Source organism: Vulpes lagopus, chromosome 7, assembly GCF_018345385.1.
Source record: "Vulpes lagopus strain Blue_001 chromosome 7, ASM1834538v1, whole genome shotgun sequence".
Classification (NCBI taxonomy): Eukaryota; Metazoa; Chordata; class Mammalia; order Carnivora; family Canidae; genus Vulpes; species Vulpes lagopus.
The window spans coordinates 36,550,231-36,694,409 of record NC_054830.1 but is presented as its reverse complement, the minus strand read 5'-3'; the positions used below and the strand labels follow the sequence as shown (position 1 = coordinate 36,694,409).

Sequence of the window (144,179 nt, the reverse complement as noted above, 5' to 3'; positions counted from 1 at the left end):
AAGGGTAGCATCTTCAGTTCCATCTTGTTTGGCCCTTGTAACTCTTCAGAGCATTTTACACCCACTGCTAATTTTCAGTACCTACTACTTAAATTTGTCAAGTGCTGAATAGTTTGAATTATAATGTAACAGGAATCAGCTACCTCTTCACTCTCAACTGCCACAATTCGCAAACATTGACCAAGGATGGAAGGAAAAGGAGAGAATTTGACAATGAAAGAGCCATGAAAAGAAAAGACGCATGAGCACATTTATGTTGGAAGTGCCAAGGTCACCAATACTGACCTCATGTAATGCTAACTGGCCCTCAGCCACTGGTTGTCTATCTCTGCCTAAAGATGATGTTTCTGGAAATTAAGGGTGTACCTGAACTCTCTGCTACATTCTGCAACAAAACTCATAAAGGACCACAGGACACTTGGGATTCCTTTGGAAAATGTAGCTTACAGTTATCCATTAATCAATCAATTTAGTGAAAGAGAAGTGGCATTCGGTTCTTCGGAAGTTAATGAGACACGAAGATGAATACTTTGGAAAGAGGATAGTGTAAAGCCAACTATGCCACTGTGCACCATCGATATATTTCAACTCAAAATTGCCATCAATTATTCACGAATTCTAAGCCAGCTAAGCAGTTATGCTAAGATATAGATACTTTAAAAATTTTCCACTTATTAACAAGCAGTGTCAAATATGACAGCAGGTGTTTACTGCAGCTACTGAAGATATGAGTTTGAAGTGAGTCACCTAAAGTTTCTTATTATAGACACCATGTGATCTTCTCCCCAGTTTTTGCAAAGAAAAAAAAAAGTGTTTTCTGTCATCACCATTTATGCCTGAAAAAAAATTGACCCCAAACACACAATGGTAATAGTAGTTTATAACCAGAAACGATATAAACAGAATAAGTATTTCTATTAAAGGCTTTATTCTAGAATACAGTTTGTTACTATTGTTCTAAAAGTGTTTCTTTTCCTTGTAATAATCCAAAAGGAAGTCTGTTTTGGGACTCAGAACAAGAACAGTTTTACAGCAAGGCTCAGATGCCCACAGATGCAAATGTTTGCTTTGGATTTGATATGTTCATTGATTCACAGGGATACTTATTAACAGGATTTGGGGATCCCTGGGTGGCGCGGCGCTTTGGTGCCTGCCTTTGGCCCAGGGCGTGATCCTGGAGACCCGGGATCGAATCCCACGTCAGGCTCCCGGTGCATAGAGCCTGCTTCTCCCTCTGCCTATGTATGACTCTCATAAATAAATAATAAAAAAATTTAAAAAAAATACAGGATTTGTATATTGCTGATATATTATAAATACTGTTGCATGTATCTAATATCAATAAAGCAATATTTTTTAAGTTTCTTATTGGAGTGCCTGTCACATTTTGGACATTGTGTCTTTGTAAGGAAACATCATGACTCCATGGCTCCATTAAAAGCAAAGGTCTTTCCATCCTTCTGCTCTGACATCCTTACTCCCTGATTTCTGTCTTCACATGGACACAAAATAGCCACCATGCCTCCATATTCATGTTCTTGATAGGAAAGAAGAAAGAGTCAAGGGGGGAAAGGCTTTTGCCTCTTGAGGCTTTATCTTCTTACGGAGGAAAAAAAAAACATTCTTTGGCAAGCTTAACTCTTCCATCTTATAAAATCACAACATAGTCACATATCAACTCTTCTACCCATCATAGGTCAAGGGGAATGAGATTCTTTTATCGTGATTTGTTATGACCAATCAGATCCATCCTCTGGACTGAGGATGAAGGTAGAAACCTATCTTTCTTGAGATTAAGCAGTATTATTCTCTCCACAAAAAATAATCAGGCTTCTGATCAGTGGAAATGAGGATGGTACTTATGGCCTGTTAAGCAGGCAAAAACAAAACAAAAAAAAACCCAAAACAACAGAACAGTTCTAGATGCTAGTGGGGGAGAAGTGGTTGCATTCTGTGTAAGTCCTTTTCGCTTTATCATAGTCTCTTACAGGCTAATTATGGAATCATAGCAGGGCCATGTTGAGAAAAGGGAGTGACTTGAATGCTTCTCTTCTCCCCTCATACTGCATCAAGCAAGTACATCCCAAAGCACCAGAAAGAGGTCAAACATAAAGGATATAATGACAACAATGCCAAGAAGAAGAAAAAGGAGGAGGAAGGGAGGAGGAGGAGGAGATTAGAAGGAGGAGGGAGGAGAGGGAGGAAGAGAAGGAGAAGAAGAAGAAAAGGAGAGGAAGAGGAGGAGCAACTCACATACATACAATACTTTGCAGATGTACATTTTAATTTCACAGCCACCCTGAAAGGGAGATGTGTCAGCATCATACACTTCTAACAGAAGAGGGGAAAAACCCAGAGAGATTTACTGACTTGCTCAAGATCACTGTGGTGGGGGTCTCCAGACCACCCTCAGTTCAGTGATTTGCTAGGACTACCAGGACTCAGTAGTTCATCATACTCATGGCTGATTTTTACAGTGATGGGACACAAAGCAAAAGCATCAAAGGAAAAGACACATGGGAAATGTGGAGGAAACCAGGTGCAAGCTTCCAAGAGTTCTCTCCCAGTGCTATCATACAGTACATGTTTAATTTTCCCTGGGAGCTGTGACAACACATGCGACACATTGTCTTCCGGGAAAGGTCAGGAGAGATTCAGCACCCAGGGTCTTCAGTGGGCCGGGTTATGTAGCCATCCTTCGCCTGGCATATACCAAGACACCAGAGTCCCTGAAGGAAAGCAGGTGTTTAGCATAAACCACATTGTTTATACAAACACTCTCGGCACAGTCAGCCACTCTTATCATTTAGGGTGGTGGGAACTCTCCTGAAATCCAAGTTCCAATAGGCCAGCCAAAGGTCAACATTTCAAGCTAGACTTTCAAAGGGCAGTGATCCCAGGCCTGCTACGAACTATGCTATGCACGATTGTGCATATCTAGAAGATATTAAAACTTGAACTCAAACCTGAACCTTCTAATTCCATATCCCATCACCCCCCATTTTTTCTTTTTAAGTATAATAAAGGGAATTCATAACATGAAAAAAAGAATAGATATAAAGATATCTGCATCTAAGTATCACTATGAGAAATAGGGGGTCACACATTTCATATATCTTGCCCAAGATTTAAAAAAAGCAGCCTTCGTGGGGGAGTTCCAGCATCAGGTTTCTAGCACAGGCTTGTCCAAATGTGGAAGTTAAATTTTCCCCCATTGAAACACACTGCTGATCGTATTCTGCGATCGTAGTTGATCGTAGAATAAATGTATTTGAAATGTATTATACATTTTGATCTCCTGAGCCATATCCCATAGTAATAAAAACACCTGATTGTAATCTTTACGTATTGGGAAGTATACAATCAAAAGAGTTTAATACCTTAGCAATAATTTTTGGTATCTACAGATTAATACATTTCAAAGGAACTAGAGAAATAAAATGGAATTGAGTTTTAAATAGAAACAAAGAGATTAATTTGAAGCTACAGTACACCATGTGACCTGTGGAGAAAAAAATACAAAAACTAAAGTAATTACTGATTAAAAGATAACATGACAAATGTTACTGTTTTGAACTTTATTTTTGTAAATTTTCATTGAGTACATGACTAGTGAAATTCCATTTAAAGAATCATATTTTTAAGTCAGTTTATGAAATGCACAATCATTATTTAAGTTAGTATTCAAGCCATATCCCAGCAGGAATAGAGGCACCTTCAAATATCCGCTATAGCATATGGTTATGCCAAGGAATGACAAAATCTCCCTAAATAAAGCTTGCAAAATGTCTATCATCATTGCAAGAAATTATAATAAAGTTTGGACATGCAAGATGTTGAGCATTTATTTATTCATATTCTTTGCTTGCTGCTTTTTCCTCAGGGAAAACTAACAGCTGAAATGTAGCCATAATGCAGAATATACAATAGGGAAAACAAGCACTTAAGGGGTAACTGTATTCCAACTTCACTGGCCCACTCCTAGGCAGGAAGCTATGGTTCTAAGAGTCGCTGGTGCTCTCTTTGTGGTTCTAAATCCTGGAACACCAGAGCAATTATTCTTAAATTAAATACCTAAGAGCATGAGATATAAAATTCCCTATTAAGTTTAGATATTATTATTAAGTCATTCTAATTTTCTGCTACATGAGGAAGAATATTTGATTTGCTGGTGGTGGTCTGGGAATAGTTAGCAATAGATAAACTATTATCTCTCAGTAGGAATTCTACTCTCCAATGAACTCTCTCTCTGTCCCTCTCTCTGCCCCCCACCCCCACAGAGAACAGCAAGAACAACAAAAGTCCATTATGCTTAACTCCTATAACAGAACATTCCAAAGAAAAGATGATGCTTCTCTCTAAGGAAAGGATCCATGACGTATTGCACAAAATAAAACGTTGCCAGTAAACTCAACTACTGGGTTTTACCCTGTCCCAACTCAGGCATCATACTGCTATGGTTTATTTTGTTAGTTTCCTGAAGCTTGACTTTACCTGACTCCCACAGGTTTCTCCCACAAACCTCCAAGATTGACAGATATGTCTTTGTGTGGGAAAAGAAAACTCTGCGTTGAATGGAAAACTCAAGAAAGGAAGTAAATGCTTGGATAACTTTAGAGGTACCCCATTGCCACCCTGATTATTCTCATCTTACAACTGCCAGTGTAGAGATCTGGTGAACAGTCAGTTTTCAAAGAAAGTATAACAAAATTGTAGAAAGTCATCAAACTGCTCCTTGCCTTCAAAAACTCAGCTCTACTTGCTTTTTCCCTTTTATATAACTTACCAGGCAGTTATTAGATATGCAAAGAAATTGATCATGATTTTCAAGGTAAAGCCACAATATATACTCCTGGACCGAATTGCAAGATGAGGAGATGTCCAAGTTCACATATTTTCTGGGTGCTGAGAGTTATTTTGTACAGTGATTCTTTTTTTTCTTTTTGAAGGTTTATTTATTTTAGAGAGAGAGAGAGAGAGAGAGAGAGAGAGGAGAGGGGCAGAGGGAGAGAAAGAATCTCAAGCAGACTCCCTGCTGAGCACGGAGCCTGACCTGCAGCTTGATTCCATTACCCTGAGATCATGACCTGAGCTGAAACCAAGAGTCAGACTTTCAACCAATGGAGCCATCCAGGTGCCCCTGTACAGTGCTTCCTTTAAATATAAAAGATCTTGATTGGAGTTCTGTTCATTTAAACTTTAGACTCCCTTCCGAGTAAGAACTTTCAGTCTTGCTGGTGAAACCAATTCCTAGCTCTAGAAGAATGCGTAGACCATGTTACTGCCTAACCATTGAATTCTTCTTTTGTTGTTGCTTTCCAAGATGGAGCTCCCTGTTTTGGTACAACTATGATAACATAGTGGAACTTTGAGACATATAGCATATTTGAGGCTTATATTATATTTCAAATCTATCATTTGAGAAGTTTGAAGAGTGTGATCCCTATTTTGAAGGAATCCAGATAAGCCTCTTTGCCCTTTGCTGATGACATAATAATACTGTTTTCTTGTTGACAAAGTGAATTTAACTTCTGCATTTCAGAAGCAGGGTATTGACTGAAAATTACCCAGATAGGAATGGACACAAGTTCAAGATACCTACAGTATGCCAGTGATGATGCTAGCACTGGACAGACACATGGTGGCTAGATAAATAGGCTGTCTTTATTTCAGAGCAGCTACTTCCATTATTTAACCTCAGAATGGTCCATTCTAGTTGAGCCCTTTCTTAGAAATACTGTGTGTGGTATCAACAACAACAAAAATACTTAGATAACATTTTGATGAAAATCTTAACAGCAATAATCATGTGCTGGTCAAAGGGACAAAATCTGGGTATATTGTTCTGCTTCACAATGTTTGGAAATTTGAGGAATCCAGGAGCTAGTGACTGTGTTGTATCAACATGTACCAAGCATATTTATGTTTATAATATTGTGAGAGAAACAAAACACCAAGGCATCTACACTTCAACCTCAAGGAATTTGCAATCTAGTTGAAGATGAGATATACCTACCAGGTGAGAAAATGACATTCCCATGAATATATGCAAGTTCACTATGCTAAGTGTTTCTTCATCTGAAGTGTGTTATTTTGTCCATTCTACAGGTGAAGGAACCGTGGTTTCTTACCCAACATGACTTATTTGTGTGAGACATCAAGATTAGATATCAGGTCCGCCTGGAACCAAATCCATTTTCCCCCATTACATTACACCGGATTTGATGAGTAAAACTAGGTACTGAAACCATGTTACAAGGAAGGAGATAATCAAATGCCAAAAAAGTGGTAAGCACTGTTTGTGCATAAATTTCAGAAGGAGGTGAGATTATAGGGGGATGGAAGACATGGCAGCTTCTTAGAAAAAAATAAGGGATAATGCCAGCTAGCTAAGATGGTGACTGAAAATGCTTATTATAAAGTGTTTTGAATAGCTACCATGCTCTCTAATACATAGCATACGCTTAGTTTTATTTCCTTACTTTTTTTTACTATGAGAGTTGAGATAAAATAAAGAGTAATTTAAAGCACTAGGTAGGGCTTAACTGTAGACTCGATCCCAGTTCTCTAACTTATTAGCAGGGTAACTTTGGGAAGGTTTTTAACATCTTAATTTCTTCATCTGTAAGACTGGGGAATGATATTTAGTTTGCAAAATTGTTTACCAGGAATATTGAATGAAATAAACACTATGAGGAATAGGGCTTAGCACAGTGCCAAGCATACAATTGGACTTTAAATAAATGAGAGCACTTATTTATAATTATTTTGTAATACTGAAGAAAAAAGCAGGAGTTAGCTCATTAGCAAAAGGAAAATATTGTCCTAGAGGTACAGGTGTCCAATTTACTCTCATATAATCTGAACTAGAGAAACAGTCTTGAGTTTGTGCTTCCAATGTGTATATATATATATATATATATATATATATATATATATATATATATATTAGAGTATTCTTCTATCACAGTGTTCTCTTCCCAACAGGTGGTATAATTAATAGTGACTATAAACCCATATTTTAAATTGCCTTCTTGATAATTCTGAATTTTTTGACTGATTCATGTTGGTGATGATTATTGTCATGTCTTACGGTGAGATTAACAAAGAGCTTACACACTGAATAGCAGAAGCAGGCCTGCATAGCTATGCTGTCTTCAGGTAGCATAGCTGAACAGAAATCTCTCTAAACCACTTTTTTAGAGGTTAGAAAAAAGCCAAATTATATAATCCTCAAATCCATTTAATCAAGCTCAGGTTACATTGAATATCTCAAATTATGCTAAAAGCAATTGAAAGGGGAGGGTATGTTGTCAATAGATTCCCCTGTGTAGAATTCCTTCCTCGGGCCTGATATGTGACCATCCAGATAAATGGACTAGTGAGAAATCCATTGATAACCAACATAGAAAATACTAGCAAAGTTTAATTTCTCTATATATAATTTCTAATGGTTTCTTCACATGACTCCATTGTGTTATCCTGTCTACCCCATCCATTTGAAGACCACCATTACAGAAACTGAAAACTGTTAAAGGCATTTAATCAGGATTATGGCGTGAAAAATGGGAGGTCTGAAGAGTTCTATTTAGCAGCAATATGTAGGGTTGTTTGGAAGGATGAAGAAGAATCAAGAGAATGAGTGGAGGACTAATTTAGACTCTAGGCTCCAAATAATTTTGAAAGGAATAAAATATAATCAAGATCCAGATGGCTTCCATCAATCTTCCCCACCACAAGCCAGTCATTCTTTAAAAAAGTAGTATTTTCTTGCCTAGTATCAGGATGCCTGTAGCAGTTCCAGAATGACAACTTCTAGTGAAGAAAACAATGCCGTTTCCACTGAGGTCTTTTTTACATAGTTTTTCATCATTTCAGTATTTTAAAGTATTTTATTATTTGTTTCTGATTGTTAATTACTTCTTTTTAAATTTAATTTTTAAAGAGAAGAATACCCTTCCTAAAAGCCTCACATCTCATAGGTAGGAGTGGGTCACATGACTCTGCCCTAGGTGCAAAGGAGGATGAGAACTTGAGTCTATGGCATTTCAGCCTCCAAAGTGGGAAACAGGTCCTATCAACAAGGAGTGAGAACTGACTGTTGCTTAGGCAATATTTGAAGTGAGAGGTTAAAGGATGACAGTGACATGAGAAAAAGAAATTCCCAAAAGATAGTGCATACCAGGAATTTGTGACCACGTTGGACAGCCTGTGTGATGATGACAAAGGAATGGAAATGATCAAGCTTTGAGGCCAAGTGTTCAAGGAAAGATAACATGGATATAGCAGGGAACACATGAGGACCCACTAGATCCAAGAATATTTATTATTACTTGTAATAGCATCAATTAGTAATTATTAGTAAATTCCACAATGCCAGACACTGAGCTAAGAACTCCTTGTCTGATTCATTTCACATGCTAATCCTTCTGATGATTAGTAACTTCTTCCCAGAGATGGCAATGAGTTGGTTGGGGAATACTGGGTCTGAGATGACACCTGGACACCTATGAAGAAAGTGAAGACAGGAACTGAGGCTTGTAGTCAGGATAAGGATGGGGGAATGAGACCTCAGAGTCATTCAGAAGGAGCTTAGCCTACACATGGCCTGCTAGCCTGGAGTGCCTAGGAGGCAAATAGTCATTTCAACATCATGAAGGAATTCTACAAGAGTCAGCCTATTTATGGGAGAGTTTGTGAGGAAAAAAAACACAGATCTGAAGTGTATCCTCAAACACATCTTTTCTTTTAGAACACTGTGTATTTTGTATTAAGGAAGGCTATCCTAAAATATCTGCTTAGTTGACTTACATTGCTGTGTCCTTCACTTTGAATATTTGTACAGTGAAAGAGAAAGCAACACTCCAAAAAGATTCACAGTTATCTAAACAAAGGAGGTTTTCACTTCTAGATCATTTATAAGATCCATCAATATGGAATTCACAAATGCCCCACTTCCCTTTGTCTGCACATACAGTAGTGACATGGTAATTTAATTGTGAAGTTACTGTACCAAATCTCATGAGATTTTTCCCAAAATCTCACGCTAATACCATTTTGTTCCATTAACTTTTATAATCTCCTGGCACTTGATAAATTCTGAATTGTGCCATTATCTGAATATGACAGTCTTCTGTGAATAGAAGCAAATGGAACTTTATTCCTCCAATACTTTAATAACAGTAGAGATAAAGGGCAGAGATGTAAATTATCTGACAACTTTTAGAAATAAAAACAAATGTACCTTACTGTACTGTTTATATAAACAAGCTGCTTTGCAAAGTTTAAGTAAATGAATTCTACATTTTAAAATGGTTAAATGTACTTCTCTGACAAGATTTATGTGTGCAGACTTTGTTGTTTTATTTTCATCAACAGTGCCTTGAATTTTCCCCCTTATCTGTCATAAAGTACAGTGAGGTGTCGAGGGCTATGTGGAATGCTTAAGTCTAAAATAGATTGAATAAATTGGATTTGTGGGGGAGGTAAAATCTAGGGTCTTATATCAGGTGGCCCCAAGTCTTGTTCTGATAAGAAGGAAACAGAAAACACACATTTCTCCCCTGGAGTCCCATGATGTGATAAGCTGCGCATAAGCTCTAGCCATCCACAATATTAGATCATCCACCAGTACCAATTACTTCATGGGACTAAGTTTTGATTGGGCCAAGTAGGAGGGTTGAGAGTAGCAGGAAATCATGCATTGCAGAGAAAAAAATATAGAAGAGTGATGGAAATAAACAAAATGCTACAGGAGCTATTCCTGACAAGTGGGACGAGAGTCACTGGGCACCTTTAAACACTGTTCAGAGGTTGGAAGTACTTTGTGCTTTGTCTCCTAATTTTCCCAGGTTTCATATAACCAAGGACTAGTTGGGAATATTTTTGTCAACAGAAAAACACCTAAAATAATTAAGATATGTACAATTCTAACAACCTAACTTGAAAGTAATTACATTTTGTTTTCATTTACAAGTATATAAAATCATATCTAATGCATTGTCTATAACGCATCTTGTCACTCTAATCATACAGATTTTATACAGTAAGTGTATTTTTATAGTATTTTCTATACAAATTGAAATGATCTGTTTAAAGAGTCTATTTGCAAATTTTTGTTGAGATGTAAGGCAATTACAGCATTAAGTAACCACTTACTATAATTTACTATTATTTTTCCATTTAATTAAAAACCTCAAACATGCTCCCCCTTACAGCTGACCAACTTTTTAACAAGCAGCACTGACTTTAATAGTGTAATAATATAGTGGATAATTATCAAGTATAGCCTATAAACAGCTATTTTTGAGTAGTATGAAAAATTATAAATGAAAGTATGGTACGATCAGTAAATAAGCAAGTGCTGTAATATTGGTTCCCCCCCCCTCTGATTATTTCCTGGTGTTCTCACGTCCCTATAAAAACCTCAGGAAGTCAAAATGCTGTATTCAATGGTATTAATATAAAGATAAATATAGATATACCACAAAGATAAAGATAGCTTGTCTGAATATGCCATTTAATGTTAATTGTTCTTTTCACTTTTCATGTACATCAGATTACTGATATGTTCTCAAAGTTCTACAACTAATTATAGAAAAAGGTATGTGGGTTTTGAAAGATTTAGATCAACTATCAGTTCATCATTAAGATTTTTAAATGATTTGACTTTTTTAAAATGTAAAAACACATTTATACATATTACTAGGTATTCCTTTTATCACTTTTGAAGCTTCTCCTAAAGTTTATATATTCTTTCAGAATTAGGCTTCCCATCACTTAATATTAATTAGAGAATTTATGTCCTTATTTATAGATTATTCATTCTATTTTCAAGATAGAATTAGTAGTCTTTTTTCACATTGTATTACAGCTGTCTTTTTATATGAACCTAGGTTATCTTTTTTCCTGATTAAAAAAATATATATATATCTAATAACTTTCTGTTTGTTTGTTTGTTTGTTTGTTTAAAAGAAAGGCAGACTGCTCCATGTACTACCTCATCTGGGTGTGTCTGGAGTCTTGGAAATTTGACTACCTGATGTTCTTTTTACAAATGGACCTTGAGAGTTTGTTTGCAGATTCTAGCCATGGTTCACAGCTACTCCTATACCCTTGACCAAAGGATTATCCTCCTCTCCCACCTAACAGAGCTGAAGCTGCAGTGTCAGAAGGGATGCACATGGGTCAATGAGGAAGGAAGATCATACATGCCTTGCCAGCCAGATCAGCTGAATTGACCCTTGGCGATCAACTTAGTGACAGACGCCACAGCCAGATCCCTCTCACGTCCCACCTAGTAACTTCCTACTTATATAGGCTATATACTTCAGAATCTACTAATATTTGATAGATGTATGCAGTACATCTAGGTGTTTCTTTGATGATTTATAAGACACAAAGTGAAAGTCTCTACTCAAAATATTTATTATTCAACTAAACTTTTTATTTCAATGAAGTTTTGAGAAACTTCAAGTAAGCAAACCATTAGCCAAAATGATCTTACTTATTCCTTCCAGATTTAAAATAAAGTGAAATCTTTAAAATCCTTTCAAACATCTGATTTTCCTGTAATCCCAGATAACATGTCTATAAATGAATTTTATGACATATGTTAAAATTCATATTACCATTTTTCTTTCATAGGCAGTGTTTTCTAATTTCACCAGCATATCGGAATCAGTTGAAAATTTTTTATTAAAACAGTAAACTTTTTGTGTAGAAGTTACATTTTCAGTGATATAAGCCTGTGGGTTTTTTTTCTATGATGTAATACTTTAGCAATGATTTTGCACAAGTTCTTACTGAGATTCAGATGTAGGTTGAAGTTACTACTGATTGATTAATACAACAAGACACAAATTGAGTTTCAAACCTCTCTTACAGTACTTCCAATTTAATAGTGTTTAGAAAAATTGAGTCAAATAACAATAAAAAAAGCTTAACCATTAACTTGCTCACAGATAGCATTTTTAAAGTTTTCTGAGTAAAAAACATAAAGGAAAATGTTAATAGAGCTTTTAAAATCTAGTAACACAAAATATATAAGGTTAATCTTTCACTGTTATTCTGAAAGTTTCTACAGAAAAGCTTAAGGAGTGCTGGGAGTCTTTTTCTTCTTTAATTTTAAATATTTCAGAAAGTTTGTTGCTATTATTATTTTAATAAGATAAACATGACCATGTTTGTATATGTGCAACAAGCAATTGTCTAAAATTTTGTACTGTGTTGCCTAAAATTTGTACTATATCTTTACTGTCTAAGATAAGAAAGGGAATTCTTTAAATATCTCTTCTTGTACCAAAGGTCGTTAGTAAATATGAGCTCTTTAGAATGATAATAACATTAATAATCACCAAAAGCATTTGTTGGACACCTGATTCCTTTTTTTAAAAAAGATATATTTATTTATTTGAGAGAGAGAGAGCATGAGCATGCAAGTGTGCCCATGAGTAGGGGAGGGGCTGAGAGAGAGGGAGAGAGAGAGAGAGAAAATTTCAAGTAGACTCCCCACTGAGCATGGAGCCTGATGCAGGGCCAGTCTCAGGACACTGACATCATGACCTGAGCCAAAAAGAGTCTGATGGTCAACCAACTGAGCCACCAGGTGCCCCAACACCTAATTTCAATTGAGATGTCCCACCTCATGTTTTGCCACTTGGCAAAACATGCTATTTCCTGGCTATAAACTAGGTCTTAGACTGGTAAAACAAATATAAGGATAGGTGATTTATTTTTTTAGAATTAAGATTTTAATTTTTTTAATAGTAGTTTTAGATTCACAGGAAAATTGAGGAGAACATACAGAGATTTCCTGTACAACATCTGTCCCCACGTAAGCATAGCCTCTCCCATGATCAACATCTCTCACCAGATTGGCACATTTGTCACAGGTGATGAACCTACAATGACACAAAATCCATAGGTTATATTAAAGTTCACTTTTGATGTTCCATATTTTATGGGTTTGGATGAATTCATAAGAACATGCATCTATCATTATAGTACCATATAGAGTATATTCACTGGCCTAAAAACCATGGCTATGTTTCTTTGGGATCTCACAAAAGGATTAGACAAAGAAAAACACATTAAATTAGCACATTGTATTGCATGTTTGTAATGGTGGTCTGCTGGTGGTGAACTCTCTTGGCTTTTGTATCACTCAAAAAGTCTGTATTTCAACTTCATTTTTGAAAGAAATGGTTTTTAGTGGGTATAGAAGAAATGTTTTTTTTTTTTTTTTTGAAGAAATGGTTTTTTGAGGTTGATTTTATCCCCTTGATATTTAAAAAAAGCTGCACCAGTTTGTATTATTTCTGATGAAATATCTATTGTCTGCTGTCATTTACCATTTTTAGTTCATTTTATAATGTGATTTTTCTCCTAGATACTTTTAAGATATTCTCTTAACACAAGTTTGAAGGAATTTGATAGGCTTTAGTGTAGTCTTTCTGTTTCTTATGGCTCAGATTCATTGAGCTGCTTCAATGTTTGAGTTTATAATTTTCATCAAATTTGAAAATATGATTTCCCCAAAGTTTAATTCCAGCCATATTTCTTCAAATATATAGATTTTTCTGTTTCCCTACTTTATCCTTTTCTAAGGCACAGTTTCACTAAGTTACACTGAGTAAATTTTCCCATATCTCACCAATCCCCTGGTTTTTTTTCCCCAGGCATTTTTTTTTCTTCTTCTTGTCTTTTATTTTTAATAATTTCTATTGCTATGTCTTCAGGATCACTAATCTTTTCTTCTTCAGTATTTAATATGCTTTCAATCCCATTCACTGTCATTCTTTTCATCTCTACATGTTCAAATGTTGTTATTTATTTATTTATTTTAATTTTTTCCACCTCTCCATGTGCATGCTTTCTTCTATCTTTTGGAACCTATAGAGTATATAATCTCAATCACTGTCTTGAAGTTCTTGTCCAGTAATTCTATTATCTTTGGCATCTCCAGGTCTATTTATGATTGATTCTTGTCCTGTATATTACAGGTTGTGTTTTTGCATTTTTGCATGCCTAATAATTTTTTATTGAATCCCAGACATTGTCTTTTACATCTTTGGGTGCTGGAGGATTCTCCCGATTTTAATATTTTTCATCTTTGTTCTGGGACACGATAACGTTATTTAGAAATAACTTGATCCTTTCGTTTCTTGCTTTTACAACTGTTTTGGCTGAAGACTTACTTTATGCCCAGTATGTTAGGTATTTTCACTCTGCCTGATGATAATATAAATTCTTTCTAGCCCTGTGCAAGCTCCAGATATTGCACTGCCTATTCCTTTCTAATAATAGCCTTTCCTAAATTCCAGTAGTTTGCTCATGTAGGCACTGAGTGATATTTAGCTGAACACTTAAGAGGAATCATTTGCTCTATGTATAGTTCTCTTTAACCCAATATTCTACCTTATGAGTTCTATCTGTTTGGGCTTCTCTGATCTCTGAATTCTATCTCCTCAAGTCTGTGACATGTCAGCCTCTGTTTCAGTTCCTCTACCCTGCGTTGAACCTGTAAAATCCTCCTGGGAAGCAGGCTTGGACAATGATAGGGCTCATCTTGTTTGTTTTCCTTCTGTCAAGGATCAATGTCCTGAACTGCTTGCTGTCCAGAGTCTGATCACTGTGGTTGTCCACATTTGCTTGTTTGCTTGTTTGTTTTAGTCATTTCAACTGGGGTGGGGAACATGGTAAATCTGGTCCTTCCTAGTCTGGAAGCTGGAAGCTGAAATCCTCTATTTATATACTTGATAAATGTTAACACTACTACTAGTAGTAATCATCATCACACTACTACTACTAGTGATCATCGTCATCATCATCATCATCATCATCATCATTAATATGTCCAGTGATACCTAAAACTAGTAAAAGTTTCATGGACGACTGTCTTGCCATCAGGGAATAAATTATATGTCCATGAAATCGACATTTATGGGAAAATTAAATAACAAGACCAAGGGAAAGGTAACGATATGTAATAGGGAGAAGTATCCAAAGTTTGGTAAGACAAGGAGTAAGAAGACATAGAGGGATAAAGACTCTGGTGTAAGTCTTTAGCTCTCCCATGTATGTCTTCAGAATGTAAGATGATGACCACTGCATTGAACTTCATGTTTAAGTGCCACAGACTTCTGCACTGTCAAACCAAAAAGAAAGTTTGCTGTCCCACAGAGAGGAAGAGAAGATCGTATAGCATCAAGAATATTCACAAACATTGCATTTACTATGTCCTAGCAACTGTTCTAAGCACTTAACATTTAGTAATCATTTAATCCTACAATGACACTGTGACATGGATACTATCATTAATCCCCATTTAATAGATAAGGAAAGCACTGGGTAATTGAATAACTTGCTCAAAGTCAGACAACTAATAAGTGACACAGCTGGGACATCGAACTGATCATTTGAGGGATATATTAAGAATCCCCACTAATTTGCAAATGTCACACTCTGTGGGTATATAAGAAGGACAGAGAGAATGAAAGAAAGAACAACAGAAGGAGAGGAAGGAAGGAAGGAAGGAGGAATAGAGAAAGAAAGATGAAAAAGAAGGAAGAAAGAAGGGGAAAAGGGAGGTTGGAGAGATAAAGCAGATTAGAAATGATATTAGAAATTCACAGAATTCAGAAATGCTCTGCAATCATGCTGATCTCCAAAAGACCAGGATATGGCTGAAATCAAATCAATTTTCTAGGATTTAGAAAATGATCCTAGGAAAGGTGATGTACTAAAAAAGTTGTACAATCAGATTCTAAAAATGCGAGGGAAAACAATTCAGCAGAAGGAAAGATGTCTATTGATCTAGAAGAAGGTAAGCCAAAGGGATTTATCCAACATTTTAGACCTACCCAGGCTATCCTAAGGCAGCTTTGGTAGCCTCTCAGTGGAGGCTCACTTGCTCATCTACCCCCTCCTCAAGACTCTATAGTCTTGCTACTCAAAGTATGGCCTATGGAGTAGCAGCCTAGCCATTACCTGCCAGCTGGTTTGAACTGCAGAATCTCAGGTCCCATTTCAGACCTCCTGAATGAGAAATTGCATTTTAATAAGATGCCCAGGTGATTCTATAGGCATGTGAAATGCTGGGGCCTGGGGAGGATGGGGCCACAGACAAGGTCCCTGTCCAACCCCTTCACTATTATATTCTCAGGGCCTAGTCCAAATCTATACATAAAAGCCTGCCACATTTTTTACAACATAAATTATGGCTGCTATTAGTCACACGTCGAGTCTCAAAACCAGTCCTGGCTTTTTCCTCGACTCTGTCATCTCTGAGCTTTTCCCTGCTAAAATCTTACAAAGTTATTGAATGTGCATCTCCAGTGGCACTGATGAATAGTATGCCATGTTTTGCTGGCTACCTTTCTATGTATATATGGAATTGTATGTGGGACATCTCTCCAACTACAGCAAAACCTCTCTGATGGCATGGATGACTTATACTTCACCTGGAGTAGCCCATTAAATAAATAGTGGGCTATATTCAGAGCTATCTAGAATATATATAGCCACGCAGGACAGTCTATGAAGCAAACTGAAAAGACCTATATACTTCAGGGTATGTAATGAAGTATGAGCTTAGGTGCTAAACTGACCTGAGGTCAATTCTGACTTCCGCCATTTCTGCATTGAATGCATTAGATATTTAAGTCCTCAAAGCCTCAGGTTTCCATCTTTTAGGATGGAGGTAATGGCACATTTCCGAGTGCAGATCTTCCATATATACATATGTAAAGCATATAATTCATCAGCTACTCCTACTCTTCTACCTTTGCAGCTTTTAGCCTAAGGTGTGAAAGTGAAAAGGATTACTACTCCATAAACCAAGAAAGAAAATGAAATATTTTTGTTTTGGTCATGTGTAGGCAAGAAGAAAGATAAGAAAGAGGCTGCCATTGTGTCCAATTACCTATTTTTCATAGAGAGTTTAAATTAATAGGTGAGATTAGACTTCCTTTACATTGACAGAGACACAGTTTACACTGTAATATACCCACCAGTTTTCTTCAAGGGCTGGCCTTTTGTTTTTATAAATATGTATGTACAAAGGTTAAAGGCTGATGCTGTGCTGATACAACATTAGCCACACATAATTTAATTCCTTGGAAAAGATGTCTTGTGAGTGGACAGATAGAAAAGGACAGGATCTGAAATAAACACACTACAAAGGAAGGAAGAAGTTGCAAAATTTCTCTTCATATAAGAGGACTACATTACTATTCTAATAAAATATTTTCATATATTTCTCCTCTCAGAGCATCAATTAGTTAGAGACTCTCTGGAGTTGATGATTTCCTCTTTTGAAATGTAAATGAACACTTGAAAGTGGAGTTTTACCCCATCTTTCTGCAATAACTTTTCTCAACTAATCAGATCCACACCTAGTTGAGAGATACACAGCTCTCATGGGGGCGACGACTAAAAAAGAAAAGAAATATATAGAACTGGACGAAGGGCTTTCAGTGTTTCTCAATGGTGAGGCAACTCATTTTGGGTAGGCCATTTCCTTATTGTGCAGGATCCTCCTTGTATAACATGATGCTTAGTACCCTAGGCTCCTCTGCTTTATATGCCCATGACGTTGCCCAATTATTATGGCAAACCCAAAGGACTCCTTTTGGGAACCACTTTTTGCTTTATCAAGAGAAAATAGTACGTCATAAAGTAACCTTGTCTACCATACTTTGCAATTCCGCGTGGGCTGGCCCCAGAGCATCTCGTGTGCCACAGAAATAGCTCATCTACATGTAAACACCCGAGTTTAAGATACAAAAAAATGTGTGGGGACTGCCCTGAGCCTGACTTTCCTCTATTCCACTTAAACTAATCTGGTTCCAGCTTTCAATATCTAATGCCTTTTCTTCCTAATCTCATTGCCCTTTTCGTCATTCATATATTCACCCTCTCACTCATCACTAAGAGGGAAAATGAATAGAGAAAAGGGAAGAAACACTTCCTCTGTTAACCTCTTTTCATTATCATGGTGCAATACGCTTTGTCTTTCCTATGCAGGATATGTTCTCTGCCACTAGCCTTTCTCTTGTGGTTCAATATCTTCCGAAAAGTGCTGGAATGAATTACAGTTCATAGCAGCACTTAGTGTTCTTCACTATATTCTTATTATCACACCCTGTTTGCATTTGATTTTGACTGCCTAAATACGATTTTAAGTTACATTAATTCTGTACTTGGATAGTGCTTAGAAATGTTGAAAGCCAAATGTTAAATGACTGAGATTATCAGGATGTATTCCAGTGTTTCTCAAGGTGTGGCTTATAGACCACTAGTTCCAGGGCTTTGTAACAGATACAACCTAGAAAATGATTCTGTGGTTAAGTAAGTTTGAAGAAGGCTGGACTAAACAAATTACTTCAGTGCATGCATAGCTTTATAGAATCTTTACTGTGTGAGTGTGGTAGGATCTCAGTGCAGAAATGCAGAGTGATTTCAGTGTTTCCCAAATGTATTTGGCCATGGCGGCACCTTTCCTACCTATTATTGGAGCAATTAACAAGAAACAAATTGTTGTAGTCTTCATGTCATTTAAGCTCTGGGAATACAGGCTTTCAGGGCTCCTCATGTGGCCCTCAAGCAGTGCATTACATAACTATAGGAGGTGGTGCCATTTATATGACACAATGTAAATGATACACTCTTCCAGTCAGAGATCAATCAAGGAGCAGAGCTACCAGGAGGTTTAGAGATTAGGGAATCTGTTACCAGGATTTGACCTTATACAATTTAGGAAGCTGGTTAAACTCTAGAAAGCTGCTGTTTTTGCTTCTGATGTTATCTGAGATAATATAATTGGCTTTGAGTTGGCAGAAAAAGTAGATGGGATGAGATGAGTCCATGTGAAGTAGAGTATGGCAAGAATTAGCTGGAACCCACAAGCTTGAGCTGGAACTCATGAGTTTGGATTGGAACCCATGTCCATCCTCACTGCCTCCTGATGAAGTGGCTGTGGCAGGAGAAGTTAGTGTCCTCCTCATCATAGACAGAAACACACAACCACCCAGGAGATGGAGAAGTCACAGGCAGATGTAAGGAGAAATGGAAAGTTGCAGAATGGTGGCTGTCTACAGCAGGGAAGTGAGTCAGCAGATACAGAGCAACACACAGGCAGGAAACACACAAGTGGCTACTCTAACCTTCCCAGTGAAAGGCTGTCTTTCAAATTACTGACAAAAATATCTTCCGTGGCCCATTCTAACTGGAAATACACAAGGAAAGGAATTCTGGGACATGTAGTTCAGCCTTGCTAAACTGACATATTACAAGTCCCCTCATTTTACCATGGAGTTCTGAAGTGCCCAGCCTGTTGAACTTGCATGTGCCAGCCTGAAGGCATTCACTACACAATGGTAACCATTCCTATTGTGATAAGAGCTGCAAAGACAAAGTACATGGTGATGGAAGAGACTATCCTAATGATATCACGTGGTCATATCAGGGCAGTTGGCAACTGGGAGAAATGAGCTGGTAGTGATGAAAATTTTCCTTTCAGTGGTACTAATTTAAGATCCATAAGTCCTGAATGCAAATCCCAGTCCTGCCACTTATTAGTATGAAATGGACATATTCATAATGATTTTGCTTCCTTCCACATTTCACAATAACAAAAAATCCTAGGGCTTCCATTTCTCTTAACTATGTGACTTAGAATTCAAGAAAAAGAATCTGGTACCTTTTATTTCTCAAAAAAGCAAAGACAATGACATTTTCAATTTACTCTGTAGAAGAAGAAATATCCCCTTTTTTCACCTTCAGCTATTCTTTCCTCATATTCAACCATTATTTTTGTAAATCTCTGCCCACTAACATTTTCTTATCTCTTCTCTGAAAAACCCATTGTCCCTCTTAGAATTTGTACATTAACAATTATGTATTCTTAGATCACTGTGGCATTACCTGTGTAGGTCCTATGTGGTTTTAACTTTATTAATTTCCTAATTTATGGATATACTGATACTCTTTTCCAATTAGTCTCTATGACTCTTCAAAGAATTATTTTATCTCAGATAACATCAAATAAAACAGCTTACAATTTTTTATTTGCTTTATAGTTCTTTAAAGGATATAAAGACATCATTTGTGAATAGCTGATCAAATGTTAGAATTTCTCTTTGGATCCAAAAGTCCTGTTAAACTGAAATTGTATTTGAAGTTCAATTTATTTAAATGTCCTGCTTTAAGACTGACCCATGAGAGGTGGTCTAGAGAAAAGACTGATCAAGATAAGGTTTTTTGTTTTTTCTTTCTCTCTCTTGGGTTTAAAAAAAAGTATTCCTCACTGATGTAGGTAGAAGACCAAGTACTGTATGAAAGAAATTATAGTTCTCTGCCCTACTTGGCAGAGAAGATCTTGGAACTACAAAAGCAGAGACACAGCCAAAAGATGACAGAGAACTTGATAATTAAGGGACAAAACAGGAGGAAAATAACTGCATGCAAAAGAGAGACATTTCCAGATGTTAACATTTAGGGTAAATTTTACTGACATAATGTATTGATTACAGAGAACTTCACTTTAAGCATCATCATACCTCCATCAATAATATCTATTAGTTTACATAATCATTTTAAATAATTATTAAGAATTTAGCAAAAGGTACTGTACTGTAAGAATCAATATATCAATACCTTCTTATTAATAAATAATTTTAAAGTAATTCCTCAGTAAGCAACGTTCCATATTGCTGCAATCAGTATCATCCAAATATTTCAAAATATCTAGGTTTTGAGTGAGAAAGCAAGACTGCCATTTCTGTTAATTGATTTTTAAAATAAAATAAACTGAGTTTGCAAATGTACTAAAAGTTCAGTGTCTTTTAAAAAAATAATAGTCCACATTTACAGGAAGACAGTATGCCTCTTCTCTACAGTAAAATTTTGAGAGGTTAAGGGGGTAGTGTCTTGTCTTACTGTCTTTTTCCCCTTTTGAGGATTTTTCAGGAGATTTTAGTTGATCAAAGACCTCTTAGTAGTCAAATATAAAGATGAGCCAGTTACTCCATCTGGATACCAACTAGTCGTTTAAAGGTAAAGTTGTATGTTATAGAATAAAACTGCCTTTGCAAGCTAATGGGTGGTATTTTTTAAATTGCATTTTCTTTCTTTTTTTAAGATTTTATTTATTTATTTGAGAGAGAAGGAAAGAGAGCACACATGAGTTTGGGGGAGGAACAGAGGAATAGGAACAAGCAGAGTCTGTGCTGAGCTTAGAGCCCAATATGGGGCTTGATCCCAGTACCCCAAGATCATCCTGAGCTGAAACCAAGAATCGGATGTTTAACCAACTGAGCCACACAGGCACTCCTAAATTATATTTTCTAATCACAGTTTTATTTATTTTAGGACTCTCTCATTTTTTCCCTTAAAATTTTTTAATTTGATAAATGGTAAACCCACACAAAGTGAAATCACAAACTTGCACACAAGGGTTCATTATAGCTTTATCTGTAATATCCATAATGGAAAACCACTCAAATATCCATCAACAGGTGAATGGATAAGTAAACTGTGCTATGCCTATTCAATGGAATGCAATAAAAATAAGTGCACTCTTGACACAACATTATGGATAAATCTCAAGATCATTGTGCTGAATAAAAGGATTTAGCAAAAAGAACACACCCTGTTCGCTTCTGTTAGATTGAGTTCTAGAAAATGCAAATTCATCTACAAGGAATGACAAAAAGAAGATCAGTATTTGTGTGGGGATGGCAGTGGAGGGAGGGTTGAGTTGTAAAGGAAAGAAGAAATTTTGGAGATGATGCAGATGTTTGTTATTTTGATTATAGTGATAGTTTTCTGGGAAACTGGTCAAACTACATGCTTTAAATATGTGCCATGTGTTGTACTTCAACTATATATCAATAAAGTTGAACAAATCACTCAGAACAAACATAATTGTTATGTCTTTATTTATAGTATTTACTACAGCCTCAGGCTCCTTTCCAAGCTCTTTTTACTCATTAACATTTAACCCTCCAACAACTCCAAGGTAGATAGCATTATTATTATCTCTATGTTACAGATGAGGAAATTGGGACAGAGAAGTTGCCCACTTTGATCTTCCCCAACTGCCCAATTTCTCCACTTTCACATAACCCAAACAGGCCTCCCTAGATGATTTAGACAAACTTCATTGACTTAAAACTGCCAAGTCCTAATGATTGGATCCCAATTCAAATTTTGGGAGTGAGGATATTGGATTGGCTGGAATGAATCACCTATTTCTAACATAATCTGTTATGACCAAGGAACAGGGTCACCTGGGGGTGCTGGACCCATCTCTGTGAGTGATGGCAGTCATTACCTAAGAAAAAGCAATTCTAAAGTGAGCTCCTAAAGAACTACTTTGGTGAACTAACTCATTTTACAGCTCTTAGGAGGGTAGAGGGAATGGAAGTTTAGAGGAAGGCTATGTGTTCAGACCACCAAAACATATAACGTTTTTAATTTTCCACAACTGATATTAACTTGGCCTTTGAGCCCTCATTTCTGATGATGATGAAAAACAAACTTACAAAATCACGTTAGCTCAATCTCTTCCAGCTTCAAAGAGAGGCTTTCAGGCTATATACAATTGCCTTTGGCTTTCCCTCTGGGTAGCAAACCCAGTACATGATAATCCTCTGTGGTTGTGCTTCACTTAGCTAGCACTTCCTGCTTGCCTTTGGGGGATCATCTCTTTTTTCACCATTTCTTCTCCCAAAGCTAGTAACTCCTCCATTGCCAATAGCTTGTATTGTCAATGCAGCATCCACTAATGACACCACTTACTATGACCTGGGGCCATGTTCCTATTTACTGGTCCTTATCACTTCACTCAGACTTGGAGGAAGTTTAAGATTCTCTACAGGTTGTTCTAAGAATACATCATATGATGAAAAAAATGCTCAAGACTTTCCACTTAGTTCTCCAACTGCTACTGATACCTAGATGTCATGTTGGATGCAGAGATTTTTTTTCTAAGTCTTGAAAACCACTAAGATGCTTCTAGAAAAGTGGGCAAAGATCCATTCTGCTGCTATTCTCCAGATTACCTGGAGATACTGTGGTCCCAGTCTTTCTAGGATTATCTAAAACAACCAGCGACCAAATTCCTTTTTAATGAACATTCAGCATCTAAACCATAGTCAGACATCTTCTTCAAACTCCCTTCCTACTCACTTGTCAAAATTTAATTTGGTGGGGTGATTAGCTCAAGCACTACTTTTAAGCAATTTTGTATTCTTACCTAATATATGATTTATGGCTTAAATGTGATCTTAATTCTTTGGTACTTATCATAAAAAGATCTAGTTTTCAAAACTACTGATTCTTCTATGAACTTAAAATAAAGTGAAATTTGAATCTCAAAGATAAGACATCCTTTGTTCTAGGTTCATCTGCCCTGCACCAGGGGATGAGAAAGATAGCTATCTCTGATGTCTTCTTGATTGGAAGGATAGTGGTAAAGGAATTTCTAAAATTATTTCCACTTTTGGTCACAATGGAATAAATGGTACTGTACCTGCATTTCTTCATATACAGTTACAAACTGGACAAAATAAATGGGGAAGGTATTTTTCAGCATTGGACAATAGGCAGAGCTGTACCATAATTTTTGAGAGTAGGAAAGCACAAAAGATAAACTATACATTTGCTCTACCTCTTGGCAGCACTTGTCTTGGCAGCACTTTCCCTACCATGGTGCAAGTAGGTGGAATCCACAGAGAGTAGCAGATGTGTTCAACTGAAGAAGCAGAGACTGGAGTTTGGACTGTTGAAGTGGCTGGAATTTTCAAGGCAGGGTTCTGGAGATGAGAGAGCAGCACAAAGTAGGGTAGAGTTTTCCCCAAGTAGTCTTGGCTAAGGTCTTGGCTGTGTATGCATAGAATAAGACACTAAATAACTTGCAAAAAGTACCTTCTGTGGGGCTGAGCAATGAATGTGGCTACCATGGTTAATATAGCATTAGAAGATACTCTGGCCTCACTACAGCAGATGTATCTCACTGACCACTTTGGACATTTAGTTGAGGCCCAGGAAAGGACATAACTTGGCCATAATAACCAGATCTTTTAGCATGAGCTACATCATAAAACTAAAAAAACAAACAAAAAACCCAAAATTGACCCACCTTAACAAAACATAAAACCAAGACTGATAGGACACAGAATATGTGCCAGCAATTTAACTGTTTGCTGGAATAAAATTCAACACTCTGTAAAAGAATGCAGCACAGTCTAGGACTCCCTACAATGTATCATCCAAAATGTCAAGAGTATAATAAAAAATTATTACACACTTGAAGAACCAAGAAAATGTAACCCATAACCAAGAAAACAAATAGTCAATAGAAGATATAGATGTTGGAGTTGCCAGATAATGACTTTAAACTAGCTATAATAGATTCAATCAAGAAATTGAAGGAAAAGATGGTGATATTGAGAGATAGATATTATCAGCAAAGAAGTAGGAACTATTAGAAATAACCAAATGGAACATAAATTCTAGTATATCTAAAATGAAGACAATATCTAAAATAAAAAAATGTATGGGATTGCCTTAACAGATTGAGGACTATAGAAGACAATGTTATTGGGCAGCCCCGGTGGTGCAGCGGTTTGGCGCCGCCTGCAGCCTGGCGTGTGATCCTGGAGACCTGGGATCCAGTCCCACATTGGGCTCCCTGCATGGAGCCTGCTTCTCCCTCTGCCTGTGTCTCTGCCTCTCTCTGTGTGTCTAAGAATAGATAAATAAAATCTTAAAAAAAAAGAAGAAAATGTTATTGACCTTGAATGCAAATCTACAGAAATTATTCAATCTAAAGAATAGGAAGAAAAAGCTGGAAAAACATGAGCAGAGTCTCTATAACCTGTGTGAAAATATTAAGGAGTCTAACATATGTGTAATCGGAATGTTAGAGGGAGAGAAGAGAGGGAAGGAGACAGAAAAATATCTGAGGAAATAATGGCCCCAAGTATCCTGAGCCCAAAATACCCTTAGTTTGATGAAAAACATCAATCAACTTGCAGAAACTGGAATCTCAGAAAAACTTAAATAGAAAAGAGATACTAAGAAAATTACACCCAAACACATTATAGTCAGGCTGCTGAAAACCACAGAAAAAGAAAAGAAAATTAAAGTGACCAGAGCAAGGTGGGGGTGGGGCTGTTAGATATAGGAAGGAGGGAAAGAGGAAGGAAGGAAGGAAGGAAGGAAGGAAGGAAGGAAGGAAGGAAGGAAGGAAGGAAGGAAGGAAGGAAGGGAGGGAGGGAAGGAATCTGCCAATTAAGAATTCTATATCTAGCGTAAATATCCTTCACAAATGAGAGTGAACTAAAAACATTTTTAGATAAACAAAGCTGACCTAAACCAGCAGACCTGAACTTCAAGAAATGGTAAAATAAAACAAAAAAACACCCAAACACCTCCCAAAAAACAAACAAACAAACAACAAAAACTCTTTAGGCTGAAGAAAAATGAAATCAAATGAAAACTCAAGGGTGCTGAAAGGAATTGAAGAAATGGCAACTGTGTGGGTTGACATTTAAAAAATTATCTTCTTTTTCCTTCTCATTTCTTTAAAAGAAAACGGACCATTTCAACACACACACACACACACACACACACTGTCAGACTGTAACATTTGCAAATGTACAATATACAAAAATAATAGTTTAAAGGAGCATGTAAGTGAAATCATACAGTTATAAAGCTGTTACATTTAACATGAAGTGGAACAATATTTACACTAAGTGGACTGCTTTAAGGATGCACATCATAATTCCGAGGAATCAAAAATCTTCATAATAAACCCACTAGTAAGTGTCACTGACATGTTTATATCTTTTCTCAATGCCAGCCAACATCTAAGTCAGTAGAAGGAACTCTTTAAGGTATAAAAATAATTTGGTAAAGGTAAACAGCTCGTTTTAATGATCTGGCATGAAACAAGGATAAAACTTAATGCATTTTATATCCTTAAGTGTTATTTTTGAACCTAAACTTTTGATGAGATCTAACATCGAATAAATCCTTGAATTGGTATGCCTTTGGTGTTAGCTGCAACCTTTCCTGGGAAAGCTTGTATTACAAATATGGAATTTTCTTCTCATTTTATTTACCTTTGCCTCTGATATTTTGGACTGGTGTTTATTTGCTTCATGTGTATTTTTGTATTGAGACCAAAAAAATCCCAAAGAGAAGGTTGAAAATGCAAAATATTTGATGGCATTAGAATGGTTATTGAAAACATTTTAAGTAACTGTACTAAATAATATAGACATTCCATTCTTTAACAGAAAGCATACTTTCAAAGAAAAGCACAACTTCTTATACCATTTCCATTTGGATCCAATCCACTAATACTTCAGAAAAACTCTGCTCTACAAATTATACACCTCAAATCCAATAATCTGCTTTGGTGACTTCTCTCCTCACTGATTAATGTTCTCTTCCATGACACATACAATTTCATTGTTTTAGGAAAAAAAAGCAAGTGACAGTGTAATGGTTTTGAAGACAACAAAAAAGATTAATTTGATAGGATATAATTATTTGGCAGTTTGTAAGTGTCTAGTAATTTGTCCATTTCTTCCAGGTTGCCCAGTTTGTTGGTATATAACTTTTCACAGTATTCTCTTATAATTTGTATTTCTGTTGTGATCTCTCTCTTTCATTCATGATTTTATCTATTTAGGTCCTTTCTCTTTACTTTTTTGATAAGTCTGGCCAAGGGTTTATCAATATTATTAATTTTTTTTCAAAGAACCAACTCTCAGTTTTATTAATCTGTTCTACTGGTTTTTGTTTGTGTGTTTCTTTATTGTTTATTTCTGCTGGCTATTATTTAGGTTTTATTTGCTATTCCTTTTCTAGCTCTGTAGGCATAAATTTGGGTTGTGTATTTGAGACTTTTCTTGTTTCTTGAAATAGGCCTGTATTACAATGTACTTCCTTCTTAGGACTGCCTTTGCTGCTGATAGCACATAATTATTTGTTAAAGAAGGATCTAGCTTCATGCACTCAATTTTGTTATTTTCTTTTTAACAGAAACAAGAATATGAAACATATAATGATCTTACAGGTTTTTCTCTTGGCAAAGATTGCCTTCTACTGGATAGTTTGTCCTTAAAGTTTTTACCTTTAATCAGATTTTGACTAGCAACTAAAAATACTGATGCATGAGTCAAAATAAAAGGAATAGAATTATCAAAACAGCACATTCAAACTATCTCTGTTTAGAAGAGAAAATCAAAACATAATTTAAAGAGAAAACTGGAGTCTTGAAATCACATCCTTGGGTTTGAATTGTTTTGCCCATTATTTAAAGTGGGCACAATGAACATAATTTGGGCAGTTTATTTTTTTAAATATGTTTATTCTTTTAAAATTCTAGTCAAACTAGCCTGACTTCTGAGGCTGGTTTGTCACTTTTTACCTTCATTTTCGACCATGTATTATTTCCTTGCTGTGCCTGATATTCATCAGACTTCATTTCTTTTCACCTCCTACCATCAACTGTGACTTATCTCACCCAGCCAAGGGCTCAGTTCAGCTCAAGAGTCTGCTTTGTGGCCCAAGGATATCTCTAGGTAAATGAATAAATGGTTTAAAGATTGGCTTGAGTATGTACTACCCTTAATTCAATGTCTCATAAGGACACTAGTGATATACATTTGATGCAGGAAAGAGTACTTGGTGACTATTCTTACCATCTTTACTGGTAAGGTAGATGAAGGAAATTGAATATGATATTTATTAACATCTGCAGGTCTCATAATGATTGCTAAAACAAAGACCAGAATAGAATTTAAAATGAGATGTCTATTTTCAAAAAATGGTGCTCCTTGGGCAGCCCGGGTGGCTCAGCAGTTTAGCGCCTGCCTGCAGCCCAGGGCCTGGTCCTGGAGTCCCATGATCGAGTCCCATGTCAGGCTCCCAGCATGGAGGCTGCTTCTCCCTCTGCCTGTGTCTCTGCTTCTCTCTCTCTCTCTCTCTCTCTCTCTGTCTCTCATGAATAAATAAACAAAATCTTTGAAAAAAAAATGGTGCTCCTCAAAATAAAACAAAGCTCCATACAGAAAATTCAAGTAATGTCAAACACTCTTAAAGGTAAAAGGCAATTCAAAGAGCAAAGGCAAAAATCAGAGGGCAGTGAGAAGCTAAACAAAGAAAATGGATAAAACAAAATAACAAATATTCCAAGTATTAGAACATGTAGAAAATAGTATCTAAAAATTGGATAATATTTCCAAACCTGAAATGGATTTTTTTTGCTATTTTAAAATAAAAATTGAGTTTTATTGTTTGTTTCTAAAATAGGGAAAATTATGAAAACATTGAGGCACTGATATTCTACTTTTTTTATAATAAATGTATTTTTTATTGGTGTTCACTTTGCCAACATACAGAATAACACCCAGTGCTCATTCCCTCAAGTGCCCCCCTCAGTGCCCATACCCATTCACCCCCACCCCCCGCCCTCCTCCCCTTCCACCACCCCTAGTTCGTTTCCCAGAGTTAGGAGTCTCTATGTTCTGTCTCCCTTTCTGATATTTCCCACACATTTCTTCTCCCTTCCCTTATATTCCCTTTCACTATTATTTATATTCCCCAAATGAATGAGAACATATAATGTTTGTCCTTCTCCGATTGACTTATTTCACTCAGCATAATACCCTCCAGTTCCATCCACGTTGAAGCAAATGGTGGGTATTTGTCATTTCTAATGGCTGAGTAATATTCCATTGTATACATAGACCACATCTTCTTTATCCATTCATCTTTCAATGGATACCGAGGCTCCTTCCACAACTGTGGTCCCTTCCACAGTTTGGCTATTGTGGACATTGTTGCTATAAACATCGGGGTGCAGGTGTCCCAGCATTTCATTGCATCTGAATCTTTGGGGTAAATCCCCAACAGTGCAATTGCTGGGTCGTAGGGCAGGTCTATTTTTAACTCTTTGAGGAACCTCCACACAGTTTTCCAGAGTGGCTGCACCAGTTCACATTCCCACCAACAGTGTAAGAGGGTTCCCTTTTCTCCGCATCCTCTCCAACATTTGTGGTTTCCTGCCTTGTTAATTTTCCCCATTCTCACTGGTGTGAGGTGGTATCTCATTGTGGTTTTGATTTGTATTTCCCTGATGGCAAGTGATGCAGAGCTTTTTCTCATGTGTGAAATGGATTTTATCTTCATAATATTCCCTCCTCAGGACAACTCTTACAAAGAGATTTTAAAGTCTGCAATTTACTTAGCACGGTTCTCAAATAATTGTATCATAGTAACAACAAAAGTAAAACAAGTGGAAAATATATAGAGATCAAGAATAATCAAAGAATAAACCACAAGCAAAAGTAATCTGTAATCTCAAAAGTAAGAAACCCAGACAGGAGTTTGAGTAATGGACTGCTCTTGGGATGGATAATTGGAAAATAGTTTAAGTGAAACTAAATAAAGTATATAAAAATGACCACAGGATGTGAACCTGGAAGCATCAGAGGCTCACAGGTCAAAATGGGTTTCCTGCCTTAGAACTACATGGAAAAAGATGTTATATGACTTGTAACCTTAGGAAGATCTAAACTCCATTCTGAATCTTAAAAAAAATGTTTTATTAACCATATGGTCTAATATTAAAATACAAATGAAAAACAACTAGGAGTAACAATACACTCAACTGTGTTCCTGGCTCACTCATTATTATTCCCTTCTGGTTGCTTGACTGACTCTTTTCCACTAGCTGTTTGTGCATTACCTTTTCTCACCTTCCATGTTGTCTCTCTTCACTGTTTTAAGATCGCCATAGCTGATATTTACCAAATTTCTTCCTGGTCCCGCTAATACATAAATTTTTAGATAATATGCTTTTCCAAAGGACAATGCCTCAACTATTAAGGAAATTAGATTAGGTCACCAAATGAATGAGTAAGGGACATAAAATGCTACAACAGATATACCCATTTAAGAGTGAAATTCCTCTTTCTTAATCCCTCCCCTAATCTAACACTTTCTGAAACACTGTAATAAGTAATAAATCCACTTTCACTTTCTTTTACTGAGATGCCCACTTTTCAAACATTGTGCCCTCCTCTTCATTGCCACAGGCCAATAAATCCAAACTTTGTTGGATTTAAAAAAAAAAAAAGCTTTAACTATAGAGAAGACACAACCTAAAGGAATTTTTAAGTAGGTGTATCCTAGGACTTTGGGACAAAGGAAAACAGCATTAGGTATATTTGCTGGTTTTATTTCATTATATATCTGCAGAATATACATTTTCAACCCAGATCCATATTATCTGCAAGGTTCTTAAGCTGTAGAATGCTCTTCTTTATAACCAAGAAGACTAAATAATTTGAGGAGAGGTATCTCTTAGACAATAATCACAGAAAAGAAAGGCATGCTATAGGAAGTAATGTCTACAAATAGAATCACCATTCACTGCAATTAGCGAAGCCACACACTGAATAAGACATAGAAAATGCTGAGATATAGGCCAAGCCTTCAGGGGGTTTATAGTCTTAGAAGGAAGTTAAGACAGGTTTATGTGAGACCAAAATGGAGATGATTACACCAAGAGTGCCAAATGGGATCAGAATAGGGAGCAATCATTTTTCCAGAGGAGAGGTATCAATCAAGAAGGCTTCAAGGTGGGAGTGGAGATGGGATTTTGAGGAAACATTTCTGGAATGTTAATAACAGAAGCAAGCAGGTTGAAGAAACAGCAAGCAGCATTGCAATTGGGTCAGAATAAAAGCTAGGCACCTGGAAAAATCAGACCACTTGAGACCTTCCTTGGTGGCCTGAAGAATGTTATCTTCTTGATATTGGGAGGAAGTGAAAGTGATTAGTATAAAAATTGGATTATCAAGCAAGTTTTTAAAGATGAGACTGGAAGCAAAGTATAAAAAATGAAATTGGTTAAGGAGAAGAAATGGGTATAAGGTGATGAGAGAACAGACAGTTGTCCAGGTACCATGGAGGAGGAAAACCACTTGGCGCCAAAAAATAAAATTATTTCCATGGGGAAAAAAAAAAAAAAGAAAGACAACCTTTAGAAATGTTGGACTATTTATCATCACTATGAATTATACTTTTTGTTGTTAACCTTTCATTGAAAACTGTATGATCTTTGACTAACAACCTAATGACAAATTCTCTTTTAAAACATTACTCCAAATTCTTTTTGGAATATGTGCAGACTCAAAAAAAAATTTTTTTTTAAATAAAAACTTGAAATGTTTTCTTGTTGCCTAAAAAATGTTTTAAAAACTTGCTTTTCAAAATGTCAGCTACAGGATGAACTTCTAGAAAATAAAACTTCGAACTTTGTAGAAATTTCCCTTCTTTTTCTTTCAACCCAGATAGTCCATTTCTATTTTTTCCATGGGTTTTTTTCCACATCCTTTACAATTAACCCCCTAAGCGGTGAATGGCAGGTGTGGAAGGAAAGGGGACTAAAGAAATTGTCAGTTTGAAAAGAGTTCATTATTTGCACCTGATTTTGCAGAGTGTCATTTTAAGTAAGTGCTAGCCTGGAAAAGGTTTTTATTGTTTTGAACCACAGGCTTTATATTACCTTAAAAAAAAAAAAATCCTCTCAGCCGCAAGTTAGATGCTTCTGGCAGCAAGACAAATCTAGCACCACCCAGGGAGGGAGCGTATTTGCTTCTCAGCTCACTTCTGACAGGGTGGAGGAATGCTGGACATCGAGAGACAACAAGGAAGGCTGCCCAGAGCATCCCCAGGCTGCTCCCTTGTCCCGCACCTTGGGCCTCCTCCATCGGGAACACACAGGTAAGTTACACTGAGGCACTGATTCAAGTGGAGCGTCCTAGCTCACTGAGAGCAAGCCACGCAAGTCAAGTGCAAATGCACTGAAGGTGCATTAATAGGTGTCAGCGCCTTCGGGGAGCTCCACTTGGCCTGGCTCAGGTCGTAAGATTCTCACTGGATCCAATAAGTTGCTGAAAAGGTCCTTTTGAGTTTATTGTTTGTGGTTGTATCTTTGTATATCACTTTACAGCATGCTTTTTTAAAAATAGATTATATAAAAGGCATTAAAAACAGCAACTGAATGTTTTTTTTAAATCTGTGACTAGCTGTTAATCTGTTATTCTTTCATATTCAGAAATTATTCGATCTTATAGCCATCTTTACTGCTGAAAAATGAAACATCATCTAAAGTTTAGTTCACTGTCAATGTTTTAGAATACTACAAATGGATAAAATGTAAGACTTAACATTAGACAGCGAACTGAAAAATTATAGAGATAAAATTGTCCTATAATATGGCAGTAGTCTCTAAATATAAAGCTCAATGTTATAAATGCGGGTTCTTAATGAATTTTTTATATCACAAATTCTGTTTCCACTTAGATGTCAGAAACTGAGCTGGAAAAGATAAAAGTAAGAACAGCTGAGCATTTTGAAAATGATAAAAATAACATTTCTTGGTTAAAGGAAGGTAAGTTTTCTTGCTGTTGATTTTTTATCAATGTGAAAAATTGTGCTTTTGTTTATTAGCAAGAGACAGTGTGGGAGAAAGAGGAAAATACCCTAGAAGCTCAAATAATATTCGTACTTCTGGTTTTCTTTTTTCTTTTTCTTCCTTCTTCTCCTTTTTATTTTTAAATTTTTTTTTTTGCCTAAGTCGTAGTTTGAGTGTCTTTAGTATTGAAGTATTGTTGTACTTTCTATGCTGCAGTATACACTGATTATTTTGTTGATAAGAGAATATAACATTTTCAACCCAGATCCATATTATCTGCAAGGCTCTTATGCTGTAGAATGCTCTCCTTTGTAGCCAAGAAGACTAAATAATTTGAGGAGAGGTATCTCTTAGATAATAATCACAGAGAGAAAGGCATGCTGTAGGAAGTACTGTCTACAAATAGAATCACCATTCACTGCAATTAGAGAAGCCACCTTCCCAGGGGAGAATACTGTCCGCCACGGGCCTCGCATGGGTAAGATGGTTGCTTGAAATACACACACAAATCGATATGTTCTCCTCAGATGAGTACAAATTTGTGCACTTTGGAAAATACGTAGAAACTCGTGATTATTTACTAGAAGGTTTGGTTTTATAATCTTTTCATTTTATGACCATCTTTAATGGCTCCTAAAGGAAACTGAATTAACATTTTATCTCAATAGATAGGGGCCTTGTAGACTACTGCATGACTCTATCCCGTTGTAAGGAGACTCTTAAGTAGTTCCCAGTCCTCAAAATTGTTTTATAACGTCAGGGGGCGACTTGAGTGTTTATGTCGAAAAAGCTCTACAACACCAAAACAATAATAACGACAACAACCACACTGACGATGTGTATCAATGATTATGCTGAATCATCATACCAACCTGATGAAGCAGTAACCGTTCCTAATTTTCAGATGAGAAAAGAGAATTTCAGAGAGCTCAAGTAAAATTGCCTCAAATCACAAAAATAGCAAGTGACAGAGGTGGGATTTGATCCCAGACAGTGCAACTCTGTAGTATGTGAATTTCACCACCACCTTGCACCTTATTTCAAAGGAAAGATACTTGAGCTACTTGTCAGGGCATGGTAGTGCTCAGATATTTCTCTACGGTGCTTAAACCAACACCTCCACCTTCACACCCTCACATTCACTCTTCTTCATAATCCCTCTCTTATTCAAAAACTGTTGACTCTTAAAAAAAAATGATTTCTTCTGCCCAATGACCCCCAGTAGTCAAAATTAATAGCTGGAGCTCATTTCTACCACAGACTCTATTCCTGGATAAAGACTGATACATACTCAAAATTATTTCCTTCAAAAAGCCACAAGGCAAGAAAATTCTCTAAGTTCTCTTTATTATATACTTTTAAATAGGATGTTTTAAATTCAATGTGGAAGAATTGAATTTGTGTCAAAGATCCCCCTTTATTTTTCTTGTGAACCCCAAACCCATGAGGACACAGGTATTCTTCACTCCTATTTATAGTCAACTTTATATTATTTATTTTTGCTCTAGTTGCTCCAGGCTATAGATGTCTCACAGAGAAGTAATAGTAAAATTGATAGAACAGTCAATTGTCTCCTGAAGATTTTTTTTTAAAAAATTGCGTCCATTAGGTACGATTTAGGCATTGAATTCTTGTAATCTATAAAATCTAATTTCCCAGGTGACCTGTTTTATCCCATTTGGACACTTCATTTAAGCTATACTCAAATTATGTTTACTATATTTCATAAAAGGAAATTGAGCCAGATGCTAGATGACAACATCTTAATTGGGAATTATCAGGATGAGTTAGTTTTCGAACATAAATGTCGTTTTTTTTTTTTTAATGTTAAGAAAAAGTATATGTGCTGGCTTTTTTTTTTTTTTTTCCTTTAAAAGGCTAACTGGTGCAGTAGGAAGAACAGAGCTTTTAAGGCAGGTGTGGTTTTTAAGTCTCAGCTTGGCTATTTATTAGCTGTGTGACTGTGGCAGTTTACCTAACCTCCCTGAGCCTCAGATTCCTTACATTCCTAGGGACCATGATGTCTGCTTTGTGAGATTATGGGGATAAGAAGATCTTATTATTACTGTGGGGTTTTCTCCTCTTTTTATTTTATTTTTAATAGATTTTATTTATTTATTCATGAGAGACACAGGCAGAGGGAGAAGCAGGCTCCCTCCAAGGGGCCCGATGCAAGACTCCATTCCAGAAACCCAGGATCACAACCTGAACCGAAGGCAGATACTCAACCACTGAGCCACCCAGGTGCCCCCCGCCCCACTTTTAAAGCATGATTCAAAATAATGTAACTATGTTTTCTGAGATCTTGACACTTTGAACAATCTGCAATAGTAATAGCACTGTATATTTATATAATTTTTACATAAATCTCTTCATTTAGTCCCTACAACAATTGTGTGGCAGCATTGCCCTCATTTTACAGATTAAAGTACTGAAGTTCAGAGAGACTTTGGGTCTGCTCAAACTTGCAGAGCAGTTAAGTGGCAATCCGAATGCTGAACCCAGTCTTAAATTCCATTCTTGGCCTTCATCCACTTTGTCACAGTGACTTCTCCAGTGGTTATCCATCCCTATTTTAAGTTTATCAACCCCTTTCTTACACACACACACACACACACACACACACACACACAAAATAAAGAAATCAATACTTTAAAGTTGTTTAGAATTTTTGTTCACAAATGACAAGAGTAGCTGCGTCTCACATCACTGTCTCTTGCCTCTCCCTGCAATGCCAGCTGAAGGCTCCCTGCTACAACGTAGGGAATGACAGTGATGTCTAATTAGGGTTGGAGCAAGCCCACTCTGGGATAACCTACAGAAATCACTGACCACAGTGTCCAGCCTCAGAGTACGCATGCCACCGACAGGAGTTACCACCATCATTGCCCAACTGAGAAGAGATATTCCTCCTAAACTCTCTACTTCAAACATAAAATCAGTTTGTCCAATGCGATTTGACATTTATGAATCATGGCATTACTGGAGACAAGGCATGAGCATGCTAAAGAACAATTAAAAAAAAAAAAAGCAAACAGGGTCCTATACTCAAGAGGTTTATCTGAGGTCTTGCTTTGGCCTATAAGGTGAAGAGGCTCTTACCTTCCACTTTCCCTCTGATGGAGATGGATCTCATGTGCCCCAAGGCTTTCAGCCATGGTGTCAGGACCTGGCTAAAGCCACAGCCAGAGCTGTTATCAACAATTAGAATAAAAAGAGCTTAAGGAACATACTGGCAGACCTGACAATGCACTCACTGTAAGATTAATTGAATCTTGGGTTTTTTTTTTTTTCTATCAAACCATCAGGCAATCTTATACCACACTAGTCATCTTGCCTTTCAAGGCCTGACTTTTCAAATTTTAGATTTATCAGATTCCTAGGCCGCAACTTAAAGGATTGAGGATCACACAGGTGAAGCCCAGGAATGAATGCTTAGGAGGAAGACAGGTGATTCTGAATTAAGATGCGCAGAGACCCTACATGGAGAAACTCTGTTTTAAGACCATCAGAGAAACAGTGTAATTTTGAAACCTGTAACGAGGCAGGAGGAACCATAATGTACAAGAGTGTACCAAAATAGGTGAGAAAGGACATCTTTAAGGAGCTCATGATCCTTTGCACAGGTGGAGAGGATGAGATATACCTCTGGGAGTGGAGGCATCGGAGTAGAAGATTCCTGCTTTGGTGCAAGGGAAAGGGGCGTGGTGGCTAGTTATCTGAGTAGGGTTTAACACAAACTTGCAGGGAAAAAACAGACTGAGTTCTGACTACAGGGTAAGTAGCTGGACATGGGTTCTGGGTTGTCACTGCAGGTCTGAGGGCAGGGACTGATGTACTGAAGCGGGATTGGGAGACATAAATCTGTAACTGCTGTGCAGAGCGGGAAGGGACGGGCAGAGGCAAGGTGAAAGCAAGAGGGGTGGTGATGGCGAAGACAGCCATGCATTCCTTCAGTAGCCCAGAAGGGAGGAAGACAACCTGGGTAAAAGTCATAACAAGGAGAGGAAGAAAATAGGCCCAAATGTGAAAAAATTTTATGAAGGAAAAATTGATATAACATAGAAATTGGGGGGGAAATTACAGGTGGAATAAGATGGCATGTAATACCCCATTAAGCCAGGGAGCATTCTGGGTAAGCATTTTAGTGCTTGTACCTTACACCATTTGATACGGAAGAGAAACATCAAAATGAAGGGATGGAAGCCTTTAAATTGTTGCCATTTGCAGTTTAAAATCACGGCATCACCAGGGCTGGAAGTGCACACAATTTTTACAGTGTCTCCGGATTTTTCAGGAGAAGATGGGAATCTGGATTTCTGTGTGAAATCTCCAGATTTCTAAAGATAAGGTAAAAACAACAACAGCAGCAATAATAACGCACCACGCAGGACAAATGAAGCCAGGTTCTGTGAGTCCGTTGTAGCCCGGAGGCTACCAGTTTCTAAGTTCTGTCCCAAGAGTTTGTATCTCTGAACAAGATCTATTACAGTGTCCTAAAAGGCACTTTTCCCTAAATATTGCTGCATTGGCACAGATCTATATAAACAAGCACACGCATTCATAGGTATGGGCAAAGACAAGTGTTCGACCTAAAAAAGGTAAAATTAAGAACCTTGAAATAAAACTTTGTCCTTCAAAAGACTAGCTGTAATTGTTTTAGAGAGGCGTTCTCTTTATGGGTGTAATAAGCAGAGGAAAGAACAAAATCATCCCAAGTAATAAATGTGCCCTCAGCATGCCAGGGCATAGTTTCAGAATCTAACTGGGTGTTCACTCTGTCCAACAGTTGTTAAATTGGGAGAAGCTCCAATGAGAAAATACATACTTTGAAAATGGGTGTGATCAAATAAAAAGAGGGAGGAAGGCAATGCACAAGCTTTGCTCTCATTTTCCATAAGTGCCAGGAAGAAAAGGGGGTGAAAATAATGTAGTTATTTTGAATTTAGTATAGTTCCTTTCCTATAAGCAGTTACATGAGACTACACTCTTTGGTGATTTCAAAATCATTATTTAGATACATTTTATTTTTTTTTATTTTTTTATTTATTTTTTTTTAGATACATTTTAAAGTAAACTTCCCTAAATTTAGTAAGCATTGAAGTAGAGGGGCTAGGTAACCAATGACTTGGCAACTTGAAAACACTCGTTGTCATTTAATCAGAGTTCAGAAATATTAGAGGCTAGTAATCCAAGATACTGAAAACAGCCTAGAGGTCCCAAAAGCCATGTTCCCCAAATTCCCTTTTCAATATAATGCAAAACCTCAAATCCAAATACAAGAATCCCATCTCACTCTGGATCGATGATTGTTTGCAAATGAGACAGAAAAAGTGAGAATCTTACATTTACTGACATTCACAAATTCTCTGGCCTTCCCTTAATTCTAAGTGAAGACAGTTTACTTCATTTGCTCAAAAAAATACTCTTCGATAATGAGCATTAATTCCAAAATGTGTATTTTCTTCATCTCAATAACCCACTTGATGAGGTTCTTCTTGAACTCACAGTCAACATGTTAAGCAAAGAATTAAAGATGCCAAATACTTATGATGCCAGAGTGCCTGCCCTCCAGAAGCTCATGTATCTGGATGCTTTATTATAATGACAAATATTAATCCACACTAATTCTCTCCATCAGATCATTCTCACTTTTAAAGGGGCATTTTTTTGGTGTCTACCTTGAAAATTAAGACACACTAATATCCATTTTCAGTTAACTTCCACACATAGAGCATACCTTGAAATGCCTTTTACTATGTATGCACACAAAATGGAATCATTAGCTCTTATTTCTGTACTCTTCATTAACTTATAAAAACGTGTTACCTAATAACAAGCATACAGGTGAGTAAAAAGTAACAGCCAAATAGTATGTTGTTTCGTTTTCAAACACAGTTGAAAGGAAAACTTAGATGTGAAAAATATGCCCTCACAAGTCATATGAGTGAAACAAGTACAAGAACATGATTAATTTTACAAGAGTAATTATTTTGACACTCTGAAGCAAGATGATGTGATAATAATTGGCATGGGGAATTATTCTTTAGAATCAGTGGTCAAAGAAGTTCTGAGGGAGAAATATCTGAGTTAAGACCTAAATGAACAAAAAGAGCCAGCTGTGCTGAATCTGGGAAAAGCATTCCACCAGGGAGAAGAGCCTGTGTAAATAGTATAGCTCAGAATAGCTGGAGGGGAGGAAAGGACAGAGGGAGAGAAGGAGGAAAAGGAAGGTGCTTAAGTTGAAAATAGTGTAGGACCCTGTTGGCCACAGTCAGGAATTTGGATATTTTTTTCCTAATTGGAATTACAAGCCACTGATGATTCCAAGCAGGGAAATATACAGTCACTTACATTGTATGAAGCAAAGAGTGTATGCAGAAATAAACAAGAAGACATTGCAGTTGACCAAACAAAAGATAATAATTGGGATAGGAAAAGACTTTGAAGGTGAAAGAGGGAGAATAGGGATTGGGATCTATTTGGGAGGTAGGGCCAATGGAACTGGCTGGTGCATTGATGTAGAGCAATACAAAGAAATAAGTCAAGGCTGACCTCTGGCTTGGGATGCTGCATGACAGTAATGCTGAGTGGAGAAGAATGAGAGAAAAACTGACTGGAGATGAGAGAATCAGAAGATCTGGGTGGGTCAAGCTAAGTGTGAAATGTCCATGAGGCATCCCTGTAAAGACTATCAACTGGGCAATAAGATATATGAGATCAGTTGTCCACTCTGACTAATGTTGATGGGGAGAGTTTTTGCTTCGACATAAGAATGAGAAGGCATTTGTTGATGGGGAGAGTGAAGGAAATGAAATAAAATTTCAGGTAAAGGATTAAGGCAGGAAAGAACATATCATGCTCCAAGAAATGAATGAAAACAAGAGTGTCTGGAGCATCTTGACACAAAGGAAGGTTGGCATTCAATGCGTCTGGAGAGTTTGCTCAGGAACAGAGTTTCAAATCTATCATAGACCTTAGGTCAGCATTTGGATTCCAATGTAATCATTACCCTGGAAATGCCTGCAAAAGATATATTTTTTATTGTAGTAAAAGTATCCACTACATTTCATTCTCAAAAGAATATATAAGAGACTAACAAAGGGCAACACATTACTTTCAAAATTTAATAATTATAAAATAGTTACAAAAAAACTTTAATAGTTTTTTGTCAGAGTTCTCCAGAGAAACAAAACCAAAAGAATGGATATGGATGAATGGATGGATGGATAGATGGTAGATTTTTTATGAGGAGGGGCTGGCTCACACAATTATGGAGGCTGAGAGGTCCCATGCATGATCCATTGCCTGCAAACTGGAGGCTCAGGAAAGCCAACGGTATAGTGCCCAACCGAGTCCCAATTTCTGTGAGCCAATGATGTAAATCCTGGTCCAAGTAACAAGTTCTGAAAACCGAGAGTGCTAATGTCCAAGGGCAGGATAAGATAGATATTCTAGTTCAAATGAAGACAGAAAATTTGCCTTTCTTCTGCCTTTTTGTTTCATCTAATGGATTGAATGATGCCTACCCACATTGGTGAAAGCTTATCATTTTTTTAAAAATCAGACTACAAATGCAAATGTTAATCTATTCCTGAAATACCCTCATGGACACACCCAGAAATAGTATTTCACTAACTACCTGGGTATCTTTTAGCATAGCCAATTGACACATAAAAGTATTCATTACATAGTTCTTGAGAAAAAAAGTAACTAACAGTGATTCTAGCTAAATTAATAAAAAAAGAGGAATTTATTAAAAGGCTTGGAGGTAGCTTATAGAGTCAGTGGAAAATCCAGGTCCAGAATGGGCAGGACACTGTCTCAGAGCTCGAAGCTCTGGTGATCCTGTTAGTGAGACTTAACAACATACTTGTCACCATTCCTAGAACAAATTGGCTCTACATACTTTTCTGTGCTCATACTCAAGACTACAAATCCCAAGAAAGCTCAATAGCTTTGGCCATGAGTCCCCCTTGTGGTTAGGTGATGCAGGGAAACTTGACTGACAGTACCACAAAGCTTTTCCTAAAGGGATAGAGATGCCTCTTTAGAGGGAACTCAGGGAATTTGACACAAGAAGAGAGGGAGAACAGAAGCTGCATGGCCCCCAAATGATGTTGACTCTATGAACCAGTACCCATGATCCGATTTCCAGTGCTTTTCTCCACAAGGGATAATATTTTCTTAAGAACCTGACATGTACTTTTGAAGGAGTGCTGAACATTTCAGGAAGGAGAGTACTTACTTTAAATGTATTGGCCTTCTACTGAAGTTCAAATGTCAGAATCATTTTCATTCTCTGATAACCTTATTTTATGTTTAGAAAGTTCAGTAAAAGATGAGATATTCTGTGTTCTCATAGGTCAACAAATTAAATTCCAGTGGCACGTCCTACAGCTGACGTTTGAAATTTCTTTCCAACTAAGTCTATAAAGTAGTAAGCTCATTTCTTATAAAATGATGATGTTGATCCCAATGGAATGGAAGGCCTACAAGATGCCGTGTCAGCCTTGAGACTATGACCAGATGAATTAATCAGTGCAAAGTCCCTATAAGTTGTTAAACAGCAGATTTAAGGACTCTCTTTCAACGATGATAGGGCAGTACATCAAGTCCAGAATGATCTTAGCTCACCATTATTAATTGCAATTTTATGAACTAGGAGTGAAGCAATCTGTAGAGAGTGGAAACCATCTCTCCTGTCTTAACAGGAAGAAGAAAATTGTAGATAACTAGAAACTTCAAGAGATTAACTCCTTTTAGTTGAGATTTTCAATAGACACGTTTGCTTTCTAAACATCACAACAGCTGTTGACGTGGTACACGTAATCAACATTAGTATAAAGAGCAATCTTAGAGTGAGAGAAAAAAGCCCCTTATGTTCTATGCCTCAGGAATAAGGACATTCCATTTCTTGTAAATTCTACGAAGAGATACTTTATTTTTATATGATTATGGCCCATTTCTTTCAGCTTAGGAACAGCATTTAGAGGGAATATACTCTCTAATAAAACGCACCTACACTAGGTGTTCACCAGACCATTAGTAAAAAAAGAAATGTGAATAGAGCAAATGAAGACATCACTCTACAGGCATAAATCATTTCAACCATTTTAGCCATTATTTAAGCCTGTCGAAAAGTAAATGTGCAGCAAAGACGAAAAGCAAGGGCAATGACAGTACTTTTGGAGTGTATAACTTCAAGAAAAAATAGAGAGGACAACTCATAGAGGCGTAGTATTAAATAAGACATCAGGAAATTCTTCCTCTTGAGCTGTATTTTCACACCAATATGGATTTGAAAAGAAATAATTACATTGCAGAAGGCAAGAAAGGTACTTCGTGATCTCTAATCTCAAACAACAGACAATAGGAAAGGAAAATCTACATTTTAGCTCTTTTTTCACTTACCAATTTTATTTTCTTTTAAATATTTAGAACAGTCAACATTACAGATAGGAAAATACATTTCTTCTGGAATTACCAAAAGGTAGATGCTACTACTAAAACATCCTGAGTATAAATTGCATAAAAACCTAAGAAGTACCTATAAATAAGCTCTTCTGGAGAAAAAAACATACCAAAGTTATATTCAGGCCACAATTAATAAAACAGAAAAAAAACTCCAATCCATGCATGTGTCTTAAAGCTAATTTCTTACAACAACACATGAGAAATCAGATTGATAAGATTAACCACTCATACCATAAAGCAAGCACAAAATAATGTGAAATTAAGTAAACCAAAACAAATAATACACTATGACTCCTATACCCAAGGACCTTATAATTCAGTTGGGGAAAACAAAATATCAACAGTACATCCTGTTTGCCGTATGATTCAGACAGGAGCAAGCTCGTAAGCTGTATTTGAATCATAGTAGAATGTGCACAAATCATTTGGATGGAATCTTTCAGTATCAAATCTCTCACACACCAAACCATATGGGTGCACCCAATTCCTTAGATAGACACAGATTTCTCATAAGATGATAACAGTGCTTTTCGGTTTGTCTCGTCTTTAATGGATTTAGCAGATTTGAGTGAAAACAACTATACGAAGGAGTCACTTGAAAACAGCCGAATTCGTTAAAAATATTAATGTAGATTCCTTACATAGTCTCTTTTTTTTAATAATAAATTTGTTTTTTATTGGTGTTCAATTTGCCCACATACAGAATAACACCTACTCATCCCGTCAAGTGCCCCCCTCAGTGCCCGTCACCCAGTCACTGCCACCCCCTGCCCTCCTCCCCTTCCACCACCCCTAGTTCGTTTCCCAGAGTTAGGAGTCTTCATGTTCTGTCTCCCTTTCTGATATTTCCTACCCATTTCTTCTCCCTTCTCTTCTATTCCCTTTCACTATTATTTATATTCCCCAAATGAATGAGACCATATAATGTTTGTCCTTCTCCGATTGACTTATTTCACTCAGCATAATACCCTTACATAGTCTCTTAAAAGAAAAGACCTTTTGTGTAAATATCCTTTAATTTGTTACCAGCCCTTTTATTTAAAGGGGAAAAAAAGGAAAACAACTGATATCCTTATTTTAAAATGAAGAAAAACTATAATATAAACAGGTAGAGATATTTTTTTTTTTTCAGGTAGAGATATTTAATAGATAGGAAGGGAGTTCATTTCTCCAAGGGAAATTACTTTTTTCTTTAAGACTTTATGTGTTTATTCATGAGAGACACAGAGAAAGAGGCAGAGACATAGCAGAGGGAGAAGCAGGCTCCATGCAGGTAGCCCAATATGGGACTTGATCCCAGGACCCAAGGATCACAACCTGAGCTGAAAGCAGATGCTCAACCACTGCACCACCCAGGTATCCCTCCAAGGGAAATTCTTAAGTGAATAATTCCATGAAGAGGAAAATTACACTAAGGACTGTTTTTTTAAGTAAAATAATAACACAATCTAAAGGCCTCATGTATTTGTAGGTCATAAATAGATCGAGTATCCAAATTTAGTACTCTGCTAAGCATTTAAATTCTTATAGGCCAACATCTACTAATTAAGAAGACAGGTACTCTCACGTCCTTGGTCTTCCTGGCTAAATGATCAAGTAGGATATCTGTAGCATAACTTGCTCCCCAATAGAAGAATGTGCTCTGCCTCTGTTTTACTTAAAGAAATCAGTCTCATGTTGGACTTGCCTGGAACCAGCTGGTAGAAATAACTGGTTCTCATCATATAGAGATCCGTAATGCTACATAAGAACAAAATCTACATTTTATTTATTTATTTGTTGCTTAATCTTTTTTTTTCCAAATTTAAACTTAAAAGCACTGAACAGATAAAAGAAAGTTACATAGTTAAAAATTATATGTGTTAAAAAATTATATGTGTTATATAAAATTGTATGTAATATATAAATATGTATAGTTATATATACTATTATTCCAATATTATACACTATGTTACACAAGTAAATATGTTGCTTGAATAAAGTATTTTATTTCATTCTTCTCTCTGCCCTTTCAACAATACATTTGTTGACTGTCTTCCATTTGTCATAGAACACAATGTTTCTTTCAGGGAGTCAAATATAAATAACACTCAAGGTGCCTACAATCAGAGTATGTATGATTGCAGGGGGAGGTGGTAGTTAAGTCAAGTTCACCATAAGTCAATAGATATAAATAAAGCAGAAATGTTTAAGTATTAGATTGTTAATTGCTCAAGGGCAAGAGTGTATCTGTACTTGTTTACCCTCTGTATCTGAGCAACCAGGTAGCCCCTAGAATACAGCAAATACTCAAAAATGATATGAATAAATGAACGAATATATAAATTTCCAAAAATTCTATGAGATTCAAAAGTAGGAAAAAGTACACCTAGAATTCAGAAAAAGTGGGAGGTTAGCTGGGCTATATAAATCATTTGTAGGGTTTTAATAGGCAGTAGCATTCCAACTGATGAATATGATGATCTAAAGTGGAGACAGAAAAGTCCAGGGCATCCAGAGAACAGTAGTTATGCTTGGCTGGGTGACGAGTATGTGTGGGAGAGCAGGAAATAAGCCTTGGCTATATTATAAAAGGCTCTGAATACCAGGCTGAAGATCATAAACCAAATGTCCTAAGACAAAAAGAAGCAATCAAATCTATCTGGGGTTGAGGTCAGGAAAGCAGGCAGGACCTAAGGGTAACAGAATCAACTCTGCACTCTAGAAATCATTTGTGATTTGAGGATCTTTATGAAGATGGATTGGAAGGGAAGAAATAGAGGTGAAGAGTGGAAACAGAGTGACTAGTTAGAAGCTTGTTGCATCCACTGATGAGGAAGAATGACTTCTGAATTGGGACACTGATTGCCAGGGCAATAGAAACAAAGGTACTAGCATCCAAGTAAGTGCTGGCCCCAATGCCTTGGCCGTAGACTGGATATTAAGAGGTAGGAGAAAGAAGGAGTTATCAGATATTATAGAAAGCCTCAAACTGGAATTTCTAATGTGTGTGTGTGTCCTTATGTAAGTATTCTATGTTTATTTCAGAAAACTTAGAAGATGTGAATAGCCAAAATCATTCCAAACCCCAACATCAGGAGATAGCCACTTTACATCTTTTCTTCTATATTTTATATTCATGCATCAATGTTTGTATGTACACATACAAAGTAGTAATCAACAAATTAGTAATTTTAATAAAATTTGATTATGCAATATATTTAATACTGTGTTTTTCTTACTTGTAAATGAATATGGATGCTTTTCAGGTTAATATAGATGTATGGCATTTCAATGGCTATACACATGGTATTCCATTAGTGAAGTAATAAAATATACACAACCAATTTCTATTTTTGGATATTCAAGTTGTTTCCAATTTTTTGCTTTTAAATCTCATACTACAACACCTATTAGAAGTTCCTTATAAGTGAACGAAGGAAAAGCATCTTGCAGAGTCCTCCTACCTTAACTTTGGCTTATAGGTGACAATTCCCCATGTTTTGTACATCAGTGCTTCACTTTAGTTACATGACAGCCACGCGCAGAAGGCCTCATCATGCTTTATTTCTATATATGAAGCAAGTCAGAGATGTTTAGATAATTGGTCCTGAGTCCCATGGGTAATAAACGACAGGACTAGGTCTCATTCCAGGTATTCTGATTCCAAATCCAGTGCTTTCCCATTATGAATACACTTGAAGGTAGATAACCAAAAACCTCACACTGGCACTCATTTTGACAATTAAAATTAAAGGAGCTGGGAAAAGTTTGGAGAAGTCTTACAGATGATGCCTTTTTAAGCCTATTATTCATTTAGCTGGATTCTCTAAACACTGATCTTCAGCCCGGCCCTGGTGACTTGAATGGGTAGGAGGACTTAGTTATGACATCAGGCAAAAATTCAGAAGCCAGCTTATCTACAGATTGTAGTGATTAAATAGTTCAGGATGAATTACACATCTGTAATATTACGCTGCATTCATATTTAAGAGATAACAATTGGAGTCCAGCTCCCATAATTTCCAGTCACTCTTAAGTTATAAGGATTAATCATTTTAATATCTTCCTGTTGAAGTTGGCTAACTAAACAAAAAACATGGCCAATGGAGGAGGGAAGTGGATATCTTATTCTGTTTGCAGATCTTTGTGAAACAAGCACTTGAAAATAAAATATATCACATCAAAGCATGGGGGGAAATAACTTTAGTGGCAGAATCAAGATTATGAAAAAGCAATAAACAGATCAAAACCCTGCAAACGAAAGGGTATTTAGATGCCAAATCTAACTTTAATTTTCAAATATCCCTATCTGGTCATATTATCTCTCCAGCAAGAAAATTATATTACACACAGCCCTGTTTTCTCATATTCAGCAAGTAGCACCCCTACCGTCAACCCTAGACATGACCTTGATTTTCCTCGTTATAGGTAGAATTTTTAAGAATTTGTCCCCTTAAATCTTTAAATAGTAGGATTTAGCAAAGAATAAAAGACACCACTCTGTAAAAGCTTTAAGCCAGAAACAAATATACTTCAGATAGCCATTACGGGTACTGCATCCATTGTTATGTTTCAATTATGAATTAATCTCAGTTATACTTTGGTGATCAGAAACTTGTGAGTTTACAATAATCATATGTTTTAGTTAAAATTAGAATACTTTGAGTTCAAAAAAGCCAGATAATCAAATGCTACTTTACAGATTACCTAAATTTTTAACATCTACCTCACAGAAGGAAAACAACAGTAACAAAATACTTGAGAAAGGATTTAAACTCCTCATTTTTCATAAGGAGAAAGCAAAGTCAAATACTTTTCCATTCTCCAAGAAGAAATATAATGAAGCTCAAGGAATTGTGATTACCCAAATATTAAGCTATTGTTCCGCAAGGCACCCAGACATATGCAATAATAGGCATCTGTATTTCTGTCCAATTGAAACTATACACATTAAATGAATTTGGCATTAGCAAGAAGAGAAACTAAATGAATAACATGGGGATTAAATAAAGGTGTAGTCTAATTACAGCCCTTTAGTGGCTCAAATATCTAAACGGTTAATTTGCACCAAGACCTTCAGTCTTTTTGCAGTTTGTAGCAATTACTTTACAACTTCTATTTCAACTTTCCCTAGCATATTTAAGTAAACAGGTAGGCTCTCTGGTTCTTTCACTTTGTTTTCATAAGGACTCACTTTACAATAACTAACTATCCAGAGCCAGGCAAAAGAATTTGTACAATTATTAAAATTGTCCAATGTTAAATTCAACAAGAGAAGTATGCTTAAATATAAATTTGATTTGTTCTCTTTTTTTTTAAAAGACTTATTTATTTTAGAGAGAGAGAGGGGAAGAGAGAGCATGGGCATGAGTAGAGGGAGGGGCAGAGGGAGAGATTCTTCAAGCAGACTCTCCACAGCTCAGAGCCTGACACGGGGCTAGAGATTGTGACCTGAGCCAAAAATCAAGAGTCAGATGCTCAACTGACTGAGCCAGGGGCTCCTTGTTTTCCTTTTTAAAGTAAGCAGGGCTCAGAGAGAAATAGGTTTGCATCAATTCTGAAGAAATGTCTGATAAGACATGATAAATACCCCTATTGGTCAATCAACAAGTATTGGTAAACCCATGATACACTGGGAGACATCAACCAGAGCCTGGTAACACACTGCTGGGTGCTTCTGGTGAAGATTTTCATTTTGTTTCATTTCATTTGGGAGAGGGTGGATGGCTGGTTGCTTTACTGTATTTTATTTTCTTCTGGTTTTTGGCTACTAAATTCTCTTTCGGATGCTGTCAAGTTTTCATGTGATGCCTGAAAGTGGTGCCTGAAAGTGGGGAAGCCATCTTGTCATCGTAAAGTTTGTTATCAGACTGGTAATAGAGCCATACACTCAACCCATAATGAAACAGAAAAAAAATGGGGGGAAAATCTTATAAGAGTTATTGGGTCATGGATTTGATTATCCGTGAACTGCCCTACTTATGAATTGGCACATGAGAAATAAATTACCTTACTTTTTAAGCCAGCTTCAGTTGGAATTTTGTTATTTTCAGATAAAGGCTCCTTTCCTGAATGAGCAAAAATGAATGAAAATTACCGAGCACCCAACAATAACTACTATTACTATTACTAATTTACTTTTTTTCCTCATGGCTAATTTTTAGGTCTCTTTCTCCCTTTACCTGACCCTTTTGAAACCACCAGGGAATGTGTGGTTTCTTATTCCTTTCTATATTTCCCTACACATCTACACAGTGTCTGGCAGCAGTAAGTGCTCATAAATATTGTCAAATTGCAATAAAATGGAATCTAAGAGTCCTCATATTGTATAAGGTTTCATTAGCAAAAAGAAAAAATGTTTTATAAAGAATAGTATGAGGAAAATCAATGTATTTTTCATTCTTCAGAATGATATATTTTTCATTCTAAAGAAAAATATAAATTCCCATGAACTGAGTTTTAAATGCTGGGGCAGTATTATTTTGAACAAGTGACATTTCTACAGCACTGAGAAAAAGAAACAAAGGGGAAAATACTTGAAACATGACAATGTCTTTGTAAAACTAAGCTGCATCCTTAATAAAAATTGATAAATATTAAAAATTCATTCAACTCTTGCCCAAAGTACCATCCTTGATCTTACATTCGCATTCCTGAGCCATAGTTCGGGCTTTCTGTGGTGTGCTCTCTCTTTCATCAGATAATTTTGCTCTTTCTCTGGCTCCAAAAGTCTCTTGAGGTCTCAGTGTGTAACACAAAAATAAATATAGTAATGAACTAGAACTTGTACAGTTAATTTACAGTTAGCAAACATAACCAGGCTTGTAAGAAAGTCTTTTTTTTTTCTTTCTTTTTAGTAAGGTTCTGATACTCATTCATCTTATTTTTTTTTTCCTTAAGATAATCTGGATGAATATTAAAGTCACAAACAAAAATTCTATTACTCCTAATGAAGTGTTCTTCTGAGTGAGAAAATGGGAAAGAAAGGAACAGAACAGGTCCTATTAAAAAGTCTTATTTGGGAACAAAAACCAAACTAATACCATTTTATCTCCTCCCAACTAAAGCAGAAGTGTTTTGTTTTCACTAATCTCTAACTAAAACTTAGAATTCCCCTCCATCATAAATATAGGCAATATCACAATAGTGGTATTGGCAATGACTGTGATTTTGGGAAGAAATCATGGGTATTTTCATATCACATTATAATTGTCAGTGATATCTCAAAATATTGTTTCTTCTTTTTCTATCTTAATTCCAATATAGTTAACATCCAATGTTATAAGAGTTTCAATATTGTTTATTCTTATCCCATCATCAGCTATTCAATGTCTAGGTCTTATTTAATTTACTGATAAATATGCACATATATTGCTTTATCAAAAAATCAAATATTTTGCTAACTGTATGCCATTGGTTTACATCTAATCCTATGTATTTTATTTTATGCATTTAAAACATTTTTCTGGGGCACCTGGGTGGCTAAGTAGTTGAGTGTCTGCCTTTGGCTCAGGTCATGATCCTGGGATCCTGGGATCAAGTCCCGCATCAGGCTTGCCACGGGAACCTGCTTCTCCTTCTGCTTGTGTCTCTGCCTCTCTGTGTCCCTCATGAATAAATAAATAAAATTTAAATAAATAAATAAATAAATAAATAAATAAATAAATAACATATTATTCTGAGAAGGAGTCTGTAGGCTTCACAAGGCTTCCACAGCACAAAAATATATTAAGGACCCCTGCACTAAAGGAAAGCAAACAAACAACACACTTCCTGACACCTGAAAAGCAGAGGCAGGGAACTGTGTTGGCTAACACTGAATCTCTGCCCCTCCTATCATATAATATGCTACACGTTTCCTGTCAACAAAAATCAAAGGTCTGAGATTGCATGACCATCATAGTCTTCTCTTCTTTCAAAGAGATAATCACTTCAACTTTTAGTAATCAATTGTACATATATTTCTCCTACTAAATAATTTTAAATCATAAATATACTAAGCTTATTTTGGAAAAGTTGCTTATGTAGGAAATAGATCCATGAAGGTAATTCAGCCATTTAAGAAAAAGTCTGAGGGGCACCGGGGTAGCTCAGTCGGTTGAGCATCAGACTTGATTTTGGCTCAGGTTGTAATCTAAGGGTTGTGAGATCGGGCTCCGTGTTGGACATGGAGCTGGCTTAAGATTCTCTCTCCCCGTCTTCCTTTGCCCCTCCCCCCTTAAAAATCTGAACAAAACTGTTACTTTTTAAAAATTTTTATACAATTCCACTAAGTAGTCCTGAAAAGGAAGGGAATTCTTCCCTTTATCCACAAGTTACAGATGATGGTGATGATGATGATAGATAGATGTTACAGATGTATCTATTGAAGACAGATAGATAGATAGATAGATAGATAATGCCTGTATCTATATAGATACATATCATCAAATATATAGTTTTAAATATCTAAATATCATTAAAGAGAACATTTCATGGATATCATCCTGGAAATGAATTTTACTTTTTGGCAAGTTATTAGGCACCTTAAAAAGGGTGCTGCTCAAAAAAAGAAAAACTCATCCTAATACAAGATACTCCTACATAAAAGATACATTAAAATGTATAATAGATACAAAGTACTCCTACATAAAGAATTTAAAAAAAAATAAGTTTATAAATATTTTTTTCTCAATGTCTCTCAAACTAAAGGAGCCAGGCACATAGCTTCAATTCCATCTTTGCAATTACTTCCAGGTTCACTCAATAGTGATTAACGGTAATTGAGTTTACTATGTATCAGGCACAATGGCTGAAACTAGCTATCAAGGGGAACAAGGAAGGCATAGTAATAACACTCAAAGCCCTCAGTTGAGCTGAGGCAGATATTACATATTACAAATAATCGGCTAACCACAATTCTTTCAGGAAAAATCATAGGGTGCATATTCTTAATAATTCTTACAACTCTGTGAGATAGGTACTACTACTCTCTTCGTTTTGTAAAAAGAAGCTTGAATTCAGAGAGATGGAGTAATTTGTCCCATGTCATAAGGAGGCCACAGAGGTACCAGTATAACAGGGGAGATTAATACACACAAAATAAGTCATAAAGTAATAGCTTTGTAATTAATAATATTAACTATAGTTATGTTTATAATTAATAATTTTAATAATATTAATGTTTACCTTCTTAAGGAATGAGATCATATATTCATCTCTGAAGTCATTATGTCTCATATATGATAGCTAGAATTCAACAAAGGAATGACTCTTAATTAAAAATAAACCATTGGACAAATTGAAGTAAGAGATGGAAAATGGGAAAACAGAAAGTATTATACTCCTACATTCTGCCAGGAAGTCAATGACAAGATCTGCAGATGCAGACTACACATCTTGGAACAAAGTTAGGTTCATCCTTAGTTTAAAAAAAAAATCACCATCTGGTTTATAAGGGAAGAGTGATGTTTATAATGGAAGAGGCTATGCATGTGTGGGGGCAGGGGGTTTAGGAAATCTCTAAACCTTCCTCTCAATTGTTTTATAAACCTAAAACTACTCTCAAAATTGCTTTTAAATTTTTTAAAAAAATAATAAATAGACAAAGGAAATTTATATTACTCCTTTGATGAGCATATATTATATGGGTAACAAATACTTTGCATCTTGGACTCTTTGGTTCTAATCCACTGTCAGTGAATGAATGCTAAGATACTGTGTTGAAGAGAGGTCAAGGGAGCATTACTGTCGTGAATACCAGAGGGGAGGATGTCAGCACTGTTTTTGTCCACTGATGCTCCTGGCTCTGTGCTAACACTATCATCCCTTCTCAGGAGAATTCAGAGGAGAGTGGCAGATAAGGGCAAAGAAACAGAAAAAATACTATATAGTGTGACAAGTACCAGAACAGAGCCAGTTCAGGATCGTGGGCCAGCTCAGAGAAGGGAGATAAGTTTTGCATGGAAAAATTAGTAACTCAGTTTTATTAGTTCTAATAACTACACATATTGCATGCTTACAATTTGCCTAAAGTGTCCCAAGCACTTGCATGTTTTTTTTAATTCATTGAATTCTCTCAAAACCACACGAGAAGACTATTAATATTATTACCCCCATTTTACAAAAGAGACAACTGAGCTCTAGAAAAGAGAAGTCATTTGCTCCAGATCAATACCTATAAATGGAAAAGCTGTGTAAAAACCCCATATGGTCCAGAACCCTCGTCGTTAACCATTAAAATATGTGAAAAATACTTTCTTTGAACAGGATCTGTTTTCTACAGAGATAAGTAAAATTACTTCAAGGATATTACTATTTCCTTGGTAAGAAACAAGCAATTTAGAACTAGTGATTAACCCACATAACATTGTCAGTAAAACTTCAAAAACATGGATCAGCTATATCGATTCCATTTACTCTTGATGTTTGTCATTCTCCAAAGAAAGCTTTTTTTGCTTTTGTGTTGGTTTTCAGAAAGGTTAACACATATACACAGTCAAATACAAATTTTGATAGTTTACAATTTGGAATTGAGTTAACCTCAGTAGAAAATTCATGGCAAGTTTACAGGAAAAAAAAATCATAGGAATGAACACATACAAATATCTTGGCCTTATCACTTTCCCTGCTGGTTAATGTTCATTATATTTGTCTAATGAAATAAAAACTATAAATGAAACACAACATGACCCTTGCTTACATGGAACTTTAACTAGAACAAGGTGACAGTTTTAAGAGTTGTACTCATGAAAACCAGTCTAATTGGGCTTTAAAATCAAGTTCTATTCAGGACTTTAAAAAGCCATTAGCCAATATTTCTGCCACCCAAAGACTGTGTGAAGGCCCTCTGTTGAAGGGTGGGATGACTAATATTCAAGGATCAGAAATGGAGTTAAGATGAATAAGCTTGCAAGATTATGAACAGCACATATATTAACTACTTGATTTTTGGCATTTTATACATTCTTTTAAAAATATATTATTTATTCACCACCCAGATTTAACAGATGTTAACATTTGGCCATATTTGCCTCAGATCCTTTTTTATTTTTTTTCTCCTTCTTTTCTCTCTCTTTTTAAGAAATAAGTATCACACACTCTTTATTCTGTCTTACTGTGTGTGAAATCAGGACTCTAACTGGCAACTCCCTTAAAATTCAGACACCCAAACCTCAAGTCTGTTATCCTAATAACAGCTGCAAAGAACCTGACCCAAACATCAATCTCTTTAATCTGTGCAAGGCCCACAGAGGGAAGTGGGTGATCCAATTATGCCCATTGTACAGATTAGGTAACAGGAATGAAGACGAGCTGAGACTAGTCTTTCAAAGTCCTTGTTCTTTGCATATGTCTATAGTATCCAAGAAGCATAATGATATCCATCAGTCTTAATGGTAACTACCCAGACTCAGCTACTGCCAAATCCAGGTCCTATTCATTCCACTGTTATTGAGCATTTATTATCTGCAAGGCACAGTGCATTAAAAACACAGACCAACCAAAAAGCAATCAATCAGAGTATTGCATCATTTTGCAAGGCTTCTGCAAATCTACTCCTGTGTCTTCCCTTCTAATAAAGCTGAGATTTACAGGCATCTCCTGCCATAGGACTGCTCGTGTTCCCAACCAGCTAGTGCTGATGTCAGTGCCAAGATAAGTAGATTCTATTATTTGAATATTAATCGCCCCAAAAGCCATTGCTGGAAAAAATCTTACTGAGGTTTCTAAGTACTAGCCCCCAAACCCTTGGGAAACTGAGTCTCCCAATCATCAAGGGTTTGGGGGTAGGATGAGCCAGGTTGAGTGGTAAGAATGAAGGGCAGAGAAGATCAGGGGGTGGGTGAGAGAAGATTTTAGCTTTTAGTTAGACAGGAATGAGAAATCATTAGCATGTGTAGGTAACATGATCTGACTTCTAAAATTTAGATGGTAGGAATAATACAGGTGACCATTTGGGAATTTGGTGGGAGAACACATCAGATTCCACATGGACAGACACATCTTGACTTGTGTGTTTGTCCAGGAGGGCTTTAATTTCAAATAAGGACTTGCTATGTACAGTATACAGGCTGTTAAAGCAGGTCAAGGGACCACCTACACTGGAATCACTCAAAGATGTTTTTAAGCCTGAAGATTTCATGAGACCCACCAAAGATATGATGAACCAGAATGTCTGTGGCTGGAGCTAAAGAATCTGCATTGCAAACAAGGATCCCTGGTGATGTATGAGTGTAAAAATTTTGGACAGCTACTGAAGTCAGGGAAAGCTTAGCAAAGAAGAGAATTATTGAACTGAGTTTCAAATACAAGAGTCAACCTGTGAGGAAGAAGCAGGAAGTAATGATGATGAGGATCCCTTAGGGAGAGGAGCCATCATGGATAAACACCTAGAGACATAAAATATCATCTGATACTTAGGTTTCTGCATCTGATTTGACACAACTGGAGCAATCTTTTTTTTGCACTTTTACCCTGTGCCAAACATATATGTGGTCCCATTTTATCACCCAATTACCATGAAGGGGGCTTTAAGGAAAGTGAGGGTCACTGAAACTAAGTGGCCTGTCCAAGACTACTTGGCAACTAAATTGTAAAGCCAAAATTGAAGCAAACGTGATTTAACTCTGAAGCACATGATCTTAATCATCACATTAAGGAATGTCTTAAGGAATGTCAAATAATGAAGTCCGAGAGATAAGAGAACAAATCAGGAGGTCCTAAATGCCTTGCTATAAGCCAAGACACTAACTTGCAACTTCACATGTGCCATTTCATTTGTCTTCATGGTAGCCCTTTGACTCAGGGTGTTTCGCTTTGCTTTACAGAAGAAGAATCTGATGCAACAGGTAACCTAAGTTACTTTACCAAGGCCACTCTTTTATCAATTGGTAGAGACAGAGATGTTAACCTAAATCCCGATGGTTCTAAAACTTGTGTTCTCATTACCTCTCTATGGCCCATTATATTCTCCACACATGCTCAAGTACACATAAAAACATATGCCGAAGCCAAGTGTATTTTCCTTGCATTTTCTGTACATGGAGTATATAAAAGCATTCAAGCTATTAAAATAATAGTGCAACTGACAATACCAAACACTTGCCACAGCACAGAGCACCTGGAGTTCTCCTATGCTACTAATGTAGGTACATTTGGAAAACTACTAAGCAGTATCTACCCAAAGCTGATACATGCATACATACATACGTACGTACGTACATAAATCCCATTCTATGATCCAGCAATTCTAATTCTTAGGTTTATACCCAACAGAAACAAGTGTTTATGTCCCTTAAACAAAAACATATGCAAGAGTGTGTTCAAAGCAGCTTTATTCAAAATGGCCACTCACTGGGAACAGCTTCAATGTCCCCTAACAATAAAGTGGATAAATAAATTGTGGTATAGTCCTGCAATGAAAATACTGCACAGCAATAAAAAGAATGAACTACTGGTACGTGTAAAAATATGGGTGAATCTTATCAATATGATATTCAGCAATGAAGTTAAATATAAAAGAATATACATTATATAGTCCATATAGTCCCATTCATAAGAAGAGGAGGCAAAAGTAATCTATAGTGCTAGAAATCAGAATAGTACTGTAGTTACTCTTGGGGCAAAGGTGCCGACTAGGGGAGGGCGGTGAGGGTGACAGGAGCTGTCTAAGGTGCTGATCGTGTTCTACATTTTGATGATCACATGGGTGTAAACAAAAAACTAAATCAATCTTTGTGCTTAAAATTTGTGAACTTTATTATACATAAGTAATATCTCAATAAAATTTTAATTTATAGCATTGAGGACCCAAAAAAATCTGGCCGGCAGGTTATCAATAGTCATCCTCTTATTAAAACTGAGTTCCATCTTAATCAGGTCTGTCTCATCCTTTCATCCCCTGTACCTGGCACATAATGGGATGCAGCAAGAGTTTGCATAACAAATAAGCACATGCCTGTGACATTACTCAAGTTCCCACCTAGCTTCAAGTGCATCCATCCTTGTTCCTCAGATGAAACACAGACCATAGTGGCAGCAGGCCCTGCAGCCCAGGAGGTGATAGAACTATCTCCATACCTGGCCATACTTTCACTAGAAGAAATAAACTATAAAACCAAGCAGCAGTTTTGCAGTATGACACAGCAGTATTGCTTGCATTAGGCCAATTTTCCACTTATGACAGCAGTAATAGCACTAAAAGCCAATAAAAGCGGTCTGTTCGTTCAGAGATCGGCTTTTATGGCTTATTCTAAATATTATCAAGTGAATCAAGAGCCGTCATTATAGTGTCTAAAAAGCCTTCATACCTTGTAAGCAAACAGTGTGACTTTGACAAATAATCATTAGCGTGCCTGTGTGAGGCCAGTGCAGGGGGAAAAAATCAAATAACTGATATTTCCGTTTACATAAGTCATTAAGGTAATGTAGGTTAGTTTCAGAATAAACAAAATGGATTTCATATGTAAAATGACATACTATCGCTTTCAACAATCTCAGCATTTTTTAAAGTCTTATTTCTAGGCAGCTGAAGATATGGGTGGCTTTAGTTATTCAAGGCTTCTCAGTCCTTATGAGCCTATAAGGAAAGTTCAATAAAACTTCTGAGGGCTCAGTCAATCACACAGGCTCAGCCAATATTTCTCATTTAAAGTAAATCTCAATAGCTCTGATTGCACTAATTTCAGTTTTGGTGATTACTCATGCATGTCATGCTAAAAATGACTTGTGTTGTAAGGAGTTGCTTAAGAAAAAATAAATAAACCCAGTGAAAACCAAGACATGTTTGCCTTATTAATGTGAGAACTTTTGCTGGATTATAGTTGAGAACATAAACTTCCTGGAAGGTAACTTGCCTAAATTAAAATTGACTGGATTAGTGGTTGGCAAATGTTTTCTGTAATTGACCAGATATTTTCAGCTTTGCAGGCCGTACAGTCTCTGTCACAACTATTCAACTCTTCCATTGCAATGTGAGAGCACAGACAGTACATAAACATGTGAGTGTGGCTGTATTCCAATAAAGCTTCATTTGTTTAAAAAAAAAAAAAGCATTAGGTTGTGTTAGACTCATGGTCCACAGTTTACTGACCTCTGCACTAACTATAAGATGCAATGGTATTATACTTGCTTAATTCACCAAGGTATTCCCAATTAGCTATCTAGTACAGGGCACAGGTTAGATATTTGGTAAATATTTACTAAATAAATATTGAATAAATCATAATTCCATAAAATGGAATGGTCAGCCACCTCTAGGTGTTACCCCAAGAAAATAATCATAAATTTGTGCAAATTTTGCTGTACTTGTCATGATATTTGTTTATAATGTAATATAAACAAAAACAGTAGAAGTAATGAAAGACAGTAGAAGTAATGAAAATGTCCAACAATGGGGGAGTAGATGAAGAAATATTTATATTATTTAGATGGGAAAATAATCACTCATTAAAAATGATAAGCAATGTTGGAAAAACAAAATTTAATTCCATTAAAATATCTTCAAATACATGAAGTAAAATTTTTATTATAATAAAAAACATCATTTCATAATTCCATGAAACAATATTTATGGAACACTTATCTTATACCAAGCACTATTCTAGACACTGAAATACAGCAATAATAAATCTGGCAAATTCCCATCCACATATAGCCTATGTCATACTATCTTAAGTAAGTAAGAGTGTGTTTTGTTAAAAAGAGCATATATACCTGTGTGTGTATATTATAATTTTTAAGTTTGAAGTGTTCTTCATCAGAATATTTTTAAAAATTAATTGTGGGTGAATAAAATCATGGCTAATTTTATCTACATGTTTCGACTAAAAATATTAATCAAAATTGATTAGGTAACAAAGGTTGCATCAATAATAAACAATCTGATTTTAAGTAATTAATTATTACCTCATAGGATAAGATATGGATTTTAGAATCTTATTGCAAAAAAAGCCCTTATTTCAAGTATAATTTATTTTATTTACCAGGCCATCATAGAGCACTTATTACACACAAATACACACACTCACACACACACACACACACACCACCACTGCTCTAAATACTTCACATATACAGACTTCCTTAGTCTTTGCACCAACCCTATGAGATAAGTATTATTATCCCTAATTTACAGATAAGGAGTTAGGCATGAGGGGTTGGGTAAGTAACTTGCCTAAAGTCACAAAACTAACCAATGGCAAGCCTGGGATTTAAATCTAAGCAAAACAGTTCTAGGGCAATCATAATGAATGAATACTATGTGGAAACACAATATACAAAGCAGATAATAATTTCTGAATTCAACTTTTTGTAAGTTAAAATTCCTAACATTTTTAAAATTATAAGATCTGTGAGAATAATGAGGTGATATTTCTGACAACTATGGAATTTTTGTTTGGAAGTTATAAATGACAGCTGCAAACTCAAATCACCAAGAAAAGGCAACTTTTTTTCTGCAGTGTGCTTTGGAATACAAAACACTGAGATTCTTTGTTACCTAGAAAAGTAGTTGCACATGGTCATAGATTTTCTTTTCCCTTTTTATATAACTCATTTTGCAAAATTGGTAAAAAATATTTAACAAACTAAACCCAGAGTTTAGAGAAGGAATAGTAAGATATTTGGATTTTAAAGTTAAACCACTAGCAATATCTAGTAATTTTTACAACATTCCTAGTGCATATTCCATTTGGAAGCTCCTAACACTAATTTAACACTAATTATCTGCAGACAATACTTTTCAAACATATCTTATAACACCAAGTTGATGAACAATGTTATCAAAAAATTATGTATCAGTGCTCATTCAGTCAGATAGTCTATATTTTCAAAGAGCTAAGTTTGTTTTGTTGAATATGGTGACTCTAAACCTTCCTTTATTTTCATCAATCATAAATTTATCTGCTGTCAAAAGCACAAAATGTCATAAGCTGAATTGCCTAATTGAACTCCCTGAGATTAAAAAAAAAATCCAGTCTCTGTCTTTCCAAGTCATGTGTGTGCACTCATGCACACACATGCACACATACATGCATGCACACACACATGCACACATAGAGAGGCAGCTATTCATTGTATTTATATTTATAGCAATCTCTTGTTTCCGAAAGGCCAAAAAAACTTTGATATCAAAAGCAAATTCTGGACTTCACTGTACATTTCACTACTAAATAACTGGGGGAAAAAAACTGTCCTTTAAAAACTGTGATCAGTTAGTAATGCCTGCCGTTCGCACAATACATTGAGAATGGCAATGGATTATGTGCTGCGTGGACATATGCCTTGCCTTTTCCCCTCTGACATTATAAAAATGCTCTTATAAACAAAACAAAACAAAACAAAAAAGACCCTGCACTTCCTTTTTAAAAAGTATCTTTATAACTCAGACTTTACACAAGTATTGACTTTTTCCCAATTAGATGACATTATTGTATTATCTGGAGTTTACTGTTTTAGGGAGGATTTTTCTGGAGCATCTCCCAGGTGATGGCAATCATCCTAAAATACTCCTGAAGAGCAACAATTCTGTGATCTCATCCTGAAGCTTTTAAGACTTCCCTTTGGATTAAAGGTTTTAGCATCTCATTTTTAAGAAGAAAAAAAGAGGTGATAAGTACTATATAAACACATATTTTCTTTAGAGTAATCTTCAGAGAAATTGTTGAGTCAAGAAAGTTTTAATGAACTAGCTGGGCTTAGCACACTTGTTATTCCACCTCTGGGACCAGCATTCACATCTGCACAAAACCTCATGCATACCTTTCATGTCTCACTGATCACTGGGGTAAATCTCAGATTTGGCAGTCCTCAGGATTTTATCCATTTTAAGACAGCCTTTCTCAGACAAAACTCAGGCGTCTGGCTGGACTTGCTTTGGCAACAGGTAGGCAGGAGTGTGAGAAGAAGATTTTGGAGGTAAAATGAGGAGGGAAGATACTATTTGATCTGGACCTTAATGGCACCAGACAAAAGGCCCAAGCATATGAAGGGCTCCTCAGAGAGTTTGTGCAGATGTTGCTGGTGAGCTGTCTCTTCGATGGAGTGACCTCAGATCTCTTTTCCATTTCTATTCCTCATGAAAACCTTGCTGAAAGAAAATTCTAACTCAGTGGCACAGTAAATATTCATTTATATTTGTCATTGAGAACTTAGAGGATAAGAGGGTATCTGCATTCCAGTAAAGCTACAGATTCTATCCAAACCCACAATTTGAAATGTGCTGAGTACTTTTTTGTAAAGTTAAACGTGCTCTTACTATACAACACAGTAATTTCACCCATAGGTACCCACACAAGAGGAACGAAGCCATAGGTCCACAGAAAGACCTGCACATGAATGTTCATAGTAGCTTTCTTCACATGAACCCAAAACAGGAAACATCCAAATTTTCATCATGGGAGATTAGATAAACAAATTGTGGTTTATTCCTATAATGGACTACGCCTCGGCATTACAAATGAATGAACTCAGTAACATGGATGAATCTCAGAAACATTATGTTGAGTGAAATAAAACAGACACAGGAGAGTACACAGTTTGGCTCTACTTATATGAAATTCGAAGAAAGGCAAATTTAATCTCTAGTGACAGAAAACAGATTGCTGGTTCCCTGGGGCTGCCTGATGGGAGGCACGGTGACCTCAACAGGGCAGGAGAAAGCTTTTTGGCAAGATGGAAATGTTCTGCACCTTGATCATGGTGGTGTTTTTGTTTGCCAAAACTCCACCATACATTTAGAATAGGCCCACTATATTGTATATAAATTATACTTCAATAAATTTGACCAAAATAAATCAGAACTCTTGGCTTACGATGATTATCATTATTCCTTTGAAGAAAAAAAAATGTTTGACTCATCCCAATTTTAATTCCTATGAATCAGGGCTAGCATGTCATTCTGTTGAGGCTTCCATAGGTTTTTAGTGTACTGTCTCTCAGACCTTCTTAGATGGGTCAGTAAACTTACCAGGGTCTCAGTTTTCTCAGATGTAGGATGAAGATAATGGACCAGGCCAAATTTGCAAACTGGTGGCCTGTGGTTCACTTTTGGTTAACGATTGCAGGTCCAGTGCAATGTAATTCTTGCAGGGTAAATCTTGTTAAATATTTGAATTCTTAAAAAGCAGAAAAATTTTATTTAAAAAATCCAGACTTCTGGCTTCTGTTGAAAAGTAAATCTCTGATGGTACTTAATCTGCATCCCAAATGGCACCAATTAGTGGGAACTAATTAGCCACAAGTCTGTTCACCCATGTGTAATATTTTCCAGTTTGCCTTCTTCCTACCTGGCCCTCATTATCATTTACATACCTGCCTAATCCCTGGTCATGCTGACTTTGGAAATCCTAAACTAGAACAATGATAAATAAATGAATCCTTGAGATCTAAATACAACTTCCAAGCTTTGATAAATGACCTATGATCTAATTTTAGGAATTAAATTTTAATGTATTAAACATCAGTCCTGCAAAGTTACTCACTCATGTATATACATAGAGGAAGCATTCCAAGTTGTGAAATTCCAGCCATCCTTTTGCAAACACTGGAATAGGACTAAGCACAGCACATAAGTACTAGAAAAAAGTTTTGACAGTTAAAACAGCCCAGGAATTAGACTGATCATCAGCCACTGATCAACAAGTAAATGATACACAAAATTCAGCCCTGAAACAGATCCTGTCTTCATATGTGATGGCTCTGTACTTTTCTTGTTTGGTTTGATTCATCATTTTGAATTCAGGATTAAATATTCCTTATAACATTATTTTGGAACTTGTTCCTTTTAATTTTCACTGCTTTGAAATGTTTTATAAAGTGCTGGAATTAGCTGTACCTTGGAAATTTGAAAGGACTCATCTGTGAAATCAGCTGGTAATTGAGACTTCAACTCCTTTTCTTAACATTGTTAGTGTATCCTGCCTCTCTCCGTATTCCAAATTTAAAAATAATTTGGAATTTCTAATTGATTTACATAACTTGTGGTTTATATTATTCTATTTCTCAGAAATTTGTATTCTCGGTGTCTTTCCTTCCCTGGAAGAAAAATAAACTTTTGGATTCACTTTTCTTTGTATTCTTATTCAATTCATTCCTCTTTCTGCTTCCATCTGGCTTCCTCCCTTCTCTTTTCCTTAGGATCATTTGCTTTTTCAATTTCTTGAGTTGAGTAGTTATCACTTGAGAACAGTAGTTTTCCTAACTTTATATTTAACTCATGCCTTAAGGCTGGATATTTAGTATCACTGCCATTTTTCCTAAATACCGTTTAATTTTTTTTATTTCTTCTTTGTCCTAATAACAATTTGGAGAACAGTATTTAAACTTTCAATTGGATGGGCATTTCTTTTTAAATTGTTGTCATTAATTTCTAATTTTATGTCACCTTAGTAAAATACAACCTGTATGTTTTCTGCATTTGGGAATTTATTGGTATTTTCTTATGATGTAGCATGTGATATATAATTAACTTTTAAGTTTTATAAAAAGGGAATATGGATATTCCAAATAAATATTTCACAGATATGTAAAAAAGAATATGTATTTTGTGATATAACTCCACCTTTAAGATTTTTTCTTTTAATCCCTATTTTATTTATATATAAATACTTGTGTTTTTTTTTAAAACTTTTGACAGATCAATAAAGCAATATCATGATTTCCTACGACAACAGTATTTTTCTAATTTCTCTTTATATTTACCTGGATAATATACAGGGGGCTGAAACTTTTTTAGCACTGTGTTCTAAGTGCTTCCATTGTTAATTAGTAATAGTGGGCATTTTCTGTGTATGCTTCTGAAAAAAATAATTCTCATAAACTGAGTTTACAAATCTATTGATACTAAATATTTTGTAATAATAGTTTAAGGGGTTTCTTTTGTAAATGAAAGGGAAATATTTGAAGCAAATAATTGCAGATAAAGTAGACACTTCACTGAGGTACTTCTCTAAAGGAGTTGCCAGAATCAATAGCTCTTTTCTAATCAGCTTTAAAAAAGTGAGGGAGGGGGTTACTAAGAATTTAATGGTTTGACAAAGAATGCTCAGAAATTAGAACCAATGCTCAAATTTCCAAGTCCACTTTTCAGAAGGTGAACTAATCCCTTGAATGGATTAGTACTCATATCAGATTCCCATTTTTACTTAACAGAATTTGTTTCCTAAAAAACAACTTAGCTTTCACCTGGTGAGGGTCTTTATCTTAAATTGTGTGCTATGAAGCTGCCATGAAAAATGCTATTTAAAAAAAAAATCTGTATTAGAGATTAGAGTCCACAATCCTACAAAGTTAGACTACATTATTTTAGAACATGAGAGAAATAGAAATACCTCTACAATACTAAGATGCATCCACCCTTTTGCCCTTGATAAAAATGAACCTTCCCTCACTATCTGAGAAATATGGGGGTAATTAAGTATAATATCATTGTATAATTGATCAGAGAAAGTTTATAAATTGGTTGATAACTGACACTCCTTTCTCTACCCCCCTCCCCATGCAAACAATTTTGGGGAGTGACCCATATGAATTTATTGACACATCACTCAGAAGGAGGCTAGAATTGGTCATTCATGAGAGCTTGGATAAGAAAAACTATGAGACGCAAATGTTGGCAGTGTTCATTCAAGCACGTCCATATGTGAAGGCTCCTCAGCCAACACAACTCCAGTATCTTATCCCACTGCCAGACCATGCCTCTTATGAGGATGGATGGAGAAGATCAATGTTCCCAAACTTCTACTTGATTTTTTTTTGACATATGCACATAACATCTGGACTGATATTTACTAATTTGCTTTAAAACTGATTCATGTTTCAAAAGTTCAGTAAATATATTTTAAAAGAAACTCTGTATCTCTGTGATAAGTAAAACTGCAAAGCAGTTACAGTTGCCATAAAATGTTTGCATAAAAAACAACCATAGTTGAAATAAATGCATTCAACTTTATAAATTAAAAATTTGACATGATATATAAACAAATATAATAAAGGATATGATCAACTTCTAAAAATGCATAGCTAAAAATAAGTTCCTCAATGAAAAGAACAAAACTGTCTTTACATACTTTGCAATAAAGGAATTCTGTTTATTCTGCTTAAGGCTACTTACTTGGGTCAAAGATAGAAAAACCAAATACATGTAAGAGCATTTTCTATTCAATAAACTTTTGGGTCACAAGACAAATAGATCTCACATTCTCTTTTTCTTTTTCCAAAGGATACTACTGAAAATGTCCCGGGTGCCAGGGTGGCTCAGTTGGTTAAGTGTCTGCCTTCAGCTCAGTTTATGATCCCTGGGTCCTGGGATAGAGCCCTGCATTGGGCTCTCTGCTCAGCGGGGAGTCTACATCTCCCTCTCCCTCTGCCTGCTGCTCCCCCTGCTTGTTCTCTCTTTCTTTCTCTCTCACTCTCTCTCTCTCTCTCTCTCAAAATAAAATCTTTTTCAAAAAAGGAAGAAAATGTCCTTTATCCATTTAATGTTGTTATTCCATATTCATGAAGCACTTTGATCACGTCTTTCCAGGTTCCCACATAATGTGGTAGATACCTTTATGGAGCTTTATAGATGAGTTTAAGGCTATTCAGAGGGGGGGGAAACTTTTGATATTTGTGTTTTGGTTAATGAATAAATAAATTTAATGTATTTTCTATCAGGTCTCTTGGGGCATTGTCTCTGGTGCAGGATAAAATAATAATGCTATCATTTACTAGGCATTCATTCAAAATAAGGCATTGTTTGGCTCAGTGGGTTAAACGACCAACTCTTGATTTCAGCTCAAGTCATGATCTTACAGTAATGGGATCAAGCCCCATATCCAGCTCCCTGCTCAGGGAGGGTCAGCCTGAGATTCTCTCTCTCTCTCTCTCCCCCTCTCCCTTTCTCCATGCTCATGCTCTTGCTGTCTCCCCCAAATAAATAAATCTTAAAAAAAGAGATAAGAAATAAGGCACTGTGTTTAAACACACCTCATTTCAATCTCATTTAATCACCTCATTTAAATTTGACAATAACTACAAGAGATAGGTACTATTATTATCCCCACATAATACCCAAGTATACCGGGCTCAAGATTTACCTAAGGCCATGCAACACATAATGGTTATTTCAACTCCAGAAATAATAGAGTGATGCTGTAAACTACTGCCTTCAGCTGCGTCACACTCCAAGACTACAATTCCTCCTGATTCTTCCCAAGCCCTCTGAACAAATGGATATAGTTAAGGGCTCTTTCAGATACAGGGAGACAGGAACTACTGTTTCTAACTAACCCCACTATTGATGGTTCAACTTCACCCCAAAAGTCACAACATGTTTGGGAGGTTTCATTTATGAACTGTGTATTAATGTGTGCATGTAAGGTGTTGAGGTGAGGTGGCATGAAGCAGGGCTGGGGGAAGGTAGAGTGGTGTTCATCAAAGTCCTACAGTCAAAAGAGATAACTGGTTTCTCTGTTTGCTCTTTCCTCCTTCACATCTACTCCAAAACCTATACCCTACCCTGGTCTTGCCTATCATCAGTGAGAAAAATATCATACTTTGGGAATGCTTAACAAGGTCAGTTTTTCTGCCTTCCTTATTCAGATAATTCATATTGATCCTTTATGTCTCAACTTAAATATGGTGTTCCCAGAGAGCTTTACCTGAATCCTAGCTTACTTTAGTTTCTCCCTTGATACACAGCCCCCAAGAGTTCCCAAAGCTATTATACATTACCTATCACAAACTTTCTACACTGCTGTTACAGTTGTTTTTTGCTTAAGAACTTTGACATTTGCCTTGATTACCACATTTAGCAAAGTAAATGGCATATTGTAGGTGCTTAGTAAATATTTGTTGTACAGACGAGCGATACAATGTCTGGCCTGATGCCAGAAACTATTTGATTCACCTAATTTACTTCACTCAAATTCCATGATCTTAAATGGGTCTTCAGGTTGTGTCTCCTAGAGGGAGAGAGTGAACTTCTTATGTAGACTCAGGCACTTTCATGCTTATGGTTGGCCATAAACTAACAAACTAAAATTCAATTCCTTAGCCATTCATCTGATAAGCCTACTGCTGTGAGTAGGTCCTTGAAAAATAAATCCACTCTTCGAACATTAAACAAAAGCACATTTCTAAGAATGTAAAGATGATAAAATACTGCAGTATGAAAAATTACAAAATAAACTTAACTAACGAGACAGCCAGTATTCCCCCTGACAAGACCAGGGCCTTTTAGAAGTCCAGGGAGGTCAAAGCCTCAAGTCATTGCCATTTTTTCCCTAAGGCAATCTACATATTTTTTTTTTAAATGAAGAAATACCAAGACCTTTTTGAAAAATCTATGCTATATTTTAAATATTTATATTTAGAATCACTTTCAAAGTAATGCTTTATGTAAAGAATAAAATGCAAAATGATTATTCTAGCCACAAGATAATTACAGAATTTTAATAGTAGTAAAATTCATAGTAAACTTACTGCTTCCAGACATGAGGGCAAAGGAGGGTCTGAGTCATCCTTCCACCTGATACTAACAACTAGAAGACTAGAAAAAATATAGGAAATAACTATTTTAGATATTGAATGACAGGAATTTCATGATTTTGATCCTTGGGAGGAAGGAAACAAAGTGAATTCTACCATTATCCAGACCTACTTGGGGGTAATTTCTGGGCTGCAGTTATAGAAGGGGGAACCCAAATGGAGCCAGATAATGTCAATGAGTTGAGGAACTAGATATTGAAGACTGGGCAGGCCAAAAAAGGATAGAATTTGCAGGTCAGAGAGCACAAAAGAAGGGAGCTATACAGAGAAATATTTGAGAAATTTGCATATGAGTCCATTAAGGCATACCATCTATATGTGTAGGATGGAAACCCCATGAGGCTAGGCATGACAAACTTTCTGGGAGACAACAATTACTAGAGATTCAAAAGCCAACCATTTCCCAGAAATTACTTCCAGGCTGAGAATTATTTGAATTTCCACTAGCCAAAGTGGAAAAACCTCTATGAATACATGGACATTTGGGAGAAATTCCAGGAGAGCCACATTTTACAAGGGCTAAATTAACCCTAGTAAATATCACTAGATGCCCACCCTAAAACATAGAAGAACTATGCTGATCACAATTAATTTAATCACCACTAGAACAAGTCTAATACACTTAGAGGAATATAAACATATCCAGCCCTTGATAACACAAAATTTACAATGTCCAGCATAAAATAAAAATTACTAGGCATATGAAGAAGCAGGTGATCCATAACCAGAAGGAAATATCAGTTGACTAAAAACAACCATAAATGACAAATATAATCCACTTTATTGTCAAGGGAGTTAAAACAATTACAATAAAGCTGCTTAGTATGCTTAAAGACGTAAAGGAAAACAAATGTAATTAGGAGAGAAATAAATTGCAGAGAATTACAGCAAATAAAATATCTAGAGGTGAAAAATACAATATCTGCAACAAAAAATTCATTGATTTTTATCTAATTAACAGTAGATTGGACACTGGAGATTTAAAAAGTAATGAACTAAAAATACAGCAATAGAAACTATCTAAAACAAAGCACAGAGAAAATATATTGAAAAATGGAACAGAGCCTTATTGATCAATTGAACAATATCAAGCAGTCTAACATAATGTAATTGGAGTTACAAAGGAGAGGAGAGAAAGGAGAGACAGAAAAATTATTTGAAGAAATAATAGCTGAAGATTTTCCAATTTGATAAAAAATATATAAAGCCACAAATCTAAGAATCTCAAATAATCCTGAGCAGGATAAATGTAATGCATGCACCAATCTAAAGTCCAGTTATGTGACACAGCATAAACTATAGAATGAATGACTACTTGTTTTGAACCTAGTGGTACATCTTTATATATGTGTCACATACAATCTTATGTAGAAATAACTTTTAAATTATTTTATTTATTTTTATTTGAGGATTTTATTTATTTATTCATGAGAGACACAGAGAGAGAGAGGCAGAGACACAGGCAGAGGGAGAAGCAGGCTCCATGCAGGAAGCCTGATGTGGGACTCGATCCCGGGAGTCCAGGATCAAACCCTGAGCCAAAGACAGATGTTCAACCACTGAGCCACCCAGGCGTCCCATAAATTATTTTATTTAACTGTAAATAGGCCCACATTAAATGACCTTCCAGATTCCCCTAAGTATCCTCATGATAAATTCCTCTGCATTTCCTAAAAATGCTCTTATTTCATTTCACAGAGACTTCCTAAGAATGTTTCTACATCTTTTAAAAAGCTTTTATTGAAGTCACTGTCCATTATGCTTTTCAACAACCTAAACATAAGTAGCTACTTAAATTCCACTTAGGATTTTTTTTTCCTCATCACAGCTTATTTTATCAGATGATGAGTCTTAATAGTGCATCATTTTCCATTTTGCTTTGGCCCCCAGGAATCTCAGAGTTACATTTTATTCTAAGTCCTAGTACCTATTTTCACTCTAAAGTTTCTGGTACAACTATTTATCCATTCCCACTCTTTCCTTATATGGTCTTTGCACCTTTATTTGATGGTTCTGTGGAAAGTAGAAATTGTTGAAAGTGGTGAAGAAAGCCCATTCAATACTATCTTATGTAACAGCTCTCATTCATTGAACTCCTCTACACACTAAAGACTATGCTGAGGACTTTACAAGCAATCTCTCATTAATCCCCAGCAACGGTATCAGTGGTATTATTTCTCTGTCAACCAAATGAAGAAAAACAGGGCTTTGAGAAGTTAGGAACTTTCTAAGGTCACAGGACTCAAACTTATTTTCTCTGACTCCAATGGTCATGTTTTTAACTACTATCTTATCCAGCCTCTGTACATTTTGGGTGCTTGGATATAATAATCTATCATAAGACATTAGGGATAGGGGGATCCCTGGGTGGCTCAGTGGTTTAGCGCCTGCCTTTGGCCCAGGGCCTGATCCTGGAGTCCTGGGATCGAGTCCCACATCGGGCTCCTGGCATGGAGCCTGCTTCTCCCTCTGCCTCTCTCTCTCTCTCTCTCTTTCATGAATAAAATAAAATAAATAAATCTTTAAAAAAAAAACATTAGGGATGATAGTAGCATCACTACCAAGAGAAGATTCAGAACTACATTAATGGTTAGGAGGTAGAGAATGAATCAAGGAAAAGACAGTCAAGGGAAGTTGCATCAGAGATACTGAAAGGCCACAGATAATAGTGTAAAGTGGCTGAGGTTTCAGATTTAGCACATATGTATTCACACGCAATTTTTGAAGCAAAGATGTTAGAATATGATGAAGAAGGGAGAAATCAAGCAGGGCAGTCAGGAAAAAGCTACACTGTACTTATTCCCTTAATTTAAAAGCAACAGTCATGCTTTTGATTTTAAGAATCCAGGGTTGACTCGAGTGAATCATTTAAAGCATTGACCACCCAAGACTGTTGAGTAAATTTCAAACAATGCAAGGGAAGACTAAACTGAAATATAATATTTTCCACTCGTGGACATTTGACTCTTGTGCTTTTATCCAAAATTAATGGAATTGAACTTTAAATATGCTCTGAAGTGCTTATATTCTTACTGTTTGAATAAGATCCTTCTGTAGGTTTTGTTTGGTGTCAAAGGGAGAAATCTCCTCAAGGGATCTGGAGTCCACAAGTTCTCTAAATTTTATGAACTTGAGAACCTTGTGTCCACCCAAAGAGATGTTGAAGTCTCAGTCTGCAATACTTCAGAATGTGATATTTGGAGATAGAAACAGGAGGTGTAATTGGTTAAGATAAGGTCATGCTGGAGCAGGGTGGGCCCCTAATTCCAATATGAGTGGTGTCTTTGTAAGACGATGGCCATGTGAAGATACAGAGACACAGAGGAGAGTGTCATGTGATGACAAAGACAGAGATCAGAGCTATGTAGCTGTAATCCAAGGAACATCAAAACATTATGTGTGGAAAACATTAGAAGCTAGGAAGAGGCAAGAAAGGATTCCCCTATAGGTTTTAGAGGAAGCAGCACTCTGCCAACGCCATTATTTTGGACTTCCAGTTGCCAGAACTGTGAGATAATCAATTTCTTTTCTTTTATATCACCTAGTTTGTGATTTTTTTTAAGGCCAGCCACAGGGAATTGATATGGAAGCTCTCTGATACAGTCCCTACACATGGGACTTTCAGAGCTGAGGATGGTTGGAAAAGAGTAGAAAGTGAATCTGGAGGAAAAAATAAAAACTATCCAGCAATGAGATAATCTACAAAGCTCTACTTAGCTCTAACTTCCAAGACAGACGTGAATAGAGCAGACAGGTCCCTACCATTGAAGAACTTCTATACTACTTCTAACATAACCTGGACCTGAGTGCAAGATCTGAGTTCATCACTTTGAACTGATAAAGGTCAGTTTTCTTGAAAGATAATGCAGAATTCTAGCCCTTACTCTTTCTTTAAGGTTCCTAGCCTTGACTATGAATAGAGTGTATCCTGGCAAATGGCTAAAGTTAGGGCTGTAGATCAAAGAGCCACTTGATGAAAGGCCTTGTCTGCCATCCTGAGACAGTTGGGATATAAACTGAGAACTACTGGGAGCCACTAGATAATTTTAAGTAGGGGTTGACCTGATATCTACATGATCTTGACCTAGTTTGTTACCACTAACTTCAGGATCTTTCTCTATTTTATCTCTTGCAACTTTTTAAAATATTTTGAGTTATTTCTCAATTTTGCAATTAAATTTTAATTATAAAAATAACAATTTCACTGTTAGAATATGTACAAAAGGGACACCCAGGTGGTTCAGTGGTTGAGAGTCTGCCTTTGGCTCAGGGCGTGATCCCCAAGTCCTGGGATCGACTCCCACATCGGGCTCCCTGCAGGAAGCCTGCTTCTCCCTCTGCCTGTATCTCTGCCTCTCTCTCTGTCTCTCATGAATAAATAAATAAAATCTCTTTAAAAAAGAATATGTACAAAACTTTTTTTAAGAAAAGAAAACTACCAACTACAGCGAGGCAATGTCAGTATTTCTATGTGCTTCCTTCTAATTTTATATTCTATTGAATAAATAACATCATATTATAAGATTCTGTTTTCCTATTGATGGATATTTATATAATTTTAAAGTCTTCATTATTTAAAACATGCTTAAATGCACATTCACACATAAAGCTTTGACTGCAAAGTTTTTTTGTTTTTTGTTTTTTTTTTTTACTTTCTATAAACTTCTAGTAGTTGAGAGTTGGGTTAGAGCATATTAATATTTTAAAAGATTGTGCCAATCAGTAATCTCCATCAGCACATGACAGAAATTCAAAATTACTAACTTTTGGGATCCCTGGGTGGCGCAGCGGTTTGGCGCCTGCCTTTGGCCCAGGGCGCGATCCTGGAGACCCGGGATCAAATCCCACGTCGGGCTCCCGGTGCATGGAGCCTGCTTCTCCCTCTGCCTGTGTCTCTGCCTCTCTCTCTATCTCTCTGTGACTATCATAAATAAATAAAAATTTAAAAAAAATTTAAAAAAAATTACTAACTTTTGAATAAGACTCTGCTGGCTCTTATGCTGGCTCTTATGACTGGACAGTCTAGGGAAAGGTCTAGCGTTAATGGCTATATTAACAATTTATGAGTATGTGTTCATGTGTATGTATGTTTATATGTGTGTGTTTGTATTCTCAAAGAAAGTTCCTTATCAAGTAAATATTCTGTAAATATTTTTTTTCTTTTTAAAAAATATTTTTCCATATCTGACTTGCTTTATAATTTTCTTAGTGGTCTTTCAAAGAGCAGATAGTTTTAGTTTTGATAAGCACAGTTTATTCAATTTTTTTAAAGTTTATGCCTTTGGTGTCCTAAGAAATCTTTGCCTACAATAATGTTCAAGTTCCAAAGTCTTTCACCTATGATTTATTCTAGAAAATGATAGTTTTTACACTTATATTTGTATCTATGACAAATTTGAGGTTAATTTTTTGTGTATGATTTGAGGTGAAATTTGGGATTTATTTAATCAATCCATGTGAATATCCAGATATTCTAGTACCAATTGTTGAAAAGACTATTCATTTCCCTCATTGAATTACCCTGGCATCTTTGTCAAAAATCAGTCATTTAGTAGGCTTTAGTGTAAAGGTCTTGCACATACAGCCTTAAACTTATTTCTCAGTACTTCATGGTTTTTGATGCTGCTGTTAAGTGGTATTTTCTTCAGATTTATTTTCCAATTCTACTTCCTCCCTCTCTCTCTCCCTCTCTCTCTCAGTCCCTTTCTTCTCTTTATCTTACATCTCTGCTTGTCTGTGATTTTTTTTTTCTTCTTGGCCATATTGACTTTGACTTCTACCACAAACAGGTTGTCTCCAAGAGGAAATATAGCTACTGATAGTCCTAAACCTAATCCCTTACAGTTCATAATACAAAACGAAAAGGCTCTTCCCTGTTAGCTCTATCAAGAAATTCCCAAAGAAGTCTACCCTTGAAGTGCCCTGAGTGACTTAGGTAACAGGTGTTAGGAACTTGGGAAGAGTATGCCATAGAAATCCCTTCCCAATATTGACAGAGGATGCTAGAAAGACAAAAAGCATAGTTAGCCAGGTTCTTCACAATAACCATGACATGTATTATCAAATTACTTTCTAAAAAAGTTGTGCTGGTTTCCCCTTCCATAAACACTGTATAAACATTCTCTTACTTTTTCAGAATCTATGCTGATATTTATCTTCACCATCAAATCTCTAAATTTTATATTGCTTACCAGTTATTTTCTCCACTATGGACATTGTCTTAACCCACAATTTCCTTGGGCTTGACAGTGGGGACAAATTTTAATCCATTTCCCATGGAACTGGAAGCATCTGCTAAATCCCATCTATCCATCTAAATAAATTTATTTAACCTTCTAGTTGTTAACAAAGGGGAAGTACCTATCAACTTTGAATTGCAGTATTAGCATGTTTAACATGTTAGTAGCTCTTAAACTTGAAAGCAAATGATTAATAGGGTCATGTCTTACACAGTCAGAATAAACTAAAGATTAATAATATCATTTGATCCTTTCCATTGCTTCTTCATACTTCTAGGAAAAAAAACCCGACATATCTCGCAACTTTAGGCTTTCCTGTATAATGCACCATTTAATTTACTGGTGGAAGAGAGTGGCATAGGTTTTCCAACAGCATATCAATTTATTTGAAATCACTTGAGTTCCAAATACAGCACTTAGAACTAACTGAACAATGGGGTCCTGAAATCCTCAAAGTTAATATACTTCCTTAAATTACAGTTGGAATCATAAACTTTGAATAGTTACAATTTACAGCCTACATTCCATCTTAACTAAACCTTAGAAATTATCATCACAGGAAGGGTTGATAGAAGGTTGATAAAGAGGCCAAACCATGTCTTGCGAATAACCAGTACATTTAGGTGGCCCAGAAACACACATAATATAGGTACATAGATACATGCATCTCTGTGATCAGAGACCCTGTAACACAAATACATGTTATATTTATTCGTATAAATACGAATGGCTTTATTTTTGCTAGCAATAATTTATATTATTAAGGTTTTAATGTTTCCATCTTAATTACTAGGACCCATATTAAAGAGTTTTCCTTATCATGGATAAAATTCTTTAACCTTGCTACTTCCTGCCCCATTACCTAGGACCCTGAATTCTTTATATATTACTACTGTTTGTACTAAAAAAAAATGGGATGGTATTATTACACTTGTAAATTAGTTCAGTTCTAAAGGGGAGAAAAGAGGGGATAGATCCTGATTTAAAATTATATTTTTTAAAAACTTCACTAATTATGCATGTAATGAAGTTTTGTTCCCCATAAAATACCCAGGATCTACAATTTATATATAACCAAATAGTTAGAGCACTTTCCAAAGTGACAGAGGCTTCCATCAATTGATGTGCATTGCTTCCTAATTCCCAATGCTCAAAGATTAAAACATGGTTGAAGAATAGGCCACTTAAATGCTCCTGAATCACAGAACCAGCACACTCATTCCATATCTGCTTATTAGGAACCAAATATCAAGAATAGCTCAGACTCATCTTTAGCCCTTTGATTTGTGTATTTGTGATGCCTATAAATATTTTTAATACTTTCCACAGTTTCGTTTTCCAAAAAAATATTACTGGTCATACTATAACCTACTTTTTATCCTATAGTTTACTAATATTGTAAATTCCCTTTATTCTTCTTGTAATCACTGCAAAATAACTTCCTTGCTGCCAAAGGACCAAAATAATTGAAGAATTTCCTTGCTTCCTATTTTCGTTAATTGAAATGTGCACTTTTAATTGGTCCCTAACTTTGACATGCATGTCTCTCTTCTTCGAGCTGAGTCCCTATTCCACCAAAAATTATTACTTTAAAATTATAGGAAACAATCTAAATGTTCGAAGCCTAATATTGGTCCAGGAATATTATGAAAACATTAAAGAGAAATGGTAAAGTGGGAAAAAATAGAGACCCTTGCATATTATAACTTCTTATGTTTTAAATAAAAATGGAGCCTGTTATATATGTGTAGATGATGTATAGAAGAGCACACAAGAAACTGTCCACAGTTTAACTACTATGGGGAGGTGACTGGACATCTCCTTTGAGGTAGAGTGGTTGAGAGATGATAGGATTTCTAATTTCATTTTAGAATCTCAAGATTTTTGAGGCCTGATTTCACAGAAGAAAATTGCTTTTCACTTTTTTGTTTAAGGACACTATCTCTGCCACCTTACCATTAGGGAAAACAGACTCGTATTTATTATTCCAAAGACTTCCAAGTGAAAATTCATTTTCCCCAGTGTTTGGTGGAAGGAAAGTCCAAAAATCTCCTTTTATATCTTTTGTATCTAAGATGGATTATGTTATTTCTCTTCATACTCACATCTGTTTATAATAATGTAAAACCTGCATAAAACAAAATGATAATTGAGAATAATTGCACAGATTACATAAAAAAGCAATTTTTGGATGTTTGGGTTGAGCTTTTTTTTGAAAGATTCTTTTAAGTAGTCTTAAAATATGACTTTCATTTATCCATTAAATTCAATGGAATTCAAATAAATTTATAGCTGGTAAAATCATCCAATTGACACTAATGTTTTATCATTACTATTTAGCATACAATTTTTATAAACAAAACTAGGTTTTGTTATGTAAAATCACCAGAAAATTTAACATTCTGAAGAGAATATTAAAAATATAAACATGCCTACTAAATGCCTGTTATTTGAATCCAACTATACAGATCAATCTTATCTCTGCATTTGTTAGCCTCTTTTTTTATTCTACTGAACTAATTCTATTATACCAATAACCAGAATAGAAATTCTTCTGGATTTTGTTTTGTTTTGTTTTTGGACATGATTGTGCACTTTTAATATATTTAAATATTGTTATCTCCTGCAGCAGAATTTTTTTAGGTTTATTTTTTGCAAGTGTTTTAGACTTCTATAAACAGGTTATGTCATGGTCTTATTGGATGTGTTATATTATCTTGCTCTTCTTCTGTGTTTTTTTTTTCTCTTTAGCACTTAGAGCAATCTGAAATACTCTTCACTTTACTTATTTAGTTTTTTTTTTTTATGGTCTGTTTAATGAACTAGGATGTTAACTCCATGAAGATTTCTGTTTGTTTCATTTACCGCTGTAGCCACAGAAAATCTGTAATAATTTCTGGCACATAGCAGGTTTCAAAAAATGTTTTTGAGTAAACAAAAAGCTATACAGGGCCTGTATGACAAAACCAATGAAGCCAAATAGCTACCTCTTGTAAATGGGACACATGTTCTCCAGTTTATGGAGAACACGTGGATGTCGCATTCCTATTACCTGGCCTACTTTATTGATTTATGTCCTTTGCTTGGCTTTGCTTAACTTTTGAGATTGTAACTCTTGAATCATGCCTCTAACATATTACTCTCCAACCTATTGTAAGTGAACTACTTAGCTTAATAATCCATTTGAAAATATTACTATAATAGCTTATATTATCAGTTGAGACTCACCCCCCCCCTTCCATCACCCATTTAAAAAGGTCACACATAGATTCATGGAAAGTTTATGGAACTCTGGTATGACCCACCATACCTCAGTGGTAAATCACAGCATGTGATACATATATATTAAGCCTAAGTGATGTATTGAATAAGGAAGAGTTCCACACAGATTATGTGTAACTCTACTTCAAAAATTTTTCAAATTTGCAAAAACCTTCTATTTTGTTCTATTTCACCAAATAACAGGTTTGGGCATTGGTCAATTACACATGATCATAACTTTATTTAAGCTTTTCAAATCTATATGGGCTGAAGTCAAACTGTATCTTCAAAGCTAGCACAGATCCAAAAGACTTAATCAAGAACAGTGGAGATGTCTTCCTTTAGATCAGCACCTGCTCATCTATATAGAATGTTATTTTGAAGATACTGGTTACGGAATCAGAATTTGGTGCACTGTATCAGTTGGATATTGCCATAATAATACTGTATAACAAATCTCCCCAAATTTCAATGGCAAGTGGCAAAGTGCATTTATTTCTTGCTTGCATATCTTTGAGTCACCTGCAGTTTGGCGAATATAGGCCAGGTGCAATAGGGCTCAAGTCAGAGCTGCAGAATGGGTCCAGGTCTGCCTCACATGTCACTCATCTTTCTTGGACCACAACTAGTTACACATGATATTCTCAGTGCAAAAGGTAGGAATTCATATTTGCAAGTATACTGCTCTTATTATAGTATTTATCTTGGCCACGTCATTAGACAACACTAAATTCCCAAAAAGAAGCAGGGATGTATACCCCACCCAACATGAGCCAGAGCAAAGACTTGCTATTTGAGGGAGTGAAAATTTTAGACCAATACATCAATCTAATATACCAACTTTTATATAAAAGCAGACAGAGACCTGATATATCTATATTCTCAGACCTCAGAATGCATGCTCAGATAAAATAAAATTCTGGTGGTGCCCCTAATATGGCAAATATGAACTATCAATGTTGGATATGTAGATTGAAAACTGTGGTAGACCACTTTACCTTCTGGACATTAAGTTCTAAGAACTCAGATGGTAGAACTGAAACTCTACAGAGCACAGGCATTTCAAAATCCTGAGACAGCAATAACCACAGAACCTGAGGAGTCACTTTGTCTCCAAAGATGTGGGCAGAAACCACCTTTTTGCAATTTCTCTAATGGAATTACAATTAACCACAAGCTTGTTGTGGAATAAGGCTCCACTGGGTATTACTAGTTTGGCTTAATGAATACAATTCAATAGTGTACAGCATATTCTCTATATCTCTCTGACAAGGTATTTAAATGGTGATTTTACAAAATATTACTTTTGATCAAATCACATTGGGACATGTCATTATTTTATAGTTTATCTTTCTCTAAATAGACTAAAATTTATTAAAGATCACTTTTTCAGCCAAGTGTGCTAAAAAGTTTTGATAAAGCCTTCTTATTATTTGACAATCTGCCCATTAAACCTAAGCTGCTTCTGCAAAGAACTGTGTGCTGAAGAAGAAATGCATATGTTTATGTTGATAAATCCAAAGGGAACACACTATTTTCTTGGTCCCAAATTGCAAGATGCTTCCAGGACAAACAAAGAATTGCCAGTGGAAACTCTGGATATTGGTATTTGAAGTGTTGTGAGGAAGCTGGAAATTTTTGTGAAATAAAAACATACAGTAATTTAAAATTACACACATTCACAGAACAAACCTTTGCCAAACTGGCTGCTCAGAGACTATTTTTCCACCCAAATAGTTTAATGGCTTTTAAGTATTAGTTGAAAATATTTACCACCAAGTTTAAGGAATGTCCCAGAATTGATTAAATTTCGTTGGAAAACATTTTCAGTTTTTGAAAAATTTATTCATTATAAAGGAAAAACAATGTTTTCTTGTGAATAACAATAAAATCTGAAACAGGCTATGGCTTCTTTTCAGTTACCTAAAAAATGTCATTGACCTCAATAAAATTACAAATTATTTACAAATTGTGGACTAAGAAGAATTTTAATAAATGAGAGATTTAGAGCTTTAGCTATAGAAGATAAGAAGAATTAAGAGACCCAACTCAAGAAATTGTGAGAAAGTGCTAAAACTTCAAGTTCTTCAAAATATTTATTGAACAGAAAAGATTAACTAGCAACAAATTGAGGGGAAAAAAATCCCTTGGCTTTAATCTCTAAATAGAAAAGGGGACATAAAATTTGCAGAACCTGACCATTCCCTCTGTTTAAAAACAATAATTTAATTAAAAACAAAAACAAAAAACCTCGAAGCCAGCTCTCTCTTGATTTTCAACTGAAATAGCTCAACATCAGCTGGACTAGTAGATCTAATTATGTTCTATAACATATTCCACTTGGTGTACTGTTCTTTTTTTTTTTTTTTTTTTTTTTGCCAAAAACTCCCCAGCCCCCTCAAGAATGTTTTTCATTAGAGTTAGCAAATAAAGGAATTTTAGTTCTTTATTTTATGACCACTAGCATCAGTGGTTACAATTTAAATAACTACCGTATCTTAGCAACTCTAATCTTAACAAAATAAATACAGCAAGGAGCAAACAGGCTTCATGCCACACTAGTGTCTCATCAACATCCAAAAAAGGGAAAGGGGGAAATAAACGGAGGATGACTCTCATCGCACTGGTACTCTGGGCTTGGCAGCTTTCCCTGTGACCAAAAACATTACATTTTTTTCCATTTTCACAACAGGGGCACCTGCAATGATATATTTTAGGAAAAAATGTACTTCGACCTACAGGGGCAAGCATGAAAGAGGTAGAGAAAAAGGATGATTAATCAAAAAAGAGAGATGGGAGGGGGCTGATATTTAATTATTTTCTTCTCCCTTTTCTTCTGGGACATGGTTGTTACAACAAGTATAGCATCTGGTAGCTGTCTCCCACAATGCATCTACACCAATGCTCATACTTGGACAGCATGATAAGTTCCTTCCCTTAGACCCTAAAGCCTGAAGTAGCAACAAATTATGACTAAAATAAGAAAGAAGGTATTTAATACATCTTGAGTGAATGAATGAATGAATGAATGAATAACAGTTATGTCCTTTCAAACTGGTTAAGAAATATAAAGACACAAAATTCTTGAAACCATTTCCTAGTCCTGGAGAGATTACTTAAAGTGTGCCTGGTACAGAATTAAATCCTTGTTAACTTGGTCCAAACATGCACATCAGTCTGAAGTCAACCTGGTACTATGCATTTTAAAGGGAAAATCAGGAACTTTGTGCTTTGATGGGCTTAAAAAAGAGACCTCCACAGCATGATTTCCTAGCTCTGTGAACTTATGACAGTACATTTAATATTTCAGAGGTTCAATTTCTTCTTCAGCCAAATGGGATAAAACTTCACAGGAAAAGAAGATGGCTGTAAAGTTATCCATTGGAACAATGTATGTAAAGCTGCCTTGTCCACTTCCTTATAAGTTGATTTATCATCAGAAAAGTTAACTCACTTTCCTTCTCTTGATTTCCTGTTATCTGAGTCATGAAGGCCACCATCAGCAAACACATCACCATATAGAAGCCACTCAATACATTCCTGTTTTATATTAACCAGGTTTATCACCACTCTCCAGAATGTTCAGCTGTTGAATTCCTTGGTTCATTAACTTTTGAATCTGTTACATCCAGTCCATCTCTAATTACAAATTGACACTTTGCTTAAGCTTTCATTACCTCTTGCCTGGACTACTGATTGTAAGAGTCCAAACATTGCTCTTCTTATCTAATCTTGTCCCTTCCCGATCTGCTGCCAACATTCTCTTTCTAAGATTGCCCATATATTTTCCTACTTCAAATTCTCCTTTTTTATGCTGTTCAAGGTCTCCAAGTTCTGAGTGATTTGTATTTCTCAAATCTTATTTCCTGGAGTTCTTTCCATTCTGACCTTTATTCTCTAGTCAAATGAGTCTGCTTTTAATGCTGCTTCTCGACTCAACACTCTGGTAATTGTACCCTCTATATAAAATGTGGTTTGTTTTTTCTTTTTACTTTTTTTGAACAGTTGATAAATTCTTTCTGAATAAAACTCAAGCATCATCTCCCCAGTGAAGACCCTTCTGCAATTGCATTATAAGCTTGATAGCATTCTACCTGAGACCATGTCCTCACAATATCCTGTCTTCATAACACTATGTTAAAATGCATTGCAAATCATTTACTTCCTAGTGTGTGTCTCCCATTAGACCATGAGTCAAAAAGTCCTGAGGTCATGGGCCACCTAGCTGGTTCAGTCAGTAGAGCATGTGACTATTGATCTCTGGAGTTGTGAGTTTGAGTCCCATGTTGGGTGTAGAGATTACTTTAAAAATAAATAAATATTAAAAATTAAATAACAACAAAGAGTCCTGATGTCAGAGATATGGTTTAGTACTCTCACTGCCTGGCAAAGTGCCCAAATATAGGAGATGCTTGATAAATGTTAGTTTATCTCCCCTATCAGTCTCCTCCCTACTCTTTAAATAATAAAAAGATGGATTAACTTGGCTCTTTTGGATGTTTATTTTGCTTATTTTAACTGAAAATTCTACTTTATTAATGTAAAGTCTAATCTAAAAATAAAAGAATAAACTTCTCTTCACCACACATACACAAAAACAAAAATTTACACTTAAAAAAACACAAATTTGATGTTATTTTTGTGCTTGATGAATACTTCTGGTTTCTGCTTTCTTGATTACCATACTCCTATTCTGTGTGTTGGTAATCTTGAGTCTTTAAGGATTTATCTCACTCTGCTTCTTGTTACACTCATTCCACACCTCTGTCACTTTACATTTCCTAGGGAAATGTCCATACATGTATGCAATAAAAACAAAATCAATAATAATGAGGAGGAGGATGAGAAGACTGTTTGCTATTAAAGCCTCATAAAATTCCAGATTTCAAAAAAGATGTAATTTTATATATCACAATTTTAATACAATGGAGTTGCAGGTTGAATCTGCTCTTCGAAAGTTGGTTCAGTACCTAGGATAAAAATTCTATATATTTAAAGTCCCTTAAGAAAAATTTTAACTCCTTCATATAGTAGATAATATACATTACATAATAAAGAATACATATGAAGTGCACAAGAGTATAGATTGATTTCTCAAGTTTAATGTTTCTATAATATACCTTTCCTGTGGGGTTAAAAAAAATGCTTCACTAATTCTCTCCTTATCCAGGAGGATGACTCTCAACCATCCAGACTTAATCTAAGAAATATTTGTAAGAAATATTACCTTTATTTCACTGTTAAAGTGGTATGACATTTCATCCTGTGTACAGTGAAGAATATCTCAAAATAGAAATTAAAATGTAGAGAGAAAATTATCATTACGTGTGAAAAAGGAGGAAAAGGAGAAAAGGTTAGAAGAAAGAAGAGAAAATAAATTCAATGGTCAGAGAACAAATTCACTGAAGCAATGTGGACTGAGCTCCTACCATCTGGTTGGTACCATACCTGGTTCTCAGAAAAATAAATTAAAAAAATTCTTTGTCCTTCATGGGCAGTCAGAGAGACAGGTACCCATCAATTATTATAATATAACTTGAACTTTATATTGTTCAATAATATTCTGCCCAGGGCATACACTCACAAACTTTTTAGCAGAGTTATATATAAATCTAATATTATGAATTATTATTCTATAAGGAGACAAATATTTTTATAAAATTATAGTTGGTAAGTTTGTTTTAAGAATAATAAGAAGATAAAATGCTATTGTTTTTTCTCTTAAAACTTTCTTTATCCCAATTACACAAAGTCTTGCTTTTATAGTTAGGATTGGTAGATTAAATAGAGAATGCCTCCTTAAATTTAAATTTCAGATAAATAACACATAATTTTTAAATATTAATATGCCCTACATGTTGGATGGGACATACTTCTACTAAAACTTATGCATTGTTTATCTGAAATTCAAAATTAACTGAGCATCCTGTGTTTTTATTTGCTAAATCTGGCAACTCTATTTTTAGGGGTGCCTGTCCAATCTTCAGACTCTTCACTCTGAGTTTACTGTGTGTGATTTTAATGGATACAATGGATCCCACAATGACTGAGATACAAAGCAGGCTACTTGACCTCGTGTTTACAACTGCACTGTTTTTCAAGTATGCAGACTCACACAACTATGTTCCCAGCTTACTTTCCTAAACTGCTTCTGGCTTATCACACAGGTAACAAAGCGTGACCTTTATCCTTTTCTTTCTCTTGAAGAAAGCAGAAATTTTCTAAAGGGGGAAAAATTTCAAAAATTAAAAATGACTATGAACTATTCTAGAATCCTAAGGCTGTCAATACTTTATGCTTTTAAATAGTTGCCATGGTTCACCCCAGAAGCATCTGCATATTTCTGTGGGTTTTTTCATGGTGTGTAGTGAACTTTGATATCTTTGGGGAATAAAAGAACTCTCTGTCTATCTACACATATATATTTAACAATGCAAGTTATTGTTATATAAATGTAGGCTGTTGTCAATTTCAGTTCCCTGCCATATCAAAAGAACAAAGCAGGCAGGAAGAGCAAGAGGATGATCTAATATGCCTACGCTAATAACAAAGCCAGTGTCCTAAATTGGCATGGCAGCCCTCTTCTGCGGAGATTGTTTTTAACACCAGCAGTAGACATTTAAAAAAATTGGATGGTGACAGGAAGAGTACATTTTAAATTGTCAACCTTCATGATGTCCTTTTGAAGAATAGCAATTACATAACTCAGGGAGCTTTATTTTGCATTTGAAAAAAATATATATATAAAGCAGTTTGCAGTGTTATGCAAGACTCCATATTCAGAATTCTTTGTAGAAATCAAAGTTACTTATTCTTTACTGTAATCATTTGTCCTTTTATTATCCAATTGTTAGTTAAGTTTGAAATCAATATTAAGTATTAGTACAGAATGAAAATTGTTTTCTGTTTCAGTTATTAACAAATTTACTTAAAGAGGCTGTCGACCATATGGTATTTCTTAATTATAGTCGAGGTCCAGTTTGTAATTTCCTAAGGGTCACCCACCTTTCTTCTTCTCTATGACATTAAAAGAGTTTGCTAATAATATTGTAATATTTTGTTAAAGTTTTAAGTTGCTTCCTCTTAAGCAGTGAGAGGAAAATGTTATGCAAAAGTAATTTTATATCACCAAAATGTCATTTGGTCTTTTCTTTTTCTAATTCTCTTCTTCTTTTGAAATAATTTTAGAAAAAAAAAAAAACTTATAAAAATACAGACCTAATGCCAAGAGAAGCGCATTGCAAGTACCCTAAATAGTTAATGTATTTTCTAAATGAATGATTTAAAATAGCTATTAAAGGAGAGGAAATGAGCTTAGGTTTCTAGTAATGACTTCTCCTCTTCAAAATGAAATCTGTAAATCCCTGATTGCAATTCCAAATCCCCAAAGGACCAGCAGTTCTGGGACCAGGGCTCACTGGCTTTATGTCTAATAGCACCAGATAAGTAGCATGATTTTTATATATGCAATTTGGGAGAATATTCGGAATTTATAGACCTGGAGACAATTTATGAATGAATTTCCTTTTTAAAGTACATTATTCTAAAAATCAACTTTTCCACCCAAATGGTAAGCAGAGCACGCACATAGGAATGTGAGAGGCATGGATATATACGTACAGAGACATATGTATATGTATTTATATATGCATGCACACACATGCACAAAATATAAGTAGCATCTTATTCATAAGAGCATAATGATTCAGGCTGTGATTGTTAATAAAAATGCATTTCTAACCATCAACTTTGAGTCTATTATTCTAAGTTAATTGCATTTGCCCTAAAGAGACTTACAGCTGGCTGCCAGCCTGTTTGTGTCAGTTTCATTTTATTCATCAGTCAATCTTGTCTTTTTACATTCCATATATTGATCAAATAGATTTGTTAGCGTACCTCCCCAGCTTTCACAGCATTTAAAAAAATAAAGAATAATCTCGGTTTTATTATCAGATGAGTTTGATTACTTCATTCGTTTGCACGTTATCTTAATTGCTATTTCAGTAGTACATAGATGCCCTTCTGACAGGCATATGAGATCGCCATTAAAGTTAACAGATGTAACACTCAAGGAGGCACTGAGAAAAAGTTAAACGAGAGTTATGTATAAGTCTACACTGCAGTGGTCAGTGTCATCCCAACTTTTCAGGTGGAACAGAGCGTGCTCATCATGGCAAACATTCATTCTCTACTGGAGTGCATCGCAGAACAGAAAGCATCCTGTTAAAATTCATCCTCTGAAGAGGTGTATTATTAGTTGGAGAAGTGGATTAAAGAAATAAATGGGCACCATGTTCCCATTTGAGCCAAAGAAAACGGGGAGGGGGGAAGAGCAGGGAGGTTAGGGTAGAAAAGTAGTTAAGGTGGAAAATCTGAGAAGAATTAGAATCTTCCTTATATGAGTCAAGTTGCATAGAGGGGAGATAAAAGGCATCACGGGGTGAGGAGATAATTAGCAGATCAGAAGCAAAGCAGTTAAAAGGTGACCCTTACCTCCTCTGTTACTCAGTCTAAGAAACTATAGACAATTATTACAGTATTTTCTCCAGGGATGTGTGATACAGTTCCTCCACATATCCTCCAAGATACAAAGCTCTCTCAGCATTGTCATTGCATTGCTTGAGTTCAGTGCTTTTTATGGAAATTCCTTTACATCACACTAGCCTTGTCTTTCAACCTTGCTTTAGATCAGTGATTCTCAAATGGGGTGATTTCACACACATACACACACAGACACGCACATACACACACACACCACCCCAGGGGACATTAGGAATACCTGGAGACACTGAGGGAAGGTGCTACTGGCATCTGGTGGGTAGAGGCCAGGGATGTGCTGCTACACAGCCCACAGTGCACAATAAAGAATTATCCAGCACCAATTGACAATAGCGCTGAAGTTAAGAAACCCTGCTTTAGATGGATGACTGAAATGCACTTAAAGCTAAAAAACAAAACTACATCACAGTTCAGCAGCAGTGCAGTGAGTAGGATTTAAGCAACTCTGAGAGGCAGAGAGCAGTACAGCTGCTGCACAAAGAATTTCACACTTGCCTATTAAATAATACAATTCATTACCTAGACCCCAGGAACAGTTGAGCAAAATACAACCCCAATTTTGAGGAGAACAAAGAAAAATGAAAATCATTGCTTGATAGAAGACATTTCAAAGACCTCCAAGACAAACCAACTGAAAAATCCCCAATAAAAAGACTCAGCAAGAAAATTGTGTCACAGCCCCTAATCCTCAACAGACCTTAACAAGATGCTCATGAGCCAAAGACTCATGTCTGCAGAAGACAAAAGACATAGGAAGCAATGTAGTCTGGAGAAGGATTATCATTAAGAGGCAGGAGAAAGATAAAACAGATTCCTAAACCTTACAATTAGAACTCCTAAAAATAATAACCACAAATGTGCTGAAAACCATGTCACAATAACTGTTATATCTTTCTGCTCCTAGGGAAATTAATATTTAGGTTAGGCCTGGGGCAATGTTTTTAAAACCTTTATTTTTGATGGATGCTTTTTACCCCACCTGACTAGACACCCCTGCCACCAAACCACTCCCTGGCACAGATGGCCAAGACATTTGCTTTTTCAAATACTCCATATTTCCACAGCCACCCACCAGACAAAAATTAGATTACCAATGCTTGTGTAAACTTTCCAAGCTCTGACACAATAAGATTCCAGGAAATGTACATGCACAGCTAAAAGCAGCATTATACATAATGCACTGTAATTCCAACAGACAAGTTGCTATCTTCGATAGATATATACACATTTTCCATGCCAAACACATGAACGTCAATACATTTTTCTCAAGTTAAAATGGAAACCATTTAACAGATATAATGGGCACAATGAATTTCATTTTGCATTACTAATGCAGCAGCAGTGAAGGAGGGAAGCTCTGGCAAGGATTGCAATGAGACCAAGAAAAACAGGAAACAACTTAGAAGCTGTCATTGCTGTCCAAGTTATTGCCCCAAAGCATGGTCATGGAACCCAAGGGATACTGAAATTTCATATCCTCAAAAATACAGTTCCATATAAACAAATTTTCTGTTTATGAGGGGGGGAAATGTAAAAAAGTGGACAAAACAGTAGCTACGTTTATGCAAAAAGAGCAAGAGAGCATCCTCAGGTATTTTCCCCACTGTTCCTGAAGAGATGTTACACTCTATTCAGGAGGATAAAGGAGAAACGTATCCCCCAACACTCCTATTTCATCGCTGTTAGAAAAATTGCCAAAACAGCAATACACATCATTGGCTCTTACCCTTATTTCAAGTCTTACTTGCATCTTACTTTATTTAGTCAATACACAATGAAGTATTTCGGGAGGGGGGGTTATTATCTTTTACACTTAGGTAATAAAGCTCTAAAGCCCTAAAAAATGTTATCATGCCATTTAGAATGAAGGTTTTGAGCATCTGGTTATTGGAATCAGGCAAATCTCAGTTGTAAGCCCATTGCCGCTATTGACAAATTGAGTGAGCTGGGGCAAATGACTGACAAAATTACGGTTTTTCCATCTGTAAAATGGGTACATGATAGTTTCTAGGGAGGATTAAATGGGGTCATGTGTGTAAAGCATTTGATATCTTAATGTCCAGCAGCAGCAGGGACATGATTAAATATTTTGGCTTTTCCTGGGTTCAAATCCCTGCCACCATAGTTTACTGACTCTGGGAACTTCGATATGCTACTTAGCCACACTAAATCTCAGTTTCTTCATCCCTGAAATGAGGATAATAATAATAATAATTACTCAGAGGATTGTTATGGGGACTGAAATAATAAAAATAAAGGGCTTTGTAATCCCTAACACATTTTAGTCATATCCACTCTTTCCATCATATTTACAAAGGGGATATAAACATCTTTCATATTAGACTCTGCAATAACCGGGGAAAGTATCTCAAAATGTAAATGTACATACAGAGAAAGACTTGGAAAGAAACCAACTGGATGAAGAGCATGAGCCTTTCTTCATTATATTTATCGTGAGTTCCAGCAGTGATTTGCCTTTCTTGGATTTTATTTTTGCCCTTAGAAAACAAAAACACATCCCTCCACAGTCAAGTTTTAAAAGTGGAATATGACAATATTCAGGAAGATCAAACTGAGCAATAGTTCCAAAATATCTCCACTCCCAGCAACTGATGACTTTTTCCACTAATGTGCCATGTGGTACCTCATCTAATTACACAAGTCAATGCCATCACAGTCAGTCCAGTGGTTAAAAACATTATGACAGCAAATTGGTTTCAAAGTGTAAAAAATTGTGGATGCAAAAAAATGAAGAACATCTTTGGCTGTGAAAGGTCAAGATGAGTTAGTAAGCTATTAACTTAGCTCATTTTTCAAACTTTCATGAGAAATATTCAGTGTTTCCAAGCTGCTTATCAAGATCCTAATTCTGTCATTTTACAGGCCTATATTACTGAAATTTTTAGAACACCACTTAATCTTAATTGTTAAATTACAGTGAGGTGCCCTGGAGGATGAAAATAACTCAAACTTTTAGCTTGTTTCCATCTTCCCATGCAGAATAAACTTTTCAGAATGAGGGGCTTCTGAGGTGCACCATGTTTAGCCAGATGAAAGATAAACCAGATCGGTATGACAGTCAGCAACAGAAAGACAAACAAATTAAGTACTTATAATTAAAGCTTGAGGAATGAAAGAATTCACACTTTCTTAGAGCTATTATTTCAGACAGTCTGGTGTCAGAATTAAAAGCCAACCAGTGCATCTGTTTATATTGCCAAGGATTTTCACAGTAAGAAGGGCTAGGAAACACATATTTTTTAATTAGGGTCCAAATTCCAAAGAACACCAAAAAAAATAGTATGTCAAAAATATATGTTCTTGTGATTTGTATTGTTCAATGTCTAAACAAAGACAAAAAATTATGTTTCTTCCTTCTCCTTCACAAACACAAGTGAAAGAATTAAAAAAAAAAAAAGTAATTCTGTTGCTTTGGCCACAGACTCCTTTTTCTGTTATCCTGCTTGCTTCTGGCTTAGCTACTGCTTTTCTTTCCCAGGAAGAAATAATATAGGAAAAGCCGATTAAGGAAGGCTTCATTCACACAGAAGGTTCACCAGGATGGCTCAGTTACCAAGCCTTAAAAGCTGAATTACAATGGCCACCTAAAATGACCATTTTACACTTTAAAGGATGTCTTTTATTTTAAAAATTTGAGTTTGCTCTTGGCTTATATTGAGCTTTCAATTCAAAGAAAGTCCTCTTTAAAATCTATGCTGATGTATACCACATTGTAGTACTCAAATCTATCACTAACCTATTTTTACCTCTCACCAGCAAAACCGGAAGTATTTTAATTATCACTCTTTTGGTCAATTGTGGGGGGAAAGTCAAAATAAAAAGTAGTATTCTGTACACAAAAGTGGATAAACTTCATTCCCTCACCTATTTATTCAATAAATATTTATTGATCATCTACTACTGTTTGCTGTACTATGGGCTTCCTGTTGGGAAATACTGAGTTGAACAAGACACTACTGCATCTAGCATGTCATCATCACACAGGGTGATCCGATTTCCAACAGAAGTGTTGAATTCTAGGGAAGCATTTACCAGGAGGAAGGTGCTGGCAAAGACTTGATAGATGATTGGCCCTTATCTTTTACTTGATGGAAAAGGAAACTAAGATTTAGAAAGCTTGAGCCACTTAATCACAGTGCTCTTTAGTGGAAAAATTGCAGGACTAGAATTCATGTCTCTAAATTCAAATTTCGTACTCTCTCTATAAGCATATACTTCCCCCCCCAAAAAAATGACTGCTAGCCCCCAAAACAATAATACCAAGCCATCAGTGTCAAGACAGTCGACCACAAGTTGGAAATGTTCTTTGAGAACAGAGAACAAAGTTAACATCCATCCTAATTTTACAGCATTCCAGATGGTGGAGAAGGATGGTTTAGAAGTCGGACCCAACTGGATTCTAATCTTAAATCTATTAAACCTAACCAGCTAGAGGACATTGGGCAAGACTGGAATTGTGAAAATCATTTGGATGTTTAAAATTTTTTTCCAATCAGGTTAACAATGTTTACATGAGAGGAGTAAATTTGATGAAATAGTGGGATTGAGTAGGTGGTAGTCATTATATATAAACTCCTGTGCCCTCTTCTCACTGATGTAAATTGAATAAAACTGATAAAAGACCAGGTCAGCAGAAACCACATTTCAGTTTCTTGATTTCTAACCAGTCATTTTAGCATAAGATCCAGCCTCCAATTTTAAGCCATTTTTGGAGATCATTTTTGGCATACCTTCACAAAATTAAACATTTCCATTCTGTGAACATTTTGGGAGTTAGAAAGCAGAGACTAAACAATTAAATTTAGAGAATTTCATCACCATACATCCTCTAAAAAGAGATGGGAAGAAAATAGAGTCAGAAGAAATATTTAAAATTAATTAAACCTTCTCTATCATTTTCTGAGTCTCTCTTCATTAGAAGGCATTCAAATTCAACTAGCCTAGGTAAAGGGAATTTGGAGGCTTCGCTTACTTATCTAGGATTCTAGGATGTCCAGGAGTTGACAAGTGTCAGGAGTAAGTAAATCAAGGGACCCAAATGATGAATTAAAGGTCCCACCTGTACCTTCTTTTTTCAGCTGTTTGGCCCTTCTGTAGGCTTTACTCTCAGACTTCCTACCCATGGCGGGAAAGTAGGCTTCTGTCAGTTACAAGCCTACACTATCTTTCCACCTTACAAAAGAGGAGGAAAAAAAAAAGAGGAAAGAATCCTCTACTCAACGCACTTATTTCAAGTCCCAGGGAACATCCTCATGGGTACAACCTGACTCCCATAACCAGCCCACAGCAAACTGCTGTGGCTAGCTCATGGAGAACTCGGGTTACCGCATCAAGGTGCATAGACCAAGGGCAAGGCCATTCCACTCAAGCTACCTGCTGTAGGTCCTCCACCAAAAGATGGAGTTCTCTTTGCTGAAAAAAAAGGGGAGGAAGGATTGTGGAAAGGCAAAAACAATGGATATCTACGTGAATAATCCTTTTTAAGTTTTTGTTCTTTAGGATTATCCAATTCCATTCAAAGTCCTCTTGGAGATCCTGGTAGGTTCATCCCTATTTCTTTATAATGGCTTCCTATATTGGACTGGTGGACACTTTGGATACCACATGATAAGGGAAGAATTCCATCTTTGCCCACATCCACAGTACAGTTAATATAGCACTGGCATGCAAATCATCAAGTATCTGCATTAGTCAAGGCATGCTGAGATATGTTCTTGCCTTGAAGGTGCTTAGAGCCTCTCTGTACATACATGTTAGCTAACAAAAAGTTAAAAATCATGTATTTGTTTATGCAATATGTGGATTCAGAATCTCCCATACATAGGACGCTATGTTTAGCTCTGTGGAAGTATAAAAACCTCAGCCTCTGTCCTCAAAATTGAGTAATCTCTTAAAGATATTGCTTTCGGCTGGAGTTAGCAATAGAGGACTCTGTGTGTAAGTTTGCATATGAACTGGGTTTTGGAGAATAAGTAGAAGCTTCATTGTAAGGAATGAGGAAAGAATAACATACACAAAGAGGCCAAGAGAGAAGTGTGAAGTGTGTTTTCTCGTTTGGTTAAAAGATGATATATCTGAAAGGGATGGGAAATAAATTGCAAGGTAGCTTTTAAGGATTCATCAATAAAATCTGTGTTATGGCGCCTCTGTATGAGGCAATACTATGCAGTAGATTTCGAGATCTAGACGAGCACTCCTCCAAGACATTAAAAGAGGAAAATTCACATTAATAAATACCGTAATGTGCACTTGCATAAAATTAAAATCAAACATGCATGTGTTCATTAATATAGGCAAAAGGTCTATAAAAGAGTTATCCTGAACTGATAATAGTTCTTTATTATTCTGTAAAGAATAGTAAGACTAAGGCAAGCATCAGTGGTTGAGTGAGGATTTTGCTTTTAATTTTATACTTCTGAGTAGTAAAGATGTATCTAATAGTAAAGATGTATCTACATGTTGCTTCCATAACAAATAAATATTGTTTACATAAAGGAAAGTTTTCTATTAAAATAGGTCAAATTACTAGCAGGCTAAAGAGTCTGGTCTTTTAAAAATTAACATTTTTCTTTGTTTCAATGGGAGCAGATAGCTAATAACTTGAGGTACAAATTAGAAAGAATACTACTTTGCAGGTGGCATTATCTTAGAGCCAATAAGCAAATAAACAGGTAGAAGTCTTTGGAGGTTATTACAAATATATAATATATATATTTTGTATGTGTATATATATAGTGATAAATTAAATATACAAGTTAGACATATTTTTATATAGGAGGCTATTCTAAATGTACATGTATAATAAATATAATGATTATAAATATATACTGAATATATATGAATGAATAATAAGAGAAGGAAAGAAGGCTAGTTCTTCTTAAACATAGGGATTTAAGGTATCAAAGAGATATCTTGAGGATGTTCTTTTGGGAGTTATCTTAAAGATAGGAAATCTGGATCTGGGGTCATAATGAGCTGAGTCTGGTTTCAGTTTAGATTTGGTGGTGGCCTACATCAAGATGGTTGGAAAAAATGAATGTGGTCCAAAGGTCCTCAGGGATTAAATGAAGTCAGCAAGGGAAAGGGTGAAGAGAACTGAAGCCCCAGCTTTGGGAAAGATCGTTCATTAAGAGGAGAACAATGCATTTGATCACTCATTCACAACTAATATTTTTCAAGAACCCCAAACTCAACACTGCCAGTTTTGAGGACAGAAAGAATTGGAGAAAAAAAAATGGCATGGAAACTACTCACAGGGAGCTTATAGCCATTGGAATGCAAATACTAACATTAAAGGAGCATTTATTGTCTTTGCAAGGGCATTAAGTGTCACATCAACCTCCAGAACAACACTATTATCACCTCCTTTCTATGGATGAAGAAATGGGCTCTTTGTCTTACATCTTAACAACCATGAAGTATTAGGGACTTGATTTGTACCCTAAGAGTGTCCTCTACCACAATCCAGAAACATGAGAAACATTGCTTCCAAAAACGTGGCCAGTCAAGCATCATACAAGAAACATCAGAATGAGAGAAAAACCAGAATTCTGTTCAAGAGAACAGGGATGGAGTCATAGACCATAGGCTGGACTAACCATGTATCAAGGAGGAGGAAAACTGATTAAAGATCATTGATTTGGTGATGAGAAAGTCATATATTCTTTTGTTTATTCATTCTATAAAGATTTATTAAGCACATAGCATGCAGTTTCACATGAGCTTTGAAAGAGGAGTTTCAAAAAAATAAAATAAAATAAAAATAATAAAATAAAATAAAATAAAATAAAATAAAATAAAATAAAATAAAATAAAATAAAAAAAGAGGAGTTTCATTGAAATGGAGATGGAAGTCAATTGTGAGGTACTAAGGAATGAGTGAATAATGAAGTAGTATGTGTTAAGGACTTCTTTAAGGAAACAGATGGAAAAATTCATGCAAGAAGGATTTGAGGCTATGGTACATCTAAGCATGCATGCAAAAGGAGGAAAGTGGCAGTAGAGTGAAACTCAAAATACAAGGGAAGGGGACGTGGTGGAAAAAGATATGTCCTCAGTATGGTGAAGAGATAGGGATGCAATTCCCTGATGCATGTGTTCACCTTTAAAAGGCCTCTTCTCTCATAAGGTATAGAAAATGTAAAGGAAGAGATAGATATGGCAGTTAAATACAGTCATAGCAAATTGTACCAATAAGAGTTCATTTACATACTTTTATTGAAGATTTTATGGTTTTAATTTTTTATATATATTTTTGTTTTTTACTTAAGAATAAGTGACATATGACACTGTATTAGTTCCAGGTGTGCAACACAATGCTTCTATATGTATATACATTATAAAAGGGTCACTAAATAAGTCTAGTTACCACATGTCAGCATACAAAATTGTTACAATATTTTTTACTATACTCCCTATGGTGTGCATCTCATTAGCATATCTTATTTGTTTTATCACCAGAAGATTGTACCTCTTAATCCCTTTCACACTATTTTGCCCATCCTGATACCCCTTCCTCTCTGGCATCAGTTTATTCTCTGGGTCCATGAACCTGTTTCTGTTTTGTTTTGTTTGTTTGTTAGTTTTGTTTTGTAAATTCCACATGCAAGTAAAATCATATGGTGTTTATCTTTCTCTGACTTATTTCATATAGTATAATATCCTCTGTGTCCATCCATGTTGTTGCAAATGGCGAGATTTCCTCCTTTTTTGGTGACCAAGTAATATTCCAGTGTGTATGTATGTCTGTGTGTGTGTGTGTGTGTGTGTGTGTATTATCCTTTCATCTACTGATCGATTTATGGATTTTTAGGTTGCTTCCACATCTTAGCTATTGTCAGTTATGCTGTAATGAACATAGGGGTGCACATATCTTTTCAAATGAGTGTTTTTGTTTTCTTTGGAAAAGAAATATATATGTATATATATGAATATACATATTTATGTATACATATAAAGAACTGCTGGATTGTATAGTAGCTCTGTTTTCAATTTTTTTGAGGAACTTCCATACTGTTTTCCTTTGTGGCTATACCAATTTATATTCTCAATACATAAGCGTCCTCTTTCTTCCACATCCCTGCCAACATTTGTTATTTTTTGTCTTTTTAGGGATAATAGCCATTCTGACAGATGTGAAGTGGTATCTCACTGTAGTTTTGATTTGCATTTCCCTGATGGCTAATGATGTTGAACATCTTTTCATGTACCTATTGGCCATCTGTAAGTCTTCCTTGGAAAAATATCTATTCAGGTCCTCTGTCTACTTTTAAATTGGATAGCTTTGTTCTTTAAATATTGAGTTATAGGAGTTCTTCATATATTTTGGATGCTAACCCTTCATTGGATATATGTCATCTGCGAATGTCCTTTTCCAATCAATAGGTTACCGTTTTGTCAATGGCTTTCTCTGCTGTGCAAAAGCTTTTTAGATTGACATAGACGTATTGCTTTACTTTTGCTTTTCTTATCCTTACATTGGGAGACAGATCCAAAAAATGTCACTCAGATTGATAAAGAGCTTACTGTCCTTGTTTTCTTCTAGGAAACTTCATGGTTTAAGGACTTACATTTGAACCTTTAATTGATTTTTAGTTAATTTTTGCACATAGGGTAAAAAAGTGGTTCCATTTCATTTGTTTGCATGTAGCTGTTCAGTTTTCATACCGAGGAAACTATCTTTTCACTATTGTGTATCTTTTCTATTTTTGTTGTAAGTTAATTTATTATATAAGTGTGGGTTTATTTCTGGGCTCTCTTCTGTTTCATTGATCTATGTGTCTGTTTTCATGCCCATACCATACTGTTTTGATTATAATTGCTTTGTAGTATAGTTGGAAGTGAAGGAGCAGACTACATCTAGCTTTGTTCTTTCTCAAGATTGCTTTGGCCATTTGGGGTCTCTTGTGATTCCATACAAATTTTAGATTTACTAGTTCTAGTTCTGTGAAAAGGAGGTTGATATTTTGATAAGGATTGCACTGAATGTGTAGACTGCTTTGGATAGTATAGACATCGTACAATATTAATTCTTCCAATCCATGAACATGGAATATCTTTCTGTTTATTTGTGTCAGCTTTAATTTCTTTCATCAATGTCTTATAATTTTCAGAGTAGAGGTCTTTTACGTCCGTGGTTAAATTTATTCCTGGGTATTTAATTCTTTTTGATGCAATTGTAAATGGGATTGTTTTCTTAATTTATTATATAGTGATAGTTTGCTGTTAGTGATATAAACACAACAGATTCCTGTATGTTGATTTTATATTCTGCAACTCTACTGAATTTATGAATTCTAATAGGTTTTTGGTGGACTTCTTAGGGTTTTTATTATATAGTATATGTCATATGCTAATTATGACAGTTTTACTTCTTCTTTTCCAATTTGAGTGCCTTTCATTTGATTTTCTTACCTTATTGCTGTGGTTAGGATTTCCAATACTATGCTGAATAGAAGTGATGAGAGGGAGCATCTTCGTCCTGTTTCTGAACTTAGGAAAAGCTTTCAGATCCTCACTATTGTGTGTTATGATGTAATGATAGCTGTGGGTTTGTCTTACATGGCCTTTATTATGTTGAGGTACTTTCTTCCTATACCCACTTTGCTGAGAATTTTTATCATAAATATATGCTGAGTTTTGTCAAATGGTTTTTATGCATCTATTGAGATGATCATATGATTTTTATCCTTTGTTTTATTAATGTGGTGTATCAGGTTGATTGACTTGCATCAATATTCAACCAATCTTTGCATCCCTGGAATAAATCTCATCTGAGCAAGGTGTATGATCTTTTTAATAAATTGTTCAACTTGCTATGGTAATATTTTTTGAGGATTTTTGTGTCTATGCTCACAAGGAATATAGGTCTATAGTTTTCTTTTTTATAGTGTCTTGTCTGGTTTTGGTACAAGGGTAATGTTGGCCATGTAGAATAAGTTTGAAGGTGTTGCTTCCTCTTCAATTTTTTGGAATAGTTTTAAGATAGGTATTAACTCCTCTTCTTGAAATATTTGGTAGAATTCACCTATTAAGACTTCTGGTTCTGAACTTTTGTTTGTTGGGAGATATTTTTACTATTATTTTTACTGATGGTAAAAGGTTAGGTTATCCAGTTTGTTATTACATAATTGTAGTGGTCTCTTACCATTCTTTGTATTTCTGTTGTATCAGCAATCTCTTCAGTTGTATTTTTTTTTCTTTCCAGTTTTATTTGTTTGGGTCCTCTCTATTTCTTCATGAGTCTGGCTAAAGGTTTATCTTTTTTTTTTTATCTTTTCAAAGAATCAGATTTTGTTTTGTTGATCTTCTTTATTGCTTTTTAGTTTCTTATTTCATATATTTCTGCTCTGATCTTAATACTACCTTCCTTCTACTAACCTTGGTCTTTCTTCTTCTTTTTTCTAGTTCCTTTAAGTGTAAGGTTAGATTGTCTAAGATCTTTCTTATTTCTTGAAGTTAGCCTTTATTGCTATAAATTTCCCTCTAAGAACTGCTTTTGCTACCTCCCATGGATTTTGGAACATTGTGTTGTCACTTCCATTTGTCTCAAGGTTATTTTTTTATTTCCTCTTTGATTTCTTTTTTGATCCACTGGTTGTTTGGTCTAACTTGTGATCTGTCCTGGAGAATGTTTTATATGCTTGTGAAAAGAAAGTGCATTTCAATGGTTTTTTAGGAAATAAACATTCTCTATATATCTATTAAGTCCATTTGATCTAATATGTCATTTAAAACCATATTTCCTTATTACATTTCTGTCTGATCCACCCATTCATGTCTATAGGGCATTAAAGTCCCTTACTAGTATTTTATTTTTGCCAATTTATTTCTTTGTGTCTGTTGACATTTGCTTTATATATCTAGGTGATCCTATGTTGAGTGCATAAATATTTCTTAGTATTATATATACTCTCTTGTTGGATTGATCCCTTTAAGGGTATTCATTATGCGATGACTTTTTTGTCTTTTGTGATGGCTTTTATTCTAAATTCTATTCTATCTGATATATAAGTATTACTATCCCAGCTTTCTTTTCATTTCCATTTGCATGGAATATATTTTCTCATCCCTTCACTTTCGATCTGTGTGTCTTTCAAGCTGAAGTGAGTTTCTTCTAGGCTGTATATACATAGGTCTTGTTTTCTGTTTTTTATCCATTTAGTCACTCTAGGTCTTTGGAGCATTTAGTTTATTTACATTTAAAGTAAGTATTGATAGGTATGTATTTATTGTCATTTTTTCTCCATTGTTTTCTGGTTGTTTGTGTGGTTCATTTTTGCTTCTTTGTTCTTCTCTTGTTCTTTTTCCTTGCAATTTGGTAACTTTCTTTAGTGTTATGTTTGGATTCCCTTCTCTTTATTTTTTATGTATCTATTATAGGTGTGTTTGTGTGTGTGTGTGTGGTTACCATGAGATTTATATATAACAACCTATGTATATAGCAATCTATTCTAAGTTAGTGTTCATTTAAGTTTGAATACATTCTAAAAGCATTACATTTTTACTGCCTCCTCCCACATTTTGATTTTGATGTCATATGTTAAATCTTTTCATTTTGTGTATCCCTTAACTAATTATTGTAGATATAGTTGATTTAAATGACTCTGTCCTTTGATATACTAGCTATAAAGTGGTTGCTCCATTACCTTAACTCTATGTTTGTCTTTACAATGTGATTTTTTCTCTTTCATAAATTTTCTTGTTACTAATCAGTGCTCTTTCTTTTCACTTAAAAAAAGTGCATTTAATATTTCTTATAAAGCCAGCTTAGTGGTGAAGAACTCTTTTAGCCTTTGCTTGTCTGAGAAACTCTTGATCTCCCCTTCAATTCTGAATTTTAAACTTACCAGAAAGGGTATTCTTGGTTGGAAGTTTTCACCTTTCAGCACCTTGAATATACATGCCACTCCCTTGCCGTCTGCAAAGTTCCACTACATAATCAGCTGCCAGTCTTGTGGAGTTCCCTTAAATGTAAGTAATTGGTTTTCTGTTGCCACTTTTAAGACTCTCTCTTTATCTTCAATTTTTGACATTTTAATTATGACCTGTTTTTATCTGGATCTCTTTGGTTCATCTTATTTGGGACTTTCTGTTCTTTCTGGACCTGGATGTTGGTTTCCTTCCTCAAGTTAGAGAAATTTTCAGCTATTATTTCTTCAAATAATTGTTCTGCCCCTGTCTCTCTCCCTTCTCCTCCTGGGACCACTATAATGCAAACGTTAGTATGGTTAATGTTGTCCCATGGGTCCCTTAAGCCATCCTCACTTTTAAAAATTCTTTTTTTCTATTTCTGTTCAGTTTAGATGATTTCCACTCACTTCCTCCGAGGTCACTAATCCTTTCCTCTAAATCTTCTAGTTTGGCATTTATTACCTTTAGTGTCTTTTTCATTTCTGTTATCATATTCTGCAGCTCCAATTGGTACTTTCTTAAATTTTTTATCTTTTTTTATTGAAGGTCTGTGTTCATGCATTCTTCTCCTAAGTTCAGTAAGCATTTTTCGGACTAATATTTTGAGCTCTTCATTGGGTACATTGTTTATCTTCATTTTGTTTAGCTCTTTTTTCTGAGGTTTTGTCTTGTTTTTTTTTATCTGGGACATATTCCTCTGTGCTCTCATTTTGCATAACTCTGTGTTTATTTTTATGTATTAGGTAGTTTAGCTATGTCTCTGAGTCTTTTTTTTTCCTTTTCTAATTTTTTAATTAATTAATTTATTTTTATTGGAGTTCAATTTGCCAACATATAGCATAATACCCAGTGCTCATCCCGCCAAGTGCCCCCCCCAGTGCCTGTCACCCAGTCACCCCAACCCCTGCCCACCTCCCCTTCCACCACCCCCTTTTCATTTCCCAGAGTTAGGTGTCTCTCATGTTTTGTTACCCTCACTGATATTTTCACTCATTTTCTCTCCTTTCCCCTTTATTCCCTTTCACCATTTTTTTTATATTCCCCAAATGAATGAGACCATATAATGTTTGTCCTTCTCTGATCGACTTATTTCACTCAGCATAATACCCTCCAGTTCCATCCACATCGAAGCAAATGGTGGGTATTTGTCATTTCTAAAGGCTGAGTAATATTCCTTTGTATACATATACCACATCTTCTTTATCCATTTATCTTTTGATGGACACTGAGGCTATGTCTCCCAGTCTTGAAGGAGTGACCTTATGTGAAAGATGTCCTGTGGGACACAGAAGCACAGGCAATCCCTGTGCCATCCGAGCCAGATGCTTGAGGTGTGCCCCCTGTGTGGGTGGCATGTGCCTTTCTATCATGGCAAGACTGTGACTGTTGCAGGGACATTGGTGGGCAGTACTGGCCCCTGGCCCTGCTGTCTTCACAGCCTGGCCACAACTTCTGTGGTTACAGTGATGGGCAGCATTATCATCCAATTAGCTGTGAGGCCAGCCAAAGTGCAGGGTTGCACAGGGCTCTCAGAGGAGCAGAGCCCCTGGCATTTACAGTTTACAAAGACGATTCCAAAATGGCATTCACTAGTGTCAGGATCAGCACAAAACAAGATAGAAAAAGAGGCCCAGCTACCTCTTGCCTCTTCAGCAGATGCTCCAAGGTTAGTAAGTGGGTCTCCTTCATCTTTGGTCTACGCACTTTTCAATCTGGTGTTTTGTGCTGGTTTCCAGGGTGAGTGAGTCTGCACAAACCCTTTAAAAGCAGCTTTCCTTTCTCTACAGTTCTGTAGTTTTCCTGGATGTAGTCCCTGTTGGTTTTTAAACCCAGATGTTTCAGGGGTTCATTTCTCTTGTATAGGATCTAGTAGTTAGGAGGCCTGACATGGAGCTCAAACCTCTTGCTCCTCAGGAAATCTTTGAGACCTCTCCCACTCATAGGATATTGTTCTTCAGGTCTGGCTTTTTTTTCTTCTCTTTGTGACCATGCTCTGGCTCTACCCATCTCAGTGCTGTCCCTTGTGCAGGCTCTGTTCACCCAGCTCCTACATCCCCTTCAAAGGGAATTATTCTATATGAGGCTGTAGATTTGTTGTGTCCACAAGAAGAGCTGAGCTCAGGATCTTCCTACACTGCTATCTTGAACTCTCTCTAGATGTCTACTTTTGGGTAGTGGTTGTCAATCCTGGCTATACATCAGAATCATCTTGGCAGCTCTCACAAATTGTGATGTACTCCAGATCAACTGAATAGAAAAAAACCTTCAGGTTTCTTCGGGTGGAGGATGTCCAAGACAGGTTTTAAAGAGAGACTAGAGGATTTAACTAGGTGAGAAGGAGGGAGGCATTACATATGACAGTGACTTGAGCAAAATTTTTAAGATTACTAGGAACCAATGAAGAAATTAATTCACCTAAAACAAAGGAAGCAAGGAAGAAGTAAGGAAGACAATAGAAATGGGAGTATGTGGGCAGATCACATAAAATCATTATAAATTTCTAAATTGCTGCAAGGTAGATATAGGTACATCCCATTATTTATGATGATAAGCTGTATTAAGCACAGAGATCTTATCATTACTAGTCACTTTTGTATTCTCAAATCACTATCAGGGTCCCTGGCATACAGGAGATAGTTAAAACCACTAGTTTAATAAATACACTTAATAAGTAAACAAATATATAACTCAGATGTCAGCCCAGGAATCTCTTCAAATATCAAGAATCCTTGAGAAAAGAACTGCCTCCTATCCAATCCCAAGTTGCTCATTGCAAACCCTTTTCCACACCTCACTCAGACCTATCTGGGTCCTCAGCTGGCTTCACTGGATTTGATTTCAATCTCTTTGTTCTTAATGTCATCAATATTAGATTGTATCTAATAGATTTGTACTAAAGTTTGACAAAAGTGAAAAAATAATAGGGATGAGGTCTTTGTGATCGAAGTACCCACTAGCAAGCAATTTTAAATGATCTTAGATAGCCATATAGTTAACTGTGTCACTTGACCATTCTTATTGGCCATTATGCCATTCTGAGATCTTGTCTCCTGCCGTATTATTGCACTCCAATAATGTCTCCTATACCATGTCTTAGAGGAAACTCACTTTTAGTATCCAACTTTCTTAGAAATTATTCTGCCAAACCAAATTTCAGCTATTAACCTCATCTCTCATAGGGCCTCAAACTGTTACAGCCAACTATGATTTTAAATGGCAATTTTTCTGTCTTTATACAAAAGAATGAATCACCTAGGAAGACAAGTAGAAAATATCCAACCCATTAACAAATGAGGACCCATGAAAGAGTAAACATTCATTATCAGTAGTTCACAAAACAATGTGCCCACTTTATTGTGGAGAATAACCCTTCCCTTTTTTGCTAAGGAATCACAAAATGAATGTCTTTGTCTTAAAATGTCATCACTATATCCAGTCACATGAGTGGTGGTGTGAATACAGTGGGCACTCAACACATGTGCACTAATCATGAGGATAAAGGGTAAAGATGAGATACTCTCGGAGATTTTATACCTTATAATAATAGTGGTAATAATAGCTACTTTGTATGTCCAAAGTCGTTTAAAAGCATTAACATTTCACATGGTGCACATCCTCAGAAAGCAGATCAATATTTATTCTTCCAAGTGTGTCGAGTATACAGTTGGGGCACCTCGAGGTGAAACCATCACCCTGCCAGTGTCAGCCTCAGAACTTGGAAATCACATCCCCAGTTCATTATGTCAGAATAATAAAGTGACCCTGGCCAGTTGAACATATTCATTAACGGTTAAGGGGAAGCAGGGCGGAAGGAGCAGACAATAGGCTTTGGGAGCATCCCGTGCTAACTAGCCTTCAAGGAAACAGGACTATTATTCGGCATAGCATCAGTTTGGGAAGGGAAAAAGCCATGAACACACACACACACACACACACACACACACAACCACAACCACAGCGGACCTGTTTAGTCCTTCCAGATAAGAATTTATTTTTGTGACTCCTGGTCCAAGTGATTTCATTGCCACTAATTGGAAAGGATAAGAGAGAATAGTAGGGACTACCTTTTGCCCCATCTCCTTTGTCTCTGTCTCTCTGTCTCTCTGTCTCTCTCACTCATTAGTGTGTGTTTAGCAAATCAACCTTAATTAATAACTAACTAGGAAAGAACTCTGCAAGGTTTAGTTAAGCAGCATCAAACCCACAGCCTGTTCTCAGAGCCCATTAAGAAGTAATCATCCAGCGCAACTAACAAGTCACTCAGACCATACTTTTGTAATTTGGCTCTTTTGTTCTGTCAGTTTGAAGAGTGCTGCGCATGTGATGCAATTTAGAAGGGAGCTCTTTTAGAGCTTTCACTCAGGAAGGCATCGGGAGCTCTGGGGGTAGAGCTTAGCTCAGAAAAAGGGAAAGAATTCAAGTTTGCGTTGACAGCTTGATCCCAGAGAGAGATGACTGGCTGCTTGTCTAGCAGGTCCTTTGGGTGTGGATGAGGCAGGGGCAGGAGTCTTAGTCTTAAGTGAATGTGTGCCGCCAATGTTAAAGGCACAATTACTGTCCTGTGCACTGCTCACTGTTTGCTACTGCTGTTTCCTTCAATAAAACCTCTTTTCCATTGCCAAGTGGAGCCTGTCAGGCAATATTATTTTTCATGCACGATACACATACTAAAATGCCCTTGTGTGTTTTTAATAGATTTACAGCTGATAACAATAGGGCTGTTTTGTCGAGAAAGGTAGAAATGTATTTGTTACAAATGCAGAGCCATGGCCAGTGTTGATGTGCCTCACAGCTGCTAGTCCCTCATAAGGGTCAATCCATCTCCTGTGAGCAGGGAAAAGTAGCAAAAGTAATCAAGTCGAAGGTCTTTTTATTCAAACAGAAATTCACCTTTTTAATAAAGAGCTTTGTTGGTTGAGCCCCTCTTCTCCCACCTGGGAAGAGGATGATAACACAAAGCACAGTACGGGGGACATGCAGAGTCCTCCTATTTGAATGCATACGTGGCCCTTATTCATCATGGAACATTGTCTTCAAAACTCAAGGAGGATGGAGGGATGGGATAAATTGTTCCATAGAGCAAACCACGGAGGTAGTATCCATCCAAAAATGAGAATCCTAGACTAATAATTTACAGCTTGCTATTATCACAGCTCAGTTTTGTTTTTGTTAAATGAAACCACATATTAAACAGTAAATGATAAATAAATGACTTCTATCAGCCAATTCCAAGAGAGATTTCTGTTGTTATTCAAACATCCATTTGGCTGGACTTAAAAAGTGTGTGTATATAGGATTCCTCTATTATTTGCTTAATTATAAAATGAGTTGGTAGAGGTTTTGAGAACCAACTAAAATCCTAGTGGTCAAAAATAAGGGTTTGACATAAGTCTATAACCAAATACATAATTTTATGAAAGGACATACTGGTGAAAAGGATTTTTGTTCTAATGCTCAGGGTGAAATGGGCCTTCTATATTATTTTTCAGAATAAAGGGAATTATGTGGGTTGTTATTCAACTATGTTTACTTATAAGAAATAATATCAGATGTTAGTTGTTTGACACATATTATATCTACCAGTAGGACACAATGCTATTAAGTAAGCAACTCTCATGTCTAACAGTATGGATTTAAAACCTGGCCACACTATTGTTAATTCTATGATCTTAAGTAAATGTCTCCAACTCTTGAGCTCCAATTTCTCAATGATTATAGTGGGGATGGCAGTAATAGTACCTACTTCATAGCATTTCTTATAGGATAAAATTACACAATAAATATACTCCATTAAAATCATAGAATTCAATATGTGTTAAATACTTTTAAAATTATTATTCTATAATAAATACTGAAAATATTCATTAATTAATTCACATCCGAGTTGTACTGCATATTATTAGCCAGATTTACTAAGAGCAGTAAAAAACAAACCCCACATTTCAATGGTCTAACTTAATAAAAGCTCATTCTAGGACACTCAAAGTTAAATGCAGGTAGACACTTCTGAGTTGCTATCAACCATGGAGTGACTCAGGGATCCAGGCATTTTTATCTTCTGGCCCTGCTATCCCCAGGGGGGGCTCCTCAGTTTTTTACTGCATCCTTTGCTTAAAGCTATCCATTAAATAAAGAATAAAATACAGAGAATAATGTGACATAGTTTAGTAGACAAACTTGCAAGTGTGGCACATCATTTTTGCCCACATCCCTTCTGTCAGAACCATTTGCATGACCCCACCTACATGCAAAAAGGCCACTGGAAACTATTGCTTAACTGTGTGTCCAGAAAGAATAAGTACGTTCAACTCAGTAAGCATCCAAGTCAGGATGTGTCACCAACATAAATCTTTATGAGCTTAAGATGGTGTAATTGAGAGTATTTTCTTTGGCCACATTTGAAGCACTGGATACACCAATATATGTAAAGAAGAAACTTTCTGAATACATAATGTTCCTATATATATGCACTAGCACTGTTGACCATTAAATACTTTTACACCCTCACCTTACTTGGCTGTCTCTGGTTTTTCTTCCTTTCCTAACTGTTCCTTCTTACTGTCATTCACTGGTTCCTTTTCTACATGTATCAGGAAGCTGGTAACTGAAAAAAAAATTTGCCAAAATTTTATACTTGCAAAAGAAAATGTGCATCGTTTCCAGGCTTCCTCTAGATTTGTATCATGATTACCTTCTTTAGGAAGACCTTTTATCATGGAATCTGTGAGCATCCCATACTGATATCCCCACAACCTCTGTCAGAGCATTTGGTACATGGGATTCTCAGGGTCTCTTTACTGGACTTGGATTTTGGAAGCTATCTGAAGACTGACTTGGGTTTTTATCCACGTTTTTCCTCACCTATTACAGGGTCTGCCACATAGCAGACACTCCATACCATTTACCAAATGAATGAAGGAATTTTGGGGTATAACCCAGCTGTCTATTTTAGTCCATAAGGAAAACCATAATACAAATAAAACCTAAATACTGTCTATCAAAGAATAAATGACTCATGAGAAAACATCAATGGGAGGAATATACATTTTCCTTTATAAAAGTATAAAACTTTTTGGTTTTTTGTTTTCAGTTTTCAACATTTAGCACCATACTTTTAAAAAGTAAAAAATCTTGACTGTTTCACCAGGGTCCAGTACATTGACTTGGGAAATATTTTCCTTTCCTACATATATTCATGTATTTTAACTAGAAGACAAGGACAAACAACTGAGAAGAAGGATCTCAGGAATACTTCTCCCAGAACTTCTGTGCTATCATTAAAAAACAGAGACCATCTCTGAATCTCTATTAGTGAAACATTATTTTTTTGGCAGCTTAACATTAGTCATAAGACAAAGGGTTCCTTTTGAGGGGTAAGACTGCATACTTTAGCTGTAGATAGTTTAATTTATTTTTCAAATTAAACTTTCATCAGTGGGGCACCTGGGTGGCTCAGTGGTTGAGCATCTGCCTTTGCCTCCGGTTGTGGTTCCAGGGTCCTGGGATCAGATCCTGCATCAGGCTCCCCCATAGGGAGCCTGCTTCTCCCTCCAGCTATGTCTCTGCCTCTCTCTGTATGTCTCTCATGAATAAATAAATAAAATCTTTAAAATAAATTCATCAGAGACAAAAATTCCATCGAGGTTTTTACCATATACAGTGAAACACAACATGATACAATGCTAGGTTTCTTCAGTATTTTTGCATTATTGTAATATTTTAGATCTTATTATAGATAGTCACCTTTGAAAAATATCTTTCTTCATACCAAAACTTCTAAATCTTAAGAGCACTAAAGACAACTGCTAGCACCTTATCCAGTTCCAAATAGTGAAATATTTAGCACACATTCTTCTAACAATAGTGGCAACCTATTCAAATTGGCATTAAAGTTTCTCCTTTGCATATAATTTATATTGCTCACTAATTACTTTCATACTACTACTATATTATCAATATTAACCCATGATGGTACATGTACTATGTATGTCACTATTTACCTATAAAATCTACTTTATCAGAGGCAGTGCACTGTAGTAGTTAAGAGCACATCTTTTCTGAAACCAGACTTCCTGGTTTAAATTCCAATTCTGCCTTTCACTATCTGTAATTTTAATTCACAACTCATATTATCTTTCTGTGCCTCAGCCTCTTCATATGTAAAATGTGGACAGTAATCATGTCTAGCCCATAGTGTTAAGGCAAGGATTTAGATCAGCTTATACTTCAAGAGCCTTATGGAATATTGGCATATAAAAAGCATCTAGAAATATTTAGCTATGATTATCTATTGAGAGAGTAATAGATGTTCATCTTTTCTATGTTCTTATTTCTGCTTTTCCCTCATCCTAAATTAATCTGTCTTCTATCCTTACCCATCTATTGAAATTTTCTAACACATATCACCAAATTGCTAAATGCGGTGTTTTGTTGTCCACTTGGAAATATTGCTGCCTTCTTTGTAGCATATGATCCTTTTGTCCAGAATCTTTTTCTTAAAAAGTTCTTATCTCTTAAGCAAGAGAAGGGATATGAGAAGACTCAGAAGAGACAATATCACAGTGGCTCAGAGAAAGACACGGCAAGTAGAAAATGGCCGTTAAGGAGGGCATGTGATGTGATGAGCACTGTTATACTATATGCTGGCAAATTGAGCCTAAAGAAAAAAGAAAATAAATACAATAAAATAAAACAAGAAAGAAGAGAAGGTAGTAATTGGTTTACACATTAATTCGAAGAAGGGCAGTCAAATAACTAGAATCCTGGACTTTGGTCTACTTTCCCTATAATCCATCCTTCATATTGGCCTTTCTGAGACAAAGATAGGATCTTTTTTTATTCCTACTTAACATCTTTATTTCAGGCTCTTCAATAGGAGTTAAGGGAATTTGGATATAGCTTGTATGTTTGGAGAGTAGCAGTGGATCATTTGTATCATATGTCTGAATCCTGAGCATTTTTTTCCAAGAGAGGATCCATATATTCCCTTGGGGTCCATCTCTCCTAGATCAAGAACCACCATCCCAATGGCTAAATTTTAAAATCCTTAAGAAAAGTTAAAAATCTTCACTTTAACTCTCACCAGTCCCTCTCTCTCCTCCCCCTGCCCCCACCATGATCTTACCATGCTCTGCTAAACACTGGTTTTCACACTTCCAAGTTTTACAAACTTTTTCTATTTCATAGAATGTCCCTGCTTTTAATTGCCAACTGGCAATTGAATACTAATTCTTAAAGACCCAGTGAAAATTCTCTCTTCTTAGACATTTTTTCTGCATGACATCTAACACACAAATTCCTGAATTTTACACCTCAGAACAGTGTACACACATACCTCTATTACCTGCTTATCATGTGCTGTTGAAGTTGTCTGAATGCCTGCTGCCCCAATGAATAGTGAACTCTGAAGGCAGGGGCCAGGTCTTATTAATCTCTGTGTATCTACCATCACTTAGCTTATTGCCAGTTACTTTATAAAGAGCCTATAAATGTTTCCTGAATGAGTGAGTGAACTAGTGGTTGCTGTCTTGCTTCTGATTCATCTGTTAGGTGAGGTATTATATGGTGTCTTCTGAGGGATTTTTATTTAAATAAATGTTGATTAACCCACATGACTACCAGACCCTTCCATATTGAGAAGAATTCAGAAATACAGTGCTGTGCTCCACACCACTTTGAAATTGTTTTAAATCAAAGCAACATCACATCAAGAACCAATCTGGTAGTTGGCAAAGAGCAATGATCTGATGCCATGGTTTTTAAATTTAAGGAGGCCAGGGCTCTCTCCAATGGCATTATGTGTCAGATCGGGGCTCACGATGATGTTATCTCAACAACAGCCCCATTACATATCCTGAATTGTTAGAGAGGAATTGTACAAGTTACATACATAGCTAAAGAGGGAGAAACTGAGTCGGAAGCAAGTGAAAATATTTTAAAAGACATAAATCTAAAGTACTTTTGTCCTTAACCTTAAAATATACTTTCACGCCATTGTTTCATCTTTGTGGACTTAAAAAACATCAAACCTCTTTTGATCCGGAGGAGTTACAAAATTTTCTTATGAGGGTGTATAAAGAAGTTAGAATTAGGGATGCTTCTGGCATCTCCACTTTGTACAGAGGAAAAGATTTTGAAGTAGGGAGAATATAAACAGTATACACTAACTCTTGACACACCATTGCTTTCTTAAACTAGAATAATAAAAATTTGCAAATGAACAAAAGAGTGGGAGGTAGATATCTGATTTACAATGTTTTTGAGATAAAGAACACTATAAAAAAAGATCAATGTGAATAATAAAGCATTGTTAACTGAGTCATGACATTTCTATTCTAGTGACAATTGAACAGCAGAACTGCAAATGAGCACCTCGTGCCACTTTCAAAGTGGGAAGAAGACATATAATTATAATTCTTACACTGACGAGAATTCAAGAAAATCTGGGGAAAAGTTTATTGAAAAACATATTGACATATCAGTATTATAAATTACTCTCTCTTACGAAACCAAAAAAAAAAAATTCTTTTGTTGGCTAGCTCATCATGGTACAAAAGGTGTTTCATGAAAAGACATCCCTGCCTTAAAAATCCTTTTCCTAACTTGAAAAATATCTACCATATATTTATTCTGTAACTTTCTCAACATGCAAGGTCTATCAGAGAAATATTTTTTTCAAACAGTTTTAACCTCCATTGTCTTGAGCGCATGTATCAACACTGTCATGTCACTTAACCACAAATCCTCATGGAAACCTTGTATTTAGTCAAAACTAATGAATCTGTTTTAACACCCTTTGCGAAAGTAAAAGAAGATATAATATTATGTTTTCACGTAACATACATTTTCATCCATCTCTTTTCTTTGTTGGATGGTTCACGGGGAGAAGAAAAACTGCAAAAATTACAGGGACGTTATCAACTGTGGTGTTTTAATAGAGAACAGAATGGAAAATGGCATTTTGCTGAGTGAAATTCTAAATGAATTTAAAAAAAAAACAAAAACCAGAAGGGTGAATTTTCTCCTGATGTTTAACTCCACTGAAGTCTCAGAGGGTAGACTCCCAAGTGCTGAAGGAAGCTCTCTTTCTGACCCCATTACTGCCTCTGGCACTTGGGAAGGCAAAGGGGCAGTTGTAAAGTCAGACACAGAGTGAGCATCGCAGAAATTATAGCGTTGCATTAAATGTGTCCTCTGCAGGGTGCTTTCCTATCTTCAGAGAACACACTCATTAAGTGCTGCCAACAAGAAAACTAAGCGTTTTTCTTTATAAAAAAAAAAAAGTGCCACCTTTTATGGAACATCTGGAGCTCATCCAAAGGGCTTCCAGAATAGGCAGTAGAACGTGATAAAGCAAAACGGCTCAGCCACTGAGGTGTTAACATCAGTTGCAGCATGGAGTCATAGCTCCACGTGAACTGGGGTGATTCATCTGTCATTATAATGTGCTTGGGAGACCCAGGAAGAATGCACTGTGTCTGGTCCATGTAAAATCCTTAGCTGGGACTTGGAATCAATCTGCAAAAGGTCTACTTACAAACTTTGAGGAAAATCTGTTTTGGCGATTTATTATAGTTTACTAATTCAGTTTTATCCACACTCAACTATTTTCTGTTAGTGATAAAGACACATCCGAGTATTTGGTTTTTATATTGTTAACCTGGTACTTTCTACGTGTCTGTTGTGATAGAGAACAATGATTAAGACATGTGGGAAATATATAGACTATGGATAATGCATTCTTGTGGATAGCCAATGCAGATAGCATATCAGTTTATACTCAAGAAAGAAAGAAAATCACAAGGGTAGGGGGAAAGGTGAGGGCGCAAAAGTCTTGATTGACTAAGATTGACTAAAGATTGACGAAGAGTATCAAAGAGCACAATAAAAGAGGAAACAGATTATGTTTAAAAGAGTGATAAAAACAAATTCACCTGTGAGGAAAACAAAACAAACAAACAAAACAAACAAAAACACTGCAAGAGCCCCAAAGCAGCCTAACTTTCATTTGTATGTGAATTAAACTGAATGCATGAAAACTTGTCCTTGATGTGGTTCTGTTCTGTGTGCTCTTAAAGTTGGCTAGTACACACTGGAAAAAAAATTTCTTAGACTTAAGTTTTGGAGATGACCCTGGGACAGGGCACCAGCCTTTACTACTCATTATGACAAGTCCAGAGTCCAAGAACTTGTCAATAGATTCCTCATTTTTCTAGGGAAAGAGAACTTTGATCTTTCTGAATTGAGACATTACTATTAGTTTCCTTGAAATCTAGATCAAAAAAAAAAATGATTGCTTATAAAGGGAATGGGAATCATTTCTTTTTTTAAAAAATCATTTCTAATTCTAATTAAAACTCCTTAAGTATCTATGGGCCCAAATACTGGACATGGGTGCTTTTTATCTGTGGTTTGCATTTATCGCAGTGGATTTTAAGGAAATCTGTGCAGAGATAGATGATAGCAAGAGTCTGAGCAAACTGGATTTGAGTCCTGGCTGTGTCACCTTGGGCACAAGGTCAGTTTCAGTTCTTCATGGCACAATAAATGAAAACTTGAGCCAGAAGTCTTGCTTTCACGTATTAACATCCTGCTGCAAATAGACTAATACAAATAATGAGAATCACCTGAAGCAGGTGGCAGACGTTTGGCTGTAAGACGTGCCAAATTTTCCATCATTCTCTATTTAATGGAATTTGCTTGAAATTAAACACAGACTTAGAGTATCAGAAATTCTGAGAGTATAACACAGCGATCAGTGTTTTAACACACACTCCGGATGATCCCGATGAATGCTGAAGCTTAAGAATCGCTACCTAGGTAGGATAAAACAAGGTCTAGGTGAGCTATGCCAACATACTGTATGAAATGTTCACATATGCCAGCTGGGCTCAACCAGTTGACCACCTGTAGAGGTATTACTCTCAAAGCAACCTTGACAATAGCAAATGTACTTTCTTTAAAACATCAGCAGTATCTTCTGACTTACGGAGCTCTCTTAAAGAAAAAAAAAAAAACCTCTTTCAGTCTGGCACAATTATTGAATTGGAATCACCTGGTATATTTATACTTGTTTGTATCACCAAGGGACAACTTCAAACAAAGTATGGCTGGCTCATTTCAGGTTTAAATATTCCATTAGCTAAGTAGTAAGTAAGTTCATGTAACCCAGGAGGCCCTATGGTTCCATTTTAAGTATTATTCCTTTAGAATTTCTGTTACTGTTTTCAACCTTTTGAGCTTCTGCAAATGTATTTGGCATTCAATTAAAGTGTGATTAATCCAAAGCAGATGTAGCAGTAGTAAAGAACTGCTTTGTTGAAAGTCTAGCCATCTGAGGCACTAAATTATAAGCACACAGACACAAACAAATCCATAAATATCAATTATTTAAAATTATTTAAAATGCATAGTTTTATATAACTCATTTGACAAAAATACAAATGCCAATGAGCTCTTAACAACAAACTATAATGACTAGTTTTACCTTTATGGCAACATAAAAGTATTTCAGAAACTGAAGACCTTGAATTTCAAAGTCTTCATCTCCAGTTGCCAAGAATTCCCATTTTACCCAAACCTCCAAGACTATTGCTGTGACTGTACTCCTACCTTAGATCTTAGATTTCCAGAAAAAGAAACCAGCAGAACTTCTTTGTCCTGTCAACTTGAGGGGGAGCCTGTGGAACATAAAAGCGGCTAGAGAAACCTAAAGCATAAAGGGTGGGTGTGGTAAATATTGTTATTTACGACACTGGAAAGAGCCAAACCAGAGCACTTGTCTACTAGATACACAGGGTGTCGGCCAGGCTCAGAGATGTCTTTTTTTATGCAAAGTTAATTGATAGAGCCTCTTAAAGGGAGAATCAGGTGATTAATCCACCCAACTGATAGGATGAGAATCAATCCCCATCATCTCATTTACTGAGGTTCTGTAAATATGGAAGATGGCCTTAACAATGATAGCTTGACATAATCATATGCATCAGAGTCCCAGAAAGTGGGACAACAGCCAAACTGCCTTATTTAGCATCATACACAATCTCACTGTCCTTTTTTTCCCCTTCATTTGAATCTTGGTCTCACTGGGGAATTCTGACCAGCCATTAGCATGAAGTGGAATTACCCTGACACAAAAATTAGGTTACAGGTGGCATAGAAGAGTTGCCTGTGGGCAATCAACCTGTTGACATGTTTGGCTTCTTTAAATATACCATAAAGTCCCCAGAGGCACAATTATGTCTTGCTCACCTTTGTGTGCCCTACATATACTACAGTGGTTAAGAGGAAAAACTATAGCTGCAAATACTTAAATTTAAATTCTTACTCCGATCTTTATTAGCTTAGGAATACAACAATGAATTAGGCACGGCCCCCTTCCTCACTAGGAAAACTGAACTTATAATAACTTCCTCATTGGGTTATTGTGAGGATTAAATGAGAATCCATTCAAAGCTTCTCAGAGTGTGAAGCAAATGTTAACTATCATTACTTTTATTATTACAGCAGGTGCTAAGTGAATGAATGAATGGATGAATTGGTGTGTGGGAAATGAAACTGACTGACATCTACAGTTCATTCCACATCTAAAATTCTATACTTCTATTTAGTTTCCAAAGAGCTCCATCTCTGAAAACTTCTTATCTGAAAATAAGTACCAAAGCTGGCTATTATCGTACCTGATTTGGAGGTAATGTGATATAAGAAAATGCACAGGACTAGAAGCCAAAGAACCATATTTAAACATTTGATTACCTGACATCTGGTAAGCTGATACATACGTACATTCATTCAACTTCTACGCCATGCACTGTACTAAGCTCAGGACACCAAGGCATGGGCCCCTTCCCTCGAAAGTGGGAAAGATGCGCTTATCACAGAATGTTACAGAAGCACAGAAATGACCTTCTTTTTTACCAGTTAGGAGGGCTGAAATGTCTGCGAGGGCAGAAATGGGTTTCATTTATCCTTGTATTTCCCAGTACTCGGTAGGATTTCCTAGTACAGCGGCAGTTGACAAATAGTCGTTGAGTAAAGTACCAGTTCCTCTGAGTCTTGAGTGATGATCAGGAATTCAGTAAGGTGAGACAAGAAGCGAACTCTAAGTAGAAAGGATGACCTTGTAAAGGGCATTCACAAAATTGGGAGGTGCAATTGTACTTGTGTGAGGAGAGTGCTGTTGGTGGGGAAGGAATCCTAGATAGACCAGACAGTGGCTATAGAAGCAAAGTGAACTGAGAGCATACAGCTGTTTTGTTGCTGTGTTGATCTCTGCCCTCATTATGACCTCTGGCATCCACATAGTTCTGTGTCCCTCATTCACCTGCTCCAGTGTCCTCTCCAGAATACCTTCATTCTCCCTTTCTTCTTTTTTTATGAAAATATTTTAGAAGATCACTTGATAAAAAAATACAATACTTGCCTTCATCATTTCTTTCATTATAAAAGGATATACTTCTAACACTTTCCAAAAAATAGAATTATACCAATGTCTCCACACTGACCACTCTAGCCACTAATGTTTCCATCTGACTGTCTCCGTTCCCAATCCACATTGTCACGTTAGCATGTTTTAGCCCTTATTTTAAAGATCTTCATTTTTAATTTGTCATTTTTAAAAGGATTATTTCTTCAATGAAGAAATATATTCTTCTGAGCTTTTATGACAGTCTTTTGCACCGAATGCTCATTTAAGAAAACTTGAAAGATTCAGAAACCTGGAAAATTCATACTTATTTGGAAAATTCAGTAAACGCTTCTGTGAGTGGAGGTTTTATCAGAGAATCTTTCATACATGTAATTTCCAGGTTACTGCCACAAGAAAAAAAATTAATAATGCAAAGGTTTCCTTACTCTACACCCAGATATCATTCTAGAAGGAGACCAAACACTTCCACACAATTCCTGGTTTCTGGCTTAGTAGTTTCCAGAGTTGGTTATCAGTGCTGAAATTCACCCCAACCCTGTCATTGAAATTCCTCAAGATAACCTGTCACCTTTCCTTACCTCAGCTTCTCAAAACTGGAGTTCCTGACTTTGTTTTTGCTCTTTCACAAAGTGAAAATATGACTTTAAACAGTTTTTTCAAGAAAGTTTTCATTGCTTTTCTTGGTGGTTGAACATTTTCTTTTGACAATGATGAGAATGCCTTACTGGACTTACACACAAAAAAGTCGAGCGGATTGAAGATAAAATGATCAAGGTGTAACTCCATTACCTCAAAATTGAGAAAATGTTGTTCTGCTGTTTTCTGGCACTTAGTTTTGTGCAAGAAGGAGTAGGGGACAATCTCAGGACAGTTCTTTCTACAGTTTTGCCTGTCTGCATGTTTGAAAAAAATTTTTATTTTTGTAATTTGAAATACTTTCTAGGATGGTCAGTCTCTTTTTCCTAAATTTTTGGCAATGAGGTACATATCAAAAATGATTTCTACTCAGAACATATACTTCAGGATTATCTTTGAACAAAGCTTATGTTTAAATTGCTTTGGTTTCTTCTTTGGAAAATTTATTTACTAGGTGACACCTCTGTGCTCCAACCCATGCATCTAGCAACATTTTTGTTATTGTAGTTTGAATTCTGTGTTTTTTTACTTTTGAACCAAGGGAAATTTTTTCATATTTGCTCTCCACATTACTACTGATATTTTCTGCAGTGTCAATTCTGTGTTTTGCTGCTCCTAAGGCAGATTTTAATTCTCTAAGTACAATTTTGACTGTTTCAGAATCTTTAATTTGACCATGTCCCTTTGGATCTATCCTGTAGGCCTTTCATCTCAATTTGTCTCTTAAGATTATCTTCTCTTTTCTTCACAGAGCTCTTCCTGCAACCTAATGAGAGCCTTGAACACTTTTTGAAAGTTTTTTTTCTGTTTATTGAAACAATCTTTATCTGAATTGGTTAGAGTGATAAAGAATTATAGCTTTTTGGTCAGGTCACAAAACACACCTCTTCAAAACCCACCTAGTTTGGGGGTTGACAAAATATTGATTTCTGAGTCAGGAACAGGGGAATAAAGGCAGTTCATTTGCCTCTCAGCATAAGTGCCAGACTGATTGAATTCTTCAGTTCTATTATAATGGGTTGCTATGTAGTATAAATACTCCCCAGGTCAATATAATATGTATCTTGTGGATGTGAGCATTTTTCTTTTTCTATATTGTCACAAGTATTTTAGAAGGAAGCTAGCAGAAGGTGCATCAAGGATTGCTAAAAAGATATTTTAAACGGGCAGCCTAGATTACAATGACTATTTGGCCTCTGGAAATTATTTTTAAACCTATCATTATTAATAAATAGAATAATTGGACAGTTTTTCTAAAGGAGACTTTTTCCCCCTTCAAATGGCCCAAACACTTCATAGAATTGTCCTGTTATTTTTAAGACCTGAAATTTCAACCTAACTTTGTGTTAGCTTGTTTTAACACTCTAAAATATATTCAGAATAGTCTACCTTAGCATGCTTGAATGTTGAATATTTTATGCTTGGACAAAGAGCAAACTGTAGGTCTTTCGCCAAGCACAGTCAATGCTCTTGAGTATGGGTTACCAAAAACGCTGGAGATTTTTTTTTTCTATTTATTGTTATAGCTCAAATCCTTGTGTCTCTGGTAGGCTTTAAGTGACATAAATATGCATTTCCATCTGCACATCCTTGTCAGGAATAGTTCTGCTGGGAGGTGTTATGCCACCCAAGTACTTCCAGAATAGAGTCTGTTAATCCTGTTACCACTATAGAAACTCAGAGGAAAAGTCTACTCAGGCCACTACTGCAGCTGCTGTGGCTGTAAATGTTCCAGCAACCACACCCTGGGTACCAAAAGGAAGCATAAGAAAATTGATTTTTCTTCAGGTGGAGGAGAATAGAGAGAGACTTGACTTTAGTCTATTAGACCACTGGTCTCCAAAGTTTTTAGTATAAACTTTTATTAGCAAAAAGGGGGGGGGGGAGAGACATAGTGTGCCCACCATACACATTCACACACACACACACACACACACACAGTGAAGACATATGCTGCTATATTAACTGCTGTATACATTATAAAATATACAAAAATAGCTATTATATCAGGATTTTTTAAGTCAATTAAATAGATGCTCTAACTCCATTGGATAGTTTTGTAATTAATTCCTCTAGGTATATATATGCCACTTTGGAGACCACAGGGTTAATTTCTACCAGGTAGTTCCACCAGGAACATAAATCTTAACTCCTCAATTAGATTCCTAGATTCCATAATACATTGGGCAGACGCTCTGGGCAAAAGGAGTTGTGAATAAGCAAGATGTTTGCTTCTCCTGGTTATTTCTTGCCCTTCCTTCCAGTGTGGCTTAACTTCTGGCCTCTATTCAGAGTCTCTATTCTACATTTAACCAGGTGTATCATGGATGGATACTAATTGATGAAGGCCTAGAAGTAAACAGGGTGCTTCCAAAGTTTGCCAATTGAGATGTTACCAAAGAGCCCCTGTGACACAAAGGCAAGAACCAGCTAAATAAACCAAATTCAATTGTCAATCATCCAATGGACATGTTTCATTCACCAAAATTTTATTGATCTACAAACATTAAATGAGTGTCTTTACCTATCTAATCCATATAATGCAAGAGATGTCAGAACTACCCATGAATCTAGTCATGGAACAAAGATTCCTCAGAAAGGCAATGAATATGAGAAAAAAGAAAAAAAAAACCTTTTACCTCTCATGATAGTGAAAGACTATCTTTTCCGATGTAGAAAATTTGGAGACTTGACTCAAAGCTCTTTTCAAACCGAAAAAATAAGTTATTTCATTGGTAGAACCTAGAATTGGCCTGAGAACAACAAACTTCTTCCAATCACTGTTGATGTAAGTATAAATTGACATGATCTTGCTGGAAAGAAATAATTAGTACATTATATTCTGAGCTTTAGATATCTGGCCATTAATGCAATAAGTCACTCTCTATGAACTCAACCAATATAAGCAAATAGATATACAAAAAGAATCATGAAAATAATGTTTAAGACTATTTCAAGTAGCAAAAATAGGAAATAATCTATGTTTTTATTGAATGATGAAATTGTTAAATAACTTATGATACATCATGCAAGAAATACTATGTATTCTTTGACTTCTAAGTCAAAGAAAGTCAAAGTTCTAAGTACCAACTATACTAAGTACCACATATCCAGTCCTCTTCAAGGATATAGCAATTAATTAATACAGATAAAGGTCTGAGAAAGGTGATGTTTTAGCAAGGGTAGAAGAGACTTGAACTTCATAAGTGAATCAACAAACAGATAAATTAAACATTTTCAGAATACTAGAAAGCACTATGAGGACAATGAGACATAGAATTGGCTGATGGCAAGAGCCTGGGACCACCCTATATGTGGATTTCTCAGCCTCAGCACTACAGACATTTGAAACCATAGTCTTTACATTTTATTTGGGCAGGATAAAAGAGAAGGAAGGCATTCTTGTGCCTTGAAGGATGTTTAGCATCATCCCCTGGGCTACTCACCCTACCAAATGCACTAACCCCAGTCATGACAATAAAACATGTCCAGCCATTGCCAACATTTGCCCCCATTGAGAAATATCACTTTAGACTTACTATAAGAGAAGGCCTCTCCAGGAAATGACATTTGAGCTGAGATCTGAGGATATTTTTAAGTATTTTTTAGGTTATAAAGAAATGCTCAAGATATAATGGTAATCTATGTAATGTATTCAATAAAATCCTGTCTCATTTTTCTTTTTAAATTTCTACCTAGAGGACAATATAACATCTTATTTAGAAGCATGGACTTGGAACCAAATAGCTAAGTTAAAATTGCAGCTTCATCCCTTACTATTTGTGTGACCTTGAGTAAGTTACTTCATATCCCTGACTTAAGTGTCTGCATCCAAAAAATGGGGATGACACCAGTAGTACCTACTATAAAGTTGCTGGGAGTATTAAATCAGTTAATACAGCAAAGTTCCTAAAAGAGTGAGTGACACATCTTGGAAGTAGTATACATATGATATATGTATTATATGAGTATATATTAAAATTAGAAGAGAAACAATATATATTATTTAATAGAAACAATATATAAATGTTATATTTATATTATATATTTATATTGTTTCTCTTCTAATTTTAATATATATAATATACACATATTCCAGGGCTGACATATATATAGATATATAGACACCAAATATTTCCATTGTCTTTTTTGTGAAACAAATACAATAATGTGTTAATAATGGTAGAATTATAGGGGCTTTTATTTCCTTTGTGCCTTTTTACATTCTTCACAGTTTTACAGATATAAATGCAAATGTTGCCTTCAAATAAAAATAAAAATTAATATGTGTCTTAGCACAAAAGAGAATTTTTAGACTTGCTTCAGGATTAACTGGCATATCAAGAGTGGGGGAGGAAGGCCGATGGAAAACCTGTCCCAGGGAAAATGAGTCAATTGTCAACTAAGAACTGAGACACCCCACATTCAATCTGTCAGTCAGTTCATCAGTCATCTGAAATTTATTTAACACTTGCTTTCTGCCAGACACTGTGCTAGGTGCTGGGAAGTCAGAAATGAATGGAGCATGCATTTCCTCAAGGAGCTCACAACAGGAAAGGGAAGAGAAATACATCCACAATCAACTACAATACAAAAAAAAAAAAAAAAAAGTGGGCTATCAACCCAGACCTCTGAGGACTCCCAATGGGAAGAAGTAATTTCATTTGGAATGGGAGGCATTGCAGGAAGCTTCACATAGAAGATGACTCACTTTGAGCTCTGAGGGGTATAGAAGATCAGTCATTTGTTGGAGTTCTGGTTTTGAGCACACACACTAAGAGCCTCCCTAATCAACTACTAATGAGGCCAATTAACCTGGACAGAGAAACGTCAGAAGGGACCCAAGAGTTGTACTTCACAAAAGTATCTTGATCTCCTATCAGAGCGCCTGGTTTCATAAAGCGATTTACGAATGTAAAGTTTGACTGTCACAGGAATTACAAGACATTAAGTGCAAGTACTAGCTCTGCCCCTTACCAGCAGGGTAATCTTGGGCAAACCACTAAAATCTCTGACCTTCTATCCATTTCCTCATTCATATAATAGTGATAATAATACTTTGTAAAACTGTTGTGAGCCTCAAATGAGATAATGCAAGGAGACTTTAAGTGGCATTCACTTCGTTGGGATGAATAAATTGTGATGGTTTTAACATAATAGAGAATATTTTGAATAATTATAGCTTAATTTTTAACATTTATATTTAAATACTGACAATAAAAAAGCAACTGTATATGTAATAACAATTAGGCATGAGTTTATAGCCTGTTTGGCTTCACTGAGTTTTTTAAAGCTCTAAACCTATTACTAATCCAAGTGCATCAAGCTATAAAAACTGCTAACCAATTTGTTTTTTCCTGAGATAACATAATCTTTATTTCTTGAGACACTTTATACAAACATTAAACTGAAGGTAACTGCATACAAATGAATTGGAGACTCATAATCGCAAACTGTTCTCGTGTCTGAAGAAGATCCAACCACCTCCTAGGACAGAATTTTTCCTTTTTACAGGCTTAGGATCTGGCTATAAAAGTATATCACTTAGCCTATGTCTGTCTACAGATGTCAAGTGTACTACAGGGGGATAGAAAACAGATAATGTTCTAGAAGCGTTAGGCCAAAAACCCCACTTTAGTCCCAAAGGGTTGAAGATGCTTCACAGGTATGGAGGAAGCTCGGCAAGCAGGCCACATTCAACCTTATTCTCTTGGTTCTCTTCCCCTCTCTCTAATCCTTTTCACCTTGAACACTCACTGCTATTATGTCAGGACAAATAATATTCTTTTGCTTTTTCTCTCTTTAAAAAAGAAAAGATTTACTAATGCTGATTGAAAAGGCTTAAAGTGTCCCCTTGTCATGGCCCTCGATAAACATTTCATCTAACATTTTTGAGGCAGGGTTTTAGTAGAAGCACCACAGAAGACAAAACAATCATATATAAAATGACTGCTTTAACTTGAAAGTCTTTAAAGGACATCTTCTCACCAAAGCTGGCATTTGAAAATTACAGAAAAAAAAGCATCCAATATCTTTACCTCATTTATTCTACTCCCCTCCAGAAAAAGAGATTTAATGAACCCAAAGTGGTTATTGTTGGTTTTTGTTGTTGTTGTTGTTGTTGTTTAGTCTAATAGGAGATCGCAATGAAACATGCCATGGATAACTTATTTCCATTTATTTAAAAAGGCTGGAATATTTTCATCCCCTGGTCTGAACAAACTATCCCCTTACTCAGCTTACAAAAAGGAAAATGTGTTGTTTTTTAAATACAGCTTAAATAACAATCATCTTTTATATGCATTTGTCAATACTGAGAAATCCTCTTCTTCCTGATTTTGTTTGTCTCTAGTCATAAGTATCAGTTCCCAAAATTTCACTCAGGATAAGAATAACAGTACTCACATCCCTAGAAACTGTGATTCTAGCTCTTTCTAATAATTTTCAGCAAGTTCCATCATGTTGAATGAATGCCCTTCAATTCTGTGCTCTTACCTACCACACTATGGAGAATACAGCCTATATGTTCTAGTAATAACAAAATTCATTTCTGACTTCTGTGTGAACTTTATAAACTTCCCAGACAAAGGAAAACATACTTTTTTTTTTCTTTTCTTTGGTGTTTCTTCAATTAACTACATTTACTAACCATAATTATTTGTTGATGGTTCAGTAGCTTATACCTTGAAATGTCACCTGTCTGCTTCAATCTGATTTCAATCCCAGATAATTACAGTATTAAATTCTAAGCTAGAATATAGTTTAAATCCAAGGGAAAATACATAATGTATCATGATAGCTTTAGAAATGGCCCATACATTTGAAATACACACTCACGTTAAACATTTCGGTCCAGAATTAAAATTAAAATCACCCTGTGTTAAATGCTTATCTGACAACATTCACATAGGCTTCTGGAGTTTACCACTTACAAGAAAAACTTAACAGTAAGCTACCTTTTTTCTATTGGCAATACAATGTATAGATTAATTCAGAACAAGAGAATGGGAAAATATTCTGGTATTAAAGAACTATTAGCATTTGGTGTATGAGTGATGTGTGTGTGTATTGTGTTTTGTTTTGTTTTCATGAGTAATATGATGAGAATATTGCTCAAAACATCATTTCGATGATAGTGTACAAGATGTCTTGGGGAGGGTTGTCACTATAGGTGAGATCAGTGGTGACAGAAATAGTACAGTTTAAGAACAGAGAGGATTCGTCTTGAGTGGTAGAGATGGGAATGAAAAATCAGAGAGTCACTTGTAAGACATTTAAAAGGAAAAGTAAATAAGAACTGGTAAATATTTGGATGGAAGGACGGGGCACTTCACAGAACATTTTGAAGCCCTGGGAATTTGTTAAAAATGACACTACCATGAGAAGAAATTGAATTGTGGGTTCTCCAGGGATATCCAGAATTACCCAGTTTGGGGAGAAGAATAGGGCGTTAGTAGAAAGAGATACACTAATTGTAAAGATTAGCTGATAACTCAAATAAAATATCCAATCATCAGTTACAACTGTGTGACTACAATTCATGAGGACTGTGGACCTCTTGAGGACTGAGACTATTTGCTCTTCTCCTTTGAATCTCCCGGCAACCAGTACGGGGCCAGACACATAGTTATACACTCAATAAATGGGGCCCAGCTGGCTGATGAACCACACAGAGTTCTGGGAGCCAGCTTCTCCAAGAAAATAATTAAATTGTGAGCATGGACAAATATGACCTTGAAGGGTAGGGTACAAAGAAAGGAACTAAGAGGACAAAGATAGAAATAAAGGAATAAATATATTGAAGGAAGTAGAAGGAGAAAAAAAAAGCAATAACAGAGACAGGCAGGTCAGGGAGTTAAACTGAGAGAGTGGAAGGGAAGGGTAAGGAAGGGGATGGGGGAAGGGAAGGGAGCAGAGAGGGAAACAAGAATAGAATCAGAGGAGCCAGGGAAGAAGAGGTGCTACTTATACACAATTGGAATGCATATATATGCATTCAAACAGAGAATGCAAGGATGCAAAAATTATAAAGTCACATTTAGTGAGCAAAAATGAAAATCATTAAAATGTTTCCTCAATAACTTAAAGTAAATAAATTAATAGCTCCTGTCATATTGATTCATCTATTGCATGTGGGCACTCAATAAATGTTAATTGAATTAAATTAATAACATTTGCTCAATGGTAATAAAAAAATTAATTAACTGTCTGTCTTTTCTGTTACTTAAGTTTATGCCTATTGGTTCTGCAATTACTTCTAGCCCAAACATGAATTTTCTATTTCACTGACTTGAGATACACTTTAATTTTTTTCCCTAAGAAATAGAGTTGAGCTTCTAATTTTTGTCCTAATTTTGGTGTTTTTTTTTCTGTTAAAAAATTATTTTCTCTGAGTTAATGTCAAGAACTATGTATAACGTCCCAAATATAGTTTCACGAGTTCCTTATTTAATTCCAAAATCGTTTTCTCTGCAGGAGATGTGATACCACTTTTTATATGTTTCTCCTTTTAGCCTATGCTACTTTATAATACTTTGGATACAATGTCAAATAACACCGTGAAAGAGGAATCTGGGGAAATTTATTGTTAGCTTCCCATCTATAAAAGATGGAAGATGTCAGTAATGCTCACCCAAAAATTGTGACTCATTTCAGATGTCAGAATTCTGGGTCGAACAGACCTGGGTCGGAAACGTGTGTATGTCAGATGATTTTCTAATGAGCAACAGATAATTCCCACTGGAGAATGAAAAAAAATAAAAATATAAACAGAGATATAGAATTAAAATAACTTTATGAATGGCAGTTTAACTTCTCCACAACATTCTCTCAGTACAATCCCAGTGGCTCCAAATGGTTGCTTAATGTAGCACACCACTTAGACTCAAAATGCTATACTTAAAATTGTCGCAAAATTAAAAAGAGAATCATATACCACTTGGCTGTATACAGTATTCTCCGCATGTTCTTATATTCTAGTAACCTCTATCCAACATTTTTTTTTGTTACTGAATTACTTTGTGCAAAAGCAATTTAAATTACATGCAGCCTGACTACGTGTGATAATTTGAACTGATTGTTAATTAATTCCGTAAGTAAATAGCTGCTGCAATCTCTGTACTCATCAAGGTTTCGTTCTCTACCGGCTCTGAGCTGCTCTTTAGTGTACAGTATGAAGCAGCTGTAACTGGAGACGCAGGATTCCCTGAGTGTGCAAGAAGGTGGTCCTGCTTTGCAGAGACTAAAGCGAAGTAATCTGCGAGGCTGGATTTGGGGTAGGTGACACATCATGGGATTTAGGGTTCAGAGGGGTTGCTGAGGTGCGGTCTCAGCAGCTAGGAAGCAGAGATAAAAAGCTCAGAACAAGTCAGAGATAATACGACGGAGACAAGGATGAGAGCAGAGCTCTTGGAACACACCAAGCCTGGATTCAAATTCTAGTTCTGTTACTTGCTAATGAGGAATACTGAGGCAACTTATCTAAATAAACTATCTAAACTTTGGTTACACTCCTTCATCTATAAACGGGAAACCGATGCATACATTCCCCTCAGAGAGGCCGATGGTATCTACCTCCTGGAGTCTTTGTGATGCTTCAGGTAAATAAGGTACCTACGTGGTACTATGCAACTTGACATAAAGGGTATGCGAGGGCGTATGTGGGTGTGCGTATAAAGCAGTGGTTTGGACTTCCACCTAGGTGACTTTGCCCCATAGTGCTGTTTGTCAGAACCTAGGAAAATGCATGCTACCGGCATCTAGTAGGTAGAGGACAGGGGTGCTGTCAAACATCCTATGATCTCCCCATGACAAAGAAGACAAAGAATTCTCTGTCTCCAAATCTCAGTACTGCTCCAAGTGTTCTAAGGCATAATTTGAGGCTCTTTGTAATATTAGCAGATTGCCAGACACTTCGATACCCCAGAAAAATAAGCTATTATTTTTCTGTCATCATCATTACAACATGAATTTAGTGAATCTCTCTGGGGTTAGAGGAAGTCTAAAGGTTTCCCAATTGGTTGAGCTAATTCCATCTATCCACTGTTACATTAATTGCTATTAATGATAGATGTTTTCATGAACCCCAATTTCCATTGGTTCAATTTAGAGTGAATCAAGCCACAACCATTTAAAGCCAGCAACATAAGGGGTAGGAAATAAAAAGCAAACCTTGTTGAAAGCCAAGGCTGTCTGGAGGCTGAGAAAGAAACAAGACAATTGTGTGTGTCAGACTGACAGCTCCCATGCCAGTCAGGAGCCTTTGGAGCTTCATGTAGAGAGCTTCAGAAATCCCCCAGGGGCTGTGACCTAATCTGCTGAGGGGTAGGAGGGGTTGCCTAAGCTTGAACAAATTCCAAAGTTTTAAAAGATATCCCAGGTTATTTTACTCTTTAGAGAAGTCTGGGAACCACTGCCCCATGAGGCAGGACCCAGTAGAGATTTCCATCCACCAAAAACAAAAGATGTAACTTTTGAAAAGGTGATAAAAATGGATGTTGGTAAGAATGTACTTCTTGCACTGAGCTGTGTAAGCATGGAAAAAAAAAAAAACAGGTCTTGAGTTCTATTGTTTATTCCAGTCACTCAATGAACATTACTGGATCAACCAGGCATTGGAATGGCAACAAGAAGGCAAGTCTCCAGAATGCATCTTCACTATCCCCCAGTAGGGCTGCCAAATGACCAGGGTTACTGCTCGTTTAGGACTTATGGTGTCCCTAGGAATCTCTGGTCTTCATGTTTGAGAATATCTTCTGTTAACTGCTTTCTTGATCATAGGACTGTGTGATAGGAATAGATAAGTTATGACCCAGACTGGTGATGACCCAGACTCTAATGTGGTTTCATGGAATGTTGCTCTGTCATACACACCTCAATATTGTGAGTTAGCTACTTCTTTGCTAAGTCATTTGACGCTTGCAGAATCTGGGGACCATGCCTGCCTCAGGTGCCACTGTCTTCTCTGTGCCCAGCCCAGTGTACCTTATATAACAGACCCTCAATGATTATGTGGGAATGAATGGATGGATGGATGGATGGATGGATGGATGGATGAATATGGGAGCTCTTAAAATACATGAGGCACCTAGGCCTTCTTGGTCTTTTCTATGCCTCACCAAACCAGAATCTCAGTTAACGGTCAAAGACTTTGCTAGAGGTTCCCTTCCAGGCGGTTATATGGAAATAAAATATATTCCAAAAAGCACAGCCCCAAAAGCCATATAGACAGTCACCTGCATAGGAGCCTAACAAATACCAAGGCAGGAGAAAAGATGGCAACCAAGAGTCTCTGAGGGAAAAACACATGTATGAGCTTATAGACGGTTCATTTATAATCATTTTTCTTATACAGAGGAAGAAACTGAGGTTTGTAGAAACAAAAGCAATAAAACAATCTGATTGAAACTACATACATATTGAGCAACACTTTGACCATAAGCTGACAACAAACTGTGAGATTTCGTTGATCCAACTGAATGAATTCTTTGATTTTCTCCACCCATCACTTAAAAAAAAAACCCACAGTAGAAATACTGCTACAAATTAGTGTGATAGAGAAACTTGTAATGTATATAAAATTTTGTAATTATTGCACTTTTCTATTCTTACTTATATTTTTATTCAAAATGATCACGTTCAATGTTTCATTCTCTTAGATAAGACCTTTTTCTCACAAAAGTCTAGGGAGTGAAACTTTTGCAAATGTCCATTTTGAGATCACTAGGTCATGTCAACTATACTGGGTTTGTGTATGTGTTTTCTTTTTTTTTCATCTAGATACGCAACTCACAAATGAAAAGCATGCAGACGAGAAACCCATTAATGCTATCATTATAAATTCAGTATCCGAATTCAATATCACAGATGGACCAGCCAAGGAAACCCCCAGTGAGAAAAAACTGTCAGAATCCAGCACATCACTGTCCTCCCTTGAAGAATGCCAAACGAAATGTTCCTACCTCCAAACTGATACTTCAGTTCATCAGAGAGACACTGATGGTATGTTTCTCAGAATCAACCCATCTCTAAATAAAGCTTCCCAACCCCCAGCCCTTGTAAAATCATCACATATGCTGTTAGAAAAAAAGAGCCTTTATGAATATTAAACAGGAAGACTTCGATTTGAAAACCCTGGTGAATGACACATGTCAAGGTCACTCTGCAATTATGAGGTGCTTGGCAGATTGTTTGCTCTCAAAGCTGGAAATCAGAGGCAAAGTGTTTTAAATAGCTGGAGTGAGGTATAATCATTCTTGCTATGGAGCTATGAAGTGGATAAAGAAAAACGGCAAACTTTTCTAAAATCTGAGACTATTTCAGCCCATGACTCTAGGCTGAGAAGAGAAGAAGGCAGAGTAGAATGGTATTCAAATGCAGGAAATGTGTAATGTGGACTGTGAAAAATATCAAGATGCTTACATCAGCAACTAGGGTTGGTTCCTGTAGGTGATTATCACCTCCTGGGAAATCTGATCAGTACCAACCTACACCAAACTACCCTTGTATATGACTATAAAAGGCACATTCCTTTTGCAAAGCCAATATCAAATTGATTTAGTGCTAAATGGTCATCCCAGTCAAGTTCAAAGTCATGGACTCCACACCAAGACATATGTAATTTTACTCAGGTTGACTTTGTAGTGAACTTTACCGGAGACACAAACCATTCAAGAATTTTGTAGTGTTCCATATCTGCATCTGCATTTAAAGAAAGCTTGCAGTTTCTCAAAGAAAAGACAATAGGGTATAGTTTCTGGTCTGTGTTTAAATTAATAGTTACTTTTTGAAAGGAAGAAAAAAATAAACAAATGGACTTTGTGTAACAGGAGCTTTGGAGTCACATCAGTTTAATTCCTGGCTCTGAAATTTATTAACCATATAAACTAGGATAAGTTCTTTACCATCTCCAAATCTCAGTCTTTCCATTATATAATGGAGCTAGGGTGTTTTGAATAAATGAAATAACATGCATAAAGGATTCTATACAGAACCTAGAACATAACAGATATTTGATTTTTGCTTTCATTACGGTTATGGTTTTAGAAGGCAAGGGGGAAAATTTCCAACATGTGTTATATATGATCTCGTGCAAACAAAGTCATGGGTGCTTTAGACTGGAAGCTACAGGCACAATTGCATACAGGTGCCAGTGCCAGGAGATAATGTGAGTAATGAGGTAGACTGGCAGTGAACAAGAGGGATTGGTGAGGACTGTGGCAAGGTGAAGAGCACTGCCTCTACTCAGCTCCAGCTAACTGTTGCCAATAGGAGATAGAGGCTCAGAGTTGCCAGCTCCAGAGTGTCATGTGAAATCTCCAAATTGTTTAGGTGTTGGCAATACTTCTATTTCTTTTATGAAGCTCCAGACACTCCCAACGATACACAGCTTGGGACCAACTTTGGCCGGTGGACTGCCAGGTTAGAACCTCAAATTCAAGATGATGCCCAGTTTCCAGCTTTGCTAGAGTTTGATGCCAATCAAGGAAACAGGAAATACAGGAGAGCTCTCTGTGACACTAGAAAGCACTAGAGCATTCCATCAGATTGTATCAGGGATGCCTGTCATGGATCTTGGTTGCAATGATCCCAGAATTAGGAATTGTCACTGTCACATATCCATGCAGTACAACACAATGCCCTCCAGAACCACTCTGATTTGTCCTATCAGGGATTCTGGGAGAATGAGAAGGGCAGGGGCAGCTAACATGACACCTGAACCCTTGTATTCTCAGGGAAGGGCCAAATAACCACTCCATTAAAATGGCAACTGATACCCAGGAGTCTCATGCAGGAAAAGCACCACTTATCTTTTCTCAAAAGAGCAAAGGAGATTCACAAGGACAGTTGAATTAGACTGTTTTCTTTAAGCCCTGGTGAGAGGCCGGTACAACCCAGAAAATTATGATTTTAGATTGACAACACAGGTAATAGCCCCACCGTTCCTCTTCCACATGGTGAAAGATCTACCCATTGAGGTAAGAGTTTTGGTACCTGGATAAAAGAGAGAGCGAAACATCCAAACTCAGGCCCACAAATGTGGTTAAGAAGCTCTCATTATCTTAAACAGCAAACATCAAGCATATCAAGAGTTAAGTCAGAGAATTTTTATAGTAATTAATTTAAGGATGCAGAAATTGAAAGCTGGGGTCATTGTTCGTACTGAGATAAATACAGAAATATCTTTCAGGAACAGCAGGGGAAACAGAAGGGAAAAGAGAAGATTGCATCCACTTTCATGTAGTTTGTGGTTAATTTATTTTCAAATGTATAAATGAGTGCATAGGAATGGATGCTTAATTGCTAATATCTATTATTTATATACATTGCCCCACTTAAAACAGAATGGAAAAGCCTCACACATGCAGATTTTGTAAAATGTGTTACATCCATTAGCACAGTTCATGGTGTGTGCTCTGATGGGAATTTAAAAGGATCTTTACTGCACATCACACACTATGTGCTGCAACATTACTTTATTATTAAATTGTGGCTCATCCTGTGTGGTCCCTTTCCTGAATAAAATGGAAAAAGTCCAGAGCACTATCTGTGTCTCTGCTTCTGTTTCTACATTCTGATTGCACAGGCATCCCTGTGGGTAATAAAATCAAGGCTACGCACAAGACTCGAAAACAGACTCCTTAAAAAGAATCCTGAGACTATACCTAATTGATGTATAATTTTGAATTTGAGACGTCTCATCCAGGTGGAAGAAGAAAATCATAAATACAAGATACCTCAAAAGAATAGTCTTAATTACACCATGGACTACTGAATAAAATGATTACATTTTCTACACTGTAAATTTCATACAATTAAATGCAGTAGTGTCACCTTATAAAATGTTTCAATTTTATAATTATTTCAGTTCATTTGCTCAGAAAAAAACATAAGCACAAATTTACTAAGTATCACCCAAATCCAGTCATCCTCATTCTAAAGAACTGACTTGAACGTTAGTTGTGCTTGTCTGAACTTAAATAGATTTTGACATATTTAAGTAGCTATTAAAATTGATAACATCAAGGATGATACCCCCGCTAGAGAAAGGCATTCAGTCGCACTTTATTTATTCCTATTCTACATTACAGACTTAAAAAAAAAAAAAAAAGAAAAAGAACTTAATGTTAGAGGAGTGGGAGCCAATTTTTAGACTTTTTGACCAAAAACTTGGAGCAATTAGTCAGGTCACGGTGTCACGAATCCCACGATCACACTGAATCTGCTGGGATAGCACATTAACCAGTAACATATTAGAACACTGGGTTTGAGCCAGGTTGATTTACCTTTTCTTATAATTATTACTTTGTGGGGAAGGGAGGGGAGATGGTTGTTTATCTGGGGCCCCTTCTGGAGGAACCCACGTTCTTGCTATTTTGGAGAGTGATGCCCAAACTCACTGGTGGTGTTTCTGGAGCTGAGGAAAGCTGTAAGAACTCCAGTGGACAGCTAAATCCACCTCTGTCCCTCCCCTCTCTTAATCCCAGGCATGGTGGTGACATGATCGAAAGCTGGGAGGGCAAATGCAGAGACCGTGACTGTGAAGCTGACCTCAGGTACACTGGTGGAAGCTTCTTGCGTTGTTACCTTTCTACTATCATTAAACATGACCCTTTCTAATGAGACAGATTCTCCCTCTTAATTAGCCAATCCCCAGCTGTCTATTTAGCACCTTTGGAGGCTGCGTTAATCCTTCAGTATCATTAGGGTATCACTTAGCACATTACAGTCTCAGTGCCCTACCCTAGGGGTGTAAAGAGGAAATGAAACAACCTAAGAGGGTTTTTGTCATGGCTTCTTGCTCACAGTCAAATAGCACTTTTGGCTGCTTGGCTTGCAAGCCTTGGCTCCCTCTTGAACTTTCCCTGATCTAGATTTAACAAGGTAAGAAGAGGGAAAGCTAGATGGGCACTCCGAGAGCAGTGATTACAGCCCAGGCCAGGATGACGGTGGGGGAGGGGTGGGTGGGGAGTCAATAAAGGGACTTCACCATGCAGAGACTTCCTTACATAGATACTAGGAGAGGTAAAAGGCCAAGTAAGGGAACAGGGAGGCCACTCAGACTTTAGCAACAAGGCTCTTTCCTTGGTCTCTCCAGGCCACTGGTAGGTGACTAGTCCTGGCCTTCTCTTGTGGGCCACAAGTAACTAACCATTCCTAGGCAGACTACTAGCAAGTAGCAGTAACAAAAGCCACAGGACGAAGAATGTTCAGAAAGAGGTAAAACCAAGGAGGAGATACAAGTACTGCCTGAGATACCACTCAAAGCAGAGAGAGGCATTCCATCCTTCCCACTCTCCCATCTCCTGCCACTGTTTCCCACTGGCTAAACCTAGCAGGAAACCACTCAACAGAACCTGGGGAATAGACAGTGACAGTCTAGGAATACAGAGTGGAGCCGGGTAAGAGCAGGGAGCAAAGAGGACAGCAGGCCTTCCATGAGCTGGCCTCATACTGCGCCACGTCAGATTGTGACAGAAGAAGCGTGAGCCTTTTGAAGGGCAGGCCAGCTGCAGGGTTCAGAGCTCTGGAGAGGATAGTTAGAGTCAAATCATGGCTCCACCATTTCCTGTGTTTCTTAAATTTCCTAAGCCACAGTTTCCTTGTCAAAAAAAAATTCCTTGTCAGACATGTCAATAAAAATAAGCCACAGTTTCCTTGTCAATAGCAATAGTACTATTCCAGGAAATACTATTTAGATCCAGAAAGATTGAGATTTGAACTCCACCCCCTACCCCCACCCCCTCACAACCACCTCACAGTTGAAAGATTCAGGACAGTCAGGGACAATCCCTGAGCCTTAGTCCTTTCATCTAAAATATGAAGACCACTTTATTTATTATCCATCATTCAATTATTCACTCATTCATTGAACAACAGATATGGCTTTCTTACAACTAGGTTCTAATAGGAGGAGAAACTCATTAATAAACTCATTAGTTTCATATCATCCTATGGTTAGTACCAGGAAGAAAAAGTAGAGTGCTATGAGAGTTTCAGCAAGGATGGGATTTAGAGAGGCAAGATGTTTTAAGCTAAAGACTCAGAGGTTGAGTAGGAATCTAGTCAAGCTGTGAGGTGGGGGATATGGAACACAGGCCAAAGAGCATGGGCAAAGGCTGTGAGCTTGAGGCCTCCCAGGATCTGAAACTGAACCATTGTTGCTGGAGTGCAGTGAGCCAGAAAGACAGAAGAATGCGAAGCCAGAGAAATAGGCAGGAACCTATCACACAGGCTTCTAGGCTATGGCAAGGAGGAGCTAAGGCTATGGAAGAGTGAGCTCTTCCCATCTACAATGAAAAATATCACGGGAGCTGATGACTTGAGCTGGGACTCATGTAAAAGCTATGTGATAGGAGGCTATCGCTGTTGACCTGACAATGGCTGATAGTGGCTGGAACTAAGGTGGTGGCCCTAGAGATGGGTAGAGGCTGTCTCACATACTTGAGACAGAATGAGCAGAGCTTAGCAAGGATCTGGATGGGGGATGGAGGTATGACCAGGAGAAGGGAAATGATAAGAATGAGTCTCAGTTTTCTGCTGATTTCATCCGATCATGCAGGAGCCATTCACAAGAGAAAGCCAGAGGAAGGACAGTTGTGTAGAATGTGGAAAGAGGGAAATCTGAATGCAGATTGGCCTCGATAAGTGGGAGATGTCTTGAAGACGTTGCCAAAGAGACATGAAATAGGCAGATGGACACATAACATACTTTCTTGGCTAGGCTGAGAGCAGGGGTGCTAATCATGGGCTATGACTTTGGATATTGTGTGTATTGAACCTGAAAGCCCCAAGAAACTGTTCAGGAAAAGAGAGCACACACATTTGGGAGAAAGGGAAGCCCAACTCTCTTCTCAAACTCTTGCAAATTTCCCTTCTGAACTGCTTTGTTACTTTTGTGCAAACAAAAATTGCCATATGCAAAACAGTTTTGCCTGCCCATGTGGAATTATGTAATATGCCTTTTAGGAAAAGTTTTCAACACTCTTGAAAGTTCGGAAAAATCTGTTTTCAATTCACCAATGTTGCCATGTTTTTTTGGGCAAGAGGCTCTGCCTTTTATAACCAAATAAAAAGGACTGACTTATACACAGAAAAAAAAAAAAAAAAGAGCTCTATTCTCAAATACAAAATAGAGAGGTAGAAGAAAACAAATGCCAGTTTGGCCAAAGGATTAGGCCAAACATTTTTGTGTGTGTATAAATAAAATCTATGGTGTACACCAGAAGCAGAGACCTCCTGAATCTGCCAGCTTGAGAAAACGTTGGCAAGAAGAATTAAACCAAAAGATTATATGCCCTCAGGAAATTACAAGGCCATTTCACAAATAGGTGTTTCACACTCTGATAGGAAACACCAGCTCGTATCCCCACGTCACCAGCTCCTACCCTAACTTGCCTACAAACCAAACTTTCAGCCTCACATCTACATCCACAAAGGATGCGATCCACTGAGATCATTTTTATACGAATGATCATAGCCCAAGTCAGTCTCTTGCACCTCCAGCCTGAGGCATATGGAGCATTTGCTTGGAATATTTTCTACTGAGACCTTCTTCTTTGCCGGGGCTGCTAGAGTAGCCTTCTTGGCATTAATAAAAGTTGATGAGGTTTTATGCTCCATATCTTTGACCACCAACATGCCCTCTTCAGAAACACAGACATGAAATAGAGTCTAGGTACTCTACTAACTAACTCCTGAATTTTTGTGGGTGGTTTGTGGTAACTTATATGGGTGAGTTGGCCTCATGCTAGAAGCTGGCCGTAAGTGAATAAAAAAATACACCCCGTCTGGCAGAGAGATGAGTATATATGCCCTAGAGGTATTATAGGATGTGCTGCCTATACCAGAAATATTTAGTAATGGCGACAGCACCTGCAACAATATATGGCAATTAAAATCATCATAAAAGTCACAGTGAGGTTCTTTATGATTGTCTTACTGGGAAGAAAAAAAACCAAGGGTGTGAGGCAGGGATGGAGGGCAGGACAGAGGCAGGAAGGAAGACTTTTGTTTACCTATATGCAAGTTCACTTTAGGCCTTTATATAAGGATTCTAAAAGAAATCTTGAAAATATTTGTTCCCTTTTAGAGCAAGTTTCTATGTTCTCCCTCCTCTTAAAAATTAACAAATAAAAGTAAAAAAGCTGTCTGGAAAACATTGTTGAAGTAAATGAACAGGGCTCTAAGAATACTCAGAACCCTTTAGCAGATGACTCCAGGAGCAAAATCTCTCCTGCAGGCTTGTACCGTCTCAGCCAACTTAAGTCTGAAAACTAAAAGTTATTAACATAACATTGTTGAAGAAATAATAAAATCCTTATGAAAATCTAACTTTAATTGATTGATAAACCCATCAGGAGGAGGAATTTTTTTCTCTAATTCATGCCAGATTGTTACTTTCAACCATCAACAATTTTTAGGATACTGATTTTAATTAATTTGATGATGTATCATGTAAACACTTACCTACTCATTTATAAAACACTCACATGTTTTTGAGGCTTTTTTAACTAAAAAGAAAAAAAGAAGTTATAATTTTAACAAGAGAACTGCTGCATCTTCTAACTAATTCCCTTTATGGAAACAAAAAAAAATACAATAATCTATAACCCATCACAGCTGTTTGGCTAGAATTACCAATTACCTTCAATACCTTAGAGATACTTTGCAGATTTTCACAAGTCTGCGCAGTAAATTTTTAAACCAATTTTCTTAAAGGGAATTGAGAAGACCTACTCTTTTAGGCATATGATGACGTATTCCATTTAACATGAATATAAAATCAAGGCTTCTCATTAAGTGGAGGACAAAGGACACAGGGATTAAAAACAAAATGTAACTAAAATCAAAACTATGATTATTTAAAAATCATTCGTAGGAGTTTTTGCAATGTGCCTTTTGCTTGCATTTGAGTATGGGAGTGGCAGATTTCTGGGAATCCGTGTCACACCAATGACAAAGCCTCCTGACAAGAAGCCGGAAGTTTGTACAGTCACTCTCTGTCCCCAACACTGATTGCTCCCAAAAGCTTTCTGCACCAGGGGAGGACCTGCTATTTTTCAGAGTTGCGAGGTTTGCAGATGGGTAGCTAATTGTGTGGCTTCCCAGCACCTCTGCAGGCAAAGTAAATAAAGGAGTTTAGAAAAGTGACAGCACTTTAAATAACCAGATTATGTGGAATCAATAGAAATGCTCAGGAAGTTAATAAAGCAATTACTTAAGTAGAGTGAGTCCTGTGTGGGGATGGGGAAGCTTGAGAGAATAATGGTGTTACATTACCCCTAATATGGACAATTAGGAGTTGGCTCTGAAGTTCTCAAGCGCAACACCACACCTGCCTGTCCTTCAGGGATGCCCCCATTTGTTCCACTCTTAATTTTTTTCTTCTTCTTCTTTAAACAGAGGAGTGTGCCTCCCTTATCCTCACCTGTCTGTTTTGCCAGTTTTGGGACTGTCTCCTGATGCTCCCTGATACGTGCGAAACGGTGTGTATCAACACATGCTGCCCCTCTCACAGGTATCACCACACCTCGGATGAAAGCCACTCTCGCAATGATCGCAACTGCAACTGTGACATGGACTGCAGCCTTTTTGAATCTTGCCATGAGACCAGCGAGTGTCTGGAGCTGGCCATGGAGATTTCAGAAATCTGTTACCGCTAGCCCAATGAAGTCACCCACATTCCAGCAGACCCCTTGGCCCCACACGGAAATTCCATGACAGTAAGACTGTGATTTCTATGTGCCGAAATGTAAGGACTGTACGTGTTTCTTGGATGTTATGGACCATTTTGTTCTGCACCTGTCTGGCAAAGTAGTACCGTCAACTCTATGGTCTTATTCCAAATTTCATAACCGCATGGCTCGCTGAAAAATAAGATCTTGATCACATGTGATGAACAAATCTTAAATACCTCTTAAATGCCATAGGTACAAGGTTCTTCCATGACTGTAAAAAAGCATGCTGAACCACTCTGTGTTATTGCATTCATTGGCTTGCATCATGGATCCAACTTCATTCACAAATTCAGGACAAATTAGTGCATTCTTTTAGAATTGACATACATTAGCTCGTCTTTGTAATGGACTCATGCATAAACATTATGCATTGTTGGTTATTATTAATAATGTATTGTATAACATCATTTTGTAATTAAAAATTTATTTATACAGTCTCTTAAAATTCACTTATATGTACAGTTTAGGTAGGAAAGGGAATTAAATGAATTAGAAACCATGTTCCTATAATTACAACAGATGTCTCTAAGACATCTCCAGTGAATTTTGAATATGATGTACTTCGAGAGAGTACTATAATTCTAGACCATATTATTATACGTCTATGACTATGTCATAACAGGTTATGCATGTTCTTAATTTGTTACAGAAACTCTCTTTATTCCAATGAGCATAAATGGGAATTATATGCAAGTTTCAAGAAATGACCCTAGATAATCAATTCTTCATTTTCCTCATTTCTGTTTGTCAGGTACAATAAGCAATAGGATATTACAACAGAATCAGTTCATTTTACTAAACTATCACTTATATAGGAACCCAAAAGAAATACATGTCTAGGTACTTGCTCAGCACTGAGTTTCCTAATAAAGCATGTGCTTCAGAAGTCCTATTTTTTTCCTTTCTGATACTTAAAGTAATTCATAATTACGCTGAGTACCTCCTCATACAAAAAATATTTTAAAGATGTGGTACAAACTTGGAAACAGATTTTCAACTCAAACAAATTAAAACAAACCATTGGAGGAAAATACATCTAGGTTGAAATTCTTTTAGAATATTCTTTCCTTTTAGTAGGCATAGTATTGCTCATTAATACTATTATTAATACAAATTAACATGTGTTTATATATTCCCATGGAGATGCCTTAATATATCCATTGAGTATTAAAAAAAACACTATATATATATATATATATAACCAAAAAAAAAAAACCCACAAAAGTGAAATAAAGAGTAGAGGGAACTTTACACAATCTAGTCAAACCACAAAAAAATTCCAAAGTATTTGCTTTTGGCCACCTTAGGTAATTTCAGGCAAAAGCAACATTTGTTTTGTTTCTATAGTAAACTAGCACATTTTTCTACTCTGCAATAAATTCCTCCAAACATTGAAAACTATTAATCTTTAAAAACTGTGTTTAAGCTGCTTACAGAAAGATATCAAACTGTTCCTGTCTTGCTCTTGACAGCACAGTGCATCCAGGGTCAATATGACCTCGTTCCTGTTTGACAATCACCTTATCCACAAACCACAGAGCATGACAGTGCCCTACACTGACTAGGAAACCCTTCCTTCTCTCTACTTTTCAGAAGTTCGAGGACAACTCTATACTCTTTGCATAGAACCTGCAGATTGTTAGTGAGGAAAAGAAGTCAATTCTTAGAACAGGAAGAGAACATAGGACTGTTCCAATCCAATATTCTCCTTCTCCATAAGAGAAAACGGAGGCCCAACTTATCCAAGACCACACAGTGAGTTACTGGAAGTGTTAAGAACTCTAACTGGTGGTCTAATTTTCTAACTACGCCACACCACTTGTTGGTTCTGCACTTGTGAGCCCAGCTGGTACACAGTGGTACAGCTGTTCCAATGGTTCAAATATTAAAATACTACCAGACTGACTCATAAACAGTTGTTACCTTGTACCTCCTGAGTGTTTCCTCTATGCCTCCCAGGCACCCTGGCCCCTCTCCAAGCACCCATCCTACCTCCCCATGGTCAGTCACTAAAAGACAACTGGCACTGCAGGATCTCTGGAACCCTGTCCCAATAAGATGGTAGCTGGTGTCATTGATTAGGCCATGTCGTATTACTGTTAAATATTTTGACCATCACCACTTTCTTTCTAGCCTACATACCCTTAAATAATGCAAGATTATGCATTTCAAATATGAATCAAATGCTTGTCAATTAGAGACATAAAAACTGCCAGGTCTGATTTTATAATGTGGTCAGAATGCTACAAGATTTTTCTGTGGTCTCTCCATGGTTAGTTAACTTGTTCCTCACTTTCAGAATTCACCGTGCTATAACAGAAAGGGTTGGTTATACAAAGTACGAAATTTCTTTTCTTTATAACCAATAATAAAACATCATCCTTTTTGCAAACATGAATGGCTCCTTCAATTGAATTCTTACAATAAAACATACGCAGCTGGAAAATGCACTTGTAGAGGTAAGACAGATGAAAAAGGAATGTGGTTATTGATTAAATACAGGTATCAGAATCTGAGAAGGCTCAGATTTTTTTTTCATGATGATGAAGGCTTATGATTACAGGGAAAAACAATGTTATTCTTTAGAATGGGCTTCTTAGAGAACAGAGTATTCCCATTTAAGAAAGCATATTAGATAAAAAAAAAAAAAAAAGATTTGAAAACACCACATTTATAGAAAATCAAGAACAGAGATTTTTTTCCCCCAGCAACATAACAACATAGTTACATTGTCTTTGCTTTGTTTAGTGGAGTTTTATAAAATCATTGCTTCTCTAAAAGCCTACAGAATATGGAAAGTAATGAAGAAACAAAGTTACATTTAACTTGCTGACGAAGTTTTACCACTACATAAGCTGATAGGCCTACAAAATTAATTATCAATGCTGGACAAAGTTAATAAAGCAAAAGTTGCTTCAGTTTTTTCCAAGGAAGTAAGAAAACATTCAGGCAGGGGAACTTTACAAACAGGAAACATCAGGCCTATCAGCATGTTTTTCAAAAATAAATGTGTAGGTGGAAATGTCTGAAAGACAGAATTCATTATCCAATGTCTCCCAATTTCTCCCTCTACAAAATGGAGCTAAGAAATAATATGTACACTTAAGTAAGGTAGTTTGACTATAAAAGTTTTGCCCATTAAATGGTAAGTTTGCTCAGCCACACAAACTGCTGACCCATGATCAAATGTTAAGCACTTGGTTTAATCGTTTGTTGGGCATTCTTTGAAGAAGATATCTGAGCTAAAACCTAAACGGTTGCCATATACAGCCTCATGTGAGCTGTGTGGAGAAGTAAAGTCAATACAGAATGATTGTCTAGTGATTATAATCAGCATGGGACTAAAATTATGTTGTTGGGCTTCTCTACATAGGTCTGGATAGTCCCTAACATTTCTGGGAAGGGGCTCAAAATACGGGGAGAGGGTGAGGAATGAGGACAGAAGAAGGATCTGCATCATTATTTGGATATGTAGTTGACTCTTGAATAATGCAAGGGTCAGGGGCCCTGACCCCCTGCCCAGTCAAAAATCCTCATATAACTTTCGATTCCCCCCAAAACTTAATAACCAATGGCTTACTGTTGACTGTGGAAGCCTTACTGATAACATAAACAGTTGATTAATACATATTTTGTAAATGGAGGATGTACTTATTCTTATAATAAAGTTAGCTAGAGAAGAGAAAATGTTACTAAGACGATCATAAGGAAAAGAAAAATACATTTATAGTACTGTGCTGTATTTTTACAGTACTACACTGCATTTAATGAAAAAAAATCCACATATGAGTGGACCCACACAGTTCAAACCCATGTTGTTCAAAGAGCAACTGTAAGTGCCACCTTCTGGTCTACCATCTTCACATGCTTCACAGTCTTGCTTTTGCCATTATCTCTAAAGCTGTGGTTCTCACTGCTTAGGGGGTTTGCCCCCCAAGAGACATTCAATAATGTCTGGAGACATATTTGGCTGTCACAATGGAAGCAGGGGCAATTCTATTAGCACCTAGTGAGTAGAAGCTAGAAATGGTACTAAACATTCCACAACACACACACCTCCGACAACAAAGAAAGAGCTCTGAAAGCCTTCTTATCAGTCTCGATGAACCATCACCAAACTGACTGTAAAACATCGCTGGAAATAGAACTGCCAGATAACCCAGAGGATGCCCAGTTAACTCCAAATGTCAGATAAACAACAAATAATGCTTTGGTACAAGCACGTCCCAAATATGTGACACACTTCTACCACAGAAACGATTTCTCGCTTATCTGAAATTCAAATTTAGCTGGTTGTCCTATATTTCTATTTGCTAAGTCTAACAGCCCTAGTTCAAAAGATTCCACATTTTGAAAGGGTGCTATAGAAGGAATGATCTTCTAGCTCCTTCCCTGTCTCCCAGAGAGGAGTTGTTTATCTCTTTGGTCAGAGGCCAGGACACTCATCGGACCCCATTTTACAATGTGGTATAATTTAGGTCAGGGAGCTTGGCTTAAAGATCAGCTCCAAAGGAGACTCATTTACCCTTCTGCCCCAGGCTTACACTATGACCTTCAACTAAGCTGGCCTCATCTTATTCTCTCTGCTTCACATTTCTGAAAAGGGACCTCAGCCAAGGGCTCTCTGGATTCAAGGGGTAGAATGCAGTGGTTCTTACTTATACCTTGATATCTAAACCACATATTCTTGTTCGGTCTTGACCAGAAATACGTGTCTTGATTGATGCTTGCACACCTCTAAGGGAGTATTTTTTTTTTTCCCTATCTAGTTGTTTTCCTTTTCATATTGCTTGCTCTGTCAAAACTCTGTGGGGAAAAGGGGCGAGTGAGCATTTCCTGGACTTGGATTGAAATACCATCCACTAACACATGAGCTTCACCATGCACTCTTAATGTATATTTAGGGGTTGACCAGAGAACCTGAACATGCTTCCTTTACTACATTATTCTTATTTATCTTACAGATGAGAAAAATATCCAATAGAAAATATTTGATTTAGTTCTTTATATACATTACCACAGTTCTCTAAGCAGCTCTTAAAATAGATTCTATTATTAATCCCATTTTCCTAGAGGAAATAGAGACTTAAGGAAATTAAATAACCTGTCTGAGGTCGCACACCAAATAAGCAATAGCCACGATGTTTAAACTCAGGTCTGCTTACTCCAAAGCCCAAGCTTTCAAACACTGTGCCTAAAAGTTGTACATATGAAGAATGATCAAGCCAAGATAAAGTTTAAGTATTCACTTCTAAAGCAAAATCAATCAGAAAAATATAATGACTAGATTCAAAGAAAACCATTCACTGATGTAAATGTTTTAAAAACTGTTATCCTGTGCAATGATTAGAATTTGGAACATCTTCAAAATGCTTTTAAGATATGTCCCCAATAAGTAATAAATGCAAAGTCAATGTATTGCAATTTAATCTTTATGTCAGTAGCTTTGCCCCATTCATCTACAGTTATGAAGGCTTACCTTTTAGTGTTCCATTTTAGCCAAGCAACTTTGATCTCTGCCTCAAGAATCCATCCTACACACAGCACCCAGACCAGCCCTCATCAGCATTCCACAAGGGGTGCCAGGAGCATGAAGGTTTTTAATCAGTCAACAACACTACAGTCAACCAAATGCATTCTGATACTTAGACCTTTTATCTCAAAAGCTATGCAGAAACCAAGGTCATGGTAACCTCTTTTATGGTTCATTGCTTCTCAAATGTACTTAGAGTGAATTTACAAAGCCACAACTTATTGTGTGGATGCAGAGCTTTCACTAGGTTCAGCCCTCTCCAACATCCACTTTGTTTCCTCTTTCAGCACTTTCTGCCTGTGGTTCCTTATTTAATTTCAAGTTCCCGTAAATTTTTTAAAAAATAAAACAAGAATATCGAACAAGATTTTCCCAGTAGCTAAGCTACTCATCATTTGTAATTGAGGTTCCTCAGAAGCTGCATTCACATCTCAAATCACTGCTGACTAGCTTTGCAATACCAGTGCAAGTCCCTCCAATGGGGTAGGATGACAAAAGGGGGGGCAGTGTCATAACTCTACCACTGTTACAATCAGGTAATTGCCAAAGTGGGCGTAGCAGGAAACCACCTTGTTCCAGAGGTGAGTTTGTGGAAATACTGCTGGGAGGTGAGGTGGGAAGGGGGTTCTTAATGTTGTAGAAGAGCTGTTTATAGTTTGGATCTACAAGTGACACTTTTACAATAATGTATTAGCGACGCGTTAGAAATAATTCTGAGGACAGAGGTATTCGTGTAGCAACAAAATCAACCTTCATGCTATCATTAGTACTTGTATCATATGCTGGAACCCTAGGTGCAACGAAAGCCAAGAGTGAGACCAATTCAGTGACTGCCCAACATCAGGTAAGACTTAGTCCGGGAACCGGACAAAGAGGGTGGGTATGATCTGAATAGTTCAGAGAAAATAGGGAGAAAAAGAAAGGGCAAGAGCCATGTCAGAACGGCCTTGAAGACTAGTTTGGATTTTATCTAGGAGCAGAGGGACAGCCACTGGTGAATGGCAGGGGATCCCATGATTAAAGTGGTGTGTGAGGGAGCCCAGCCACACAACAATGTAAGGCAATGAGGGATGAGAGAAAGGAGCATTTGCAGAAAGGCATGGGGTGATGAAGGCCTGAAATAGGACGGTGACAGAGAAACCAGGAGGGAAGAGATGGATGGGAAAAAAATTAGAAAAGGATCATTAATCCTTTCTCAAACTCTTCTTATTTTAAGACTCAAATATTCCCTACTGTCTATCACATATATGAGTCATGAAGCCATTATTTTCATTAGGGAAGAAACGGGTAGGGGAAGGGGGGAGATCTCTTCCAAGTGGAAAGTCAAGGTATATTTTTAGCTACATTAAGCCAGCCTTCTGCTGCTCTGCACACTGATGTAATTCCAACATAAAACATAATCTATAATATTCCCGGGGAACAAATCCAATTCTGGGTCATATAAATTTTCATATAAGTCCATCACAATTCATTCCCAAAACATCTCATTCTCTTTGAAAGCTGGAACTGCAGCAAGTGATCAAAAAGAGTAGCTTAAAATTGCTCTGGAATTTCCAGAGATGCTAAATCTAACCTGCCTACGGTGCAAGACCAATCCCCAAAACTTTAAATCAGAGGTAAAGCATTTTATGTTTTAAAAGATATATTCCTCAAAGTTTATCACAGTGTATTAAAGTCAAATGTGAGTTATTGCTTACCAAATCTGGAGCTGATGTCTCCTCTTGATTACCCTAGGTGGGCGAGAATAAGTATCTTCCAACCAACATATTTTTTACCTTTTCATCTGCCTCTTGCTATTTACAATAGAGTGAAAAATAATAGCCAAGGAGTGACTTTGCAGGGTTGGACGAAGTGCAAATCCCATCTGACTATAGCCTAAATTGTATTCCAGGCCCCTGGCAAGTTCTTCTGCACGGAGAAGAATTATGGAAACGGACTTCTCAATAGCTAGATTGGTCCTGTAGGAATAATCAGTGAAAAGTCATCTGATGAACTTTCAGCACATTTGCATTGGCTTAGAACCCAGCGTATATATTATTGGTCATGCCTGAAATGTACTTCTTTCTGCTCTTGCCGGGGCTTTCTGCATGAGGGAGACAGCTGGACTATGCGCAGGATGCCCCGTGAAACCCTAGAGCGAGCAGAAATTTTATAACTAGTACCTTTTATACAGGGAAAAATCCCTGCCAATTCTTCTGATTTTATCTGCTGTAAACATAGCAATTGTTAGTAATTCAAGATGCCCCCTAGGGCTTGAGAGAAGTGGGAGGATGAAGGACATCCTTTGGTTTAAAGCTATCTTAGAAAGGTCAGACTGCTCTGTGGGTGTGGCAAAGTATCACCTAGGCAGCCCCCATCAGAAGAGTTTCCAAAGATTCACAGTTCCAAGCACCTTCCCTTCTGGCCTTTGGGGAGCTTGGGCCATTAGGAAGATCCTGCTCCAGAACACTCCATTAGAATGCAAGTGTGTTCCACAAAAAGACTTCATGTCAGCCTGTATTAACAGGTAAGAAGGTTGAGGCCTACCAACAGACTTAAGGTCAAATCCTGACTCCCCCACTTACTAGCTAAATACATTAAATTAGTAACTAAACCTCCCTGAGCTTCAGATTCCTTGTCAATAAAATGTGGTTAATAACACCTGTCCCAGGGGGCATTGTGAGGAATCAAAAAGATAATTCAGCAAAGCTTTCAGTGCTGGTTGAGTACATCCAGTACACTCACTAAGTTTCAGCTACAATTATTGTTAGCATCACGACCCAGTTCATTTGTTTTCATAACACATGAGAGATGTCTACCGCTTTCTTTCTGCAATACCTCACATCATACCAATTTCCTTCCAGGAAATGAGCACCTCTACTATTCATATCTCTTTATTTTTCTTTCTCTTATGATATAGTATTCTTTTCTCCAAAATTAGGATAATGCTTGTTATAACTGGTAATCTTAATAACCACGTATAGGTGCCATGCACTGTATGAATGCCCTCTCATGGGCATTATATCTCCAAACCTTCTCAACAATCCTCGAGGAAGGTGTTGAGATCATCACAGTACTGATGAGGAAAGTCAAGCCTGCAGCACTTAAATAATTTTTAAATGCCAAGGATACATGATGGCAGAGTAGGGATTTGAATGTAGGAGGTTATCTGATTCCAAAACACACGTTCCTAACCACTTTTGCACCCTGCTCTTAAGTGGTTCCTAACCACTTAAGCAACTATGGCTGAAGGCCAGGCTGGCCAATTCAACACTCTGCAACACCCTCCTCCTTAATCTGGTGAGAAGGACTTCAGTGTGACCACATACAGAGCTTGACACATGCCCTGTCTTATGGAGAAGGGATGGACAGCATCATTTCCTACCCCGGAAATGAGAGGGGTGAGCTGCTTTGCAGCTGAGTGAGGGAGAGTGGCCTCACCCAGAGAAAGCACCACATTCCAGAGTGAGCACAAGCAAGGAGTTGTATAAGTTAGGCCCAGGGAGTGTTCACAAAAACCAGGGCATATTCAGAACACTCAATCAGCTAGAGGGAGCCAACCAATACAATTTGCCAATCCCTTACCAGTTGGAAACTCTGGTGAATGGCCCCAGACTCCTTTGGCAGTTGGCTTGGGATCCCTTTAGGATATATGAGACACATTATTGCACTAAGTCTCCTGGTTACTTCAAGGTCAATATGACAACCTTGGCAATACTCCATACCACAGAGGCACAATGGTGACCATTTCTGCTATGCACCCAATCTGCTAAATCTAGCAAAGGGTGAGTTGCTAGAGCTCACAGCTGGGCTCAGGCATCAGCTTTCCCAGTGCCAGGGAGTATCAGCAGGTGAAGCCAAATGTCCCAATGTACATCCTGATCTCACAAGGGCCACCTGTGATTATTTACCCTTCAGCTTCCTGTGTCTAAGCCATAGGGTCAGTCCTTTTAACTATTTTTTTTAAGATTTTTATTTATTTATTCATGAGACACACACAGAGAGAGAGAGAGAGGCAGAGACACAGGCAAAGGGAGAAGGAGGCTCCCTGCAGGGAGCCCGATGCAAGACTCAATCCCAGGACCCTGGGATCACACCCTGAGCCGAAGGCAGACTCCCAACCACTAAGCCACCCAGGGATCTTGGGTCAGTCCTTTTAAAACAGCCCAACTACAGCCCAATAGCAAAGGGTGACTGGCCAGGGCTAATACATGATTAGCAGCCAACCTACTCCGAGTTTGTCCCGCTGCTGCTGTGGTTTATTTCTTTGTGAAAGACTCACCCCAGAGGAACCACTAGGAGCTAGTGTTCTTGTGGGATGTATAAGGTTTCTGCTCCCTTCCAGAGCTAGGACCAAAAATCCTAGGCGTGCTCGTTTTTTCTGCTCCAGCGCTTG

At 36.5% G+C, this 144,179-nt stretch overlaps 1 protein-coding gene across 2 annotated transcripts; it reads left to right on the top strand.

Annotated features, from left to right (window-relative positions):
- The first annotated feature begins 32,397 nt into the window (after positions 1-32,397).
- MDFIC2 (MyoD family inhibitor domain containing 2) lies at positions 32,398-134,196 on the top strand. 2 transcript variants are annotated; one of them, XM_041760915.1, is made up of 4 exons: positions 32,398-32,485; positions 90,058-90,096; positions 125,312-125,533; positions 133,937-134,196. In XM_041760915.1, the coding sequence occupies exons 1-4, from the start codon at positions 32,398-32,400 to the stop codon at positions 134,194-134,196; spliced, it is 609 nt and encodes a 202-aa protein (XP_041616849.1). The 2 variants fall into 2 exon arrangements, with proteins under 2 accessions (XP_041616849.1, XP_041616850.1); XM_041760916.1 differs by lacking the exon at positions 90,058-90,096.
- Positions 134,197-144,179: the final 9,983 nt, after the last annotated feature.

What these genes read in the sequence shown, in the direction of transcription:
- MDFIC2 (XM_041760915.1), top strand. Translation starts at nt 32,398, where the DNA reads ATGTCAGAAACTGAGCTGGAAAAGATAAAAGTAAGAACAGCTGAGCAT. An exon ending in AAGTCCTCTTGGAGATCCTG is followed by an intron (nt 90,097 to 125,311) that starts GTAGGTTCATCC and finishes TTTTTCATCTAG; the next exon opens with ATACGCAACTCACAAATGAA. An exon ending in TCATCAGAGAGACACTGATG is followed by an intron (nt 125,534 to 133,936) that starts GTATGTTTCTCA and finishes TTCTTTAAACAG; the next exon opens with AGGAGTGTGCCTCCCTTATC.